We start from the raw sequence: 137,463 nt of genomic DNA, 5'->3' as shown, positions 1-137,463 counted from the left end.
CCCAGCATCACAAAAGGGAGAAACAAAATACCCTGGTGACCACTGCCAAGGCCACCACCTCCATTAAGGGAGGGAGGCAGCACCGCTGACCAGCGTTACAAATGAGCCGGAATAAAGAGCCCACCTAAGGCCACTCAGGAGACTCTGACCTGCATCAGGCACACAGGCCTCAGAACCCCCGAGTTGTCACAGAACAGTGCCTGGGACTGGCGCAGGCTCTCCACACACCTCCCTCCCCCAAATTACCTCACCAGCTGAGCCCAGGACCCTTGTAAATGCCCATCCCAGTAGGACCAGTGGCAGGAGTGCAGCTGCCACCTGTGTCCACTCAGAAGCAGCTCTGTGCCCCCTGCCCCTGGGAGGGGAGGGTGATGGGAGCTCTGAGGCCAGAGGAAGAGGCCAGCCAGTCCAGAGTGCTGCGCTCACCTGGGTGGGAATCCCGCTGTGCTTCCTGAAACTCGGCTCTCTCCCAGTCTTCAACCCATGGCTCACCCCACTGCTCCAGGTGAGAGACAAGATCTGGTCTGGGGCCGCAAAGTCCTTCTCAAAAGAGAGAAAAGGTTTTATTTGTGCAGAGGACAAAGTGAGGGTCAGGGCTCAGGCCAGCTTTAGGTCAGCAGAAGGTGAACTCAGCAGCCAGGACAGCCCCGAAGGACCCCCTGGAGAATCTTCCCTGAAGCAGAGATGAAAGAAGAGACATCCCCATTCCCACTGTCCCACACAGGGTCCTGGAGACTTGAGCAAAGAAGACAGTGAGGCTGGGCACGGTGGTGCACACCTGTCATCCCAGCAGCTCAGGAGGCTGAGGCAGGAGAGTCACAAGTTCAAAGCCAGCCTCAGCAACTCGAGGCGCTAAGCAACTCAGACCCTGTCTCTAATAAAATACAAAATAGGGCTGGGGATGTGGCTCAGTGGTCAAGTGCCCCTGAGTTCAATCCCCGGCACCCCCCCAAAAAAAGAGAAGACAAGCTGCCTCCAAAGAAGTCAAAAGAGCCCCCGGACCAGATGGTCAGAGGGTGGGCCGGGCCCTTCTGTCTGCTCAGGCTGAGAACTCCCTACCCCAAGCCCTCAGCTAGAACTTATCAGGCTCTCGAGGCCCACACAGCCTCACCCAAAGCAACCAAGCTCCTGAAGTTGTCCAGCATCACATCCTGGTAGAGGGCCCTCTGGCTGGGGCCAAGACACTCCCACTCTTCCCTTGAGAAGTACACTGCCACATCCTCAAAGGTCACCGGCACCTGACATGTGCACGGCTCCAGGACTAGCTGCTCCTGAAAAAAAGTGAGAGACACAGCACCAAGTCCCACGTCTGCAGGAAGGGGTGAGAGCAGGTGACAGTGTTCAAGAGGAAAAACCCCAAGAGGTCCATAGCCAAACCTGGGAAGGCATCTGTGTGGGCAGGTGTCTGCACCCAACTCTTAGCTAGACCCCTGACTCCCATGTGGCTGCACTTGGAGATGGGGCCTCTGAAGAAGCAATTAAGGTTAAATGAGGTCAAAGGGTGGGGTCCTAAACAACAGGACTGGGGTCCTTATTAGAAAGTCAGAAAGCCAGGCTGGGGGGGCGCATGCCTGTAATAATGGCAATTCGAGAGACTGAGAGGCAGGAGAATCACAAGTTCAAGGCCAGCCTCAGCAACTTATTGAGGCCCTAAGCAACTTAACAATACCCTGTCTGAAAAAAAAAAAAAAAAAGAGTTGGGAATGTGGCTCAGTGCTTAAGCACCCCAGGTTCAATTCCAGGATGAGGGGGAAAAGGGAAGAGCCCCATGGCTCCTTCCCACAGGAGGCCCTTCACAAAGGCAGCCTCTACATCCAGGAAGAAGCCCTGGCCAGCACTGCACATGCCAGCACTGATGCTGGACTCTGCAGGATAGAGAAGCAGATGGCTATAGCATTAAGCTGCCCACGTGGTAGTTTGCTTGCAACTGTGATGGACTAAGCACGTAAAAGAACCAAGCCCATTTTCCAAGTTGGCTATGACTTCTACCAGGCTCTTACCTAAGTGAACTGGGCTCTTTCCTTTTCCCAGCCCCAAGAAAGAGAACCAGCGGAAAGGTGAGCCTGGCGGGTACCCTCCCTGCCTCGGCCGCACCTGGGGGCCTGCAGCCAACAACAGCTCACCTGGAGCACATCCACAGGAACTGCAGTGGTCACGCTCTGAGGAAACACAGGCATAATGGAGCAGATAGTCTGGGGAGACAGAGTGGGGTGAGCAGGAGAGGCTGGCCCAGAGCCCCACCTAACTCCAAGAGCCAACCCCCACTTGCAAGCCCAGGGAGCCCAGGAAAAGCCAGTGGTGCCTATGCCCTGGCATTGAGGTGCCAGGGAGAGCAGGTGCTATGGCCCCTGGCAAGCAGCAGAACTCTGGAACACCAGGAAGCAGGCAGGCCTTCTCCAGACCAGACAGAGACCAGCCGGTATGGCTGAAAGTCACCAGCCTGACTGCGGACTTGGCACTGGAGAGTGACACAGAGCCCCCAACCAAGGTAGCTAGTTCCTGGACAGCAGGCCAGGCCACTCCACAGGGCGGGCCTGGGTGTCCTTGGGTGCTTTCCCATGAAGGGACCCAGCCACCTTCTCCCAACTCAGAATATGGGCTGGCCCGCGGAGTCCACTCGCCCTCCCTGAGGTGCCCGTCAGGCCAGGCGTCCCCCACTAGGAGCCGCATTTGCTGCTCTGGCCTCTGGCCTGCCAAGAACCACCTTCCCCGGGATCCAGGCGCCTCTTCTGCAGGGGCCTCGCCTCCCCTGTGGAGCCCAGCCTCAGACACCACCGGAGAAGACATCCCCAGTGGTAGGAAGAAAGAGCACACCTCCTTCCCCTGCACGTGAGAAGGGGCCTTGCTACAGACCCTCCGTCAGGAGTGCCCTGAGAGCCATCATGAGCCTGTCACACCAAGTCCAGCAACTTAGATAAAGACTAGAGCTGAGCAAGCCAAGTGGAAGCCCAGCCTGCTGAGCGAGTGCCACCAGACGGACACTCCCCGAGAGAAGAGCAGGCTGCAGGCCTGGCATGTTTTTTCTAGCAGGACCAACAAACAACTTCCAGTTTCTCTTAATGAGGCAGCACTACCTCAAACCCAAACTGTCAGAGGAAAACTACAGCCCATCTCTCATCAACAGACATGGACATTCTCCAAATATGAGAAGGCCAAACCCCTGACTGAGGGCATGCACCCCAAAGACACAGTCACTGTGTCTGAGCTGGAGGCCTGGGACCAGGCAGGAGCTGTCCTTGCGCTCACCTCTGCACACTCACCTCACAGACTCTCCCCATTTCCCCTCTGGCACTATCAAGTCAGTCACATGGAGCTGCTCAACGCTTTAGTGTTTTCCAACTTGAGATTTGTAAGGACCCAGATGGTTGTGACCACAGCCCATCTTGGCTGTAAGAGCCTGTGTGCCCACCAGGCGACCAGGACACTGTAGAGCAGAGTTATTAAGACAGGCTGTGTGTGTTGTGGTGGTCATCGATGTCCAGACTGCTTTTCTTTTTAATAGATTCTTTTTAGTCATTGATGAACTTTATTATCTTTGCTTATTTATATGCGGAGCTGAGAATCGCACCCAACGCCTCACACGCCAGCAAGCTCTGCCACTGAGCCACAACCTGGCCCCCAGATGGCTGCCGCTTTGTTGTTGTTGTTGTTGTTATGCTGGGGACTGAACCCAGGGCCTTGTGCACGCCAGGCGAGCACTCTACCAACTGAGCTGTGTCCCCAGCCTCCCAGACTGCTTCTTAACTGACCTTTGACATGTTAACGGTTTCTGAGAAAGGCCAGGTCTGCTCTGGTTGGCCAGGGCCCACCTGTGTCCAGCTGAGCACATGAACCTTCTGCCCTGCAGCTGCTTTGCCTGGTAAGGGACTGGCTTGCTACCTTCTGCAGCCTGGATCTGCCAGCCTTCTCTGGTCTCAGCCACTCCCACCTTCTGCAGACACTCTCACACATGGGGTGCCAGGTTTTCCCCTGATGAGATCACCTCTTCCTTTTAAATGCTGGTGGCAGCTTTAGTTACAATGACTTTCCTAGCTTTTCCTTTGTCATTTGGAAATGAACCAACATCATTAACCATGTTAGAAACGCAAAGGAGATGGGCTGGGGTTGTGGCTCAGCGGTCGAGCACTCGCATGTGTGCGAACTGAGTTTGACTGTCAGCACCACATATGAATAAATAAAATAAAGGTCCATTGATAACTAAAAAAATTTAAAAAACACAAAGGAGAAAACACAGTATGAAGTTCTATAATTATCTCAAAAGATATACTGATATGATTTAAATAAATGTCTTTTCCAAAACTCATGCTACAATCTGTATCCATTCAAGTAGCCACAGGGGACCTGGGAGGTCACCAGGTGGACTGATATCACTGTCAGGGCAAGCCACAGACTGATCAGAACTATAACCCCTCTAAGTCATCAATAAAAAGAAAAGCTTAAAACAAACAAAATGTCTGAATGGACACTTTAGAATAAAGTCGGAATGGTCCAGGAAAAGGTACATGGAGCACAGGGTTTTCTATAATTGAAGCCAGAATGAGACAGGCAGTCAGTGTAGACAGGTAAATTGAGTCAGGACGGATCAAGGAGGCCAACTTTGAGTGAGTCTGGGAAGTTGGAGACTGTCCCCTGAGGGATCTCATCTAGAACCTGCCCCTGCTCCAACCTGTTGCCAAGGTACCCGGTCCCAGGAACTGCCCCTCCCTACAGGGAGCCACGAGGTGGTCAATGTGTCCTGAGCAGCTCCAAGCTGCCCTTCCCCCTTCAGCCCACCTGTGTCCCACCTTTGGGCCTCCCACCAAGCGCTCTGGGTCTGATAAGGTGTGCAGGAAGAAGATAGGGGAAGAGGGCAGGAGAACAAAGGAAGCCTAGGACATATAAAAAGGGCACAGCACCTCGCTTCTGGGGATACCAGGATGCCAGCTATGGCCCTTCTCCCTCCCGGGAGAAGTCGGTTTCCCCTTTTTAAATAAACCCTGCTTTGTGCTCGCCTCGCGTGCTTCTCCAGTGTTCTACTTCAACATGTGGGGAGCAGGACTCAGCAGTGACGGGCGGTATCTTACTGACAGTGACTCACAAACTGTGTGACGGAATGTGACAGCTCCCCTCCTCTGAGCACCATGTGGCAAAAGCCTGGATTTCCAATGGGAGCGAGAGGGTGCAACCTGCAGAGCACGCAGCAGGGAGTCAGCAGCCCCAAGAAAGCAGGCGGGGGACTGCGGCGCCCGGCAGCTCACCTGCGGGCCTCCGCCGCCGGGACTCGCGCGCCGGCCCTCCGGGGCTGTGCAGCGGGGCCGGCTTCGGCGCGTCTGAAGGGGAAGGGGGTTCCGAGCGCGGATCGGGAAGACCGGCCCGCGTCAGGCAGGCCTGGAGCGCGAGTGACCGTAAGCAACCTAAAACCGCAGCCCCCAAGCGGCGCAGGGAAGTGCCGCACCGGGTCCCGCGACACACAGACTTCAACTTCCCAACGGAAGTGCGCTGCCCCGGAGCAGCTTCCGGCCCTTCTAGGAACCGAATCTCGGTGTAACGCTGGAGGACTAGGCCCCGCCCCGGGGGCACCGTCCCAGCGCGCGCCCCGCCCCCAGAGCGGGAGCACGCCCGCCGGACAGGCCCCGCCCCCAGAGCGGGAGCACGCCCGCCGGACAGGCCCCGCCCCCAGAGCGGGAGCACGCCCGCCGGACAGGCCCCGCCCTCCAGCGGCCCTGGCCGGCCGCGCGCTCTTGCTGGAACTCGTCCTTCCAGTTCAGAGCACGCCTGGCCTTGAGGCTTCCGTTCCCTGGATAGTGAGGTCCCCGGCCACGTGCACCTGTCCGCGGACCCCTTCCACCCGCCTTCTGGATTGGCTGTGGCTCTCTCCTGAGCCTGCTGGGGGATATTTTTTCCTTTTACCGCAAAATATACCTTCGTAACCTTTCTTAATGTGAAGTGGTAGTGTTCAGTGCCTTCACGCCGTAGTGTGTGGAGTCTCAAAACTTCTCCTGCAAAACAGAAGGCCTGGGCCGCGCAGAGCTCTGCCTGTGATCTCAGGGACTCCGGAGGCAGAGGCAGGAGGGTCACAAGTTTGAGGCCCACCAGGACAACGTAGCAAGGCCCTGTCTCAACATAAAAAGGGCTGGGGGTGTAGCTCACTGGTAGAGCGCCTGAGTTCAATCCCCATTAACCTACAGGAGATGTACCCTGTGAGTGCAAGAACGGGGTCTTCAGAGGCCCCACGCAGAAGAACCAAGATCACCGCAGCCAGAACTGGTCAGAAGCCACACGGGCGGGAACCAAGGGAATGTGATCACCACCGTGGGAAGCGTGGTTTGCATTTTTGTTTTGGTATTAGGGATTTTAACTCAGGGGCGATTCACCACTGAGACACAACCCCAGCCCTTTTTATTTTTATTTTGAGACAGGGTCTCACTAAGGACCTTGATAAGTTGCTGAGGCTGAACTTGAACTTATACTTGTGATTCCTGTGTCAGCCACCAAGTCACTGGGATTACCGGCATGTGCAACCGTGCTGGACTGCGAAGTGTTTTGACAAATTTCAGATCTTATGCAGCACAAGAGAATTCACGCAGGAGACTTCCACCTGTGAAATGAATACGGGAAGGCCATAATTCTAACTCAGTCATTACTACATAGATGCAAATCTTTATTGAAAAGAAACCACAAGAATGTGCTGACTGGGTTGCTGCACCAGGATTCCAGGTTCCCCATGCCAGAGGACAGGCTCTGACGTGGCCTCCTTTGCAGACCACACCTGGGTGAGCGTGGAGTTCACACGGGAGAGGAGCTGTACATGAGTGCTGCAGGCAGAGCCCTGGCCACCCTCCCACAGGAGGATTGGGGGTGGAGGCCCCTGTGGCAGTGCCTGTGCACCCGGTGGTGGGTGGCAGCCATCGGAGAGCATGTGGTAGCTCACACCGAAGTTTAGTTCCTCTGACAGTTCAAGGAAGAGCAAATTCAAACTGAATAAATAGGAAGGCAGGGCTGGGGTTGTGGCTCAGTGGTACAGTGTTCGCCTAGGATGCATGAGGCACTGGGTTCAATCCTCAACAAAACATAAAAATAAAAAATAAAGATATTGTGTCTAGGGACTGGGGATATAGCTCAGTTGATACAGTGCTTGCCTTGCTTGCACAAGGCCCTGGGTTCAATCCCCAGCACCACCACCACCACCACCACACACACACACACACACACACAAAGATATTGTGTCTACCTAAAAAAAAAAAAAGAAAAGAAAAGAAACAGGAAGGATTCATACCTTGTTGGGCCCAAAATTGTCTTAGATAGTAAATTTATAAAAACAGACAGTTGTTAACTAAAACCTTCTACATTGAAGCTGCCTGTGGGCCCAAGAAAATGAAATAAGAAGCCTGGCATAATGAGCACACCTGTAATCCCAGCAGCTCAGGAGGCAGAGGAAGGAGGATTGCAAGTTCAAGGTCAGCCTTGTCAATTTGGCAAGACCCTAAGTAATTTAGTGAGACCCTGTGTCAATAAAATAAAATAAAATAAAAAGGGTTAGGGATATGGCTTAGTGGTAAAGCACCCCCTGGGTTCAATCCCTAGTTAGTTCAAAAGAAAAAAAAAGTAAGATAGTAAAAGAAGAAAATAAGAAGTTGAATCAAGTAGAAGTGCTAGCTGTTTAATGAGAAGTTTGTGCATCTGTAGAGACGTCCCAGCCCACATTGGTGGCACCTCCTTGTTTGCATGTCAGGGTTACCACTGAACATTTGAGGCTGGGCGTGATTGGTGGGATATCAGCTCGCCTAGCATCTGGCATGTCCAGGGCCTGGCTTCAATCCCCAGTACCAAAGTGAACAAATGAAAGAACTAGTTGAACTTTACAAAGTTTTTATTACCTTCCAGTTGAAAGTTGGAGGTGAGGATGTGTATGTATGTAGGCATGTATATGTGAGTGTGTGACTATGTATGTAGGCATGTATATGTACATGTGTATATATGCATGTATATACATCACAGTTTAACTGAGAAATGCATGCTAAAGAATAGTCAACGGAAGAGGTTTTTTTTTCATTAAAATGCCCAATTATATTGCACAACTAACAAATTACTAAAATATAAATTGTTCAAACAGGAAATGTCTCCCTGGGCTGGTGCCCCTGTGGGTGCTGATGCAGGACAGGTACTCTGCAGGCCAGGCACATCCTGAAAATGTGATGATAAGCTCATGTGGCGCTGCTTACAGATGTGCAGGAGGCAGCTGCGAGCCTCTCAGGGCAGAACTTGAGGGTGTGCTGGCAGATATATCAAATGCTGTTGACTGGCAGAGGCTCCACAGGTGACATTTACACTTCAGACGATAAGCCGGCCCATTGGTGCACACCTGTAGTCTCAGCTACTCAGGATGCTGAGGCAGGAGAAGTACTTGAGGCTCTTACAGGAGTTAGAAGTCAGTGTGTGGAACACAGCAAGATCCCATCTTGATAAAGTAAAAAAATAAAAATAAACTGTAGAAGATATAAGAAAACACTTTTCATGTTGTTAGACAATGGCTTTTAATTGTTATGCTTAGGGCTGGGGATGTGGCTCAAGCGGTAGCGCGCTCGCCTGGGCATGCGTGCGGCCCGGTTCGATCCTCAGCACTACATACAAACAAAGATGTTGTGTCTGCCGAGAACTAAAAAAAAATAAATATTAAAAATTCTCTCTCTTAATTGTTATGCTTAGAATGGTATTTAAACAGAATGACTGGAGATGCAGGAGGCTCTGAACTGAGTTCAAAAGCGCAGCACCACTCTGTGACCTGAGGGAAAACGTGGAATTAGGAAGCCTTAGCTGCACACCACTACTGAGACTGCATCCTGACGTCCCTGCAGCTGGGGCCAGGACACCTGGGGTTCTCTCAAGTCTCATCTCAGTGAAGTGTTCCAGCAGAAGCAGCACAAGGGCTGGCCACTGCCTCACGCAGAAAATAGGTGCCTGTGGAAAAGACCACTATTCTTTCCAAGACCCAGGTTGCTACAAACTCATGGTTTTGTGTGCAGGTCCAATCAGGAGACAGAAATATGAAGAAGGAAGGTCTAACATACAATTTTTGGCCCTAATGTAATTAATTGTCTTTGGAGGTCAAGAGAATCACAAAGACCCAGGGCTGAGAATTGTGAGGAGGGCCACGTGAGGACCACCGGGATCAGGCTCTGACACCAGAATAGGTGGTTCCAAGTTGTGCTACTCAGTAGATGCAGAGACGCTTCCCAGAATGGCCCAGGTAGAGCTGGTCATCAGTTGATGAGCAATACCCCCAGGTGCAGGTGGGCCACGGAAGGTGGACAGGGAACCCTGCCAGTGTTACGGTGTGAACTGATCAATATAATCAATAAGTCATAGATATAGGTATAAGGCAAGATAGAATAAATAATCAATAAGCAATGGACATAAAGACTACAGGAATAAGGTAAGATAACATAGATAAGTGATAATAAGATAAGTTCATCAGGAATAAGCCTACGTAATAGTAGAAGAATCCTGTAACTGTAAAACATAGGATTTAAGTCACAGGATGTGTCAGTGTGTCAGCATAGTTATAAATAAATATGATCAAATTGATTAACATAGGAATTTGATCTTGTAGCCTTGCATAGGATAAAGGACATAGGGTTTATAGATATTAAAACAACAGATGAAAATGTGTGTAGTTTTAAACAGGCATCAAATAAGTCACTAGTACTGAGTGTGTACAGCAATTGCTCTGGTAGAGACTCATTAGTCACTTGCAACAATTCCTGCCTTGTTGGGATTACAGGAATAGGGTCACTGTAGTCATTTAAATGATGTGACTGTAGAAACTCCGTCTTAGTTTGTCACTGTCCTGTGAAGAGAGAACTGCATGACCCATTTCTAGGAAACAGAAATGAAAGCTGTTTTCTTATTTTAAAAACTTGTTTTTCTGCACTTTGTACCCCACACCCTGAGCCCTACTCGGGATGCAGCCCAGGCATGGGCATGGGGAGCTACACCCTGGGTGTGAGTGCCCTTGGGGGTCTACGTGACTTTGAAGTAGATTCTTGTCCCGCTGACCCCCACCCAAGTTCAGGGGGTGACTGTCTAGCACCTGCTTGAGCCCGGGACTGTGGTCATCTGAAGTGCAGAGCTCTGCATTTTTAGCTTCTGTTTATCGCTCGCTTGCTGACTGGAGTCCTGCCCAGAGCCCACGGTCCCATTATTAATGTTTTAATTTCTGTGATAAGCACGTCACTGAGTTGGGGTTTTGTGCTTTCTCCTTGGATGGACAGGAAGCTGCTGTCCTCCCACAGAGCTTGAGTCTCTGCGGTGGGTGGCAGTCCCTGGACAGGTAAATAAACTCTCTTTTGATTTGAAATTCGGACTCAGTGTGTTTTCTGGAGCGGCTCCCGTGAGGCCAGGACAGGCAAGCAGGAATTGCCCGCGGGGGTGCTCGCAGCTGAGGCTGGGCCCCAGGCATCCATGTGAGCCTGAGTGACTGTGCCTGTGGAGGCACAGCTGAGGCTCGGGGTGAGGGCTGCTGGAGGCCCTTGACAGTCGCTGTCTTGGCAAGAGCAGGGAGCAGGCAGAAGGAAGCAGAGGACAGGGAGAAGTGGCTTCTCCGCAGGGGCTCTCCTGTGTGCCTGCCGGCAACATTTAGCAGTGTCCAGACCTGAGAGAAACACCCCAGTGCAGCCCTTTTCACAGAGTGGGCAGTGAAGAATGCACTGGAGCTGAAAGATGGGTGGACGCGAGATCCCAACCTCCGACTGGCAGCACCGTGTCCAGCACTCGTCCTCATTCTGATGCGCCAAGCGGCTCTTCCAACACTCCTGAAACAGCACACACCATCTTTCCTCACTCAGGAGAGAATGTGGGTCTCTTATTTACACAGAATACAGATGACCACTTGTGTGTGAATGAAACTGAATACAGACTTTGGGAAACCTGCCTGTGAGAGGCTGAACTGTACCCTTACCGACCCATGCTGAAGTCTTGACTCTGCTGGCTCAGCTCGTGACTGTATTCAGAGATTAAGAATTTGCAGGGAGGGCTGGGGATGTGGCTCAAGCGGTAGCGCGCTCGCTGCGGCCCGGGTTCGATCCTCAGCACCACATACAAACAGAGATGTTGTGTCTGCCGAAAGCTAAAAAATAAATATTAAAATTCTCTCTCTCTCTCTTAAAAAAAAAAAAAAGAATTTGCAGAGGTGACAGTTAAAATGGGTGTTAGGATGGGCCCCCTCCAGTTTGGCTTATGACCCTTAAGTAAGGGAACCTGGATGCAGAGAGAAATGCCTGTGTAGACACAGAAAGTGCAAGCCCAGGAGAAAACAAGACTTCTGGCGATTTCACCTCAGATTTCTGGCTTCCAGGACTGTGAGATGTTGGGGACCGCAAATCAAGATGGCACCTGGCAGTTTGCCAGGAGGAGTGGTTTGTGAGGCAATGCCACCGAGCCATTAAGTTGGTGGAGATTCCTTATTGGCTGATTGCTGTAACTGGATGATGCTAATTGAGTCAAGCTGTGTGTAATCAGTTAGGTATACATACCTCTGCTGTTTTGCAATAAGGAGGCTCCTGCTACCTTGAGTTCCTGCTGAGTTCATCCCCCCCCCCCCCCCCCCCGCAATAAAGCAGTTCCCGGTTCAACCTTCAAGTCGCTTGTCACCTCCCGGTTATTGTGTCCAGCGGGAGTGCGGCAGTGAGAAAATGCCTGTAGTTGGCGGCATCATTTATGGCAGTATGAGCTGCTGCAAGGCCTGGGCTGCAGTGTGGCCATGGAGTCCTGGAAGCAGGCACAGCCTGGAGGTGGTGGGCCCTCCCTGGAGGAAGGTCTGCTTCCACCCAGCCACAGGAGAGAAGCCAACCCTGGGCAGTCAGGGACTGAAAGGAAGTGAGGACAGTGTCCTCCCTCTGGGGCTGGAGAAGGGTGAGCAGGTGCCCGGGGAGTGTGAGGCTGGCCATCACAGCCGTAGTGGACCAAGGTTTTGCTGGAGGCACATGGCCAGGGCCCACTGCAGGTCTGAGTAGCTGCAAGCAAGCACTGATTGCTGCCCCAGGTCCAACAGAGGCCACAACTCCGACTTGGAGTAGATTCTGGAGACAGTAAATGTGACGTGGAGGGTGGTAGCACAGGGGTGTTCCCGGAGGTGTCGGCCCTAGCCCTCAGGGAAGTCCACAGACCTGTACTGCAGCCCTCCTGTGAGCAGTAAAGGTCACCAGGACTTACCATATGAAGGGGAGTCCCTCTTCTTCCACGAGGGCTGCCCTGGGAAGGAATAGCCTACTGTGATCTGGAAGGACAGCTGGACTGCTGGCCAAGGGTGCCTGGGAGAGGTGGCTTGGTCTCCTCTGCATTTGGACCTCCTCCCACCACAGCATCCTGCCCCGTGCTCCCTGGAATCTGCCTGGGCTAGGTGACCACTGCTCTTGCTGACAGGGCCACTCTTCTGCTTAGAGCCACCTGGCGGCTTTCAAAGCCTTCATCTACAGCTAGGCAGCCTGTGACCACAGCCTCCCGCAATCAGCCGCGGGAGCTGTGCCCGCAGGGCTCCTGCACCCGCTGCTGTCTGCCAGGTAAGATGGAGTTCCAACTTGCTGTTGGCATGTTCAGCTCATAAAAGTACAGGATGCCCAACCAACCGTGGAAATGGGGAGAATCACCTTATTATTTCCTTTAAGTCTGTGCCATTTTCTGTGGTGACCCTCACTCCACCCACATCCCCTCCCCACCTCCCGCTCCACTAGGCACCCTGTGCGGCAGATACCACCAATACCCTTGTGGAGCCTCCCACGCTCAAGCTGCATGCCCCCAGGGAGCCACAGTTCTGTCGGGCTCAGGACCTGGTGTGGCTGTGACTTGGTTCCAAGGGGATGAGAGCAGGAGTGTCCTGTCCTCCAGGCCACACGCCCGTCTTCCCACAGGCTGAGAAAGGCAGTAAGTGGTGCAGACTTGCCCGGGACAACCTCCCCCCACCCCGCCCTGTGAGAAATGGACTCGTGAAAGCCCCTGAGCCTCAGGGTCACTCTTCTGTTTGTTGTTTTGTGACAGGGTCTTTCTACATTGTCCGGGCTGGCCTCAAACTCCTGGATTCTGCCCACTAATGGGGTTAGCAGTTTCTGCCACTGGCAGTGAGCAGGAAGCTGAGGAGAGAGACCTGGTGGTCGCCGTCTGTGTAGCACAGACTTGTAGGAAAACTGAAGGGGTTTTGTTTTTTTAACCTGAAATTCAAATTTTTTCTTTTTAATGTGGCGCTGAGGATCGAACTCAGTGCCTCACATATGCTAGGCAAGTGCTCTGCCACTGAGCCACAACCCCAACCCCTGAAATTCAAATTTAATTGGGTTCCATTTGACGGGTGCTCTACCCACTTGAGCCTCCTGAGTAGCTGGGATTACTGGTGTACACCACATCAGCTAAGAGGGAATTTTGTTTTTCCTTTTTTTCTGCAACAGGGATTGAACCCAGAGGTTCTTAACCACTGAGCCACATCCCCATTCCTTTTTTGAGATAGTGTATCACTAAGTTTCCTAGGGTCTTGCCAAATCCTGAGGCTGGCCTTGAATTTGCAATCCTCCTGTCCCCACCTCCCAAGGACTACATGATGCATCACCACACCACAGTGGCTGGGAGGGAGACTTTAAGAGAGAAAAAGGTCATCAAGAAAACAATTCTGCCAGATGTATAATTCCCAGAGACTCTGGAGGCTGAGACAGAAATATCAGAAATTTAAGCCCTGTCTTGGAACTTATTGAGACCATGTCTCAAAATAAAAACTTAAAAGGGTTAGGGATGTGGCTCAGTGGTAGAGCACCCGGATGGACAAATGGACACAATCCTGAAGTGGGAGGACATGAAAAGAAGGAAATCATGATTCCAAAAGTTTACACACCCAAAACCAGAGCTGACAAAACGGAATTATAACTCATGAATCCAACTCTGAGTACATTACTGGGAGAAGTGCCGAGTAAAGCAAATGGTTAGCGGGGAAGAAAACCAGAAAGGACGAAGGAAACATGAATTAGACTAGCAAACAGCTTGACCTGATCAACATTCACAAACACCAACAGGCAAACAACGGCAGAAGGCATACGCCCTCAAAGGCAAACTACGTTCCTTGCCACAATAGAAGCCTCAAACTTAAAAGAACTGAGCTGGGCACCGTGGTGCACACCTGTAATCCCAGTGACTTGGGAGGCCGAGGCAGGAGGATCAAAGTAGGAGGACAGCCTCAGCAACTCAGCGAGACACTGTCTCAAAAATCACAAAGTGCTGGAGACATAGCTCAGTGGCAGAGTGCTCCTGGGCTCAGTCTGCAGTATGGGAGGGACAAAATGGAAGAACTTTGGTATGCAGAGTTCAAGAGCCAAAAAAGTTAGGGTTGTTAAAATGCCGATTATCCCTACACTGATCTACACAACACAGGATTTGACAAATTGACACTGAATTTTGTAGGAAAATGCAAAGCACCTAGAATAGTCACAACAATCTTGGAAAAAAATAAAAATGAACAACTTCCAATACCTGTTATAAAACTATGTGAATCAAGTACCACAATGAGATAAAGCAGCAGCCACTCGCACATGATACTAAAGCTTTCCAAAGGTAGAGAAGCTCACTATATGGGAAAGAAGTCTCCCAACACACAGTGCAGACACAGCAGCTACCCACGCGGGTGAGAGCCTGACCACACACTGAAAATGAAAATGAGCTCCAGGAGGGTCGCAGACCTAACTGCAGAAGCCAAAATGGTCAACGTTCCACATTCAACCACATAAGAAAACAGCAATGGCCTTAAGCAGGCAAACATTTTTTGTTTTTCAGCCTAGAAATTAAACCTGGGGTGCTGTATTACTGAGCTATACTCCAGCCTTTTTTTTTTTAAAAAACAGGATTTCACTAAATTGCCGAGGCTGGCCTTGAATTTGAGATTCTCCTGCCTCAGCTCCAGAGTTACTGGGATTACAGGTGTAAGTCACTACACCCAGCAGCAAATATTTCTTAAAACTTAAAAATCATTAATTAGCTAAAAAAGATTCTGATAGGGCTGGGCTCACAGCTCAGTGGTGGAGCGCTTGCCTGACATGTGTGAGACACTGGGTTTGATTCTCCGCACCATATATAAATAAATAAATAGAAGACTCCAATAAGTTAGGTTTAATAAAAAAAAGTTTTAAAAAATCTGTCCAGGTATAGTGGAGGACACCTGTAATCCCAGCTACTTAGGAGCTTGAGGTAGGAGGAGCACAAGTTCAAGGCCAGCCTCAGCAACTTAGGGAGACCCTGTCTCAAAACAAAATATAGAAAGGCCTGGCGCCACTCAGGGGTGGAGCTCCCCAAGTCAATCCCTAGCACAAAAAGCAAGAAAGACAACCCACCTTAAACATGAGCAAAAAACACGGACAGACACATCACAAAAGATGATGCAGACAGGCACTGGGCACCGTTCAGCAGGCAAATCAACCCTGACCTCAGGCGAGATGGTGACAGCACCAATGTTGGCAGGAAGAGAAGACGGGTCACCAGGAGACTGTTGGGATTTCCCACCAAAACACTTTCATGGCAATGGACTGTTTAGTACACCCCATATTTATGCTGAAATCCCAACCCCCCAAGTGGTGGTATGAGGAGGTGAGGCCTTTGAGATGATCAGATGTCCAGGGCAGAGTCTTCCCAAATGAACTGTGAAAGGCCAGAGAAAACTCCTTGTTCTTCCTGCCGTGGGGGTTTACAGGACACCCATCTATGGAGGAGGACCCTCACCAAATCTGCCTGCACTTGACCTTGTACTTCCCAGCCTCCAGAGCCACAAGAAATGAATTCCTATTGTTCATAAGCCCTCCCAGCTCAGAGTGTTTTGTTACAGCGCCTGAATGAACAATTATCTTAAAACTTGGCAATAGAAGCTGTAGGTATTCACCCAAAAGAAAACCCCATGTGCAAATAAATACATTTACACAAATGTTCATAGCAGTTTTATTCTCCCTCCACCTGCCCTGGTACTGGGGATGATCCCCAGACCTTGAGCATGCTAGGCAAGCACTCCACCACTGAGCTACATTCCCAGAATTCCCAGCAATTTTATTTTTAAGAGCCCAAAGTGGAAACTCAAATTTCCAATAGATGGATGAATAAACAAATGACAAATTTTCCATGCAGTGAAACACCACTTGACAAAGAAGACCACTAAAACACAACCTGTTGAGTCTAAGGGACAAGAGTATGCACTAGGAACAGAAGTGAACACACTTCCGTTTCCACACGTCACCGGCTGCACTCATGTAGGTGGGGCTCTAGGACAAGCAACACTGACCTTCACTGACACAGTGGTCACTGGGGCTGGCTGGAGCGGGCAAGTGGAAACTTTTGGATGAAAGACGTCTTTTTAATTGTGGGGGTGGTTACATAGGTGTGGGGATTCCCTTGTCCCGGTTAAAGTGGCCAGTAATGCCCCTTTCTTGACTGTCCGCAACATCAAGTGATGGCATTTTCCAGGAAGTGGACTCTGTGTACAGTCTGTTTAGAATGGCCCGCCCCTTCAAGGCTTCCAGGGTCACTAGAACGTGTTAAGAACTCAAACTGTGTCCTTGTGGGCGAGAGTTGTTCTGTACCACCTCAGAGCCAGCTGCTGTTCACCATGGACTGAACTTCCCGGTTCTGACAGCCCAACCACATGGCAATCCTGTCTGCCTGTCCCCTGGGATTCCCTCCCCCAGGTCATTTCTCCTCCTCTAGCTGACAAGCACCCACTGCCCTCTCTGGAGCAGCTAAAATGTCCCTCCTCTGTGAAGCCTTCCAGATCCATGTGACAATAACAGTCTCCTCCTTACCTAAGGTCCTACAGGACCCAGAACACTCTTCTATTTCGACACACCAGTCGTACACCACATCTGTCCTCCCCACTGCATTCAGTGGCTTTGGGATGGACAGTGCCTTACTCGCTTTTTCCATTATCTAGGATTATTCTCTTTAGACCTCAATATATTTTTTTCAAATGTCACAAATGATAATGTGAGCAAGGAAATGACAGAAGACAAATTAATCTTGGAGCTGCTAGGACACAAGAGAAGACACCTCCAGCACAACAGATCACACTGGTGCCAGATGAACAAAGAATATGCTAACATTAAAAGTAGCAATAAGTCAATGGCTATTACACCCAGATCTGGGGGTGCTTTTTATTGCCATGTGCCAGACACTGGGGACACATAAAGGAACTGAGTGTGAGGGGAGAGAATTCGTGATTCTGGTACATCAAAGAAGTACAGTAGCAGAGGGAGCACTGAGCCAGAGAAGCATGGAGCCTGCTTGGCTAAGCACCAGGGAAACTCGGCTTAATGTGACGCCCGAGGAGCCTCGCACCGTGATCAGGAATCAGCAGGGCAAGGAAGACCCTTCAAAGAACAGAGGCGGAAACAACCTGGAGAACATGGAAATAGCACGTATCACCTGCCTGGCCAGAAGCTGAGTGGTCAAGGAGCAGAGACCTTAGGACGGGGCAGGGCTGGTTCTGAGTCTCCCTCTTCAGTCTTTCTGATAGGTAACTCTCTCTTGAGTAACAGGATTAGACACTCAGCTCTGCACTTAAACGATTTAGCTCAAGTGTGGGTTATGATTGTGAGGAAATCTCTACCTTTTCTTGAGACGACCTTCCCACCCCGAGCCCACCCCAGCTCAGGCCAGCCACCAGGTTCTTCAGTTCTCCTGCCCTGGTGGCAGTGCACTCCAAAACCAGGCTGTCTAGATCAAGGAAACTCTACACATCCCAATCTCACAAGTCACACGAATGCTAAGTCCACCCATTACCAAATACCACTCCCAGAGCCAGAGTGATCTTCTATACACTATCTGCACAATCCCCCTGTCCTGTGGCTCTCTTAGCCAAATGCATGGGGGCCCCATCCAGAGAAAGGCCCTCCTGGTGCACAAAGTCTGGGGGCGGGGCACAGCCCTTCCCATGCTGACTATACTCGTAGAGCTTCTCCTCTGTATGCATCTTCTGGTGCTGAAGGAAGTTTGACCTCTGGATGAAGCCCTTCCCACAGAAGCTGCACACATAGGGCTTCTCTCCAGTGTGGACAATCTGGTGCAGCAGCAGCTTGGAGCTCTGGATGAAGGCTTTCCCACAGTCTTTGCATTCAAAAGGTCTGTCCCCAGTGTGGATCTTCTGATGTTCTGTGAGGTGGGCCTTCTGCAGAAAAGCCTTCCCACACTCTTTACATTCATATACCCGCTCACCAGTGTGGATTTTCTGGTGTCGGATAAGGTAAGAACTCAGAAAGAAGGCCTTCCCACACTCGTTACACTCATAGAGTTTCTCCCCAGTGTGGATTCTCTGATGCTGAGTGAAGTTGGACGTCTGGCTAAAACGCTTCCCACACTCATTGCACACATACGGCCGTTCTCCAGTATGAATTCTCTGGTGCTGAATAAGCTTTGAACTCCGAATAAAGGCTTTCCCACACTCACTGCACTCAAAGGGCCTCTCTCCAGTGTGAATCCTCTGATGCTCAACGAGGTCCGAGCGATGGCGGAAGGCCTTCCCACAGTCTCTGCACTCGTACTGCCTCACTTCAGTGTGCACCTGGTAGTGCCGGATGAGGCTCGAGCTCCTGATGAAGGACTTCCCACACTCGTTGCACTCATAGGGCCTTTCTCCTGTGTGTATTCTCTGATGGCGAATGAGTAAGGAGCTCTGACTGAAGCCTTTCCCACACTCTTTGCACTCAAAGGGCCTCTCTCTGGTGTGAACCCTCTGGTGCCGGAGCAAGTCGGAGCTGTGACAGAAGGCTTTCCCACACTGAGCACACTTGAAAGGTTTCTCTCCCACGTGCACTCGCTGATGCTCAACTAGGTCTGCATAGTGGATGAAGTCTTTCCCACACACATTGCACACACAGAGTGGGTCTCCAGTGTGGACCGTCTGATGCTCAGGGAGCTGTGGGGTCTGCCCAGAGCCTTTCCCACAGTGATCCCATGTGTAAGACTTCTCCCCAGTATGAGAAATCTGATGTCTAATTAGGTCTGAATTAAAAGGGAAGCTTTTGCCACAAATATCGCAAGGATGTGCCTCCCCTTCTACGAGCTCCCTCTGAAGTATAAGAATGTTTGAGTTCAGAACAGCGTCTCTTCCTGACTTAACGCACACCTGGGCTGTCTCTCCTGTTTGGATTTTCCAGTGGGTCACTGTCACCTGCCTGAAGTCCCCCTCCTGAGAGGGAGGACTCTCCAGGCTCTGCCCTTCTGGGTTTCGCAATAGCTGCCCTAATCTGGCTTCCTGGACTTCCCCAGATTCAGGGGCAGAGGGCTCCATCACTGTCAGTCTGTCTGACATCATATTATGTGAATTCTCATCCTCAGGAATTCAAGTTTCAAAGTCAACCTCCTTGTTGCCAGCTCCTATGCAGAATCTGAAACAACAGAAAAAGATCATCTTTCCCTTGGTTAACAGGAAGGTGCTGAAGCAGGTGCAAGACTCAGCTCAGACGCTGCAAGTGGGAGAGGAAGAGTTTCCTCTGCCCACACTCCCAACCCTCCTCCACTATGTGTGCTCATCTCACCCACCAGCCACCTCCATGTAGAAAGGCTTCTTTGTAGGTCCACCTCCGACACGTCCAACTCCAGGACAGGGGGTTCTGTGGTGAGGACCCCTGGTGACCCTTGGTGTGCTCTGGGTGGGTCGCAGAGGGTAGGAATATGGCTGGAACTCTAGTCAAAAGTCAAGATGTATATTCCTGAACTATTAAATGCATCAACCCAACCTTCTCTTCACTGTCTCTCTTTCCTTCCCGTGCGGCCTTCTGTCCTCACCCAGTAAGGACTCCAGGCTCACCGTACTGCAGCCACTTGACACTCCCTCCTGTACAGTCACTACATTAGCAACAGCTACCGCGTCCTCACCTGCAGTGACGTAAAGCCAGGAGTCCAGTCAGGACCTAGTATTTTCTAGTCCTGTACTTTCTGTGATTTTACCATCTGGGTCTGTAGCATTAAATCCATGCCAGCTTAAAATGGCTCCTGCTTCCTGCCCTGGTCTACCTGACCACTCTCATCACTTCACACAGCTGCCCCGTTCATCCCGAGATTCACATCCACACTCCAACCAACCTCATATCAAACGTATTTAAAATGTAAAATTGTGTATGGAACATACGCAAACATTTTTCTTGCATTATTCCCTCAAAAAATATAGAATAACTATTTGCATGTGTTAAGTATAAATAACATGAGGTGATTTAAAGTATTTGGAGGTTATGCATAGGCTACAGCAAATACGATGTTACACACAGGAACTAAGTATATCCGCCCGTTTTGGCACCTCCGGAACCTAGGGATGCCTGTACAGTCAGCCTCTTCATATAATCCCAATTCCCCTGCCCTTTCACACCTACCAGCTGGTGTGGGACCCGGCTCTGGTCACATTTAGCTTGCCTGCTGACCTGTGGGTGTGCTCGTACTGCCTGGGGACCGAGAGCTGCCAGAATGCTCTACACTCCCTTGTGCCTCCTCTAAAATCATGTCCATCTCTCTCTTCTGAGCTTTAGGTGGTAACCTGGCTCCTCCTCTTCAATGAGAAACGGTAAGCAGTGGGACAGAATGCCCACTCCCCCACCTACCTCTTGCGCTGTGAAGTCGTCCTTGACCCAACGGGAGTTCCCAGTCACAATTCACTTCCTCTCTGCAATCTAATCCCACGAGCCCTCCAGCCCACCATTCCCACCAGCACACAGCAACACAGTTTTCCACCCACCTAAAAACCTTTGTCATGTGCCTATACTCCTACCCACTGGAAGGCTGAAGCAGGAGGATCACTGGAGCCCAGGAGTCTGGGACCAGCCTGGGCAGCAGAGTGAGACGCTGTGGTGGCGGGGTGGTGCATGCCTGTAATCCCAGTGGCTCAGGAGGCTGAGACAGGAGGATCATGAGTTCAAAGCCAGCCTCTGCAATTGTGAGGTACTAAACCACTCAGTGAGACCGTGTCTCTAAATAAAATATTAAAAAGGGCTGGGGATATGGCTCAGTGGTAAGTGCTCCTGAGTTCAATCCACGATACCAAAAAAGAATAAAAACAGGTGGGATATGGTGGTACACAGCTATAATCCCAGATACTCAGAAGGTTGAGACAAGAGGGTCTCAAGTTTGAGGCCAACCCAGGCCACTCAGTGAGACCCTGTTGCAAAATAAAAGGTAAAAAAGTCTGGGATGTAGCTCAGTGGTAAAGCACATAAGGGTTCAATCCATAGAACCACATAAACAACCACCAAAAAATACCCCCAACTTCCTAACTCTACTCTCCTCCAGCTCCACCCACGCTCTGCCCTGCAGCAACACAGGGTCTCGGTGCTCATTTCTCCACGTTTTCTTCGTCACTGGACTCACTCCAGCACTCTCACCCTCGCAGCCCACCTTGTCAGTGCTCACGCAACTCCATCCCTGTCCATACCTGCCAGCCGCTGGCTTGCCCCTCTGGAGGCCACCCTGTCAATGGGCTTCTTGGACAACCTCTCCCGACTCTCCCTTTCTTACCATAACTCCCTCCTGGTGTCCTCTGACGGTCTCCACCCTCCCATACACTAAGCTCAGTGTCAGATCTCCTCTCCATCTCCACTCAAATGAGGGGCGCGCACAGCCTCTGAGGAGACAGACCATCCACTGAAGACGACACGCACTTCTGCCTACAGCCTGGCTCTCTCCCCGCTCCCGCACCTGACAGCTCCCAACCTGATGCCTGCACTTGGATGCGCTCAGCTTCTCAAACTAATGGGTCAAACTTCAGAACAGAGGTTGCTCTTCCCACCTGCCCCTTCTGTAGCGAGGCCACATTACTTCATCTGTTCAGACCAGACTGCAATCCAGACTCCCTGCTCTTCCACTGACATCCCAAGTCCAACCCATCAGCAGACCTGCAGGCCAGGCCTGCACACTGCTGAAGGCACCTGACAGTGTCTCGAATGTCAAATGCCATCCTCCATCACCACTTCTCACCACACAGGTGCAACAGCCTCCTAACTCCATATTTCTTCTTTTCTATCTTCTATATAGCAGCAGAAGGAGCCTTTAAAAGCACGAATCAGCTGTCAATCTCCTACTCAAAAACTTTCAGGGCTCTTCTACCCCCACTATGTCAGAGGCAGCATTCTGCCCAAGTAGGCAAGATGAGTCTGCAAAACAAAACTGGCCAGTGACCAGGCCTTCAGCCAACCTCTCCCCTCCCTGAGCCAGTGGTTTCCAGGGCTTGTGTTCTGCTCTGCTCCTCCATGCCACGAGTTTCAAACAGGGAAGTCTGGCAACAGGTCTAACTGGCATTCAGTCTCCTGGTCACTGACCAGTAAGGTGACTTTTTGTGCTTTGTGTGCCTCACTCTTGTGCCTCAGCTGCTTCAGAACCCAGGAAAGGGAGGTTCTATGCATTGTGCCCTCATGCTCTGGCCACGCAGTGCTGAGCACTGGACTGGCATCACCTCATGCAACCCTCAGAGGGCACCATGTACTCCACTATTCACAGAGGAAACAGAATAAGAAAAAAGTCACTCAAGGTACCAAGCCAACAAGGGCAGCTAAGGCTAGAATCCAAGGTACCAAGCCAACAAGGGCAGCTAAGGCTTGAATCCCAGTCTGTCTGCCTCCACACCCATTTCCTCATGGAGACTGTTTTCTTTCCTAAGTGTGATGTCACTTTTACAGATATTTTGCTGAGATATCAGCTAGGATTAGTATTATGACCTCATCAATTAGCAAGACCCTGTCTCAAAATATTAAATAAGGGGCAGTGGGTGCAGTTAAGTGGTAGAGTATCCCTCGGTTCGATCCCCAGTACCAGGAAAATGAGGGAATGAATTAGGAGTTTCTTGGCTGTTCTAATCAGTAATACATTATTATGTAACACATTATTATGTGGTTTCTTGGCTGTTCTAATCAGTAATACATTGATTTTTCTTCCCCCGTGTACTTGGGATTGAACCCAGGGACTCTACCACTGAGCTACATCCCCAACCCTTTTCATTTATTTATTTATTTTGAGGGGTACCAGGGATTGAACTCTGGGGCACTTGACCACTGAGCCATATCCCCATCCCTATTTTATATTTTATTTAGAGACAGGGTCTGACTAAGTTTGAGTTGCTTGGCACCTTGCTTTTGCTGAGGCTGGTTTTGAACTTGAGATCCTCTTGCCTCAGCCTCCTGAGCCACTGAGATTACAGTCCTGCACCACCACACCAGGCTTTTTTTTTTTTTTTTTCCAGTACTGGGGATTGAACACAGGGACAGTTGACCACTGAGCCACATCCTCAGTCCTATCCAGCTCTATTTTGTATTTTATTTACAGACAGGGTCTTACTAAATTGCTTAGAACCTCACCATTGCTGAGGCTGGCTCGCAATCCTCCTGCCTCAGCCTCCAGAGCTACTGGGATTACATCCAGTGTATACCACCATGCCCAGTTTTTTATTTATTTTTAATTTTGAGACAGGGTCTGTGCTGAGTCTGGCCTCAAGTTTATGATCCTCCTGCCTCTGAGTCACTGGAATTATAGGCAGGCTGCCATTACACCTGACCTAACTGCTAGTTTAAAGTGACAACACATCTGGCAACAATCTTTTGTGTGTCTACAAGAACAGTTTAAAACCATGTGCCTGACAAAGGTTTTCATATATTTTTTTAACTTCATAGGAAGTTCTTAAATAGAATATACCTTGCTTTAAACAAACATATTTCAAAATCAACAATCTTAAGTTTCTACTTAGTTCCTTTTTCTTCTGTGAATATAAGTAAAATTAAATCAATACTTTTTCCTTTAAAGAAACTTGAGTGAAATAAATAATAGTAAAACTATGCCAGGTTTCTGAAACAACATGACCTTTTTCTGTTACAAAACATGGAATCTACTGGAAGAAGCATCACAGGAATGGTATAAATGCACAGTGATGCTGTGTATCAGCAGCAGTGACCGTGACTCTGGGGTATACTGGGGTGTTCCTTATGGCACTAGAAGCTCAGCCTTCATATCTGCACTGGTAAAGGGGCATTCCAGCTTTGGTTCTCAGTAATTTACCGCTTGAGGCCCACAGAAAAAGAGCAGGATGGTTTGCTAAGCTTCGGCCCTGGCAGTGCACATGCTGCAGCAGTGGAGGCCCCAAGTGTGTGGCAGTCAGCAGGCAAGGTGCACTTGTTTTGCATGTTCTCTGCAGAACCTTCCGAGGGATTCAAGGAACTGACTTGTTCAAGGTCAAAGAGAAGCAGAACCAGCTTCTAGCTGCTCTCTCTGGCTCCTCTTCTCCCTCTTCACTGTAAGGCCACTGTTTTCTGCCCCTAGCAGCTACTCTCAGGGATCTCCCAAGGAAAACAGAAAAAAGTCTCCCTTTCCTGACAAACCCAATGTTCTTTCACCAGCACTGTCCACCAGCCCAAGCAGAACCCACAGCTTCCTGAACTGTTTCAATGACACCACAGTGTTCTGTGTCTCTTTCCCTGAGCTCGGGGTCTTCCATCTTCAGCTGGGCTAATAAGTGTCCTACGGATTTCCCAGCTCTGCCCTCTCTCCTTATCACCTGCTGGCTGTTCCAGAAACAGCAATCTATCCCAGAACTCCAGGAGAGGCCAGCACAGGTGATGACTTGTGAAATCCCTCCCAGCACCTTCCATAAGATAAATGCCCTGGTTATGACAACTGTGAAAGCACTGATGTAATGTCACCGGAATGACAGGGACAAAGGCCTCCTCTCTGTGGACAGGGAGAGCACGGTATTGCCTGAAGGCTCATTTCTCAGATCCTAGGTAGACATAAGACATTAATACTCTGGGGAACCGCAGGCACACACTCGGGTGCCAAGGACCCTTGGATCATGGTGCAGCCAGTGTGTAAAGAGGATAAAACGTGCCTGGCATCAGCAGAGACACCACTGGGGCTCACAGACTTCTAAGAGAAAAGGAAGTTTCCAGGAAAATGGAGACAGCATAGCCAACCACCTGTCCCCATGTGGGGTTTCTTGCAGCTGACTCAGACCAAGCTTCATCTCCGCCTCTAACCCCAGCAGCACAGAGGTACCGGCGATGCATCTCCAGCGGAGGCCGCAGGGAGGGAGACAGGGTCAGAGGCACAAAGCAGCGACGCTCGCACCTGCACCCGCAAACGCCTGGGCAGCCCATCTCGGAGCGGCTCAGAGGCCGGGTGGCACCTCGGCGGGCCTCGCGGAGCGCGGGGAACGCGCCTGGCATTACGCAGGAAGCTCTGGTCGGACGAGACGGCCGGCTTGGGCGCCGCCGCCGCCGCCGCGGCCCCGGGAGACCAGCCCGCCTTGGCTGGGCCGGACCCCGCCCGGCCGCGAGCCCTCAACACGCCACTCACCCGGCGCCCGGCGGCGAGAGGACGGCGCGCGCCCGACGCCGCAGCCAGGCCGCCTAGCCCTCGACCCCGCAAGCCGCCGACAAAGCCAGCACGACGGCCCGCAAGCCGCCACCGGAAGTCATCCGAGATCCCGCCCTGAGGACTTCCGGGAACGCTCTAGGCGCTCCAGGACCCGACTCCCTCTCGGTGGTCCGGACTTCCGGCCAGTGGGCCGAGTTGCGGGGGTCGGGATCTGGGCTGCGGTGCAGCGCGGGCCGGCGGGTGGGACGCTGGCAGGTCCGCGAACCTCTCGGGCGGCAAGGCTGGCCTCCGGGAAATCCCGGGTGGTGTGGGTCTCTCAGACTTTGGTCATCGCCCCCTGAATATGTTGGGGAGCGGCGAGCTGCAGCGAGAGGCTCACCCCCAGCCCCAGCGAGGGCCGAGGGTTCCGCTGTCCAGCGCTGAGAACCGCCCGGGTCTTGGCGCGCAGGGGATCCGGGGGCCGCCGGCCTGGAGGAGACCAGCCTGAGACCCAGGACGACCCTAGGCAGAACCCAACATGTAGTTCCAGCCAAGAGGCCCCTGAGCCCTCGGTTTTTTTTTTTTTTTTTTTTTTTTAAGAGAGAGAGAGAGAGAGAGAGAGAGAGAGAGAGAGAGAGAGAGAGAGAGAGAGAGAGAATTTTTAATATTTATTTTTTAGTTCTCGGCGGACACAACATCTTTGTTGGTATGTGGTGCTGAGGATCGAACCCGGGCCGCACGCATGCGAGGCAAGCGCGCTACCGCTTGAGCCACATCCCCAGCCCCTCTAGAGCACTTTTGTAAAAGCACTTGCGGTTATGAATGGGATCTTTTACAGCCAGCGAGGTCTCCGTTCCTTTGAATTAGGTTCGATCCTCAGCAATAAAGACAAATAAATAAAGGTACTGTGTCTACAACTAAAAAATATAAAATAAAAAAAAGGAGGGCTGGAATTGTGACTCAGTGATAGAGCGCTCTCCTAGCATGCACGAGGCAGTGGGTTCGATCCTCATCACCATATAAAAATAAAAAACGAATTGTGTCCACCTAAAACTAAAAATAAATAAATTAATTAATTAAAAGGAGTAGGGTTTGGGTCAGTGGTAGAGCATTGCCTAGCACTTATGAAGCCCTGGGTTTGATCTCCAGCTTGGCAGGACAAAACAAAAACCTGGAACAGGCAGCCAGTAAGAAGGCAGGGAGGGAAGCCTTGGGTTGCTGCTGCCCTCCCCACCCTTGTGGCTGATTCAGGTCGTGGAAAACGTTGAGGAGCCCAGCTCTGGATCAGTGTCAGAAGCTCCACATAGGAATGAGTGCCCCTTCGCCTTGAGCGATGAGAATGTGGAGATGTGGCAAGCCAGCCATGGGCTGTGTGTGTGTGTGGACTCTGAGCACTGAGCCCACAGGGTGGACAGACCCAACGTTGTCCCTCTGTTTGGCTGGGCCTGGCTCTGCCATGATCCCCACACAGCTCATGAGATGGGCATGGCCTTCCTAGATGTCAGTCGACCTGCTGACAGGAGACATCAAAAAGCTAGACTCAGCCCCCTGACACCTGACCCCTGGCCTCATTTGAATGGCTTCTCCCCAATAAAAGGATTCAGCACATGTTCTCTCTTTTCCACAAACCTGTAAAGTCAGAGGAGGCATCTCAGGACCCAAAGCAAAAGGTATCTCTGTCTCTTGTGTGATTACTTCATGTAGCCCAGTTCCCCTGGCGTGACCCTGAGTGATAAGTTGTGGAACACGTCAGGTGTTTTAGAAATCATTCCTCACTCCCCAACAACCCCATAGGAGAAGCTGTTGATTAGAGTCCTCAATTTCAAGGATCAAAAACCCCAAACCAGCCAGGCACAGTGGTGCATGCCTGTAATCCCAGTAGCTTGGGAGGCTGAGGCAGGAGTTCAAAGCCAGCCTCAGCAAAAGCAAGGCACTAACCAACTCACTGAGACCCTGTCTCTAAATAAAATACAAAATAGGTCTGGGGATGTGGCTCAGTGGTTGAGTGCCCCTGAGTTCAATTCCTGGTACCAAGAAAAGAAAACCCAAACCAAGAGAAGACAACTCCTGAGCAAGTCATGAGAAGTTGGAGGTGGGGATGCTCCTGGTTCTGCAGGGCCTCGGGCTCCAGTGTTGTCATCAGCAGTGGGGTGAAGGCATTCAGCCCTGGTCTATCCCCGACATCCAGCTCACTGGCCGTACATGCTGTGTCCCACTGGTTGACCATTACCCAATCACACTGCCCTCTGTGGCCTTCCTAGGGAGCCCCTGCTTGTGCTGAAGGTGGCAGCTCTGGGCCCAGATCTAGTCCTGCCACTTCCTTATCAGACGGCTGGTTGGGCATAATACTGAGCCCTCATGCCTCAGTTTCCCACAGCAATAGCATCCCAGGGCTGCTGAGGCCTGCCTCACTGTCTGCTTCACCACCACAGCATCTCCAGGGCAGGAGGGAGGTCTCCTGGGCCAGGCTGCCTGATTTCCCCAAGTCATTTCCTGAATAGGCTCCCTGCTTGTGTCAAACTAGAAGGGTGGATGTGTCCCCTGTTAGGTGTTCCAAGTTGGGGGCCATTACAAAAATGCAGAAATGAATGTTGAGCAGGAAGATCTCGGGTGTCCAGCCAGTGGGGTCTGGGCTTGGGCAGCCTACCCAGTGGAGCACTGAACTAACCTCTGGGTCTTTTGGGTCCTTCTAGTGACTGTGGGCACATAGCAGTGGCGAATGTCAGATGCCCATAAGTCAAGGAGCCTAGGGAGAGGCAGAAGGCCAGCATTCACACTGCTGCCTGGTAGCCCCCCCCCACCCCACCCCCCCGTCTGCATGTGGCTCAGTGCCTGAGGGTGTGGTGGCTACTATTGCATTGTGACTGGTTTGCAGAGCAGCACTTCACAGTTAGGTCTTCCACAGAACACAAGTGCTCATGGGTCATACAGCACTCAGAGCTGTTCGCAGTCTGGCTGGGCACAATTCAGGAGCCACTTGTCAAAAGAAACGAACTTTATTTTTAGAACCACACACGCCAAACCACACAGCTCCTCAGGAAAAACCCTAAGAGCCCAACTGCCACCACTGGCTTCCCACAAGCCTCTTTCCCCACCACAAGCCTCTCCACCTCCCACAATCCTCCTGCTCTTGAGGCCGATTGGCTGGGTCGCGTGGGCGGAGCCAAAATAGTCCCCCATGAGCAGCTCCATGGTCTGAAAGGGCAGGGAAACAGCCCAATGAGCATCACCGCAGAGGAGCCAATCAGCTAGATGTTGCTGGGGCCACTGTGAGCCAATCATCAGCTGGCAGTCTGAAAGTTTGCTGGGGCCCCTTCAGCTGTGGCTCTCAACATCTCCCCCTCTCTGTTTAAACAACAAGCATGTGGCTTAGCGACCGTGCCTGCCTTAGGTTGTCCAATACTACATATGGTCCTTACCCGTCTTCGGATGAGCTGACCTCAAGGCATCAGCCTCCTGTCTTAGGTTGGTACCTTTGCAATTGGATCTTACCCGTCACTTACTACTGGTCCAGTATACAGCCACTCCTGTGGAGAGGTCTTTGTACCAGCGGGGGTGGTGGTGAGGTTCTTTGCCTCACCTCTGTTGGCCCCCAAATTTTAGCTGAACGACCATGACAAGCAGAAGGGAGGAAGATACACCAAGCCAACTGACAGCTCCTTTTGGAAAATTTGTACCACCAATGACATCATCAGCAAAAATACCCCAACACTGCAACAAGTCGCTGCACCAACAGATAGTTCACAATGCATACAGGTGAGTTCACAATGCATACAAGTGATACATACATATAAGTGATACATAGTCCAGGCAAGTTCTGTAAGCAGTTCAGTGATGGCTATTGCAGAAGCTGTAGATTGGTTTTATCTTTGTCTTCACCGGCACTGGGATGAAGATAGGAATTCTGGCAATAATGGCTAAAGAAAAAATTATGTAACATTCCAGAAGGCACTAAAAGAAAACAATTTTCTTAACAATTTACATTATCTTGAAGAGAATTATTAAATATAACGAAAAGGAAATGTGAAAGTAAACAAACAGATCTGTTAACCTCCTTTTTTGTTCACATATTAAAACAATCCTCAACGGTTGTTTACCCAATTTAAATTAAACCATTTAAATCATGTGAATAAAAAAAATATTTGGATCCATTTTTTCATGAGCGCTCATCGTATATGATATATGGACATACGTACATTCAAACATACAACATAAAACACCAGTGTGCACACATAATATAATATATACAACACATAACGTAATAGTAAAGGCCTTATAACTTTTAAAGGTGAAATCTCCATTGCAATGTTTAAAAACTCTATAGTCAAAAAAAAAAATAGAACTGATCAGCAAAACATTAACTTAGGTCTGTATGAGCTCAAAAACCAAAATAGAACTTCATGATATGGGAAAGGGCAATAATAAAATAGATATTGAAAAAAGCATCCTGGTTCTGTCACAGATGTAAGAATAGCCAAACTGGAGTTTTGGATATCAGCTGTTATGGATTTGAGCCAAATCATCTTCTTTTTGGTCTGTAGAAATCGCTTTAGTTAATCTCTCCGGAATCAAAATCGGCTGCTATTCTCCCTGTGGAAACACACAAACAGACCCCCGACTTCAGACAATCACTGGGTCAGGACCTTTCCATTGTCCTGTTAGAATATCCTTCCAAAGTAACTTGGGCTTATGTACATTTTTTGGACATATATGCCATTCCGCAGCACTAACCCCTGATGAATCCAAATTTAAAAAGTTTAGAGTAAAAAGGGTTATTTTAAGTATATCTTTGGGGAATACATACCCCTTCCCAATTCCCTCTTTTTGCTTTAATAAGTACATTTTAACAGTTTGATGAGCTCTTTCAACTATGCCTTATCCCTGTGGATTGTATGGGATTCCTGTTATATGAGTAATGCCAAATGATGAGCAAAATTGTTTAAAAGAGGTAGAAGTATAACCAGGGGCATTATCTGTTTTTAACTGTTTTGGAATGCCCACAGTGGCAAAATTTTGTAAGCAATGAGCTATAACATCTTTAGTTTTTTCTCCGGCATGAAGGGAGATCATCAAAAATCCAGAAGGAGTATCAACTGTAACATGCAAATACTTTAATTTTCCAAATTCTGGCAAGTGTGTGACATCCATCTGCCAAATATGGTTAGGTATCAGTCCTCTAGGATTGATTCCAAGATTAACTTGTGGTAAAAAGGTCACACAATTTTGACATTGTTTTATTATGTGTCTAGCTTGTTCCTTAGTTATTTTAAAACACTTTTGTAAAGTATTAGCATTGACATGGAACCTTTTATGAAAATTTATAGCTTCTTCTAGTGTAGAGAAAATATGTATGTCATGTGTAGTTTTATCTGCTAAATCATTGCCCAAACTAAGGGCTCCAGGCAATCCTGTATGTGCCCTGATATGTCCTATAAAGAATGGATCTTTTCTGTCCCAGATTAGACTTTGTATAGTGGAAAACAAAGAGAAAACAGTAGAGGAAGGGGAAATCCTACCAGCATCTTCAAGGGATACTATAGCATTAACTATATACTGACTATCGGAAAATAAATTAAATACAGAATCTTTAAACATCACAAAAGCTTGTAATACTGCATTAAGCTCTACCTTTTGAGCTGCTTGTTTGGGTACTAAAAATGTAAAAGTTTGATCAGGTGTAACTATTGCTGCTGTACCATTATTTGACTCATCAGTGAATATATTTGGAGCATTCATGATAGGTGTTTTTCTTGTCATTTTTGGAAAAATTACAGGATGCGATGACCAAAAAGACAATAAAGGATTAGATGGTAAGTGGTTATCAAATGAAACATTAGATTTACACATGATTATTGCCCAGGTATTTAACTCATTATCTAACTCATCAATTTGATCCATAGTATATGGAGTAATAATTTTATTGGGAGAAATTCCAAACACTCCCTTTGCTGCTTTTATTCCTTTGAGTATCAATTGTCCTACAGCCTCAGGATACCTAGTAAGAATAGTGTTAGGAGAATAAGATAAATGTATCCATAATAATGGACCTTCTTGCCAAAATACTCCTGTAGGAATATTTTTTGTTGGTAGTACAATAAACAATAAAGGCAAACTTATATCAATTCTATCCAAATGCATATTTTCCATATATATATTTCAATGATTTTTAATGCCTTTCTTGCTTCAGGCGTTAACATTCGGGGTGAATTTGGATCTGATGGACCTTTTAGGATATCAAATAAAGGTCCGAACTCTCCTGTTGGTATACCTAGATAAGGCCTTATCCAATTTATGTCTCCTAATAACTTTTGAAAGTCGTTAAGTGATTTGAGTTGATCTACTCGTATTTGAATTTTTGGTGGACGGACCATGGTTGAGGATAATAGAACTCCTAAATAATTAATTGGAAAATTTAATTGTACTTTATCTATTGCTATCTCTAGATTATAATTTTTTCATAAGTTTGTAAGTGTGGCATAACATTCTAGCAATGTGTTTTTAGCTTTGTGTGCCAATAATGCATCATCCATATAGTGAAATATTTGTAGTTCAGGATTTTAATTTCTAAGTGGCTGGATTACTTTGTTAACATATATATGACACATAGTTGGGCTGTTAGCCATCCCTTGAGGGAGTATTTTCCATTCATATCTCTGATCAGGACCTTCATGATTCAGTGCAGGGATAGTAAATGCAAAATGTGGACTATCCTCAGGATGAATTGGAATTGAAAAAAAAATCTTTAATATCTATAACTAAAACATACCAAGTTTTTGGCAAAGCAGACAATTGAGGAATCCCCGATTGAGCAGGTCCCATAATAACCATCTCATTATTAATGGCTCTTAAATCTTGAAATAATCTCCATTTACCAGATTTCTTTTTGATGACAAAAATGGGAGTATTATGGGGGAGATACAGAAGGTTGTATATGTCCTTCCGCTAATTGTTGTTTGACCAGATCATGGGCTGCTTGTATCTTTTCTTTAGTCAGGGGCCACTGAGGAACCCATACTGGTCTTTCTGATTTCCAAGTAATTTTTATTGTCTCTGTGGCCCTTTCTGAAAATCCAACCCATGTCTGTCTGTTCCTTGATCTATTTGTATTGGTGCTGCTATACCTTGTTCTTGTTTTTCTAATCTTTTTCTTTCCTAAAACCTTGTCTAGTCATAATAGTGGGTGCATTTTGGTTGATGTTATTTGTTAATGTCAAACCTAATTGATCTAAGACATCTCGTCCCCATAAATTTACGGGAAGATGATCCAATACATATGGTTGTATAGTTCCTTCACATCCTTCAGGATCCTTCCAATCTAATACCATTGCACTTCTATGGGGATTAGTCGCCACTCCTAGGCCTTGAAGCGTTTGAGTGGCTTGTTGTAATGGCCAATGTTTTGGCCATTCTTGAGGAGAGATGATGCTAAGGTCTGCACCTGTATCCAGTAGCCCATTAAATTCATGTCCTTGAATATTTAGTTTTAGCATTGGGCAAGAGTCTAAATTTAAAGAAAGCATAGCCCAATCTACACCTGTGGAGCCTAATCCCCTGGAACCTCTTTCTATACTACTACTGGAAAATTTATCATGCAGGCTGGGTATTATTAATAGCTGTGCTAGTCTATCTCCTGGTGAAATTACTGATATACCCTTTGGACAACTGGCTATAATTTTTATTTCACCTTCATAATCGGGATCAATTACCCCAGGACTTATCATAAGTCCTTTTAGAGTAGAAGAGCTGTGTCCCAATAATAAGCCTACTGTTCCTTGGGAAGAGGTCCTTTTACCCCTGTGGGAATGATTTGAACTCCCATCTCTGGAGTTAGTACTGCTCTGGTGGAGGCGCAGATGTCTAACCCTGCGCTCCCTCTGGTTTGTCTGATGAGGGATCTGATGGACAATGTGTCCTGGGCACTACCCTGATGGGGTTGCTGGGTTCCTCCAGTGCTCCGTATATTTGTGGTTTTGGGCCCCGGAGCATTGGCCCCCCCTGTCCATTTTTTGGCAACGGAGTCTGATGCCTTTCTCCACAATATCGTGGATAAACACCTGGTCCTTGTTCGTTTTTTGATAATGGAGTACCCTCTATGGTGGTTTGAGAACGGCATTCATTAGCCCAATGTAATGGAGTACCCTCTATGGTGGTTTGAGAACGGCATTCATCAGCCCAATGTCTCCCTCTATGGCATCGTGGGCAAATATCCGGTATTCTATTCCTTTGATACCTAGTTTTGTCAAACCCTCCTCCTATGGGGCAATTCCTTTTAAAATGTCCTGTTTGTTCACAATTGTAGCATGTTCTTGGCCTGGAATCTAAAGCCTGTTTTACTGCAGCTGCCACAATTTGCCCTTGTTCATTAATGTCTCTGGCATCTAAAGCCTGTTTTACTGCAGCTGCCATGACTTGCTCTTGTTCATTAAGGTCTCTACATAATTTAATATATGTGTTTTTTTTTAAAGAGAGAGTGAGAGAGGAGAGAGAGAGAGAGAGAGAGAGAGAGAGAGAGAGAGAGAGAGAGAGAATTTTTTAATATTTATTTTTTAGTTCTCGGCGGACACAACATCTTTGTTGGTATGTGGTGCTGAGGATCGAACCCGGGCCGCACGCATGCCAGGCAAGCGTGCTACTGCTTGAGCCACATCCCCAGCCCCAATATATGTGTTTAAATCTTCATGCTTCCATGGTCTAATGATTTCTCTGCACCAATGATTCGCTTGCTCATAAGCCAGTTGTTTTATTAATGGTATTGCTTGTTCTGTATTCCCCAAAACTCTGGTAGCTGTTTGAATAAGCCTATCTACAAATTCAGCATAAGATTCATTAGCTCCTTGTATTATCTTAGATAATTGACCTTGTAAACCTCCATTTCCTTGTAAAGTCTTCCATGCCCTACCGCAATTTGTGCGTATACGCCAGGATCATATGCAATTTGTTGCTGCTGATCCTCATAAGGTCCCTTTCCTAACAACATATCTAGATTTCTCTGAGGATAACCAGCTGCTGCATTTCGCCTAACTGTCTCCTTGCAAAATTCCTCATTGGCAACCTTCCATAACAGGTATTGACCTCCATTTAGCACAGCTTTACACATATTAGCCCAATCTGCTGGCATCATGTTCAAGTTGGTAATGGATTCGACCATGCTTACAGTGAAGGGTGCTTGAGGACCATAGGTTGTTACCGCCTCTTTTAGCTGTTTCACTGTTTTGAAATTTAAAGCATGGTAAATTCGCTGTCCTCCTTCCTCAAATACAGGGCATGTTAATACTTGAGATCCTGTCTCAGGATCCCAACTATCAACTGCGGGGGTTAGGGGCCTCCCAGCATATGGAGGTGGCGCTGTTGGTTGGACCCTTACACCCTCTGGTGATAGAAAGGTGTTAGTAGCAGTCTCCTGTTGTAACTTTCCCCCTGATGGCTTTTTCTGCTCTAAAATTTCTTCCTCTGTCTGACTAGCTCGAGAGACCTTCTCTTTCACTTGAATCTTTTCCTGACTAGCTCAAGAGACCTTCTCTTTCACTTGAATCTTTTCCTCTGTCTGACTAGCTCGAGAGACCTTCTCTTTTACTTGAATCTTTTCCTCTGTCTGACTAGCTCGAGAGACCTTCTCTTTCACTTGAATCTTTTCCTCTGTCTGACTAGCTCGAGAGACCTTCTCTTTTACTTGAATCTTTTCCTCTGACTAGCTCGAGAGACCTTCTCTTTTACTTGAATCTTTTCCTCTGTCTGACTAACTTGAGAGACCTTCTCTTTTACTTGAATCTTTTCCTCTGACTAGCTCGAGAGACCTTCTCTTTCACTTGAATTTTTTTCTCTGTCTGACTAGCTCGAGAGACCTTCTCTTTTTCTTGAATCAATATGTCTTCTCCTTCCTCTACCATTGTCTGAACTGAAGGCTTTGGACTAAGCAAACCAGATACCAACGCCCACAATGGCAATGTGCCAACTGGCAGAGTCCCTGGGCTGTTCTTTTCTATTCTTTTTAAATCTTCACCATGATGGTCCCACTGTGATATATTTAACAACTCCTCCTTAAAAAGCCATGGGCTACATTTTTGTATTGTATCAACGTATGCCCTGACTGTTCTTGATTTTACTGAGATGCCTCCTTCCTCTAACAATTTACTTAACACTCTTTCGGTTTGTTTTTTACTAATTGCTGATCCCGTATTTCTACTATAATAGAACCCAACAAGATGACGCCAAACAAAACCGAGACAGAATGAAATAAAAATGGAACAACAAAAAATCATTATAGCCTTTCTCCCTATCTGTTCCTCAGACGCAAATAGTTTTTCCTCAGATGTGAGCGGTTTTTCTTCCGTCTCACTCATCTCCAGGGACAGGCAACTTAAAAAAAAGTGAAGCAAAACAAAAGAGGAATCTTAAAATGGCTACCCAACCTCTCGCCCTGTCCTCAGGGGCGAGCAGTTTACCTTATCACTTACCCTCAGTCGTTCCCCGTGCAGCCCACCAAATGCCGCAGTCTGGCTGGGCACAGATTCAGGAGCCACTTGTCAAAAGAAACTAACTTTATTTTTAGAACCACACACGCTAAACAAAACAGCTCCTCAGGAAAAAACCCTCAGAGCCCAACTGCCACCACTGGCTTCCCACAAGCCTCTCTCCTCCACCACAAGCCTCTCCACCTCCCATAATCCTCCTGCTCTTGAGGCCGATTGGCTGGGTCGCGTGGGCAGAGCCAAAATAGTCCCCCATGAGCAGCTCCATGGTCTGAAAGGGCAGGGAAACAGCCCAATGAGCATCACCGCAGAGGAGCCAATCAGCTAGATGTTGCTGGGGCCACTGTGAGCCAATCATCAGCTGGCAGTCTGAAAGTTTGCTGGGGCCCCTTCGGCTGTGGCTCTCAACAGGTCATACAGCACTCAGAGCTGTTTTCTCGCATGCTACTGAAGTCTCTGCTCCAAACTCTTCCACCCATAGTGTGCTGACACTTGCCAGCCTCCTTTCCAAGTGGCACAGGAAAGGGGACCCGGGAGATCTGCCAGGCTGTAAGCTATGGTCTCCAATAGTGGAGCTTCTGGCCACCTGCGCTATTGACATTAAATCCATCAAGTAAATTCAAATTCAGCTCCTGGCTTACACCAGTCACTTGATGGTGATGCTTGGATACTGTTTTAGCCACACAGATTCTGAATGTTTTCTTCTGGAGATGGATGGTACCCATCTCCAGACCCCCACAAGCTTCATCAACATGCCAGACCCCTGCCCTCACTAGGGCTTACCTCCCCCCTTCCTCCTGCACCCGCAGCAGCTTCCCTTGCATTTTCAAGAAGATATAATTAGCTTGATGTTATTGGTACAGTCACTCTAGACCTCTCTGTAGACCTATTGTGACAGGACACCCAGCCCGAGGTCGACCGTGCGTGTGTGCTGTGCACTTCCCATAAGAAAGGCTCACTGCTTTCAGTCCACCTTTTCCTTTTTCTGTGGGTACTGAAGATTGAGCCCAGGGTGCTCTGCCACTGAACCACATCCCCAGAGCTTTTTAAAACTTTGAGACAGGCCCTTGCTAAGTGCCAAGGCCTCATCTCTGTTCTGGGCCCTGATTGTTAAGGGAATACTGGATTCACAGTGTGATGGGGATGAAGAAAAGACAAACAGAAACACAGAGGAGGAGAAGCTGAGACCAGGTGCTGGACAAGCCCTGGTGGAGCTTGACTGCCTCCAGAGCTTAGCAAGTTTATTATGTAGGTTTCATCATCAAAAGATCAAAAGGTTAATTGTGGGACAGTTTCAGCAAAGCAGGCAATCGGAAGGACACAGGACTGGTGAAACATTAGGGTCATCTTGTTTGCTCAGAATCCTCTATCTCTGCAAGAGGGTGCTGAATTGAAGGCCTCAATAGATGGAGCTGCATGTAGCACCCCCTGGCCAGCATTACCATACAAACTGGCACATCTTGACCTGCACCTTTGCACAGTCAGCTCCCAGTGCAAAAGCACCACAAGAGTCAGACAGGCCATGCTTTAGATGACCACTCTCCCCAGATAAGTTGTTGAGGATCTCACTAAGTTGCTGAAACTGGCCTCAAACCTGTGGTCTTCCTGCCTCAGACTCCTAAATTGCTGAGATTACAGGCATGTGCTATGGACCCATCTTGTTCTTCCTTGGTGGGAACTGAAAAGCCTGTAGTCTCCAAACTGACAGCCCCCTCCCAGGGCTGGAAGTCTGTCCTGTGCAGGCACTGAGTCCAGTCAGCAGCAGTGGTGGAGCTGAAGCCTGGCTGAGCTTCAGGTGGTTTGTTGTCCCCAGGCATCTGCCACTGATTTCTGGGAACACTTGGGTGCACTGAATGGGACCATGGAGGGCCACCGTCCTGCATCCTTCACGTCTCCTGTGTGTCTGACCTCTGCTGTCCCATGTGGGCTCAGCATTGCTTCTGTGGTAGCTTAAGACAGGTCTGGGGACAGTTTCAGAGCTGTCACCTGGCCCTTGCCACCATGATGGCTCTTACTGCACAGGTCAGCAGGTAAATGAGAAGGTTCTCCCAGCTGCTCAGTGCAGCTGTACTTCCTAGGCCCCTGGGGTTGGGAGGATGGGAACGGTGACATGGTTCTCCCCCACACACACACACTTTTGTGACCACCAAGCTATACCTCCAGCTTGTTTCCTGGCTTCCATAACCTCATCCAGCAGCATTTTGAGGCCCCTGGTGTCAGCTTCAGCTCTCAGGTCAGACGCTGGTCCAGCAGCCCCAGAGGCTGGTGTTCCTCTTCCCCAGTGACCAGCCCTTTGAGAAAGGCCAGGAATGTGGGTTGAACTAACCCTCAGGGATGCTGTCCCTCTTGAGGGGTCCAGTCTCCCCTTTAGGGGAGGGCCTAGAGGTCTGAGATGTCCCCACACCCTGACCTTTTCCACTCCTACGAGTGGAGAAGCAGCGTGGCCAGATGCCCATGTCTGCCTAAGGAGTGCCGAGGCTGACCACCCATCACCATGGGTCCACAGTTGGGATCTCTGAGCTGTCTCCCCAAGCTGTCCCACTGAGCTGTCCCCCTGAGCTGTGCCGTCATAGAAACTGCCTCTGGTGGCTAAGCACCCATGCTGTCCCATGGCTTTGCTGTTCAAACCCCTGTCATCTCCTCTGACAGCAGGAAGGCCCATGACAGTGTCCCCACCTCCACCCAGGCTCCTCAGGGCCTCTGGGAGGTGCATGCCCTGGAACCACGTGACCTCACTTCGTGATACTCTCCAACAATCCATCCCTCCCTCCTGGAACTCCGCCCCCTTCCTCAGTATTCCACACCTCATTGACCACTGCTGCACCCAGACTTCACAATGCCAGCTCAGTGCAGCAGTGGGGGCAGGACCTGGGGTCCAGGCCTCAGCTGGTTCTCCTGCCCAACCTCCCTCCTTTTGGGCACCTCCCACCGAACATTCCCTGGGCCTTGCCCCAGGTCCCCAGTTCTTGCTGGAGCAGACATCAGGCCCTGCCATCTTCAGTGCCCCTTTTGGCTGAGAAGGGGCTGCTTTCCCCAGTCAGGCCGAGCTTTGGTACCAGTCTGCAGGCTGTCGGGGAAGTGCAGGGGTGAGGGGGGCTGCTCTGCCACACGGAGAATCTGGGACAGTGAGAGGGTTCAGGGTTTCCGCACCAGGCACTGAGTCCTGCTCCTTCCCTGTCAGGGTCCTGACCTGAGCTGAGGTGACTTCCAGCCTGTTTCCCAGAGCCCTTGCCTTACCGGCTGACTTACAGGTAGCCTGAGACACCTGGTCACGCTCCTGCTGACAAGGGATGTCCATGGCAGGAGCTCACAGTCCTTTGTGTTTTTATTTTTGTTGTTGTTGTTTGTTTTGGGTTTTTTTTTTTTTTTTTTTTTGGTGGACGGGTGGTATACCAGGGATTGAACTCAGGAACACTCGACCACTGAGCCACATCCCCAGGCATATGTTGTATTTTATTAGAGACAGGGTCTCGCTGAGTTGCTTAGCACCTCGCCATTGCTGAGGCTGGCTTTGAACTGTGATGTTCCTGCTTCAGCCTCCCTAGCCGCTGGGGTTACAGGCCTGGCCACCTCGCCCATCTAGGTGCTCACAGTTCTAATGCAGTTGTGGAGGCCTCTCCTGGGGACAGCTGGCTGTCCTGTCTCTCCATCAGTGATGTCCAGGACATTTACAAAGCCCAGCAAACCCATGGCCTTGAAGACTTGTCCCACAGAGACTGAGCATCGTAGGTGCAGATGGTGAATTCTGAAGGTGGCACTTTCAGAAGGAGAGAACAGAAAGCAAGTCAGTATGAGGGGTGCTATAGGGAGTGGCAGGGCCTTGCTGTGGGGCCTCCTTCGTCCAGGAGAAGGGTGTTCACAAAGAAAGGGAGGCCGAGGAGCTTACCTTCCACTCATGACCTGGGGCTGACAGTACAAGCCTCTGGAGAAGGCCGATGGGCTTTCCTGTGCCCCCAGGGATGCTGGCAGCAGGAGTGTTTTATCCAGCTTTTTCACTGCTGTGATCAAAAGACCTGACAAGAACAATCAGAGGAGCAGATTTTATTTGGGGGGCTCACAGTTTCAGAGGTCTGAGTCCACAGATGGCTGACCTCATTGCAAACATCAGGGCAGAAGGGAGTGGTAGGGGAGAGCAGCTCAGAACATGGCACCAGGAAGCAGAGAGAGCTCCCCGCACCACGTCACAATATGAACTCCAAAGGCACACCCAGTGACCCACCTCTCCCAGCCACACCTACCTGCCTGCAGTCACCACCTGTCAGGAGGTCAAGGTGCTGATCATGTAAATCTCTCTGAACCCAGTCGTATGCTTGGAACACAGCCTTGCTGCTCGGCCACTGCAACTGACTTTTAAAATGGACGTGTTTCTCTCTTCCTCTCCCTGCTCCTCCCTAGTCTCTCCCCTCCTTAACCTCAGGGGGAACAGGACGACCTTTCTTCCCCATCCCAGCAGATTTGTCTGTCCCTGAGTACACCCCCACCATAGGAATGAAGTCTGGATCACCAGACCTGGGGATGGCACCAGAAGATCTCAGAAATGACTGACTCCCAAATTAACAAGTTGCCGCGTCCGGCTACGGGAGCCGAGTCCGGCGAGGAACGGCGAGGTTAAGAAATACACAGGACACCAAGGTTCTTCATCCAGGAGGAAGCGTGCGCGCTTTATTGCCAAATTTGTTCCCCTTATATATCTTTTGTAACAGCTGCGGGAAATTACTCAAAAGTGAGGAGGGAAGAGTAATAACTGCGTCCTTGGGTTACCGCCACCGTCCCCTATCAGAAGGCTCCGAACAGGTCAAGATGTTCCCGTAAGACACATGTGCTCGAGGCAGATAAACAGGAAACCGCAAGCCTGCGTCACAGCCTTGTGAGCTGGCGACATTGACATGCAGAACAAAGAACTGGGGGTTGAGTCCCCAGGGGCCAGGGTGGGCCTGCTACCAGCAACAAGTGAATTTCAACTCCAACAGACAGCACAGGGAATGGAGCCTTAGTCACCTCTTTAAAAGCCCCTGGTTCCCTTCACGGGAAGAACCACAGCCTTTGGGACGGGAGTCCCCTGTGTTTCTCCTTTGCTAGCAGAGCAATAAAGCTTTTTTTTTTTCCTTTTTCTCAAAACTATGTCCTCATTATTGGATTGGCATCAAGGACATGGATTGAGCTTCTGGGTTCGATCCCCAAAACACACACCCAAAAAGCTTTGCGCAAAACAATTTCCTTCTACTCTGAGACCTCATGATCCCAGTCTTTAGTGTTCACAGTCCTGTTGCCACATTGTCATTCTGCTCTTCTGAGCTCCCACCAGAATCATCATTAATTGACAACAATCTAAAGCTTTCCAGCTTGCATTGCGAAACGTTTCAAAATTCCTCCCACAAATTCCAAAAAGCTCCAAAAGCTTTGAACCACATGGTCAGGTTAGTCACAGCAATGGACCCACTTCTTGGTACTGAGAAACCAGCCTCCACCTCAGAGCAAAGCCTGTCCAAGGAAGGGGGTGTGACCTTTGTCCTTGGAAAGACCCACAGAGCACTCCTAGGCACATTCCCACCCTGCTGAGTTGTTTATCTACAAATAACAGGAGAGGTCTGCTGAGCCAGGTGTCCCTGACTCAGTCAGGCTAGATGGGGACCCATAGCAACCCCCTAGCAACCACCAATCAGCATGAGACAGGGAAATACCTGGGATGCCAGATGACCCTCCAGTAGTTTATGGTGGTTGATAACATATTGGGAAACCATGTAGTTCAGCACCTACACCCCTTTGGCTTAAACCAATCAGTTCAAACGAATCCCCCTCTTGTGCTAATCAATCACCCCTACCCAACTTGTTCCCGCTAGTGAATGTGCTAATCATGGTTTAGAGTTGTTATTTGATTTTCCCGCGGTGTGTGATGATTTGCTAAGAGATGCTATGATGTATGTGGAGGTCCCTGCCTTCCCCAAAGAGTGTATAAAACTGCTGCAAACCCTGGGCTCGGGGCCCCTCAGCATCACCAGTTGCTGTGTGGACTAAGCTAGCTCACAATAAACACCTCTTTGCTGCTTACATGGATCTTGGTCTCTGGTGGTCTCCGAATTTGAGCATAACAGTATCTGAAAGGAAAGCAGGGAACTGGGAGCCGGGCCTGCGAGAAATGGAAGACGGAGACCAGGCAGAGATACACACGAGGGTTTATCTGTCAGAGCTGACAAATAAAAGCCATCTCTCCATGGATGGAGAGTGGCAAAACAGTCTTGGGGTTTGGGACTTTTTGGGGGCAGGCTCAGGGATTAGAGCTGGGTGGGTCCTAATGCTGATGGTTAAGGGTGGGGTTGGTATGGGGGAGTGGTGAGTCTTTCTCAGAAAGTCCTTGGGCAGGAAAGTGAAATTTTTCTTAAAATGACCGCTGTCACTTAAGATGGCCATCCAGGTGCTAAACAGTGCCGCAGTCTTGGCTGGGCACAAAATCACGAGCCACTCACAGCTTTGTGGATTCAAACAGCAATTCTTTATTCCCGAACTCACACCGGTCCTGTACAAACACGTTCTGGGGAAATCCCAGTTCTTCCGCACAATTCACGTCCCAAATACTTTCTGAATTCCACGAGAACTCAACGGGAACTCAGGCAGCAGGATACGCCCTATTCCCAGCAGCAATAACCTTAAACCTGGAACTGCCTTAAATCCAGATTGTCCTAAACTGGGAACGCCCTAAACCCAAATTATCCTAAACCGGGATACTTCCTAAAACCTGCAGGATATACCCTAAACCTGGATCCACCCTCATCCTTGAGCAGGGTCACCTTTCTCAAACACACATGCAATGTCACAGCGAATTTCCAAGGCAAGTCCATTTAACATGGGGTACGCTGGCAAGGAAATTTCGATGCGTCATTCCTACTTGGCAATGGCCCTCAGCAAAACAGGACCTTACATTCCCCCCTTTTTGTTTGTTATTGGGTTCCTTAAGGGACAGGGGTGTAGATCAATGTTCTGTAGCTTCATTCTGATGGAAAGGGATGGTGTCTGGACTCTTGTTAGGGACACGGGTGTCTTTGAGGCAATGGTGATGGTCAGGAGGTACTGGGCAAGGCTGACTCCAGATGGACCAATTTTGGTGAGGGGAAGTGGAAGTGCTCTGAAGTCCTGTGACAGAAGCTGGTTCACGGTTTGGTTAGAGATCCTTTGAATCTGGTCTTGAATAAATCTAATGGCCCAGGGGGCAAGCATTAGCAAAAGGCCTTCAGCAAGGAGAGAGGTCAGGAAAGGAAGTGCCACTGGAGAAGGGGGTTCTTAGCTGCCATCCTCAGTTCTAGAGGCAGGGGGAAGATTTGAGGCCTGAAGGAGATGGGAGGTAAAGGGGGATTAGTAATTGAAGTTCCCTTGGTCACAAGGAATCCACACTCCTTCCAGAGAGCAGAGTGGGGGAGAAGCATGTGGACAGGGTATTCGGAGTCAGCGTAGACATTGGGGGAGGCTCTGACGAGGGCGACCAGTTCAGCTGCTGATTGGACTGTTACTGGGGAGGGAAGCCGCTCCAGCAGACCCTGCCCGAGGAACTGCCTCCTGAAGGAAGGAGGAGCCATCTGTGAACCTCGGGAACTTTGCCTGGGGCAGGGGCCTTCCTGTGGGGGGGAGGGGTGTGGGGGAAGCTCCTGGGGTCAGGGGAGGAGAGGGGAAGGGCCCTGAGTAGCAGGGAGGAGAGTAGCAGGATGTGAAGGTGAGTGCCTGTGGTAACCAGCAGGCTGGCTTCATACTAGAGGTCCTAAGCATAGAAGTTAACTAGTGAGATCAAAATAAACACACATAGACTCAATTTACCTTTTTCTTGACCAGGTCAGAGACGGCCCCCCCCTGGCTCCTGCCTCGAACCACCTGGTGGGGTAGCGAGGTTTACACAAGAGACTAGTAGGAGAGAGGAAGGGCACGCCAGAGAGTGGCCTTTTATTGGGGAACAAGAAATTCAGGGGAAAATTCCATCCAATGAAGGTCGAGGGGGACAGCATTCCAAGGTCAGGGTCAGTGATTGGTCTCAGGGTCAATGGTCAGTCACACCCCCACCAGGATGGGTTCTGCACCTAGAAAGGGTGGGGATTAGTTCTGACACAGCTTGGCCGGAAGGCCTCACACCCAGTCAGGGAGGTGGCTTCCCACAGGATGTGAAGGTGAGTGTGCAGAGTAAGAGTGCATCTCCCACCAGGGAGACCTTAGAGATCAAAGGTGATGGGTGTGGGCAAGGAGTACAGGTGGGGAGATGGGGAGGGAGCCAGGATGGTGAGTGGGGCCCCAGAGATGAGTTTTTTTGACTTATTAATAAGTAGAGAGGCTGCGGCCAATGTTTGTAGGCCAGGGGCCCATCCCCAGAAAGTGGGGTCAAGACCCTTGTATAGATAAGCCACAGGGGCAAAGTGGCCCCAGCATGTGTCCAAGGACCCCCGAGAGCAAATCCCTGCTTTTCAGCCACCTGAAGGTGAGGTGGGCGATTGTCAGAACCCGCTGACAATCTGTAATTCCTGGTACAGCAGAGATGCATAAAGAAAGAAACACGCACACGCACATATCCAGTAGAGAATAAGCAGCACCTTTATTTCTTCCCTGCTTCTTTTATACAGCAAAAGTGAAACACATCTTTCCGGCAGCTTAATCTTATCAAGCATGGACAGACATCCTCAGAGTAACTTTGTGCATGGTCACAGTGCTCCATATTTCTTATTATCTGAGTTGTAGTTAGTTAATGTTGAGGGCCACAGCCGAGTCGGGATGACGCATGGCACTTTTGCCAGAAGTAGTGGTTGAGAGGTGACCCTAGCCAGCCATGAAGATGACGACTTTTGAGTTCTGGCGGAGTTCCCGTTGAGTTCCGCTTGAGCTCTCGCGGGGATTCCCGGAGAGTTCCCATTGGTTGGGGAAGTGCCAGAGGAGGGATTTTTCCGGTTACTGGTTCCTGGAGGAGCCACGTGGCGTTCGGGGGAGTTCCCGGAATGTGTGTTGAGGGTGCTGGTGGAGTTCAGAAATAAAGTTTGTTCCTGCTTCAGTGGCTCCTGATTTGTGCCCAGCCAGACTGCGGCAAGTTACTTTCTCGGCAATCGCATATCTATACCTATATAGGTTTTAAACTTGGCAGAACATTCTTTTCTTCCATCTCCTCAAGAATGCAACAAGGACACAGTTCAAAGAGTTCATACTTTCTCTCTTTTTTTAAAATATTTATTTTTTAGTTATCGGCGGACACGCTTGAGCCACATCCCTAGCCCAAGTTCATACTTTCTCACAGAACTCCTTGTTTTGCTAAGCACAGCAAAACTTAACTGTTTGTGTGCGTGAGCACACAGTTCCCCCTTAAATAACAATGGCAGCGATTGCGCCTGTCTTAGGTTGTGAACCATACTGCAACATTCTTACCCGTCATGGAGGACTTCCATTGATGGAAAATGAAAGCCTCTGTCTTAGGTTGATAGGTGCAGTGATTCATCTTACCCGTCACTGGCAACAATCATCCAGACCATTGGGAGGCATACGAAGTCACCACAGGAGGACGATGTAAGAGACAAGTGATCATACAACAACCATTGACACAAACAAGTATAGACATGCCAAGTATCAAAATCACACATAATTCTTTTAACCAGGAAATATTAGGAAGCCAAGAGGTTAACCATGACAGTAAGTCTTCATTCCCTTCATATTGTCTGACATTACCAATCATTTCTTTCAAATGATGAATTTCTGTGTCAATAGGAGCACTGTTATCTGTCAGATTAAAGCAGCACATATTTTTTACTTGAATACATTTTTGTGGTGTAACAATAGTAAATAATCTATAGCAGCTCTATTATCCAAAACTCCTTGTCGTAAAACCTGCTGTTCTTCATTCAACAAGCCTAGAGCAGTAGATGTTCGATTAATGTTCTTTGCCATTACACATGCCAATTTCATAGCTGTCTTATAAGCTCCTACTGCCAATCCAGGGATCCCCACAAGGGAAAAGGTCAATGCATCAAACTCTGCTTTAGATAATAAGTTTATATCGTCCTTACAGTCCGATGTTAGTGTAGCCATTCTTCATAAGCGACGAGAAGGAGTTCATAAAGCAAATCATCAATGGAGGGAAGGAAAACTGTGAGACGACTAAGCCAGCAACGTGTTCCATGAGTCATATTTGCTGGTATGTAGTTGAATGTATAAGTTCCACAGGAAAAAACCAGCCTCTTGGAAGTGGCACATGCCCATAACTTGAAGGAACCGCAAAGGAATTATTACATGCAAAGGAAGGTCCCATAGATCTACATTTAGCTGCACAATTGTGAAGCTCAGCACAGGTGTCATTATCTGTCACAATAACAGTAGTGGTTATAACTTGAACTGCATTGCGGGGTAGGCGATAAGAAGGGGTGTCCCAATTACAATAATCAGCATAAGTAATAGTTTTATCAAAATTGGAGAAAAAGGTCTTATTTTTTATTTCTTCTGCTGGATGACAGACAGGTAGAAAACAGGAACCCAATACTGCTCCCAGATGGACATCTTGTTCTAGGCAGATATTATCAGTCCCTGCTAATTGAGCCAATCTCAGCCATATACTGGTGCGATTGAAAGAGGCAACTTCCATAGCTCCGAAAAGGAGAAAAAAGGTTAGGGACAGCGTCTATAAGATATAAAACAAATCAAAGAGGTAAGAGCATTCATGATGTAGTTTTAGAAGAGTCAAACAGTATGAAACGAGAAGGAATCTATCGAGGTCCAGGATCATTTTTCGGAAAAACACAGGCAGCTCCTTTTCCCCACATTAACACAGGATCAGGACCCATCCATTGTCCTGTTAAAACATCTTTCCACCTTACAAGTGGATGGGCTGTTTGTCCCTTAGCATGCCATAAGCGATCTGCAGCTGTCAGTTTTGTAGCTGGGTCTACAGTTAAAAATTTAAAATAAATAATACATGTACTAGACGATAGCGGGGACTGCCGCTACTCCCCCCTTTTGACAGATATGCTTTAAGAGTTTGAAGAGCTCCTTCTCCTATACCTTGTCCTTGAGGGTATAGGGAATACCTGTCGTGTGTTTTACATCATTAGTGTGAAGAAATCTTGCAAATGATGTATTAGTATATGCTGGTCCATTATCTGTTTTAATATGTTTAGGGAGACCCATTATAGGAAAAGCTTCCATACCGTGAGCAATTACATCTTTGACTTTTTATTCTGAATGAGGAGAAGCATAAATGAAGTGAGAGTAAGTATCTATAGACACATGAACATACGCTAATTTGCCAAAAGAAGGATAATGAGTAACATCCATTTGCCATAAATGACCCGGTAAAAGGCCTCTAGGATTAATGCCAAAATTAGGTGAGTGTATCTGTGCAGAGCAGAGGGAACAATCTGGAATAATTTGAGAAGCCGCTTCACGAGGAATTTTACAATGATGAGCTAAAGAAGAAGCATTAAGGTGAAATTGAGAATGTAAAGTTTGGGGATCCACAGATAGAAAGGCAGACATTTTGGAGGCTAAATCAGCGGCAGCATTTACCTCTTTAAGTGGTCCTGGTAAAGTTGAGTGACCTCTTATATGTTGGATAAAAAGTTTGTGAGTTCTTTTCCATAAGAGCACTTGTATTGTTTGAAATAATGAAAAGGCAGCCGAAGTGGCAGGAATCTGGGCAGCTGTTTCAAGATGTGGAATTGCATTAGCAACATATTTGCTGTCAGTATAAATATTTAAAGGTACATTGGAAGATGTTTGAAGTACAACTTGTACAGCAAATAATTCTACCAATTGAGCAGAAGTAAATTTTGTAGGTATAGCTCTGGTTTCCCATGAGGTCACATATGCAGAATTACCTGAGCCAGAGCCATCTGTTAAAAACTAAACAGGCGTTAGACAATGGTTGTAAAGAAATAACTCTACGGAAGCATATCGGATGTTGGTTCAAAAAATCTAAAAGTTTATGCTTAGGATAATGGTTGTCAAATTTTGCTTTAGTGGTAGATAAATAGAGTGCCCAGTCATCATCATTGGTTTGAAGCCAGTCCAATTGTTTAGTGGTTAAAGGAAGAATAATGATGTCTGGAGTTTTTCCAAGCATTCATAATGAGCCTTCTGTACTAGTTGCAAAAAGGCCAAATAATAGGGATTAAGTACTCTCTTTGGACTCACACTTAGGTGGATCCAGTAAAGAATACTCACTTGCCAGATAATTCCTGTAGGAGATATTTTTGATGAAAACACTAAAACAGACAAGGGTTTATTATAATTAATTTGTTGCACTATGCAATCATTCAAACGATCATTAACTAATTGTAAAGCTTTTCGAGCTTCAGTTGTTAAAGATCTGTTAGACTGAGGTGAATTATCATCTTGTAATATATCAAAAAGGGGTTTTAAGTCTCCTGTTGTTAACCCTAATAGGGGACGTATCCAGTTTATGTCCCCTAGAAGTTTTTGGAAATCACTAAGAGTCTTCAAATGGTCAGTAAAAAGTTGAACCTTTTGAGGCTTAATGCCTAAAGTCGAGATGGAATATCCAAGATATTGAATAGGATATTGAGTTTAAAACTTTTCTGGAGATACAAGCAAATGTGCCTGAGCAAGAGCTTCAATTAGTTGTTTATAACATTCTTGTAGGGAATTTTAAAACATCTTCTGCAGCTAAAAGTATATCATCCATGTAATGTATGATATATATGGAAGAAAACTGCTTCCGTATGGGAGCTAAACAGGAAGAAACATCATATTGGCATATAGTAGGGCTATTAGCCATTCCTTGAGGCAAAACCACCCATTGATATCTTTGATAAGCTCCTGTAAATTAATAGAAGGAACACTAAGTGCAAATCTAGGAGAATCACCAGAGTGTGATGGAATAGAGGAAAAACAGTCTTTTAAGTCAATGGCCATAAGATGAAAACGTTGAGGTAGTGCTACTGGACTAGGGACCTAGGTTGTGAAGGCCCCGTGAATCACACAGTATCGTTGAATTTTCCTAAGTCTTGTAAGAGGCTCCACTTCCCTGACTTCTTTTTAATCACAAAAATCCGAGTATTCCAAGGGAGTGGAAGGGACAATGTGTCCTGCTCCTGACTCTTCAGCTACTAATGCACGGGCGGCTTGTGATTTTTCAGATGAAAGGGGCCATTGATTGACCCATACAGGTTTATCATCCTTCCACGTAAAGGTGGAGGATCTTTTGCCACCGACTCAGTGGCCCCTACAGAAAATACCCCGATCCTCTTTTATCTAGAGATGACAATCGAGTTGATTCGATGTTAAAGGAAAGAGGGGAAGTTCCTCCTTATAGATCTTTTCCTAATCCTTTACCAGGAATATATCCATTTTTCTGTAAGATATTAATTACTGCAGGGGGCCCTGAAATTCATTTAGCATCCATTTGTTGAAGAATATCCTTTCCCCATAAATTTACTGGTAAATGATCAATCACATAAGGCTGCATAGTTCCAGAATGCTCTTCTGAAGTTGTCCAAGACAAAACATTTATGCTTTTAAAAGGGCAAGAGGCCATGCCTAAACCCTGAAGCTCAGATTGAGACTGCTGTAAAGGCCAAATATCAGGCCAATATTTTTTTGCTATAATTGAAGTGTCTGCTCCAGAGTCTAGCAACCCACGGAATTTTTTTCCTTGTATGACTAATTGTAATTCTGGTCTTCGATTCATATCTTCAACCCAACAAATTTGAGATATTCCAGAAGAACCAAAACCTTTATCCCCCTGTTGTGATAATACCTAGATTGATTACCTTGATGAAAAGGAAGTAATATTAATTGAGCAATTCAGGTATTTTGTGGAATAGCCACAACTGCTTGTGGAGAAGAAGTAAGTATCTTTATTTCCCCAGTATAATCTGAATCTATCACTCCCAGGGTAATATGAATGCCTTGAAGAGCACTGGCTGCTTCTGCCTAAAATAAGTCCCACAGTTCCTGGGGGAATGGGGCCAAATACTCCTGTGGGCAATGCCTGGACTCCTAATTGTGGAGTTACTACTGAGTAGGTGGAGGTACAGAGGTCCAATCCTGCGCTCCCTGGCATGGCACGAGAAAGAGTTGGTCAACGGTAATGGAGCTTTGGGAATAAATGGAATCTGAGGCTCTACGGAGGATGACTCTTGAGTCATGTAAGCCCTGACTGTTTGTCTCGGGCCTCGAGGCTGGCCCACATTCCAGTTTCCCGAAATTGGTTGTCCATTAATATCTAATTTAGATCTGCATTCATTTGCCCAATGCAATCCCTTTTTACAGCAAGGGCTAATGGTAGGGGGCTGAGGTGGAGTTTCATTTCTATTTTGAGGACATTTTACTCTTTTATGACCCCTTTGTCGACATTGAAAGCCTGTCACCTTAGAGGAGGAATCTCCTTTTAAGGCTGCAGCTATTACTGCCCCAGTGGTACCACATCCATAAGATCCTTACAATGCAAATGTGTGCTCCTATATCTTTATGCTTCCAAGGATGAGTAGCTTCTTTGCACCATTTATTTGCATTTTCATAAGCTAATTGTTTTACTAAAGGCATTGCTTGATCAACATCTCCAAAGACCCTTCCAGCTGTAGTTACTAGGCGATCTACAAATGCTGAATATGATTTATTAGGACCCTGAATGACTTTAGATAACTGTCCTTGTAGATCCCCAATATGTTTTTTTTTCTCTTTAAAATTACCATACAACTTTAGAACACCAGCTTGATATAATGCTCTATTAAAGCTTCTACCTTACAGACTTGTATACCTGGAAGATATGAGCACATTTATAGCACCACAATTACATTGATGTTTTTATATTAACCAAGTTAAGCTTTTAAAGAAATGACAGTAAATGCTCTAAAATAACAGTTCTTATTTAACCAGTTGTTTAATTTTTATGGTTGCTTGTTCTAGAAAAGATAAAACTTAATAAACACAATGTTATGGGTAAACATGTTTTAAGAAATTTTTGTCTTTTTAACACATGACTGATTGTAAAAACAAACTTATACAGACCTTAGTAAATCAATCAGATATCTAACAAAAGTACTCATGAGTGAGTAATCCCATATCAAATTTACTTTACTTATTTTGTCAAAATATTAGAGAAGTATATTGAACAGTCCTAGCCATTTTTTGTTGTTGTTGAAGGAAAAGTCCTAGAACCAAGGCATATTAGACATTTTATAGACATTAATATTTTATTAGTTTTTTTTGAACACCTAGAAAAACTTGTAAGCTTAAATTTAATGACATTTATTTTTATCTGTTTATCCAATTTCAATTGAACCATTTAAATCACATGAATTAAAGATCTTTGGATCCATTTTTTAAAATTTGTTTTTATGAGCGCTCCTTATATATGTTAATTTGTATATCATATATATGATATACGGACATATGTATATATAGACATACAACACATAACAAAAGTGTGCACATATAACAATAGTAAAGGCCTTGTAGCTTTTCACAGATGAAAGCTCCATTGCAATGTTTTAAAAACTCCACAGTTGGTCAAAGATAGAACTGATCAGAAAAACATTAACCTAGGTCTGTAGGATCAAAATCATGAGCTCAAAAAAAAAAATACAGAATCTAAGAAAAAGCAAGAGTCCTAGAAAAAAATGACCGGCCAAAAATTAGTAAATACCATACAATTTACTTTTTTTTCCCCTTAGGCCTCAGATCAGTCTCCTACTGAGCTTGCAGGCTTCTTTCATTTGCATTTTAATGTAAGTTCTGACTGAGGTCTGGAAGGAGCAGGAAAAACTGTTATTCTGAGCAGACACCTCATGTATAAGGCATTTTGACCATAAGTCATAATTTTTCGGTTTGAATGTTGAAAATTATGATACAATTTTAAGATACAATTCACAAAATTTTATATCTTTACATCTTGTTTTGTCAACAGATACCATACTATGATTTACTATCCTTGTCCAAATTAATGCACTGGTACACACAGTGACATTTTCCTAGGCTACCCAATTCAAAATTGGTGAAAAAAAGACTGAATGATTGGGAGTTACTTGCCAACTTGGAAGTAGAGTTCTTTAGTTTTCCATCCTAAGTATTTAAGTTCTCTGGCATGAATGATCTGAAATCATAAACTAAACAATTACCTAAACCCAACTTTTAACTGCAGCATTGTGCAATGCATCAAAAACCCCTTCGGATGAGTAGACAGAGGTGGCATATGCTTACAGTGCAGGGAAGGAAGGAGGGAATTCCCCAAAGCAACAGGGCTTCGGCAGCTGCTGGGAGTCCCTCAGTCCCTCCTTTCACTTACAGGATTAGCTGCTCTTTTGTAGGTGGTGGATCCTCTGTTTTTGACTTAGAAGCGTCATAAATGGGGCCTCGTCGTCTGAGGAATCACTTTCACTCACTGAAACTATGGGTTCCCTGTCCTGAACCTCCATCCAAGTTCCCTGCGTCTGCTGTAAAAATTCACGCACTTTTTAATCTGGAGATGAAAGTGCATCTTTCACCAACTTCCACAAAGAAAAAGTAGCTACAGGTAAACTGTCTGGACCTTTTTCCCTTAAATATTTTTGCAAATCTTCTTTTACATGTTCCCAATCTGGAACCATTAAACCCCCTGAGTGTGGTGGGACTTGAAGTAGAGGACCCAAGCTGCTTCTTTTTAAATGTTTATTTTTTAGTTTTCGGTGGACACAACATCTTTATTTTATTTTTATGTGGTGCTAAGGATCGAACCCAGCGCCTCACGCATGCAGGCGAGTGCGCTACCACTTGAGCCACACCCCCAGCTCCCAAGCTGCTTTTCTATCTGAAAGATCTGACAAAGACAAAGGTACATGAACCCAGATTGCACCACCTACCCAGTCACCTCCTATAGAGGGCTGTGAGGATGGCCCTAGGCCTGAGCCTAAGCAACTCCATTTTAAAAACTCCAGTTTGAAACCTGCAGGCTCACCAGGCACACCCACAGAGCCCTCCAGTGTGGCCTCAAACAAGTCACTTCCCCTGACCCTGATCAACAGAGTGAAGCCCCTGGCAGGCTGTCCTCGCCTGATACAGGGAAGGGCGAGAAGATGGGGTGGGGGGAGACACCAGACCAGATGTTTCTGACCCCAGGGTAAATGATGTCACTGAGAAATCCAGGGGTAGCTGATAAGGATTGAAAGGGGGGTCAAAAGCCCCCAAATTTAGTGTAAATAATAGAGCTGATGAACAGGATTCAGCCAGCCGAAACAAGGATGCACTCGAGCTGGAGAGCCTGATGAGGACCTGACATCCCGTCACTTGTCATCCTTCCTGAGCCTCTGCGTGATCGTCACCACTCTCAAGCTCTACCGCCTGTCTGGACCTTGGTGAGAGCCGCAACTTCTCCCTAAGACCCCCTCCTCAACCGGTCGTCCACTTCGCGCCGGGAAAAGCCTGCTTGGTTCCGGACCTGGTCACCGCAGTCTGAGTGAGTGGGCATCTGCTGGACATAAAGCCTAAGACTTAGGACTTTTGAACTTAGCCTGCAGAGGGGATGTCTGTCATTAGTCTATTGTGATTAAGAGTGCTTGCAGTACTTAGACTTAATCTAGAATTGTTTGCTGTGAAGTGATTATGTCTATTGCGGTGCCCAGCATCAAGGATTGTCGTTTTCTTGGTTAAGAACCTACAGAGTGAAACTGTATGGAGTGATTTGAGAGAATAAAGCATTGAAAGGGGCAGAAGCGCATGGACATTCTTTATTTCTCCCCTTGACTGCATACATCACAATTTTGCCCCCTTGCAACAAGGACACAGAGATGCGGGTTAAGCAGTGGCAGCCCATGAGCATGTGGCAGAGGAGAAAAGTGGGAGGGGCCCAGGGGACAGTTGCTGCAGAGGCTTCATTAGAAAGAAAATTGTGGTGGGCTGGGGTCGTGGCTCAGTGGTAGAGTGATCACCTTGCACATGCGAGACCCTGGGTTCAATCCTCAGCATCACATTAAAAAAAAATAAATAAGTGAAATAAAAGTATTATGTCCAACTACAACTAAAAATAAGTATTAAAAAAATAAAGAAAATTGTGGTGTGGCCGGGGCTCGTCCACTGGGTAGAAGGAGGAGTCCTGGGTAGGATCTTCTGCCCCTTTGGAAGCAGGCCTACTAGGAGAGAGCTAAGAGGACTTGTGCAGGAAAGCAAGAATAGCAGAGAGAGGGCTTACAACGTAGAGAGAAAGCCTAAATGGGTATCTCTTTCCATTTTTTCAAACGCTTACAGTAGTTGAAAAGATCCCTGATAATATTGGAATCTAGAGTGCCGTTAAGCGGCCTTTTAGAGTTGTTATCCAAATGATATAGAAGGTCAGACCTGATTGCATAAGTGGATAAGTTTTGGGGGGTTTAGGTCCAGGATGAGACCGGGAGGCAGCCTAGGGGACTATGGAGGAATAGATGAGGAGTCAAGACATAGGAGATGAGTTAGAGGGGGGTGTCCCCCAGTCTCTATTATCATCTAGTCGAGAGAAGACCATTACACTCAGGGGGTCGTCACCACCACTGGGTAAGTGTCAGGGCAGGAGCCCGTAGAGGCACTGGGGTGTCCAGCTGGGACTACGTGGAAGGGGCAGAAGCCCTTAGAGATTAACCCAAGGCCAAGAGGTCGTCTCACCAGGAACAACTCCCAATCATCCTTGGTGTTTTTTTCTAAAACCCAGGACCCAAATAAAAGACCACCTGTAGCCCTGGTCGACAGTAGGGATCAACTGTAGCTGTGAATGCTAGTGCTGGGGTGCCCCGACCCCACGGTAACCTGGGAGTGCTGGACGACCATCAGTCACTTCCCAGGACCGGTAGGTCATTTAGGTTGACCGGAGACAGGAGTCTTACCTGGAATGTCTGGTGGTGGGTGCAGAGTGGAGGGCCTGGTCCCATGATAGAATCCAGATTGGGGCCCGGGATGCTCAGTGACCCTCAAAGAGGGGAGTGGGCACACTGGGGAACCTGATCCCAGGTTTCAGCACCAGAAGGGAGGGAAAGTAAGGAATGAGAGACAGGTAAGCGAGAAATGAAAGATGGAGGCAAGGCAGATACACACAAGAGTTTATTTGTCAGAGCTGACAAACAAAGGCCATCTGTCTGTAGGAGAGAGAGGCAGGACAGGCTGGGGTTCTGGAACTTTTATTGGGGAGCTCAGGAGTCGGAGCCTGGAGGACCCTCGTGCAGGCAGTTAAGGAGGGAGTGATGAGTCTTTTTCAGAAAGGTCCTTGGGCGGGAAAGTGAAAGTTTTTCCTTAAAATGCTGGTTGTCACTTCATTTGTCATTCAGATGCTAAGCAAAGACCGTATAGCTACAGTGAAATGGTCAGAAGCACCTTTGAGCTTCCCAAGGGACCTACCACTGTCAACAGAGAGGCCCCTGGAGTCAGGGCCGCCAGGGACAGCAAGGCAGAACCCCGGACAGTCTTTGGAGGAGGAGGTGCCCAGCGATGCAGGAAACAGAACCCAGGATACCCTGAGTGATGACCTGGGACCCCATCAGAGAGACACCTGAGAGGAGAGAGTCCACAGAGCTGCCAGTACCTGTCGCCCCTGCTCAGATATCACCATCCACAGCGGGGAGCAGCCACCATACTTGTGAGAAGCCACACAGCTGCCACAGGGGCACCGAAGCCTTGGCGTGCCTGGCCAGGCGGCCCCAGAACCAGCACCAGCGCACCGAGGGAAGCCTCGCAGCTTGAGCGCCGGCCTGGGGAGACTTATCTACTGCACCTGCCACGTCCACGCCCAGGAGATGCCGCTCAGTGTGGGCAGTGGGAGGGGCGGGGCATGGAAGTCGAGTTCAGAAGTCACACCTGTGCCATGTGCGTCTCTGACCCAGAGAGGGAAGCCCTGGAAGCAGCCATGGGAGAGAGAAGGGCAGGGATGGATGCCAGGCTGCGAGAGATCAGGGCTGCCTCATGCAGTGAGGAACGCCACAGGACTCACCGGTGAGGGACAGCACCCCGCAGAATGCCAGCCCCAGGGTCCACATGGGCATTTCAGTTCTGAAATGGTGGTCACCTGTCGTCCCAGCTACTGGGAAGGTGAGGTAGGAGGACTGCTGGAGTCCAGGAGCACAAGCTCAGCTCAGGCAACAGTGAGCCCTCCTCTTAAAAGAAAACCAAGGGCTGGGGACGTGGCTCAAGCGGTAGCGCGCTCGCCTGGCATGCATGCAGCCTGGGTTCGATTCGATCCTCAGCACCACATACAAAACAAAGATGTTGTGTCCGCCAAAAACTAAAAAAAAAATAATAAATATTAAAATTCTCTCTCTTTCTCTCTCTTTAAAAAAGAAATGGAATTCCCTCTAAAATTTCATTTAAAAAAAAAAGAAAAGAAAACCAAGACCTTCATTTAATTCTGTGAATTAGCTTAGATCAAAGGGAGACCTTCCTAAAAGACACAGGCTGACCCAGGGAGACACAGACAATATGGATAGACCCATAAAAAGGAAGAGTGGATCCTTAACTTGTAAAATACCCCCAAAGACCTGGGGGGGTGGTCCCAGTTCCTTGGAGGAGAGGGAGGAGGATGGCTTGACCCTAGTTTCAAGGTCAGCCTGGGTACCTCTGGCACACAGGAAGAGCAAAAGGCAAAGGGCTGGGGTGTGGCTCGAGGGCTCAGCACTAGAGCACTTCCTCAGGCCGCAGCCCTGCAGTCCGAAGACTGAGACCTGAAACCAGGCGTGCTTTCTGGTCCTCCTGAGGAGCATCGTGCTGCAGTGGGACTTGATGTCTCTGCGGCCCTTCCTCCCACAAACCTTAGGCATTTCAAAAGCATCTAGAATTTAGTTTTGGGATTTTGTTTGTTTGTTTGTTTGTTCTTGGGTACTGGGGATTGAACTAGGGGCACTCAACCACTGAGCCACATCCCTGCCACGTCCCCCCCTCACTGAGTTGCTTAGCACCTCCCATTGCTAAGGCTGGCTTTGAACTTGCCATCCTCCTGCCTCAGCCTCCCGTGCCTCAGGGTTACAGGCGGGAGCCACCATGACTGACTAGAATTTAGTTTTAAAAGACAGATTTCTTTTTATTTGCAACATAGTTGTTTTCTAAATGGCCACAACTCTCAAAAGGGGCTGCCCACAGTGGGCAAGCACTTGGCAGATCTCTGTTGGGGAAAGAGGGTCCACAAGTTACAATGCTAATCATCATTTAGTCCAGGGTGGTTTTTGTTTGTGTGTGTGTGTGTGTGTGTGTGTTGTTATTTACTTGTTTCAGTAAAGTACTAGGGATGGAACCCAGGGCCTCGAATATGCCAGACAAAAAAGAATATATTTTGAGACAGGGTCTAAGTTGCCAAGGCTGGCCTCAAACTTGTAATCCTCCTGCCTCAGCCTCCAGAGTAGCTGGGATTGCAAGTATGGTGCATGCCTGGCTGGGTCAAATTTTTTATTTTCTGATGCTAATTTGTTGGAACTCTATGCTAATGTGTCTTCTTGGCAGGCTCAGCCCCTGCTGGTTTTAGGCACCAGGATCTTTAGCCAATTACACTGCCTTTCACAAAAGCTGCCTTTGGCTGGAGTCAGGGGTGGATGAAAACTCAGTGTGCACATTTCTCTTCAGAGTCTTTTCTTGGCAGTTGTTCCATAAAGTTTGCAGAGTGTGAATATTTCCACCGTAATGTGACAACTGTTGTAATGCAAGATGTATAAGACAAGCCAGAGACCAGGAAAAATACCGGGTTGGCATGAAAGTCAGTTTGTTGGCAAAGTTAGTTGACCATGTGTCCAGGAGCAGAGGGAAGGCTGTGCCTCTGTGGACCGATGACCCTGCTGAGTTCTCTGCAGTCCTGAAGAGCTCACGCTATCACTCAAAGCGTTACTATCTGTGGTGAAACCTGGTACAGGTGGGTTCAGCCATGTTCTCACACCCCAATGACTTAATTGCAGAAGCAATGGGTGCCCACTTGGGGAACTCTATATAAAATTGAATACAATATCCCTCAGGTGTCTCAGTCTCCGGAAGCCTCGCCCTCGCCTCCCCACACCACCCGCATCCCACCTGCACACACCATGTCCTTCCTTCCCCGAGAGGATCTCCAGTCCACCCTCCTGTCTGAAGTTGCTCTTGGGCTTTGTTTGCCCTTTTATTCCCCGAGGTGAAATTATCATGGCATGAACTTGACACCACGGCTCAGGACGTGGGTTCATCAGGCTCTGTGACCACCAGAGACTCTGTGCCCTCGGGCAGTTCTCCCTGTCCCCCACTGCCCCCCAGCCCTGGTGGCCACCCATCTACTCCCTGTCCCCCTGGTTTGTCAAGTGGAGTCACACATTCCGCGGCCTGGGGTGGTCGACGTTAGCACTTTGAGTGGTGTTCTGCGTCCCCCATGCTGCTGCACCTGCCAGGGCTTTGCTCCTGTGATTTAGGAGGAATGCCCGTGGGCCGAACCCCAAATTGTGGTCCTCCATTTGCCCATCTCAGTAGTCTCCACCCCTGACAATGACGAATGATGCTGCTGAGAACAGCTGTGTGGACACTTCTGCGTGGACAAGCCTCATTGTCCAGGTACACACTCGGGCAGGTGTTCTGGGTGCCCACCTGTTGAGGAGCAACCAACTGTCTTCCACAGCAGCTGCACGGTTTACATTCCCATCAGGAAAATACGGGACCAGGGTCTCAACTTCTTCCTATATCAACATGTGTGACTTCCTTTGCTGCTATTAACCTGACCTAGTGGTATGCAGGGGTGTCTCATGGTGGTGGGGATTATCTATAGTGTCCCGATGACTAATGAGGTGGACTATCTTTGGTCATTTATCTATTTTTGGAGAAATGTCTCTCAGTCCCCTTTTGTGTGAGTGAGTGTGTGTGGGGGTGTGTGTGAGAGAGAGTGTGAGTATGTGTGTGCATGCGTGTGTGTGAGTGTGCGTGTGTGTGTTTGCGTGCGTGCACTGAGGCTTGAACCTGGGGACTGTCTACCTCTGATCTACACCCTCAGCCCTTCTATTTCCTGTTTTGAGACAGGGCCTCTCTAAGTAGCTTAGGCTGGCCTGGAACTTGCAGTCCCCCTTCCGTCAGGCTCCGAGGAGCTGGCAGGACAGGCGTGTACCATTTTTGTCCCCTTTTTTATCTGCATTGTTTGTTTTTGCGGGGGTCGTAAGAGGCCTTCACATGTCCTGGACACAGGTCGTCATCACTCAGCTTATTCCTGCACCTTCGGCTCCATGCCGTTTGTCCCCACATCTGTCCTGAGCCGGTGCTGCACTGTTCTGATGTCTGAAGCTGGGTGGTGTGTTTTGAGATTGGGAAAGGAGCGTTCTCCAATGTGGTCTCTTTTCAAGGTGGTCTGTACGTTCCGTGGGCCAGAGGACCTGAGCATTGGCTTTTTCATTGTTCAACAGAGGACTGTGGTGATTTTTCACTTTCTTATTTTAGTTATAGATGGACACATGAGTTTATTTACTTTATTTTTATGTGGTGCTGAGGATCCAACCCAGTGCCTCACCTGTGCCCTACCCATGAGCCGCAGCGCCAGCCCCAGGGCCTTTGGAACTTTGTGTGGGTTGTATTCAGTCCAGAGTGCCCTGAGTAGCACTGCCGTCTGGGAAACTGTCCCTCTACTTACTAGATCTGTGGCCACATTTTTACTATGCATTTTTTCCTATTCCTTTAATGAGTCTTGTTAGTGAGTGATGTTGTTATTTTTTAATTTTACTTATTTCCTTCCCCTGATTGGCATATTTTTTTAGTTACAGATGGACACACTATCTTTATTTTGTTTATATATTTTTATGTGGTCCAGAGGATGGAACCCAGTGCCTCACATGTGCGAGGCAATCGCTCTGCCACTGAGTCACAACACAGCCCTCACAACACTTCTGACACCAAACGTGTGGGATTTGTCCTCACACCACCCACTGCTCAGCGGGTACCAGCTGTGTGTCCAATGATGCCAGTCCCTTCCGACCCCACCGGTGCTAGTGCAACCCCACAGGCCCAGGGGTCAGTCTCACCGGGGGCAACGGCAGCCCTGGGGGACCCCATGACCCCTTGTACAACACGGGCACTGCACTGGGATGGCTCTCAGAATGCAGTGCTCATGGCTGGGATCAGGGTCTTCAAAGGCCCAGGTCTTAAAGGTGGGTGGGTCCCCAGTGTCTGGCCCTGCTGGGAGGTGGGTCCTGGTGAAAGGAAGGGAGGCCATCGGGGCCTGTCTTGAAGGGGATATTGGGATGCCTACCACTTCCTGTTTCTCTTTTTGCTTCCTAGCTGCCATGATACCAGCAGTTGTTCCTCTGCATGCTCTTTCCATGACCTGCGGCTTCATCACAGGCCAAAAGCAAGAAGATCGACTGGTCATGGACTGGACTCTCTGAAAATGTGAAGCAAACCAGACCTTTTCTCTTTTCAAATTGACTGTCTCAGGCATTTGTTATAGTAATGGGAAGCTGACTAACACTTTCAGGAAGGCATTTTACTGACATTTACCAGTTCATTGGAAAGGATATAACTCAAGAACAACTGAATTGAAGAGATGCATAGGACAGGATGGGGGTGGGGCTGGGGGTGCAAGACATTCCATGCCCTCTCCAGGGATCCACCCTCCCAAGCACCTTGATGCGTTCAGCAATGTAGAAGATCACGTGTTCCTTATTGAAGAGTGTGTGTGTGTGTGTGTGTGTGTGTGTGTGTGTGTGTATAGCTGATGGACATTTATTTTATTTATTTGTTTATATGCAGTGCTGAGAATTGAACCTAGTGCTCACACATGCTAGACAAGCACTTCACCACAGAGCCACAATACCAGCCCTCCTTTTTTATTTTTAAAATATCTTTATTTTACGGCAGTCCCCGCTCTCATCTAGCACATGTATTATTTATTTTAAATTTTTCAACTGTAGACCCAGCTACAAAACTGACAGCTGCAGATCGCTTATGGCATGCTAAGGGACAAACAGCCCATCCACTTGTAAGGTGGAAAGATGTTTTAACAGGACAATGGATGGGTCCTGATCCTGTGTTAATGTGGGGAAAAGGAGCTGCCTGTGTTTTTCCGAAAAATGATCCTGGACCTCGATAGATTCCTTCTCGTTTCATACTGTTTGACTCTTCTAAAACTACATCATGAATGCTCTTACCTCTTTGATTTGTTTTATATCTTATAGACGCTGTCCCTAACCTTTTTTCTCCTTTTCGGAGCTATGGAAGTTGCCTCTTTCAATCGCACCAGTATATGGCTGAGATTGGCTCAATTAGCAGGGACTGATAATATCTGCCTAGAACAAGATGTCCATCTGGGAGCAGTATTGGGTTCCTGTTTTCTACCTGTCTGTCATCCAGCAGAAGAAATAAAAAATAAGACCTTTTTCTCCAATTTTGATAAAACTATTACTTATGCTGATTATTGTAATTGGGACACCCCTTCTTATCGCCTACCCCGCAATGCAGTTCAAGTTATAACCACTACTGTTATTGTGACAGATAATGACACCTGTGCTGAGCTTCACAATTGTGCAGCTAAATGTAGATCTATGGGACCTTCCTTTGCATGTAATAATTCCTTTGCGGTTCCTTCAAGTTATGGGCATGTGCCACTTCCAAGAGGCTGGTTTTTTCCTGTGGAACTTATACATTCAACTACATACCAGCAAATATGACTCATGGAACACGTTGCTGGCTTAGTCGTCTCACAGTTTTCCTTCCCTCCATTGATGATTTGCTTTATGAACTCCTTCTCGTTGCTTATGAAGAATGGCTACACTAACATCGGACTGTAAGGACGATATAAACTTATTATCTAAAGCAGAGTTTGATGCATTGACCTTTTCCCTTGTGGGGATCCCTGGATTGGCAGTAGGAGCTTATAAGACAGCTATGAAATTGGCATGTGTAATGGCAAAGAACATTAATCGAACATCTACTGCTCTAGGCTTGTTGAATGAAGAACAGCAGGTTTTACGACAAGGAGTTTTGGATAATAGAGCTGCTATAGATTATTTACTATTGTTACACCACAAAAATGTATTCAAGTAAAAAATATGTGCTGCTTTAATCTGACAGATAACAGTGCTCCTATTGACACAGAAATTCATCATTTGAAAGAAATGATTGGTAATGTCAGACAATATGAAGGGAATGAAGACTTACTGTCATGGTTAACCTCTTGGCTTCCTAATATTTCCTGGTTAAAAGAATTATGTGTGATTTTGATACTTGGCATGTCTATACTTGTTTGTGTCAATGGTTGTTGTATGATCACTTGTCTCTTACATCGTCCTCCTGTGGTGACTTCGTATGCCTCCCAATGGTCTGGATGATTGTTGCCAGTGACGGGTAAGATGAATCACTGCACATATCAACCTAAGACAGAGGCTTTCATTTTCCATCAATGGAAGTCCTCCATGACGGGTAAGAATGTTGCAGTATGGTTCACAACCTAAGACAGGCGCAATTGCTGTCATTGTTATTTAAGGGGGAACTGTGTGCTCACGCACACAAACAGTTAAGTTTTGCTGTGCTTAGCAAAACAAGGAGTTCTGTGAGAAAGTATGAACTTGGGCTAGGGATGTGGCTCAAGCGTGCCCGCCGATAACTAAAAAATAAATATTTAAAAAAAAGAGAGAAAGTATGAACTCTTTGAACTGTGTCCTTGTTGCTGTCTTAAGAAGAGAAAAGAATGTTCTGCCGAGTGTAAAATTTATATGTGTGTGTGTGTGTGTGTGTGTGTGTGTGTGTGTGTGTGTGTGTTGCCTGGGAATAACTAATCACAAGTTAATTGATAAGAAATATGGAGCACTGTGACCATAAACAAAGTTTTCCTGAGAAGTTTTATCCATGCTTGTAAGGATTAAGCTGCCGAAAGGATGTTTTTTCTTTTCCCTGGTTTTAATTAACAATGCTGTATAAAAGAAGGAGAGAAAAAAGTAAAGACGGTGCTCATTTTCTACTGAATGTGTGTGTGTGCATGTGTCTTTCTTAAGCATCTCTGCTGTACCAGGAATTACAGATTGTCAGCGGGTTCTGACAATTTTATTTTTATGTGGTGCTCAGGATTGAACCCAGTGCCTCATGCATGCCAGGCGAGTGCACTTCCCCAGCCCCACCCCCTTTAAAAATATTTTTTAGTTGTAGATGGACAGATATCTTTATTTATTTATTGTGGTGCTAAGAATCAAAAAACCAGTACCTCACATGTGTGAGCCAAGTGCTTTACTACTGAGCCACAACCCAGCCCAACCCCAGCCCTTGAAGAGTTTTTATACAGCTTCACTTCCAGTCCCATGCCACCAGCTTCCTGGAGGTCCATGGGTGGTGCTGAAAGTCACAGACTTCTAATAGCACACTTGTCTTGGGCTATCCGATGGCCCTCAGCTTGTCCTATGTTGTCTCATTAGCACAAACTCAGGTGTGATCTAAAGGGGACCTTAGTAACCAGCTATGCTCCTGGCCATAGGGACACTTTAAGGGATCTGGGAGCCTTGTGCCAGGCATCTGGGAGAAACGTCCATCCCCCGTCATGCCATTCCACTGAGAAATGTGAAGTCCTGAAGTCCATGGACACAGAATAAGTTTCCATTTAAATTTCTTTCAACAGTGTTTATAGTTTTTGGTGTACAAAAATTGCACCTCCTTGGTTAAAGTTACTGCTTTTGATGCTATTGTAAATTGATTGTTTTCTTAATTTCCTTTTTTTTTTTTAGATTTTTCCTTGTAGTATAGGAATAAATTGATTTTGGTGTATTATCTTGTACCCTGCCACTGTGATGAATTTGTTGTTTAGCTGTGACAATCTCTGTGTATCCTGGAATTTTCTACATGTCCTATGTCACTGTGAAGAGATGGCTCTACCTCTTCCTTTCCAATCTGGAGGCTTTTGAATGCTTTTTTTTTTGACAAGTTTCTCTGGCTAGAACTTCTAGAACAGTGTGAATAGATTCAGGGAAAATAGGATCCTTATTCCCAATCTTAAGGGGAAGCTTTGGTCTTCCACCATTAGGTATAATATTCAGTGAGGGCTTTTCATCAGGTTAGGCGGTTTCCTCTTTTTCTAGCTTCTTGAATGTTCTCCTGACAATGTGTTGCAGTTTGTCTTTTCTGCATCAAAGTGATCATATATCCCTGTAAGAGACAGTGCCTGGTCTGAATGTTTGTGTCCTTTATTTCTATACAGAATTCCTAACCCCAAGGTGACAGAGGGAGGTGGGGCCTTTGGCTCTGCCCTTATGAATGAGAGTAGTGTCCCTATAACAGAGGTCTGAGAAACTGGGCAGGCTGGTGTCGCCCTGTGGCCCCAACTATTTGGGAGACTAAGTATTTGAGACCAGTCTGGGCAACATAGGAGTCTCTGTCTTTAAAGGATTTAAAAAGAAAGAAGAGAGAGAGTGTGTGTGTGTGTTGAGGGAGACCTCACAGTCCCTTTCACTATATGAGGACACAGTGAGAAGGTGGCATCTATGAACCCAGAAGTGGGCCCTCCCCAGGCATTGAATCTTACTGGCACTTTGTTCTTGGACTTGCCAACCTCCAGAACTGTGAGAAATTTCTGTTGCTTTAAGACAGACAGTTTATGGTATTTGTTATAGCAGCCCAACAGACAGGTGGTGAAGAGCACTCCATGGACGTGGTGATTTTATTTATTTATTTTTAAATATTTATTTTTTAGGTGTAGATGGACACAACACAATGCCTTTATTTTATGTGGTACTGAGGATCGAACCTGGGTCCCGCCCGTGCTAGGCGAGTGCTCTAACGCTGAGCCACAATCCCAGCCCGGAGGTGGTGATTTTAATTGGAATTGAAATGTTTGGTATAGCTTCTGCAATCCTGAAAAATTATCATATATGATCTGTTACAATCTGGGAATATGATATATATAAATCAACAGCTCATTTCGAAATCGAAGTACTTTTTTGGATTTTATTGACACTTTCAAATGCTACTGCCTTGATAGAGAAAAATTCTACAAACTGAACCAAATTTTTAAAATAAAGAAAAAAGAAGTACCATGAGTTAAGAAAGACTGTCTAGCTTGGCACAGAGGTGCATGCATGTAATCCCAGCAACTTAGGAGGCTGAGGCAGGAGGATTGCACGTTTCAGTCCAACCTGGGCAACCTAGGGAGAACCTGTTTTAAGAATAGAAAGTCCAGTTGTCCATTTTCAGAATATAGTCTTTAGCCTTCTTTGGGATGTATGATCCAATCCTAGCTATTGTAACTACAGCCCTTCCCCTTGCCCTCCCCAAATTTAAAATTAGCAAATGCATAGATTGTCACCCCAGCTCCTCCTGTCCTCCTCCTATCAGAGCAAGGGGCAGTGCTCCATTAGGAACAAAATGAGAAGCTCCCTCCACCAGTGTGCTTGCTTACAGCACACTCTGCAGAAGTAAGGTTTTCTCTTTGCCTTCCTGAGCTACTTTGGAGCATGCCTTTGATTCCTTGAAGCACCCTAGTATTTCTAACGCTGTCTCAAAACGATAAATAAAAAAGGCTAAGGATGTAGGTCAGTAGTAGAGCACCCCTGGGTTCAATCCCCAGTACCAGAAAGAAAAAACAACAGCAAAAAAAAAACTAATTATTGTCTTGTTCAGAATACAAATTATGTGACTTTTCATTATAATAACAATTAGTAATTTTACTGAAATATAGAGTAAAACGCTAAAATTTTCTGGAATGGAGACAAATCATGATGTCTTTCTTTTCTTCCAGTTCTGTAGGAGGCTTTTTTAGAGACTGCTTCATTTCCCCAGAGGACAAGTCCTCCACTTCCATGTACAAGGTTGACAGCTGTCCCTGGAGGCCCCACTCCTCAGCCAGTGTGCTTGCTTGTGAGGGCCTCAACTGACATCTGTATGAACAGCACTGCCAAACCCTCACCAGAGCCCGACATGTGCACTACAAAGAAAGCTCTACCGTTGCTGAAGCTCTGTGGGCCCTCAGTTGTACTGAAGCAAGAATTGAAGACAGGCCGCCAGTGTAGACAGGTATGGGGTTCCGGCGGTAAAGATGGAGGACGGTTTGGGTCTGGGGAGTTGAAGGCAAGTTGAAGGCACCCGTGGAGGACTGCAGTGTTAATGCCTCCAGAGCCCTTAGCAAGATAACCTACTCCTGCTCCAACCTGTGGCTAAGGTAACTTGTCCCTCGCTGCCAGGAGTTATATATGTTAATTAATGCCGCCTGGGCTGCCACCTGCCTGGATTACTCCGTAGGGCCCTTTGCCTGGCATCTGCTTCTCATCACATAACCAGGAAGGAGAGATAAGGGGGAAGAGGGCAGGAGAACAAAGAAAGCCTAAAATGTCCAAAGCCCCCTTCTCCTTCACGGGGGAAGTCTATTATTATTCAAATAAAACTAGCTTTCTATGCTTGCCTCGAGGCTTCTCTGATTTCAAACTTCAACATTGGAGGAAGCCGAACTCGGTCCCGATTTTCATCGCCAGCGGTATCAACAGGAAAACCTCATCCCTTTATGGATACTTGAGGGTTTTGTCGTTAGGAAACACACTTTCACAATAAGACGTCAAGGTAGGAGGGCAGGTTGCAGTTTATTTACCGGTTGCTGGACCGGTTGCTTTTAAAGCCTTGTACTCTTGATAGGATGCGAGCCACCTTGCTGCTCCCCTGTGAGCTCCTGCCCGGGCCCTCGAGCTGCGCCAAGGCCGGTCACCAGCACCCCAGGTAGGGCAGTGGCTGTGGCACAGCGAAGGCTGCGGCCCAGTCGTGCGAAGATGCGGGGCCATTCGCAAAAGGGGCGATCGGAACGGTCCGCGCGAAAGGAGCAGGGCCGCGGAATCTACGGAGCAGTCACGAGGCCCGCAGCGCAGGGCACACTGCTCCCGGCGGGTCGTCCCTGCCGCGGCGTCCCCGGTCCCGTGGGTGCAGCGGGGCAGTCTGCGCCCTATCCTTTCGCAGACAACTAGGGGCTCCGGGAGCGGCCACACCGGGAAGAGGGAGCAGGCAGACACCGAGGTGCGGGGCTTCACGGCGGGAAGGGCAACCGAGGCCTGCGCGTCCCCACGCGCCTGGACCCAGGCCCCGGCCCCGCGCGCCAGAAGCATCGCGCGGGCGAGCGGCGCGGCTCGGGGCGGCCGGGCTCTGCCAGGGCCACGCAGCGCGCGGGGGCGCCGGGCGCGCAGCCTTCGCCAGTCCCCAGCGGCCCCGGCAGGCGCTGGAACCTGGCGGGCGCGCCCGGGGCTCGGACTCCCGCGCGGCCCTGCGCGTTTCCCGGAAGCGCCCGAGCGGCGCCGGCGCAGCCGGGACTCGGCTCCCAGAGTGCCGCGGGCCGCCCGCCCCACGACCGCGCCGCCGCCGACCGCGCCGGAAGCTGCCGGCGCTGGGGGCCGGGCGCGGGTGAGACGGCGCGGGCCGCCAGCCGGGTGGGGACCGCCAGGTGTCCGGCGGGGCCCCTCCCGTCAGAGTGGTCGCGGGGGCTCTGCGGCCGGAGCCGATTTCCAGCTCCCAGGTTGGGTCCTCCCGGCGGCGGCGCGCCGGGTTCCTCCAGCCCGCGGCCTGCAGGGAAGAACCTGGCTCGCGAGGGCCTCCAGGGACCAGCCAGGCGTGGGTGGACACGGGGCTGCCAACACCGTACTGCCCCTTGCCTGTCTGTGGCTTGTGGGCTTTGGCTGAAAGTAGCCCCCACGATTTGCTCCTGGAGCCTCAGCGCCAAGGTTTTCTGCCTCCAGCTGCTCTGGTTCCGATGGTAGCCTCCAGGCCGCTGTGGAGCCCCAGTCAGGGCCGCAGGAAACAGGACTGGGAGGTGGTGTGATTCAGTCCAGCAGGGTCTGTCTGACTGCCTGTGGCCTGTGTCCCCTCTCGGGGTCTGCCCCTGTGACCGTTGCCCCCGGGGATGCGGCGTGGAAGGATTGGAACCGGATGGCCTTGGCCTCACACCAATTTGGCCCTCCAGGTACAGCCACCATGGGTGACCCCCAGAGGTCCATGCGGATCCTAGTGACAGGGGGCTCTGGACTGGTGGGCAGAGCCATCCAGAAGGTGGTGGAAGATGGGGCTGGCCTTCCTGGAGAGGAATGGGTGTTTGTCTCCTCCAAAGATGCTGATCTCACGTGAGTGGAGACCGTCCCAGAAGCATTCCCCTCCTCCCCATGCCCTCTCCAGACAGAAGAGCCTGGAGTCACATCTGCTGCCCCCCACCCCCAGCTTGGCCCCAGTCTGGGCCCTCCCTGCCAGGTGTCTGGCCTGGCCTAGGTGTGCTGCTCTGGGCAGGCATCCTCCCATTCCTCTCTGCAAGCCATTCCTTCACAGCTACCCACTGAACTCCACCACTTGTGCTTTTGGCTGCCCCTTCTGCAATGGTCCCACTTAGTACTAGCCCCCATTCCCCCATACAGGGCCCTCCACGGGGCCCCTGACAACCCGGCTTCCTCCAGGGACACAGCACAGACCCAAGCCCTGTTCCAGAGGGTCCAGCCCACTCATGTCATCCACCTTGCTGCAATGGTAGGGGGCCTGTTCCGGAATATCAAATACAATTTGGACTTCTGGGTAAGTTGGGGGGAGACAGCAAGCACTGGAAGACAGGAGTCCAGGTTCTGAGAACTTTCTAGCGGGTCTCCCACTCTCAGGTTCCTCTTCCTACCTCGTGGAGTCCCTGAGGATTGGGGCTTGGCACAGCCTGATGGGGGCAGCCCCTGAGGGACTCCCAGTGACACACATTCGTGCTGCAGGCAGAAGGCCATGTAGGTGGGTCTGGGGGCATTTAGATCAGTAAAAAGTCAACCTGCAAAGAGGGTGGGGGGTTTGAAAGAAGCTGTCGTTCTACGTGGCTTGAGGCCGGTTCCTGCTTCCTGAGCCAGGCCCACCGTGCTCGATGGGGTGCAAGGGTGTCTGTGCCCTGGGAATAGGGGGTATAATGTAAGGGCTGTACCCCTACTGGTTGGCCTCCTGCCTCTGGGCAGCAGCCTTGGCCTGACTGGCCTGTGCCAGCACTGGGATCAGAAGCTTCCGCAAGACTCTGCCCAGGGTCACTGTCATCCATGGCCCTCCTTGTCTATCTCAGCCTCCCCCATAAGTTGCCTGGCCACCAGCCTCTTCCCTGTTCTGAGGCCAGGCCAAATGCCATGGCCATCTCATGTCAACTTAGGAAAGGGAACTGGGAGTCATGGGGGATCAGGGTAGGCCACAGAGAAGGAGACCTGGGTGTGAGCTCCCCTGGGTGGGGAGGGGAGGGGCCACTTCAGTGTAGTGGGAGCTTCCCACCCAGGGCTAGGTTAGGCCCCTGAGCTCCTGTCCCTTCTTCTGTGACCTGCCCTGCCTTCAGCAACCCCAGGCAGGCAGAACAGAACCAGACCCTATGTGGTTATGATAGGGATAGTGGCTTCAGTAAGGTCAGTGCTGAGAGGCTTTGTCTTGTCCCAGGAGGAGTTAGACGAACAGGCACAGGTACTGCCTATGTCTGAGGGGCCAGAGTGTGTCCCCACCTCTGTCTCTGGAGGAGTGGAAAGGGGCTGGGTTCCTGCCTGGGCAGCCTGACCTACCCTGCTCCACCCTGCAGAGGAGGAATGTGCACATCAACGACAATGTCCTGCATTCTGCCTTCGAGGTGGGCGTCTGCAAGGTGGTCTCCTGCCTGTCCACCTGTATCTTCCCTGACAAGACCACCTACCCTATTGATGAGACCATGGTGAGGGGGCCTATGTGGGGTAGGACTTGGTCTGTGGGTGGAATCTGGAAGTGGGAGCCTCAGTGCATCTTTTGCTCCCATAGATCCACAACGGGCCACCCCACAACAGCAATTTTGGGTACTCCTACGCCAAGAGGATGATTGACGTGCAGAACAGGTCCTCCTCTGCTGCCTTGGCCAGGCCTAACCAGGAGTGGGGGAGGGCTTAAGCTTTGGTGGTGGGGCTAGTTGGGTGGCTGCCTTCTTGAGTCTGGTGTTTGCATCTGTGAGAGACCAGCTGTGGGTGGGGTCTGTGTCCTGGGATGAGGCAGGAGATGCTGGGCCTCTGCAGGGCCTATTTTCAGCAGCATGGCTGCACGTTCACCGCTGTCATCCCCACCAACGTCTTTGGGCCCCACGACAACTTCAACATTGAAGATGGCCATGTGCTGCCTGGCCTTATCCACAAGGTGCACCTGGCGAAGAGTGAGTGCAGCTGCCCAGCATGTCCTATCCAGAGTTCCCAGGGTTCTGGCCTGATGGGGTCCCTGGGCTCCCATCTAGACAGCTCATGGCAGCTGGAATGCTTCTGACAATTGCTCTTGCCCCTAATCTGCAGGCAGTGGCTCTGCCCTGACAGTGTGGGGTACAGGGAAACCACGGAGGCAGTTCATCTACTCGCTGGTGTGTATAAGGCTGGCCTGCTGGGTTGATGGGGAGGCAGTGGCACGAGGGCGTCTGGGTAGAGTCCCTATGGGTGCCTGGGAGTCCCTGGTCCAGCTGTGAGCTCAGCAAGAGAAAGGGCTGCCTGGAGGAGGAACCCCATACCCTCCTGGGTGAGCCATGGCTGTGCCCCCAGTGAGCAGAGATAGCAGTGTGGCCCCCTGGCTCCCTCATCTGACTGTCACTGTGGGCTCTGACCTACCTGCCTGCCTGACCTCCAGGACTTGGCCCGGCTCTTCATCTGGGTCCTACGGGAGTACAGTGAGGTGGAGCCCATCATCCTCTCAGGTTGGCACCCACAGCCCCCACACCCCATTCCTACAGTGGGACAAGACCCAGTTTGTCTTTGAGGGCTGGCAGAGAAGTGGGGGCAGAAACACCCATAGGAGGCTGATAGGAAGCCTAATAGGCCACTGCCCATTGCTCCCACAGTGGGCGAGGAAGATGAGGTCTCCATCAAGGAGGCAGCTGAGGCTGTGATGGAGGCCATGGGCTTCCACGGGGAAGTCACCGTATCCTTTGGGGCACTCTAGAGGAACTGAAGCCCAGGTGGGACACTCAGCCTAACACCATTTTGTGGCCTGGTGGTACTTGCCCTGGCAACTGGAGGGGGTCTGTCTTGGCCAGGCTCCCTCCCCAGGAAAGGCAGGTTTAAGGTAGCGAAGAGGTGGGGTGTACCTTCTGCTGTGGCCTTGACCAAGGTGCCTAGTATGATACCACCAAGTCAGACGGGCAGTTTAAGAAGACAGCCAGCAACAGCAAGCTTCGGGGCTACCTACCTGACTTCCGGTTCACACCTTTCAAGCAGGGTGAGCCCCTCCCCCTCCAGTGTCCTCCCCTTGGCAACCTCCTATCCCCCAGCCCCCCCTGGCTTTGGACCTCCCTCCACTGCTCCTCCCTTTTGCTCCTTGCTGTGGCTTCTGCTTTCCTACTGTGATGTGGAGGTGGGGTGCTCTGCAGATTTGGTCACCAGGCCTGGTCACCTGGGAGTCTGGGTACTGCAGCTTGGAGGAAGTGACTTCCCTGTGTCCCTGGGGCCTGTACCCTCCCTTGGTCCTATGGGTCACTGTGGTCTTGGCCCTCACCTGTTCACCAGCCCTCACTTGTCCACCTGCAGCTGTAAAGGAGACCTGTGCCTGGTTCACTGACAACTATGAGCAGGCCCGGAAGTAAAGCTGTGCAGATGAGCAGGCACTCAGCTGGCAAAGCCCAGCGCCCCCCACCTTCAGACCTTGCCAGGAACCAAGGACGCTGCTCAGCAACCCGGGCCACGTCCCACTGCCTCTGCCAGGGGTTCCAGGCAGTTGTCTAGCGGGGACCCATTTGTGCTCATCCTCAGGGAAATCAAGGCCTGGCCCAGCACCTCACCCCCCACCGCCCTGTTCTCAGTGCACTCTGGGCCCGCTGTGCTTTGTCTGGGAGCCAATAAAGTACATTTCCACAGACCTGTTTTGGGCAGCTCTGTCCTCAGCCATCCCCCACACCCAGCACTGACTGTCTCCCAGACTGTCCAGTCCTGGGGCCCATTCTTCCCTTGGGATCATCAGCCCCTGAGAACCGATTCTGAGGAGCAGGAAGCAGCAGGCAGAACAGGCTGTTGATGGGCTGAGGTGCGGAGAGGGAATGTCTCCGTAGTCCCATTGGATCTTAGTCAAGCCTAGCCCTTTTAGGCCTGGGTGAGCAGCTCACTGGGGCCTGCTCATCTGAACCCTGAGAACCTTCAGGAAAGATGCAGGGTGTGGATTTGGACGAGCCCAGCGGGCTGTCTGATATTGTGAGGAGGACCTGGGGCTGGTAATTGGGTAGCACGGACTTCTCTGAGACTAGAAGAGCTGGGCCAGGCCTGGCCCTTCATCTCATAGCCCTTTGCAGCAGCTGGTTGCGTGGTAGGGGGTTGGGGGAGGCTGCACTGTTTTTTTGATAGGTCAGCTCCAGCCACCAGAGGGTTGAGTATCATTGGCCGTCGCATTTTCAGTGGACAGACATGCAGTCAGTAAAAAACAAGGCCTGGCCCCTAGCTGGGTCCAGAACCCACCACAGCTCCCTATTACTGTCAGCACTGACCGGTGTGCTGGTACGCCCCGCCCACCGACTTCCCCGCAAAAGGCGATGAGGAGCCCCGTAGCTCTTGCAGCCAATGAGCAGCGAGGGGCGGGGCCTATCGCCGCAGCCTCGCAAGTAGTGACCCCGGACGCGATGGAGGCTGCGGCGGTGCCAGCCCGGCTGCGCGTGGGCTTCGTGGGCGCGGGCCGCATGGCGGAAGCCATTGCGCAAGGCCTCATCCGAGCAGGTGGGGTGGCTGTCCCTGATGGGAACAGGTCTCCTGGCTGGGTAGGAGGGGCGCTTCCGGGTGGGTGCTGTGAACTGCAGGGCTCCTGGGCAGCAAGCTTCCACGGTCCCCACGCCCCCAAGATCTCCGGGCTGGCTGAGCTCTCTTTCCACCAGCTGTGGCTGTGCTAGGCGTGGTGCCCACCCTCTCCTCTAGACTTGGCTTCCTACTGTGGGCGGCCAGAGCTGCTGCCCGACCTGGCCATGAGCCATGTGTGAAACCAGCCTCTGGATCGCGTGTGGATGAGTAGACTAAAGAACATTCTGGTTTGGGAAGAGTTAGAAAAGTAACATGCCTTAGGCCTTTTTTTTTTTTTTTTTAGTACAGCTGTGACTTTGTACACTTTGGGTGTAAAGAATACAATTAACTTCACCTGTTTCTTATTGTCTTTAAGTGGCTGCTAGGGAATTTATAGTTACACATTTGGTTTGAACCATATTTCTCCTGGACAGTGTTGACTTACCCTGGCATCTATGGCCAGCTTCCTGGACTCATGGCCTAGGTCTTGGTGGCCTTCCTGAGCTTCTAATTATTTTTTCTATTTATGTGGAGGCTCCACATCCAATAGTGGACAGCATTGTGGACATTTAGACCAGATAATTTCTCCTGTGTATCCAAGGGCATGTAGCCTTCTGGGCCTCTTCTCCCTAGATGCTAATTACCTTTGAGTTGTGACAGCTGGTCTTTAGACAACACCAATGTCTTCTGGGCCAGGGATATCATCCCAGCTGGGCTCAATAGTATATAGCAGGGGCATTACTGCCACCCTAGTCCTATACTGCACAGCATTTAGAAACCTTTGCATGTAAGTTACAGATAGGGATCTGGTGACCTTTGGCTCTCTCCTTCAGCCATACTTCAAAGTCCAGACGGGTCACAATCAATCAGAAATAGTTTACCACAGTCTCAGGCAAAACCTGATGGTTCACTTGCATCCAGGGGCCATGGTGTGCATTTCTGTCTTCCTGTTCCACCTTACAGAAATCTGGCTCAGTTTTCTCATCCCTATATCCTACAAAAGCAGACAGTTTCCACCAAATGGTCATTTAGCTTCCTCTAGGACATCCTAGCACACTCCTTTCCTTCAAGAAAGCCCAGCTGCTGCTGAACCTTCTGTTAGCTGCTTCATACCCACTCCTCCACCCCATCCCTAGACCTGGTGCTCCCTCTGGGGTTCTGTCCCTTGGCCAACAACCTAAGTGCTCCAGGCAGCCATCCCTTCCCTGGAGGCTGGGGCCCCTAGCATCTATGTCCTCACAGGACCAGACAAACTCCTGGCCCCTGTGTCCAGCAGCAGGCAGGGGACAGTGACTGCCGAGTTGAATCAGGTGGGTTTGATAGCCTGACTTCAGGTTGCCAGGCCATTCCATCTCCTCCTCATCAGTGGCCTCCACCTCTGCCTTTCTCTCTAGGCAAAGTGGAAGCTAAGCAGGTGCTGGCCAGTGCACCAACAGACAGGAACCTCTGCCACTTCCGGGTGAGCAGGGCCCAGATGATTTGTCCTCCTGAGACAGTCATTAGGTTCAGGAAAGTGTACCTTATTAAGACTGGGTGGCTGGGGAAAGGGAGGTAAAAGGCCAAGAGGAAAGTCAAGATTGTAGAGGGAGGCGCAGATACAAGTTGAACACATTCATGCTCCATTGGGGTAGGCAGGACTGGGCATGGGTATTCATTGGGATGGAGGGGTCAGGAAGGTGCAGGCTTGGGGGTCTGTGAAGAACAGGGCCAGTTGGGTGGTCTTGGCTATTGAGAGCAGGGCTAATGCAGATTCTTAAAGTGAAAGAGGCCTGAGGGGACTCATGGGATGGAGGGCAGCTTGTGGTGTGGTAGAGTGCCCGCTCATGCAGCTCTGGTCCTGGTCCTGGTCCTGGTGTCCCTCTGCAGGCTCTGGGGTGCCAGACCACTCACTCTAACCAGGAAGTGCTGCAGAGCTGCTCGCTGGTCATCTTTGCCACCAAGCCCCAAGTCCTGCCAGCTGTCCTGAAAGAGGTGGCTCCTGTGGTCACTGCTGAGCATGTCTTGGTGTCTGTGGCTGCTGGGGTCTCCCTGAGCACCCTGGAGGAGGTGAGCAACACTTGTGGGTGAGGCCTTGACCACAGCCTCGGCTGTGCTGGTCGGACTGGAGTAGCAGACAGCCTCTTGACACTGCCTAGGACGTGGGGACTGGAGCCTACAGTTGCCTGAGACATCGCCTGTCAGGGCCCTGTCCTGCAGGCTGCCTGATTCTGACCTCTCTCTGACCAGCTGCTGCCCCCGAACACACGAGTGCTACGAGTCTCACCCAATCTGCCCTGCATAGTCCAGGAGGGGGCCATGGTGATGGCACGGGGTCACCATGCTGGGAGCGAGGAGGCCAAGCTCCTGCAAAATCTGCTGGAGGCCTGTGGGCAGTGTGAGGAGGTGCCTGAGGCTTATGTGGACATCCACACTGGCCTCAGTGGCAGTGGTGTAGCCTTTGTGAGTATTGAGTTGCCCATACCCCAGCAGGTAAGCCCTCAACCAAAAGAGGCCTTCCCAGTTTCACATGATACCTGTGCCCTCAGGAGTCCAGCCTTGGGGCCTCAAGTGCTGGCTCCAAGCCTCTTGTTAGCCCTTCTCCCTCTCCGAACTTTGTGCTTTGGTGGCCTTTGGGGCTGATCTTGGCTCTGGGCATGCATGGTAATGCTCCAGGCCTTGTTCCTGAAGCTTCTGAGGCTTCTCAAGGCCGGGAGCTGTGTCTGGGCAGTGTCAGCATTGACATTACCCTTCCACCATGCTGCTGCTATAGGTGTGCACATTCTCTGAGGCCCTGGCTGAAGGTGCCATCAAGATGGGTATGCCCAGTGCTCTGGCTCACCGCATTGCTGCCCAGACCCTGCTGGTGAGTGAGGGTCTTCCCAGGGGAAGGTTGGAAAGGTCCAACCTGTACCATCTCCAGTGGGCAGGGAGGAAGCAGGCCTGCAATCCCAGGCCAAGGTTGGGGAAACATGTAGCTACCCCACCTCTCTTGAGTGACCACCCCTAATGTCTTTCTTCCCAGGGGACAGCCAAGCTGCTGCAGCAGGAGGGACAGCACCCGGCCCAACTACGGACAGATGTGCTTACACCAGCTGGCACCACCATCTATGGGCTCCATGCCTTGGAACAAGGTGGACTGCGAGCGGCTACTATGAGTGCTGTGGAAGCTGCCACCTGCCGGGCGAAAGAGCTCAGCAGGAAATAGGTCCCAAGCTCAAGAGGAGGCCATGGCTCCTCACCCACCTGAATCTCCTGAGTGCCTAGAACAGCCCTTTGTGGCACACTGGCCTCCTTGCTGCCCAGACCCACCCCACCCAGTTCCCTCCTTCCCTTCCCTTAAGGACCACAATTCTCTTTCCATCCCACACAAGTGATAAATGCAGAGATAAATGCAGCCCCTCCTGTGGGGATCTCCCACCCGTAATAGTGGTGACCTTACCCCTAATGAGCCCACCATAGTGGGTGATGTTCTTTCTTAGGGGCCTGCATTTTGGGGTGGTTGGAGGCCAGGAGCAGAGCTGCTGGCAACAAGAGTAGCTGGGACTGGTCTGGAGCGCTGGCCCTTCCTCAGATTTCTCAGCAGTGCAGCCTGGCCAGCGCTCTCATCCCAGCTCCAGGACCTGCACAGGACCATGGAGTCTGCACAAGATGCACCCTTCCCTCCTTAAAGCCAGAAAGCTTGGCCTGCTGCTGTTGGGAAGGCTGTGTGCCTGCTGGGTCCACCTCAGTGTTTGGGCAGTACCGGGTGGGCAGTGGGCAGTCAGAGAGGCTGCTCAGTGTCTGGGAGAGGAGACCCACCCCCTGCCAGCCAGATGTCCCCTCCCTCCTTTGGACCTTAAGCTCCTGGCACATAGTCAGGTGGAGCCAGGCCCTGGGATGGCCTCTTGGTTCAGAAGTCTTGGAGGTCCTGCGGCCATGGCATCATTACACTGGCCTCTGCAGGATTCGACTCTGAAGTATGTCCCTTAAGATGGACCACAAGTCAGAAGAGCTAGGACTAGGAGAGGAGCAAGGCCATGAGACTGAGGGCTGGGGCTCTGAGGTCCCTGAGTGGGGAGGGTCTGGCCTAGCAGCATGCAGCTCTGATCCTTACACTGGGCACCACCCATCCCTCTGGCTCTGCTCCTCCTGGGCCTGGCTTGCCACACAGACTCAGGTGTGCTGCACTCTCCCTTGCTTCCACTCCTAGCCTCCTGAGCCTGGGTAGAAGCACCTGCATGTCTGGCTTGGGTGGCTCTGACAGTGCCATCTGCTAGCTGGGTGATGGCAGGTATATTATGAAGCAGGGCTAGTGGCACTTGGGCAGCAGGGACAGGATGTTTCATCCCTGTGTGTAATTCTCTGCCATGCCTCCTGTCTCTACACTGTCTCACTCATTCTCCCCAAGATTGCTGCCCAGGGCATCTCACCAAACCCCTTTCCCAGCCAGAAGATGGCTGCTCTCGGTCAGTGATCCCTTAGTCAGACCCTGGTGCTTTCACTTGTCAGAAGAGCCAGCCTGATTTCCTTATCTGTAAAATGGGAATAAAGGACATCTCAGAGCTCTGGGTGAACTGGTCTTTGATTATAGGCTGAGAAATTCAAGTTGCAAGTGCCTGAAACTTTTGAAGACATACCTCAAGAGTAGGAGCAGGTGTAGGCAGTGTGGATGGCAGAGGGTCCCATTCTAGCTACAGGTCACTAGCATGTGGGTTGTACAGACACAGGATCACCCACTGCCCTGTATCTTGACCCTGATCAGCCCACACCAAGCCTGGGCATGTTGGGGTTCCAAGACACTCTGTAGGCTGCACCAAGCAGGAACTCCTTGGGCAGCCCATCTAAGAGCCACCTGCCAAGAGAACCACTATTGTATGAGCCAACACCTATCACTGCCAGAGACCTGGCAGGGAGAGCACCTCTCCATTGCCCAGTCCTGAACTTTTGCAGGCTGTGATGGAGCCCCAGACCCAGCTATGGCCCAAAACAAAGACACATTAGTTATTCAAGAAGGGAAACTTTGATGGGGAACAGGGTTGTGATCATGCCATCTAATCCTCTTCTGTTTTATGCTGCCAGGCTAAAATTACAGCTTTTCAAGATGGAAACTGGCTGTGACCAGGGTACCCTCTTCAATCACTACTGCTCAACTTTTATACCTCCCAATCTGTGTGGTGTTCCAGGTTCAGGCATTGGGCCAAGAGTTACAAAAATAAGACTGAAATAGGTGCTCATGAAGTTGACATGTTCCATATTTATTACACAAGTGCCATTGGGCTATGTGGCCGTGAGCACTCAACTGTGAGTGGGCTGAGTGCTAGAGGAAGGTCCCTGGACACTGCGTGAACCTCACGTGCCTACGGTCTTATTGAGGACACACTGCTGGGGTCAGGTGTCACCCTCGGGCACACCCAGTGAGGGCCAGATTGCCAGGCTCCTGGAGGACCATGTCCCCAGCTTAGGGAGCTCCCCCTCTCTCCCTCTCCAAGCATGCTGTTCCATCCACAGCCCAACTGATGTTCAGGCAGTCACTTCCCAAGTGTGCAGAGGCCTGGGGGAAGACCGCCTGTGGCTGCTGCAGCCATATCCTTCCCCCCAAAACAGTGGTTTGGTGATGGCTTCAACAACCTGCATTTGCCTTTTTATTCACAATGCCTTCCCTTCCCCAGCCCAGGAACTTTGCTAATGACCCTGAAGCAGAAGCTGCTATCTGCCAGCATTACCACAGCCCAAGGGCTGCCACCTGACAGTTTCTCCAAACTGCAGCTTCAAGCTCCTCAGTGACTTGCCATGTTATCTCAAGCCAGAGGTGGCAAACTCAGAAAGCCCACAGTGAACAGCAGTGGGGCACAGGCCAGCTGGGTATGCAGCCCTCCTGAAGGGGTCCATGAACCCTGGGGTATCCCTACCACAGAACCAAACCCAGAAATGGGGTGGCTTTGAGCCAGTGATAGAGCTATGGTTGGGGCTAAGCATCTGTGCACCACTGCAAGGCCCCAGGGGTCCCTGAGACCCATAGCTGCGGATGCCCATGGGGCCAGGGATCAGAGCAGAGCAGCTCTCTCCACAAGCAGGTGACAACCACCTGAAACTGCCCACGGCCCACACGAACACCAGTGTATCTCATTTTACAAAAACACTTTTTTTTTTTTTTTTTGTGGTGCTGAGGATCCATCCCTGGGCTTCATGTACGCAAGGCAGATGTCTTCCACTGAGCAACATCTCCGGCCCAAGGCAACACCTTCTGAGCCCTCTCGGGGTGTTTCATGGACCAGCAAATGTCAGTACACAAACCCACAACTTGACAGACACTAAGGAGCTCCCTAAAGCCCTGCCGGCCTGCATTTAGCTTGTTTATAGAGTGGTCATCTGGTGCCAAAGGGACAGACCAGAACCACCTCCCAGGCCATGAGTGTCCTTTCAAGAGGCATGGGACAGGTGGTGAACAAGTAAGAGGTCTCACCCCTGGTTTCTTAGACACCAAGAGGGCTGCTACTTGAGGCTACCCAGTCTGCATGCACACTAAGGTCCAGTGTGCAGTCCTCGCCATGCTCCTGGTCCAAAGTTCACTTTTCCTCAGAGCCCTGGAGGCAGAGCCAGAGGAGCAGGGTACCAGCTCCTAGTCTGGGTGCTGGGTAGATAGGAAGGCTCTGGTGTAAATGCTTTAGATCTTCTGGGGCCCAGTCCCAGCTACTTAGGCTGGAGATCCTTAGCCAGCCCTGACCACCAAAGAGTCTCTAGGTCTGCAGGCTCGGGGAGGTTGGACATGGAGGTGGCCAGATGAGCTTCAGCAGGTATGGATGGAGGCTGCTGCCTAAACCTAGACAGGTGGACTTTTGATTCTCTTCCTCCCAGATTCTCATACCTTCCCTTGCACTCAGGTTTGAGATATGTATATTACATGTGTGTGTCACACAAGCACATGTTCTTCTTTTTTTTTTTTTTTTGGACTGGGGCAGTTCCAAGGAGCTGTTTGTTCTTAGACCCGAGTGGAAATCGCTCTGGGGAGGTACTTCCTCCCACTGCTCCACTGTCAGTTACAGCCCTTCTGGTCCATGGATATAATGTCTGTGCACAGGCACCTGCACTCACCAACTGTTTTTGTGTTCAAGGCTTAGACTACTAGGACATCAGGTGAGGACATGTGGTCCTCCTCAGCCCTGGCACCAGACTCCTCATGAGGGTTCAGGGCAACATCTCTGCCAAAGCAGCAAAAGGCATGGACACCTCTTAGTCCTAGGCCATTGGGAGACTTCTGAATCTAGAACTGGACAGAGCAACAGAATGGCATGAGTGATGGACAGTCACCTGGCCCTTTCTACACTCTCTCAAACTGAGCTACCCAGAAGCAGCTCCTCTACCACACCCTTGGCAGTATCAAGAAGTGGAAAAATTTGGGGAGGGGGGCTGGGGCAAAAAGAGCCCAAGGGGGTTGCACTAAGGCACTGTGGATTGTCCCCAGATGGCTGGGCCAGTGCCAGGCCTGTTCCGAGGTAGGTTATGTGGATCCAAGCCCTGGGGTTAGACAGTGTTCTGGGGTCAATGAGGGAATCAATCAGGGACCAAATCCCAACACTTGCCAAACCCATGGAATAAAAGATCTACTGAGAATGAAATCATAAGGACTTAGAATCCAAGTGGAACAGAAGTCTACACTCGCTGCTGCATCCAGAACCTCAGTACTGAGTCCATCCTCCCCTTACCACTTCATTGTGACCAACTGGCTTGGGCCTCCTGGGCACTGGGTCTGGGCTCTGATCCAGGAGGATGGGAGCCTATAGTTTCCAGAGCAAGGGCAGGAGTAACCCAGAGACTATCTCATATTGCCCTTGTTCTCACTGTCCCCTCTGAAGAGCACCTTTAAAAACAGATTCAGATTCAATGTGTTAAAAAAAAAAAAAAAAAAAAAGAGCAAACAAGTGGTTTACTTCTCCACTGAGATGATAGGACCAAGTAGCACCAGGGCTGCAGAACGATGGCGCAGAGGCCTCATCCAGTGCACATATAACCTGCTGGGGAGAGGAAGGTGTGAGCCCCACAGGGGCCAGAGCAAGAGCACAGTCAACTGCTCTCAGATGCTGTGACTGGGTGCCCAGCATGTTCAGGGGGAACCCCACGTATATGCCTGCTCAGGGAAGAGTGTGAGCTGAGGCCTCTCTCTTGGTATCCCCCCATAAGACTGTGGACCATGGAGCAGGACATCACTTCACCAAAGGACCCCCTCCAAGCTGGACTGGGCTTGGACCCAGTAACCCCTGGGCCCATGTGGTGGGCCACCTCAGGGAGAAGAGAGGGAGGGAGATGTGAGACTGTGCATGCCTCTCCTTCTGAGTACAGGAAAAAGGCCATTGGGTCAGTGTGGTCACACACTGTCATCTGAAACTGCTGGGGAAGGTTCAATGCCCCCCAACCTCCGAGCCATGCTGATGAGTGAGCGCAGCTGTACCAGCCTCAGTGGCCCCACCTCATTGGGGTCCTGGCTCTCCAGCCACCGCAGAGCTGTCTCCAGCCCCCACACAGCCTCCCCTGCAGTGGGTACCAATACCCCACCAGGCTCAGTGACCTCCTCCTCCTCCTCTTCTCCACCCCCCATGCTAGAGGGCAGGCTGGCTGGGGATAGAGAGGCCAATGCAGGGGGCCAGACAGGGCTCACTTCCTCTCTGCAGACCTCAGGGAGGCCCCCATCATCGTCCAGGTGCAGCCACTCAGCCACCTCTTCAGGTGCCAGGCGCTTGTAGGCCAGAGCAGCCAAATGTGTGAGGTCACTAAGCGCCCTGCTGTGCTCCGCAGCCTCCTCAGCTTGGTGGGCTGACTGCTGTCCAGGCTCGAAGGCAGCCCTCAGGCCCAGCAGCCAGCAGCGCTCAATGCTGCCTGCCTGCACCAGGTCCCAGGAGAGGCCAGTCAGGTACAGCATGTCCTTAAGCATGAAGCTGCGCATAAAGTCCAGCGGGGAGCCGCTAGCACAGGACACTGCCAGCCGCAGCAGCTCCCGCTTATACAGATGCTTGAAGGCAGCCACCACACCCTGCTCCAGCGGTGCAGGAATGTGTGCCCTGCTGCTGCCCTTGGACAGGAAAAGTACCCGCACAGCGCCGTCTGGTGTCTGCAGCTCTTCAGGGGGCCCCAAGGGCTCAGGCCCAAACCGCCTGGGGGTCTCCTCGCTTTCTTCCAGGGCGGGCATCCTGGTGGCCCAGCTTGGCCAGGGCGGGTGGGCCACCAGCAGCACCGCCTTCTGCTGCAGACAGCTTCGACGCAGGTAGCGCTTGACGCCCGGAACGAATTCCTCAAAGAACCAGCCGCGTAGCAGCGGGCGGCTGAGCCAAGCATTGGGGCTGTAGCGGTAGGAGGCCGGGAACTTGTCCTGGTTGTGGTGGCGCAGGCTGGGCGGGTCCGGCAGCTGCCCGATGACCAGTGGCTTCAACTTGTGGCTGCCCGTCAAATTGGCGGCCAGCAGCACTGTCACCCGGTCGGCGCTCCAGCCGCAGACCCTCGCCCCGGGGTCTGCTGTGCCCGGGGGCGCAGCCTGCTCCGGAAGCAGCCTCCAGTAAAGGCCAGTGACGTTGGCATTGTAGATCTGCTCGTCACCATAGCCGCCTTCGGCTGGGGGCGGCGCGGCCAGTGCCCGGTCGGGCAGCGGGCCGCCGCTTGGAGGCTGCGCCGGCTCCTCCTTGACTGGTGGGCCAGGCGCGGGTCCAGCAGGCGGGGGCTCGGCCTCGCCATAGATGCGCTGGCTGGAGATGCCATGGCGCTTCTGCCATCGCCAGAACCAGCCGTGACTAGCCTTGAAGGTGCACTCGGGGCCGTAGATCTGGCGCGCGAAGGCCTCGGCCTGTGCCTGGATGACCGGCCCCGACAGTGGCACGCCGTGCTGGCGCAGCGTGAGGAACCAAGAGTAGACCGCGCGGTCGATCTCCTCCTCGTTGGCCAGCCTCATCTTCTTGCGCTGCGTGCCCACCTCGCCGCCCAGCTGGTCCAGGAACCAGCGCAGCTTGGGCTCGTCCTTTAGCCAGCCGCGCAGCGTGCCGCCGGGCACGCCGAAGTCTCGGCACACACTGGCCTGCCGCTCGCCGCCCTTGACGCGCTCGATGGCTTGCAGCTTGTCCTTGATGGAGTAGGCCTTGCGGAAGGCCATCTTCACTGCCACGCGGGGCCGCGGCCCGGGCGCGGCGTGCGGCGGGCGCGCGACGGGGTCCGGGGCGGGCAAGGGGGCCCGCGGCGGCTCCGCAAGGCGCCTGGGCGGGGGGCAGCGGTCGCAGTGTGGGGCCAAGTGCGGGGCCGAGCCTGCGGGAGGACTCGCGGGGTACATAGCGGCTGCAGAGCAGACCGCGGGGGCACGGGAGCCTGACGCCGGCCCGCGGGCCGCTCGGGGCGGGGCGCTTAGGGGCGGGGCCGCCCCGGTTCCTCCTTTTTGTCTCGCCAGCCCAGCCGGCGCAGGCGCGTTGGCCCCGCCCCAACAGCTCGGTCACGCCCCCAGCCTCGCCGCGCCTGCGCGCTGTCCGCCTCGCGGCGTCCCTGGGCGCGTGCGCCGAATATGCCAGGCCTAGCGGACGTCTCCATTAGGTGGACGGCGGAGGGGTGTGGGGCTGGCTGCTGTTCTTTCCCCGGCACTTTGAGCCAATTTCTCCCGTGGAGAAGGCCTCTGGGGTAGGACCCCACTGTCTTGTCCTTTGGCAGCTACAAAGCGCATAACTCCTAGAGCTCCGTCGGCGAGGCGTGAGCTCGGGGCTGCGTCCCCCGCGGCGCCTGTCGTGGTACGCCCCGCTCCGTTTCCCGTTCGCGGCGCGGACGGCCCGCCCTTTCCTCAGCAGACCCGCGCTGCAGGTCCCTCCTCTTGGTCGTGTTGGTGGCTGGCGTGTGAGTACCGCGACCCCGTCGTAAGGAGCGCACGCGCCCGAGAGGCCCTACGGGCCAGCGCGAGTGGGCCAGCGTGGACCGCCACAAGGTCCAAGGCGACGGCCGCCCTGGGCGCAGACCCCGTGCGCCTCTTGCTGAGCGCGTGGTCAGACGCACTGCGTGGCCGGCGGCCCAACCTGGAACCCGCCCTGAGATTGGTGGGGCCGCTGGGTTCGGGGTCTGACTTCGTCCTCGTGGGAACCATAGCACCCATCTGCCCCAGCTGTTGTTCGTGCTTGTAATCCTTGCGTTCGTCCAGCACGTGTTAAACACCTACAGCACACCGAGCTCTGGTCATAGAGGGGAGGGCACTGGTGCAACCTTTGCGAGACTTAGATGGTTCCCAAACACGCGAGAGAGTAAGGAGTAATATATTGTGCTGAGTGGTTCGAAAGAGACAGTTTTGGTGTTGTTAGGTGGTCTGGGTGGAGAGGGGACGTTGAGAGGGACTGTCGTGCTGTTCCTAGGAAATGAACACTTTTCAGAAGGCTGAGCAAGTGAGGTGGGGGGACTTCGGGTTGGTTATTGAGTGAAGGGCCCCTCTTAGCAAAAGAACGCTGAAGCTAAACTTTGGGGTGTTCCCTACCAGATTGGGAGGGATGCTTCTTCTTAATGTTGCCAGAGGCAGAAGGAAATGAGATCTCCAGCTGTTGGTTTTCCTTTCCTGAAACTGTGCCCAGCTAGGGGTGGGAGATGGCAAAAGACAGATGTGACAGGAGCTCCCAAGTTCTCCCTGAGAAATGCTTTCTTACCTTGTCCCTGGCACAGGTCCAGCTGAGCTCCTAGGCCTTTTTATGAAGTGGTCTTGAGCCAGTTCTGTGTGTCAGCAGAATCAAGGATCTACCAGGAAGAGGAAGGACCTCTTAAAGGAGGGCAGGTCCCCTTCTAAGCTGCATGGTGACCAGTTCAGGCTGCTATTTTTCTTATCTTGGAGTTAAGGGATAGCAGCACCTCCCTACGGGCTACTGGGGTGGTGTGAGTGGAGAAAGACCACTGGTACCTTCTTGCCTGGGATCACTGAATGGCTTCCTGCCCTCTGGAGGAGCCTGATGGGTATAAACCTTGGAGAGCTGGGTAAGGGAGCAGGGCTCAGCACAGGTGGGCACATGTGCTTGAAGAGAGCTTGGTGGTTGAAGAGAGTGTCTCTGAGGTGTTGCTGCTGCTGTCGTCCTTTCTGGGGCTGAGGGCAGGAAATGAGACATTAAGCCTTTGTAGGGCCCTTGTCTTGTGCCAGAATTCTAAGATGACATGTGCATGTTGGGAATTGCAAAAAATGAGGCATTTGTGTGAAATGCTGGTGTCGAGCCCCTCACCTCACTGACTTGGCAGCATTCAGTGGCCATAACACTTGGAGCCTTAATTTTCCCACAGTGTAAGACATCACACTCTTGTCCCCAGCTAGGTGTTCTCATTCCTGTGTGAGGACACACCTGTCTTATAGTCAGGTGTATATGTGGGGGAGAGTCGGGAAAGCAGGAGGCACCTAACAGGCCCCATGGCTGAGTTGGGCCGATTGATGGGTCAGCCCAGGGTACTGTGGACTGGGACAGAAATAGAAGTGACAGAGATGGCATTTGAGGCAAGAAAGCTGTTGGGGCTGGCCAGGCCTGGGGTGGGGTGGCTTAGTTAGCTCCAGTGTGCAGGGAAGCAATGAGTAGAAACTTGGTGCTGTGGAGTTTGCAGCCTGAGAGAAAAGGTCAAAGGCTTCATTCCCATGCAGAGATCTGCTCTTTGCCACGTGGCTGCATGCCTGTCCTGAATAAAAAAGCCCCTTCCTCTGTCATCCTCACCACATTTCAAGTGCTAGCAGCTGCCCTTTTGGACAAGGAATATGTCGAAAATTCTCTTGGACAGCACTGATCCACAGACTCAGGCCAGCCCAGAGAGACATGCTGCTGGAGTATAGTCGAACCAGCTGACCCCATCCTCAGCGAATTTCCACTCTGTGTTGGAGGGTGGACAGTCTGGGAGCCCATTGGTTTGAGTGGCGGATGGGGTGACATGCCAGAGGATGGAAGGTGTGGAGGGCAGGGCCTAGGAGCCCTCTCTTCCTCTTCCATCTGCCCTGGTACAGGGAGACCTCCAGGCCCTTGCCGCTGTGGTGGATGTAGCTGTGCCAGGTCATGCCCTCATCTTCCTCAGGGCACAGCACTTCAGGAGGGTCCTACACAGGGACTGCTGCCAGGTTCCAGGTTAGCAAATGACACGGCCCCATACCCCATGTCCTCCCTTCAGCAGAATAGATGGGGCCTCACACATACTTCAGAGGCTGTGTCTGCCTCAGCCAGTGAGCTCATTCGTTAAGTTTCTTATGAGATTTTTCTTGTATAGGTTGCTGGGCTGGACAGCCCCACGGGGCTGTTGGGCACCTCTTACTAGGACCAAGGAGGGCCCATTAAGCTGTCTGCATCCTGGAACGCCCCCGAGACTGGGCCCCTTCCACCTTTCACAGGAGAGACCTTGGCAGGAGTCCAGCCTGCATCCCTAAGTGGAGCAAGAGCTGCTCAGGCCCTTCCCTTGTCTGGCAGCTGGCCTTCTTCCCTGTGCTTCATTCTGTTGGCAAGCTCTGCTGCCTGGATGAGCCTCAGAAGGGCCACCTTGAGTAGGGATGCAGCTGGTGCTCAAGAACCTCGTTGCTTCCTGTTCCTGGCTGACCTTCCCGGACAGCTGTGGTCTTGTACGTACGTGTGTGCTCCAGGGAATAGCTGATCTCATGCAGCCAACATAAGAGCTGTGTTTCAAGGGATGATGGGGTGAGGCTGCCTCAAGTGTGCAGGCAGCTGCCTGGGGTTTGGGTGGTACAGGTGTGTTCAATGCTCACCTTCTGACCCATGTCACCTCAGCAGCTTCCGAAAGGCCATCCAGCCTGCTCGGGCTGCCCCAGCCGCTGCCTGGCACGGCTGGCTTTCCCACTGCTCTAACCTTGATGCTTTTCCTTCATGCTGTCCTAGGAGGCCAAAGCAGAAGTAAGTACACCTGTCTGGTGCACCGCCTCTCTTCTCCTGCTCCAGGGAGCCCCCCAGCCGTCCCCTTAGTGCCCGTGAGGATTTGGGCTTGCTGGAGGGCGGGGGCAGCAGTGTGGCACTAAGCAGGGTCCTGGCCTGGAACAGGCAGGTGGCATGCAGCCCCCTGCAGGGTATTGGCAGCCACATGTGAAGATGTGGCCTTAAGAAGTGTTCCTTGTTGGCATGTACCTTGGAGGTGGCTTCCCCTCGTTGAACTGCAGCTCCTGCCCCAGGAAGAGCCCCTAGGTCCTGCTTTTGGGTCATTTAGGCCAGTAAGGTTTGGCAGGGTGTGAGTTCTGGGGCCAGCTTAGTGGGTGTTGTTGAAGGGACAGGGATCAGCTCCATGAGCGCTGAGCAGCTGGTGAGTCCTGGGGGTTTGATGCTGGGAAGGTTAGAGAACAGACAAGTCCCTGCTGCGTTGACACACTCAAGGCCAACTCTACTGCCTCTTGGCAACAGTGGGTGATGTCACAGTGCCCTGCCTCCTGGGCTTCAGGCCGCACACTCACCCCTGCCTCTGCCCTGGCAGCCTGGCCTTGGTGAGTGAGGGGTGGCCCGGAGATTCCCTGTCTGAATCTCTATGGCTCCTGGTCTCCTTTCTGTGATGGAGGGAGCCTAGTGGGTGTCAGGATAGGACGGGCAGGGCTTCCTGAAATCCACTACATGGGTGGAATTTAGACAACTAAGCACCCCCAGGACAAGGGAGGTCAGACTGTGATTTTGTTGTGGATACTAGGAAAGGGTCCTGGACAGTGGTTTAGGTTTGCTGTCCAGCCACAGGCTGCTGCCCTCCTGGGTGAGGACCATTAGGTAGCATGATTACACAGAGGTCCTGGAACCTGTCAAGTCTGTTTTCCCCTAGGCTGCTCCCTGCAAACCCACAGAAGCAGTGGGGCAGTGGTGCCCCTATCTGTAGTCAGGTCCTGTGGGTTGTTAGTTGGATCTGGCTTAGAAGGAATCCAGACAGAGATGGCTATGGGGCAGGGCAGCTGAGCACATGGCCAATGCTTACCTACATCCTCTGAGCAACTTGCCTCCTGGCTTTGGGGGCTGGCTGGCAGAGTCTCTGTGGCCTTCCCTTTTCATGGCACGGTACCTGGGGGCAGACTGTGGGCTTCTGTGCTCCTGGAAGGATGCTGGGGCAGCAGCGGCATGACATCATGTGGCTGCTGGTGAATGTATCAGACCCAGGGCCCTGTCTCACACAGCTTGAGGGAACACCCAGGCCAGTAAGAAGGCTGAAGCCCCCAGGGATGGCTCTTGCCTGCACTGGCCACAGTACCAACTGAGGACATAGTGACAGCTGGCTGAGCAGCCTGGGCTCTGGTTCCTTCCCTGTAGGACCAGTTGTTCGCACCCTCCCTGGTGTGTCCTGTTGATGTTATCATTTGGGGATGGACACTTGACCTCTGCTCCCAGCCACCCACCCCTCCTGTGAGGTCAGTCAGGTCCCTTTGCTAAGATCCCTGTCCCTGTACTGGACAGGCGGCTGCCCTGGGTGGGGCAGTGTGAGGCTGTGGCAGTGCAGGTGGCATGGTGGTGGGCAGCTGCAGCAGCCTTTCTGTGAAGTGCAATACCAGCTATTCCAGGGTGGGCAGCCAGGTTTAGCACACGTCCAGGAAGTCAAGTTGGAGTTTAGTTCAGATAAACGGGGAGTAGTTAACTAATGTAAGTTAATCTCAAATATTTAATGGAATATACTTGTACTAGAAAACTATGGGGGTTCACATGAAAGTCAAGTCTGAGCACAGCTGTTTCTGTTTCATCTGCAACCTACCTGGAGGCTCCATGAGAAGAGGGTTCTGTGGCAGGTTTGGAAGTAGTGTTCTCTAGATTCCTTTCAGAGGGCCGTGGGGCCTGTGGAGTTAGCAAAGGCAACTTTGGCAGTGAAAACATGCACACACATACATAGATATGTATGTATGTCTCCTGGTTTTATTTACAAAAGCTCCCCACGAGGGTCTGACTTCTGAGCCTCGGCATGTCCTCTCATGGAGCCCCTTGGGAGGCGCCCCACCCAGTCCTTGCCCCAGGTCTCCTGCCCACCTCTGCCTGTCAGGCTGAGGAGGGCCTGGGAGGCAGGTGCCTCTGCTGTGTTGCAACTGCCTTCTTGTGCTTGCTTTTTAATGCTGCGCCCGAAGATGAGGAGCGGGAAGGCCTCTTGTGCCCTGGAGACCGTCTGGGAGGACAAGCACAAGTATGAGGAGGCCGAGCGGCGCTTCCATGAGCGGGAGGCCACGCAAGCCGCCACCTCTGCCCAGCAGCTCCTGACACAGGTGCCAGCCGTGAACGGGCCCGGTCAGGAGGACACCGAGGAGGCCAACGAGGCAGGGGCCCCCGATACCAGCAGCAGCAGCAGCGATCCCAGGAAGAGCCGTGACAGCAAGAAGCCCCTGCAGAAGAAGAGGAAGCGCTCCCCTAAGAGCTGGCTCGGCCAGGTGGACCTGGCCCTCGTGGGCCTCTCAGCTGATCACGTGTGGCTGGACAAGCCACTCTTCGACCAGGCAGAAAGTTCCTACCGCCAGAGGCTGGCAGATGTGGCCGCCCAGGCAGCCCAGCTGCCTGCCCTGGCCCCTTGGGGTCCCTGCACACATGGGAACCAGGTGGCCTGTCACCACGTGACCTGGGGAGTCTGGGTCAACAAGTCTTCCTTTGACCAGGCCGAGCAGGCTTTTGTGGAGCAGTCTCAGACCCTGCTGCTGACCGCAGAGGGGAGCTGCAGGCAGGGGGCTCCTGATGCAGGCCAGCTGCTGGCCACTCCCAGCCTGGCCCTGGTTCACCTGCCCAGCCCACCAGCCAACGGCCAGCCTCCTCTGGGCAGCCTACAGGCACTGGTCCGGGAGGTGTGGCTGGAGAAGCCCCGGTATGATGCTGCCGAGAGGGGCTTCTATGAAGCCCTGTTTGATGGCCATCCTCCCGGGAAGGTGCGCCTACAGGAGCGAGCTGGCCAGGCAGAGGGCACCCGGCGGGGCCGCAGAGACCGGCGGGGCCGCAACCCCATAGGAAGCAAGAGGGCCGGGCCACTGCGGGCTGATGGGGAGGCCCCTTCTGCCTTGCCTTACTGGTACTTCCTGCACAAGGATGCTGAGGCCCCCTGGCTCAGCAAGCCCTCCTACGACAGCGCTGAGTGCCGCCACCATGCTGCCGAGGCCCTGCGCATGGCCTGGCGCCTTGAGGCCGCCTCCTTGGCTCACCGAACTGGGCCCCGCTCTGGCCCATCCATGTCCAGCCTGAGACCCAAGTAGGAGACCTGTGCTCTTGGGCACCCAGCCCGGTCCGGCCTGGGCTGCAGGCACAGGGACTGCCACCCCCAGCCTGGGCCCCTCATGCTTCCCTCCCCACCCTTCCCCTGGGTGGGGGCGCTCCAGTTACCTGAGGACCCGGCCAAGTTGAATGTGGGGTGGGCGGGCAGGGCTGGTGTGTCTGTCCTGGAGGTGGCAGTTCTAAACTGTTGAGGTTGGTCAGTGAAGATGTCATCATTGGACAGATACCCTGGGTGAGGTGTGGGGGCCATGGTGGCAAGCCCGCCCACTGGGTGTGCCTGCCTCTGAGGTAAGGTGGGCATCAGATCGAGAGTTGGTGGCTCGTCTAGCAGCCTCTGTCTAAAGGACTCCTTGCGGAGGGAGACCTCCTTCATTCAGCCTGGGAACCGAGTGGCCTTGTTACAGGATAGGTGGACATAGACCCAGCAGTGGAGGCTGGAGGCCTGGGGTTCGGGTCAGTGCCTGGTCATAGAATGCATCCCCCACAGCTGCTGGACCTGGGCAGATGATGGGTGAGGTGGGTGGACACAGAGGGAACATGAAGGGTCCTAACCAGTTGCCTGGGCCTCCTAGGAAGCAATACCCTTTGGGCCCTGAGTGCTGGGGGAAGGTGTGCAACTTCCTGCCTCCTCCTACCTGTCCTGGTGGCCTGGCTGCATGCCAGGTCGTCCTAGGTGAGGGCAGTATAGGAGACACGGGGTTGTTTCTCTTATGAGAGGGCACTTGGTGAGGCCCTGTGATAGTATGGGGTCCCTGGCACAGAGAATTGATGGCAGCGCCAGACAGGTCTGTCTGTAGCACTTGGCAGGACAGCTGGAAAAAAAGAGTAGATACACTGAAGGGCCAGAGACCCAGTGAGGCCTGGTATGCAGAGATGGGACTGGACATGGCCTGTGGGCCATAGTTTGCTGGACTTGGCCAGAGCAGTTGTTCTCGAACTTTTTGGTCTTGGGACCCTGAAGAGCTTTTATATCTATTGATGTTTACATCTTGGCTATTAAAGGATGTAAACTACAAGTACCAAAAGTATATATTTACTGAAGAAAAAAAAGCTTTTTGCTTTGCTTTTGCACATTAGTGCCCAAAACATGTTGTCAAAAATACCTTTCCTGTAGCAAAGTGATTCAGAAAGCAGAGTGGCCTTGTTCTACCTTGTTGCAATCTCCCTTGGTCTATCTGGGTCAGAGTTCTGTGTTCTCATGGCAGCAGCTGCTTCTGCCCTCAACTGCAGAAATTGACTGATTTTGAAAGGGAGCCCCTTAGGGCTGGGGATGTAGCTCAGTGGTAGAGCACTTGCCTGGCATTCATGCCCTGAGTTTAATCCCCAGAATTGTTAAAAAAAAAAAAAAAGAAGAAGAAGAAGAAGAAGAGGAGAGGAATTTTGGGCATCCCCAGAGGATTTTGGACCAACTTTGAGACCCACTGGCCAGAGGACAAGCCTCTGGACCCCATCTAGGCCCTGGGGGAAATCCTTACGGGGTGGGAGGAGAGGATGATGTGTTGGTGTGGCCATTTGTGTACAGAGGGCCCTTGTGGGCTTCGTGTCGTCATGCCGAGGATCACTTGTGTTTTCCCTGGGTTCTGAAGCCTTTGTCACCCAGGACTGGTGGTCTATGGGCCAGAAGGACTGGGCAGGCCCAGAGTTGACATCTGGGACTGTACGGGGGGAGGGTGTTGCAGCCCACCCAGCACCCTGTTGCTTCTGGGCCACTCCCCAGGCAGGGTGGGTCAGGCTTGGGGGCTTGTGATGAAGGTGAGGCCCGCACTGACTGGGACCCCCTTTTCCCAGCCATTCTGACCTTACCTCTCCTCCTGCTCCCAGCAGAAAAATGGCTACAAACTTTCTAGTGCATGAGAAGATCTGGTTTGACAAGTTCAAATACGATGATGCAGAAAGGAAGTTCTATGAGCAGATGAATGGGCCTGTGGCTGGTGCCTCCCGCCAGGTGAGGGAATGCTTGGGGCCACCAGGTGGCTCTGCTGCTCAGTAGGAGTGGCTGCAGCCTGCAAAGAGGTTGCTGGCAAGGTCGGGTGGGTAGTGGCACGTCTGGGCCAAGTAACTCTTCTCAGGGTGCTGGGAGTGGCGTCTGCTCTTGGCTCCTGCCCCAACACAGGACAGCATGCTTCTGATGCTCCCAGGCAGTGGGGGTCCAGGCTGCAGACCCCGCACTTGAGACCCTGTGGTCCTGTCCTTGAATCCTGCTTTTCACTGCCCCTGGAACTTTCATTCTGTGCAGTTCTTTCTTGCTTTCTGAGTGAGGATTCTTGGGAGAGAGAGAGAGAGAGAGAGAGTGTGTGTGTGTGTGTGTGTGTGTGTGTGTGTGTGTGTTTTTAAACAACAAAAAAGAGAGAGACTGGTTCTTTCTGCACTGTCTGCAGGAGAATGGTGCCAGCGTGATCCTCCGCGACATTGCAAGAGCCAGAGAGAACATCCAGAAATCCCTGGCCGGAGTGAGTACCCACGGCCCACATATACGTGGGCTCGTGCTCGGCCAAACCGCACGTCAGTTTTGTTTTTTTTTTTTTTTTCCCTCTTGGTACTACTGACTGTTTTGGCCCTGTGGATCAAAGTTAGGGTACCGTGTGCAGTGCTGTGTTCTTGCAGGACCCAAACTTCCACAGAGATGATCTTTTGCTTTCCACCTTTACACACACCCCTCACCTGTTTGCTGGTGGTCACCCTGGCCACTCCCTTGGTGTCAACCCTGGGCTGCTGGCTGAGTGATTCAAGACACACACTGGGTACACTCTGGAAGCCTGTGTCCTCCTGCTTGCTCCCTGCTAAAGGAGTGTGTGTGTCTGCCAAGCTACAATCTAGTGGCTTTCCCCAGGGAAAGAATGGTGGCTCACAGGGTGTGTTGCATTTTAGATCAGAGCTGGCACCTGCTTGGCCTCCAGGCCCCAGACTGAGGAGGAATGGCGAGCTCTGTCCCACTCTGGCTTGGCAGGCTGGATGGGGAAGGTGTGCCCTTCAGATGGAGGACAGATCTGCTGCTCTGGCTTCCCTGCTCTAGGGAAGTCAGGGCCTCATTCTGGGATGTGGGTGATGTCTTGTCCTCAGGGCTGGGTTCCGGTTTCCCATTGGCTGTTGTAATGGGTTACCACATGATTTGTGCTTAAAACACAAACTTGGGGCTGGGGATATAACTCAGTTGGTAGAGTTGCTTGCCTTGCCTGCACAGGGCCCTGGGCTCAATCTCTAGCACCACCAAAACAAAACAAAAACCCACAAACTTACCCTCTATCATGGTCCAGAGGTCCATACATCCAAAATGGATGTCAGAGCTAAAGCCCTGGTGCCCACAGAGTTGTGATCCTTCTGAGGCTCTAAGAGCATCCAATCCCTGCCTTTGCCAGATTTTAAAACTCTCTACACTCTTGGCTTATGGCTCTGGCCTGCACTTTTACCCTCCGTCTTTGCTGCCTGTTTTTTTTTTTTTTTTTTTTTTTTTTTTTTTTTTTTTTTTTTTTTTTTGGTGGTGGTGGTGGTGGTCCTGGGGATTGAACTCAGAGCCTTGGGCATGTGAGACAAGCACTCCACCAAGTGAGCTATATCCCCAGTCCCTCTGCTACTGCTTCAGCTCTCTCTGACACAAGGATTCGTGATTGCATTGGGCCTGTCCAGGTGATCCAGCATATCCTTTCTTTTTTAAACTTTTTTTTTTTTTTTTTTTTGCTAGCAATAGACCTTCATTTTATTTATATGTGGTGCTGAGGATTGAACCCAGTGCCTCACAATGTGCCAAGCAAGTGCTCCACCACTGAGCCACAACCCCAGCCCCAGGATATCCTTTTTGTTTTTATTTTTGGTACAAGGGATTGAACCCAGGGACACTTAACCATTGAGCAACACCCCAGGCCTTTTATATTTTAGAGACAAAGTCTACCTGATTTTCTTAGGGCCTCTCTAAGTTGCTGAGGTAAGCTTTGAACTCTCAATTCTCCTGCCTCAGCCTCCCAAACCACAGTGATTACAGGCAAGTGCCACTGTGCCTGGCCCTTCTTGTCTTCTAAAAATGTAAACTTGGGGTTGAGGCTGTGGCTTAGTGGTATAGCTCTTGATAACTAAACAAATATATTAAAAGAAAAAATTTTTTAAGTGAATTTGGTCATATTTGCTAATTCCTTTTGCCATGTAAGGTAACAGATTCACAGGCTCATGTCATCTTTGGGAGTGGGAGACATCTCTGTCTACCATAGTCCACTGAATCACTTCAGCATGTCACCTGAGTTAGGCTTGGCGAGTTGTGCTGTGGTCCATCCTGAGAGGTCCTGTCTAGGTGTGGTCAGTGAAACTATAGCACAAATTATCTGCTCCCCAGGTACAGTTGTGGGACAGATGTAGAGTAGAAATTCTCATTCAGAAAGAGTTCAAACTAGCTCAGGATTGAGCCAGGCAAACTGCATGGGGTTCGAAGGCCTGTGGCTTAGGATCTTGCCAGAGACCACTTGTAGCTGAGGGACTTCAGCAGCCTTCTTGCCTGTGAATATTGGGGTCCTGCAGTCTCCTTTGACTTCATCTTGTCTCTGTTCCTTTGGTCCAAGCTGGTAGGGTTTCTGCTGATACAAACTTCTTGAGGTTTGTGGGTCCCTCTGTATGCCACAGGGTCTGCTCCATGACAGTCTTCTGCAGGTCTTCAGTGGGTCATCTCATCCCATTCTTGGCTCCTGTTGAGCTGGCTGAGGAGAGCCATAAGTCAAGCTCCTGATCTCTGGGTGGGCATGTAAATCCTCTGACTTGTTTCTCTTTCCTGGATACCAGCCACCGCTGGCTCTCTCCAGAGCGTGCTTTCCTGACATGAGTCACCTCGCTAGTGTCTTGCAGTCTCAAGGCTCTGTGAATGCCCCAGACCATGAAGTCCTGGTTTCTTTTTGCTTCCTTCCTCTGTCTCTTTTCCTCATCTTGCTGTAAGGATCACAAAGCTAACCTGTGCCTTCCAGTCTTGGCTCAGAAGTCTCAGTGGAAAGTCAGCTTCCTTCATCTAGGAGTCCTGCTTTCTGCGCCCTGCCTGATACATGGAGCCAGCCTGTCCTCCCTCCAATGCCCCTATCCTCTCTGGTGATGCATACTTCTGTCACCTGAGCTCACTGCAGCGTCTGCCATTAGTGTTCTGTCTCCAAGGTGATGCTGCTTCTCATCCTCTTCCCAGGCTTTTGCCTCCACAGCCTGCTCAAGGGAGCCAGGATTTTTCTGTCATGCTTCACAGAGGCCTTCCAGCCTTACCGCTGCCAATTCTACAGCCACTTCCACATTTCTAGGGACTTTTAGCAGTACCCTCCCTTGTAGGAGCCAAGGCCTGTTTGTGTTTTCTAGTTGCTGGCACTGTAACAAACTGCCACAATCTAGTGGTTTAAAATGGTATGCATTTATCATCCTGTGGTTCCGGGATCAGAAGTCTGAAATGTGTCTTAAGAGGCAGGTGTCTTAGCTGTCTGCAGGTTCCTTCTGAAGTCTAGAGAAATTCTATTCTGTCTGCCTTAGCACAGGCTCTCTTCAGCTGTCCATCACTCCAGCCTCCTCTCTGGCTCCTCTTTCTTGCATAAAGCCTTGTGGTGACCTTAGGCCTACCCTCATCTCCAGGTCCTTAATGCCCTCTGCAGAATCCACTTTGCCATGTGAGCCAGTGTTACAGGCTCTGGGCATTTGTATGGCATTCGTATGGTAAGTCTGGGGGCCAGTCTGTCTGGCACAGCTGGCACATGTGCTCCTGGGAGCAGTGCCACCACTGTATGATGGTTCCTGCTTCATGCTGGGCTTCTCTCCCAACACACACACCTTTTTTTTCCCCCTATGCTGAGGGTGGAACCCAAGACCTCAGGCCTTCGAACCCCATGCAGTTTGCCTGGCTCAATCCTGAGCTACATCATCTTATCATTGAGCTACATCCCATCCCTTTTTTTGAGATGAGTTTTGCTTAGTTGCCAAAGCTTGCCTTGAACTTTTGATGTTCCTGCCTCAGCCTCCCAAGCAGCTGGGATTACAGGCCTGACCACCATGCCCATCCTTGGTTCCCTGTTGTCCTTGCCTTTTACCTGATCTCATCTCAGCAGTCCTAAATCCCAACCCTTCACCCCAGTTCAGTCCAGGAAGACCCTCACAGACTACTGCACTGGAATCAGGCATACTGAGCTCCAGCATCCAGAGGGTCAGACCCGGCTCGGTGGCTCTGGGGCTGCAGGAAGTCTTCCCGCCTGCCTGATTGGCCATCCCTGGAGCCAGCCCAGGCTGTGTGGAGACAGTGAGAGCATTCCCAGATCCTGTGCTAACTTGTGCCTCTTCCAGAGGGACCTTTTCCTTTTCCTCAGGCCTGTTGTATATGGTGGGTGAGGCCCCAGGCTCCCAGGCCCTGCCACTCACAGACTGGAATGGGCACCAGTCCCCATTCCCTGCCCTGGAAACAGCCTTGGCACTCTAGCTGGCTTCCACTCTCAGGTGGGTCTCCTGGGCCTCATTTTGATTGCCATCCCTGCCCAAATCCTGCTCTGTGTCACTCAGCTCCCAAGGGGGGACACTCACTGTCTTCCCAAGAGCTATGGTAGGACCCAGGGGCCCACGTGCTGTGCAATGGGCAGAGGCCTGATTGCTGCCTCCTGCTGAAAGGATTAGGTTTGCTGTGGAGCAGATCCTGAGAAAGGCCCTCCCATCCTTCTGGAGGATCCCATCCCATTTGCAAGAACATTAGGCTAGGACTCGTGCACCCCCTGATCTGTTACGTAGTCCCCTGCCCCCTTGGCCTAAGGACCGTAACATCTGGAGGTAGTCTAGAAGCTAAGGTAGGCCCTATGGTTAAGTGGAACCTTCACAGGTCGGCTCTGGCTGACATGGTGCATACCTGGAGTCCCAGCAACTTGGGAGGCTGAGGCAGAAGGATCGAGGCCAGGCAGGGCTACTTAATGAGGCCTCAAAAATAAAATGAAAGTGGCTGGGAATGTAGCTCAGTGGTAGAGTGTCCTGGGTTCAATCCCCAGTTGGGGGTGAGGGTTGGGAGGCAAGGGGCTGGACTAGTGGCCTCCTGCACACTTGCTTCTTCCCCATTGGCCCCTCAAGTGCTCTCCCCTCCCATTTCCAGCTCAAGGCGGTGCTGCCCGGCCCCCCTGAAGCCCTGAGCCAGGCTGCCCCTGGGACTGTAAGTCCTGCTGCCTCCTGTCCAGCTACTGAGCAGTGACAACCCTGAGCTTCTGCTGTGTTTCGGCTGCCACAGGCCCCCTGCTTCTTGTCCTGTGCTCGTGCTTGACTGAGAATGTTACTGTGGCTGTGCAGCCACCCTCCCTGAGGTTAACAGGTCTTCACACCCTCGAGGGTGGGCCTCAGCAGGGAGGACTATCCTGAGCCTCTTGCCCAGGATGGCACTCTGCTTCTGAGTGGCTGATTGAGGGGCCCTAGGCACAGCTGGGCACTAAGCTCCCCTTCCCTTGCCTTGCAGAGCTCAGGCCCTGGGGCCTCTGGCGGGCCTGGTGGAGACCACAGCGAGCTGGCTGTACGCATTGCCAGCCTGGAAGTAGAGAACCAGAACCTGCGAAGCGGTGAGGCCTGGGCCTGATGGTTGGGTCCCTCCCCACCCCAGACCTGCCATCCGACCCTGTCCCCTTGTACCCACAGTGGTGCAGGACCTGCAGCAGGCCATCGCTAGGCTGGAGGCCCGGCTGAGCATGCTGGAGAAGAGCTCGCCCGCCCACCGAGCCACAGTCCCTCAAACCCAGGTGAGCACCCTCCTGGCTCACATCTCTTACTGTGGTCAGCAGTGAGTTAGTAGGGCCCAGAAAGGTTCATGGTGCCCAGGCTGACCCCCAAGTCAGGGTGGAGGGAGCTTATCCTCACCTGGGAGGGGCTGTTCTTGTGGACCCTGAGCCCAAGCCCTTGGGATGCCTAGGGTCAGCAGAGAGGAGAGGCCTGGCTGGGTCTCAGCCTCTCCTCACCTGTGGCAGCACGTGTCTCCGATGCGCCAAGTGGAACCCCCAGCCAAGAAGGCTGCCACACCTGCAGAGGACGACGAGGACAATGACATTGACCTGTTTGGCAGCGGTGACGAGGAGGAGGACAAGGAGGCAGCTCGGCTGCGGGAGGAAAGGCTGCGGCAGTATGCAGAGAAGAAGGCCAAGAAGCCCTTGCTGGTGGCCAAGTCTTCCATCCTCCTGGATGTCAAACCTGTGAGTGGGGGTAGGGAGGGACTCGGGGAGGGCAGGAGTCCCCTCAACCGCAGGATATCGTGGCCTGCCCACAGCCCCAGCCTCTGACTCTTCCAGGTGGGAAGTCAAGATTAGAAATCTTGGGATAAGAACAGAAACATGGGGCCGGTGGGTGTAAGTGGGACTGTTTCCAAGAGCCCTTCAAAAGAAGCAGAATTATGTCTTTATGGTGGTTCAAGGCCAAGGAGGGGTGGGCTCTCCCCTGGTGCTCTGGGGGTTTCTGGGTGGCTCACTCTGCCTTCCTCCACTCTCTCACAGTGGGATGATGAGACAGACATGGCCCAGCTGGAGGCCTGTGTGCGCTCCATCCAGCTGGATGGGCTGGTCTGGGGTGGCTCTCAGCTGGTGCCTGTGGGCTATGGCATCCGCAAGCTGCGGATCCAGTGTGTGGTGGAGGATGACAAGGTGGGCACCGACCTGCTGGAGGAGCAGATCACCAAGTTTGAGGAGCACGTGAGTAAGGGGCAAGGGGTGGTGAGCAATTGGGCGGAACCTGGGACCCTACTGCTGCACTTGCTGCCCCATCAGTGATGAATGGGTCCCTGAATGGAGCCCCACTGCGCTCCTACTGCACAGGCACTGGGGCCAGTGGGCCTTGGGGAAAGGAGCCTCTGATGGTACCCATTTCTTCCACAGGTGCAGAGTGTCGACATTGCAGCTTTCAACAAGATCTGAGCCCAGCACACATTGTGTGAGGCCCTACAGAGATTAAAGACTGAGACTCAGCACTCTGACTCCTGTCCTGTCATTTGGTTGGCCCCAGGCCTACACTTGTCCCTGATGGTCTCTGCCCCTTCACTGCCCCTCCTACACAGCACTGGGAGCTCCACAGCTTTGTGTGGTCACCTGCCCTCTGCTCTGGTCTCCACCTGTTTTTGCTTATGATGCAAGTGACAAGTCTGAAGCAGTTTATGCCAGACATAGCCTATTGGCTCTTTCACTGAAGAGCAACCCCCCCATCCCTTTCCTTTCTCCGCTCTGCCTCTTGTCCCTGATCCCAGCAGGTGTCCTGGCCCTGGCCCTGTTGCTTTACAAGGTGGAACCAACCCCCTTATCAACCTGACACTGGCTGCTTCCCACCATCTGCAGCATGCTGCACCTCTTTAACTCTCTGGGTCCCTTTCCCCGGCTGCTGGAGACCTGGCTCTGGCCCAGTCCCATTATGAACTGGAATGTCCAAAATGTGATCAGTCATGTTCTGGAGTTGTGCCCCATTGGGCTGTAGGCCAGCACTGCTGGTCACAATGGGTTTGGGGTTAAAAGGGTGTTGGGGATATGGTTACTTAATGTTGGAGCTGCCATCCCGGGGTTCTTGCCCACCAGGCAACGTGATACCTTTTCAAAAAGTGTGAGAATTTCCTGTGGGGGCCTGGAGTGAAGAAACTCACAAACCAACAGGCAGTCCCCTCTCCCTTTCCTAGGCACCCCTCACTTGTGAAGGGCAGACTTGGGGGCCTGTCCTGGCTAGCTGTGTCCCAGCCCAGCTGCTGCAAGCTCCCCAGCTACCCACCTCCTTTTAGTCCCAGCCTGTCCTGGATCTCTGCACTTTGGGCACAAGCCAGGGTGACACCCACTTCCTGGCAAGTTCTTGCCTTCCTGCAAGTCGCTACCCGACACGGGGGAGATGACTGCTGGAAGGCCCGCCCCTTAGTCCAGAGCCCGCCTCTGGATTGGGTTCTGAGAGGGGCAGCTACAGACAAGTCCCCTCCCCGTCCAGGTTCCACAAGCTTTGTGGCCGCCTGTTGGTTTTTGCGGGGGTGGGGAAGGCGCGGTCTCCCAGTGTCATGGGACTGGGGCCCGGCGGGGCGCGTCACTAGCTCAGCGGAGCAGGATGGCGGCGGAGTGGGACGCCGAAGGGCGTGCGGCGGCTCGGCCTCTGCTCACCGACTATTACCAGGCCACCATGGCGCTGGGCTACTGGCGGGCAGGCCGGGCGCTCGAACCCGCCGAGTTCGAGCTTTTCTTCCGCCGCTGCCCATTCGGCGGTTCCTTCGTCCTGGCCGCGGGCTTGCGCGACTGCATGCGCTTTCTGCGCACCTTCCGTCTTCTGGACGCAGGTAGCCACGCGCCCAGCGAGGCCCACGCGACCCTACAGGACAGTCCCATTCCCACCAGAAGCCCCACGCCCCTCCACAACCCCGCGAGACCCCCTACTGCACAAGTGCCTGTGTCCTCTCCAGACGTGCAGTTCCTGGCCTCGATGCTGCCCCCAGACACGGACCCTGCGTTCTTCAAGCACCTTCGGGCCCTGGACTGCTCCGGGGTGACCGTGCGAGCCCTTCCTGAGGGCTCCCTTGCTTTCCCAGGCGTGAGTGCGGGTGAAGGGGTGGAGGGGGTGACCCGAGGTGCGTCGGCCAAATGGAGTTGACTACCCTCCCCGCAGGTTCCGCTGCTTCAGGTCTCAGGGCCTCTCCTGCTGGTGCAGCTGCTGGAGACGCCGCTCCTCTGCCTGGTCAGCTATGCCAGGTGGGACCTGAGTCTTCGTGGGAAGCCCCAGTAGGCCTAGCCCCTGGGATGGAGCGCTGGACTGGGATCCTTGGAGGGCTGGCCTCCAGGAGGGACTGTGGGAGGGCTGAGGTGGAGCTCTGGATCGGAACTCCAGCCCGGAGTAGCAGCCTCACTCGAGTTCCCTGGCCTGTCGCTTGCCACAGTCTGGTCGCCACCAACGCAGCCCGGCTTCGCCTGATTGCAGGGCCAGATAAGCGACTGCTGGAGCTTGGCCTGCGGCGTGCTCAGGGCCCAGATGGGGGTCTCACAGCCTCCACCTACAGCTACCTGGGCGGTGAGAATGGGGGAGGCCAGGGCTGGGAAGGAGCAAGCCCCACCACAGCCCAGAGCCCACAAGCCTGCCTGACTTCTCTGCCCAGGGTTTGACAGCAGCAGTAACGTACTTGCTGGGCAGCTGCGGGGTGTGCCGATGGCTGGAACCCTGGCCCACTCCTTCATCACTTCATTTTCAGGCAATGAGGTGCCCCCTGACCCGGTCAGTACCTCTTCTTAACCCTGCTGTACTTCAGAGAGCAAACCTCAAGACCAACCCTTGTCCCTGTAGGGGTGGGCTGGGCCCAGCTGCCTATACACAGATTGCCTCCTCAGGAAGCTGGCATGCTGGTGGCATTACCTTTGTCCTCAAGGCAGGGTATATCAGCCACTCCCAAGCTCACACTGCCCACAGGGTCTATCCTTCACTGACCTGTCTCTGCAGATGTTGGCTCCAGCTGCTGGCAAAGGCCCCAGGGTGGACCTGGTTGCCAGGGTAAAGCTGTGGCTGGAGCGAGTGTGTGCACACCTGGGGCTGGGGTTGCAAGAGCCCCACCTGGGGGAGCAGGCAGCTTTTGTGGCCTATGCTCTGGCCTTTCCCTGGGCCTTCCAGGGCCTCTTAGACACCTACAGTGTGCGGAGGTGAGCTGCAGGCTTTCCCCAGGGGTTGGCCTGGCAGAGCAGCTGCAGCCCCTAACCCTTTGTTTATGCCTGCAGGAGTGGTCTTCCTAACTTCCTGGCAGTAGCCCTGGCACTGGGGGAGCTGGGCTACAGGGCAGTGGGTGTGAGGCTGGACAGTGGTGACCTACTTCAGCAGGCTCAGGAGATCCGCAGGGTCTTCCGGACCACTGCTGCCCAGTGAGTCCCCTGCCAGGGGACATGCCTTGTAGGAGGCCCTGTGGGGAGCTGGGAAATGGGGTGTAGAGGCAGGGAGGAACAGTGTTTTTTTCCCCACAGCGAAGGCTTTGGGTCTTGTTTTAGGGGCAACAGAGCAGGCCCTGGAAGGGAGGCATGAGGTGGATCTACCAGGGTCTCTGAAGCTAAGGACCAATGTGAATGTGACTGACTGGGGGTGGGAGGGAGGCCCAGGTAAATCGGGAAGGTCTAAGGGGCTGTCCCCAAATCCCATCACACACAGGTTCCAGGTGCCCTGGCTGGAGGCTGTCCCCATCGCTGTCAGCAACAATATTGATGAGGAAGAGCTGGCCCGATTGGCCCAGGAGGTGGGGTGGAGGTGGGTAGATGGAGGTGGTCTGAAGGGTCCTGTAACCTGTAGGTCCTGGCTGGGCTCATTTCTACCTCTCCCCCAGGGCAGTGAGGTAAACGTCATTGGCATTGGCACCAGTGTGGTCACCTGTCCCCAACAGCCTTCCCTTGGCTGCGTCTACAAGGTGGGGACAGTGTCTGGGCCAACGTTGGGTGGGTCCAGGAGATTGTGGCAGGTAGAGGACAAGGGTCCAGCTATCCCAGCACTGTCTCCCTGCAGCTGGTATCTGTGGGAGGTCAACCTCGAATGAAGCTGACCGAGGACCCTGAGAAACAGACATTGCCAGGGAGCAAGGCTGCTTTCCGGCTCCTTGGCTCTGATGGTGAGCCCCCTCCTGTCCCTGGGGCTCTTCTTCAAGGCCCCAGATCCCCACCACACGTTTGTTATTCTTGCCCCCCACCCACACAGGGTCTCTGTTGATGGACCTGCTTCAGTTGGCAGAAGAGCCACCGCCCCAGGCTGGGCAGGAGCTGAGGGTTTGGCCTCGAGGGGCTCAAGAGCCCTGCACCGTGAGGCCCGCCCAGGTGGAGCCCCTGTTGCGACTCTGGCTGCAACTGGGAGAGGTGACTGCTCCCCACACTTTGAGTCCGGCTGAGACCCGACCCCCAGCCACGCTCAAGTCCTGCTTCTACCCCTCTCCTGCAGCTGTGTGAGCCACTCCCATCCCTGTCAGAGTCCAGAGCCTTTGCCCAGCAGTCCCTGAGCCGCCTCAGCCCTGCGCACAGACGGCTTCAGAGCCCTGCACTGTACCAGGTGGGCAGAAGGCCTGTGGGTGGGCAGCCCTGTGTACGGACACCCCACCCTCCACCATCCACCTGCCAGCCCCCTCCTGTCTCCCGCAGGTTGCTCTCTCTGAAAAGCTTCGGGCCCTGGTGGACAGTCTGAGTGCTGGAGGCCTCCTGTGAGAATCCCGGGGGGCGGGGCGGGGCGGAGTGCTGCCCGGAAACAATATGAATCTTTCGCTGTCCCTACAACTTGTCACGTGTCATTTATTCATTCATGCTTCTCTCTTGGTCTGGGGGCCCGGCTGGAGTCAGGAATGTGGAGGTCACCTGGAGCACCCCAGGCTCAGGGGCTGGACCAGAGCTGAGGCTGGAGCCTCCGGCCAAGAGAGGGAGGGCTTTGGTGTCTACCTCAAAGTTGGAGGAGTTACTGTGGAAGACCTTTCCTGCCAGAGGGCAGATGGGGGAGAGGGGCATCAGACAGTCTGATAGACCCAACCTGATCTTTTATTAAAATTGGGAGCCATCTTGCCACAAAGCCATGAAAAGCTAATTTCTGCTTTACTATAAATTACTGCAAATTCTGAACCTGCTTGGAATGCCTGCCCGTGCCTTGAACTCACCCATGCCTGGCTCTCTGACCAGAGAGCAGCCCTCTCTGAAACTTTAGTGACACCTCATAAATATTGGCCTTCCCTGGCCAGACAACGACCCTCTCTAAGGCTCTAATGGTCGTCATAAATTCTGATGTTGGGGCCAGAAAAAAAAATGTAAACTACCATTAGTGTGATGCTTGTCAGAGTTCTGTTATCTGTAACCCCCCTTTTGTGTAACTTTCTGGGCTATAAAGCTGGGCTGTAGGAAAGGTGGGGCTGCTGTCTTGTTCCCACCGTTTTGGGAGGGAAAGGCAGCCCGGCCGGTCGAAATAATAAGCTTGCTTTAATTTGATTTTAATTGGAGTCAGTGGTCTTTTCTTGAATCCTGGTCTAACAAGTCCAAGCATGGCTCTGTCTCCCACACCTGCTGAGGTCACTATCCCTGGGCTCAGAAGCAGTAGAGATGTCTCAAGCCTCCCAAGCCAAGGAGAGCCCAGGTGTCCCCTGCTATGGCATGATCCTAGCAAGTGTCACAGACCAGCCAGGGTCTGGCCTTGGGACCTCAACTCCTGACAGCAGCTGGGAAAGGGGAAGGAGGAGGGGCAAAGCTGAAGCTCCGTGGGGGCTAGTCTTGCCTCTGCTCAGCAGGTTGGTGACCTCAAAACTGTTTGGGAGGGGTGCTCCAGGCTTGACAGCAGGGCACGGGGCCTGGGCCTCTCCCATCCGGCTGCTTGAGGTACACAGGCCAGTGAGGGAATGGGGAGAATGCTGAACCATCTGGGGTTCTTCCGGGAGCACTGCCACCTGCCCAGGCACTCTGCCAGACCAGCTTATCCGGCTCCCCTGGCTCTGGGTTGGGCAGCACCCACTGTGTGATTGGGTGAAGATGGAGGGTAGGGATTTAGGGCAAAGGCCTTATCAGGCCAGTTCTGAGAAGCATGAGCCTGGAGAGAAATGTGGACTCATACCCTGGGCAGCACAAATGACACCCAGGCACCCAAGGCACTAGTGATCTCAGCCCTGTACTCCTAGGAGCCAGCCCAGGGGTCACTATGTCAGAACTAGCCAGGACCCAGAAGGGCCCATCCCAACGGTGGTGGGCAAGAGGCTGCAACTTCTCCTCTACCCCGCAGCAGGGAGCAGACTCTCCCCAACCTCAGATGGTGACAGCACCCATCAGTGCCTATCCCCAGAAGCTCGACTAGGTTGGAAAGCAACAGACCAGCCCAGGCCCGGCCCTGCTGGGGCCTCACCAGGGATGTCTTCAGCCACCCTGGCAAGAGGGGTCAGACGTTGGGGTTAAGGGTCCTTCTCTATTCTTTCTGGATCCATAGTCTCCTAGGGCCCCGGTGGGCAGAGCTAGATGACAGACACCCAGGCTTCAGGCTGGCTGCTCTCCTCCAGCCAGGGAGCCCTTCACAAGCCAAGCAGCTCGGCGTTTCCCCAGCCACCCCAGACACATGCTCATGCATGCATACACGCACGCGCCACCACACACCACACCTGTCCGTGGGCCCGCCCGGGGCCTGCTTCTAGGTCAAGCTTGGACAGGATTTCCTGGGAGGAGCAGTTAGCAAGTGCTGCTGGTCGCGTACTATGGCTGGGGGCCTGTGGGGACTTGACTGGGGGCACCCCCTGGGGACCCTAACCCTGACAGCTCTAGCTGAAGGAATACGGTCCGGCCAGAGGCAGCCTCTGGGACCCCCTTCCACAGGCCCTCAGCCTGAGTCCCAGGAGCTTGGATCTCAGGCTGAGCTGCAGGACCAGGCACCCACTAATTCTCAAGCTGAGCCTGGAAGTGGGACCACTGACCCCATAGCTGGCTGTGAGCCCTGCTCCCCACACAATGCCCAGGAGCCAGCCCCAGAGGGGCCCCAGCAGGTGAGTGCTGAGGGATCGGGCACTATGGGGACCACTGGGGAGCACAGCTCCTCTTCCAGGTCACCCAGACACTAGATGGAAAGCGATGCTGTAACTGGGGAAGGTGTCTAGGATAAAATGGGCTGAGGAGCAATACAGGGGCTCAGGGTTTTACAGCCAAGCTTGGAGGCTGGGGAGGAGAGCTGGGAGAGGATTGGAGACTTCATACACCCCCCACCCTGCCCTAGGCCTTCCAGAGTTCCTGGGAGGAGGGTGCTCTCTCTGACCTGGCGCTCTACACGGCTGCCTGCTTGGAAGAGGCTGGCTTGGCAGGGACCCAGGCCACAGCACTCACCCTGTCCTCAGCCTTGGAGGCCCATGGGGCACAACTGGGAGACCAGGTCAGCCCCCACTCCCTCCCTACTCACACTGGGGTGTTGGAGCCTGCAGCCTGGCACCCATGCCCCCTTCGGGCTGTTTCTGCCGGTTGGGGGTGGGGTGTTGGCAAGAGGGTCACAGTGAAGAGTGGAGTTCTGGCCGCTGACACCTGCCCCCTCCACCCAGGTGCATGCCCTGGTGCGTGGGCTGCTGGCACAAGTGCCCAGCTTGCCTGAAGGGAGGCCGCGGCGGGCGGCCCTGCGGGTATTGAGCGCACTGGCCCTGGAGCATGCGCAGGAGGTGGTGTGGGCGCTGCTGCCACGGTCACTGCCTCCAGATCGGTAACCTGACCTGTCTGCTCCCCTGCGGCCCCACGCGGCTTCCTTCCCCCTTCCTGCTTGGCCATCTGGCTCTGCAATAGGCAGGCTGTAAGGGAACAGAGCCTTGGAATTCCCTCCCCTGACTGCTGCTTTCCATCCATTCCACCTTACCATTCTGTGAAATCCCGTTGCCCTTCTGTCTTGGGATCCCAGATGATGGAAGTCCTTCATGGGGTCACCTTGTCTCTCCTGAGGATCGAGGGTTGTTCCACGAAATACCTGGTGTTGTGCTCTGGGGTGGGTGAGCAAGCAGAGTGGCTTCGGCTCAGGGATGCCTCTAGTTATTGGTTTAATTTGCTCCAGGAGAAATCATCTTTGGTTTTATTCTCTATGAGCTATTGTGTAAATAGAAAGAACCAGGTGTGTTTCACTGTCATGTCTGACAGGGCTCCAAAGTGCATCCCCACCCCAAAGTCGTGGTGGCTTATTTTGTTTCTTTGGGAGGGCAAGGGATGGTTTACTCTCCCCTCCCTGGCCCCGGCCTGAGGACCTCCCGCAGCCACTCAGCACTGGCCCTGCACCCAATTTTTGTCTCACATCCTGTCACCCTGTGCCCCCAGGGCAGCGGCAGAACTGTGGCGCAGCCTCAGCCGGAACCAGCGCGTGAACGGACAGGTGCTGGTGCAACTGCTGTGGGCGCTGAAGGGAGCAGCAGGGCCCAAGCCCGAGGCGCTGGCGGTGAGTAGCTCCACCGGCACCAGCAGGAGGCCAGTCTGGCTGCCCTGGCTGTGAGTCAGTCCACAGGTTCCCACTTGAGTCACGGATATCTTGCAGAATATCACATGGGTGTCCTAGGCTTTGTCCTGTCTGCAGAGCACCCTCCTCCCTGGTGCCTGATACGGCCCTGGGCACTGCTCAAGCCTGTGGGGACCACTTGCTCCACAGGCCACGCGGGCTCTTGGGGAGATGTTGGCGGTGTCTGGCTGTGTGGGAGCCACGCGAGGATTTTACCCACACCTGCTGCTTGCGCTGGTCACACAGCTACATGAACTGGCTCATGGGGCACGCTCTCCTGACAGCCCTAAGGTTTGGGCCCCGTCCCACCGAGGGCCACCACACAGCCATGTCAGGTGAGGAGAGACACTGAGGTAAGTGGGACGCTCGCACCTCCTTGGCCCTCACGGTCCACTGAACTGCTGCCCCTACCTCCAGCTGTGCGGTGGAGGCCTTGAAGGCCCTGCTCACCGGGGATGGTGGTCGCATGGTGGTCACCTGCATGGAGCAAGCGGGAGGCTGGAGGAGACTGGTGGGAGCCCACACCCACCTAGAGGGTGTCCTGCTGCTGGCCAGGTGAGGAGGGGCCTCAGGACTGCACACCAGGAGGAGGCTTCCTGTTGGCCAGGTTCAAGGCAGGGGTATAAGGAGGGTGGGTGAGGCCCCAAGTGGAGGGAGACCTCGCATTTACCCCACCCTCAGTGCCATGGTGGCACACGCCGACCACCACCTTCGAGGCCTCTTCGCAGATCTGCTTCCCCGGCTACGCAGTGCCAACGACCCGCAGCGCCTCACGGCTATGGCCTTTTTCACAGGGGTGAGTCCTCTTCCGGAAGGGTGGTGAGGGATGATCCTTACTTGAACCCTAAGGAGCACCGGCCTGCAAGGGGACTGAGAGCCGTGCTGACTGTGTGTCCCTTCCCTAGCTGTTGCAAAGCCGGCCCACCGCACGGCTACTGCGGGAGGACGTCATCTTAGAGCGGCTTCGAACCTGGCAGGGCGACTCTGAGCCCACAGTGCGTTGGCTGGGCCTGCTAGGCCTCGGCCACCTTGCCCTGAATCAAGGGAAGGTGAGGACCGGGTCAGGGCGGGGCCAGGGCAGGTCTGCCAGGGGTTGGCCACTAGTCCCTGTCTCTGCAGGTGCGGCATGTGGGCACGCTGCTGCCGGCACTCTTGGGCGCACTGGGCGAGGGCGACGTGCGGCTCGTGGGTGCAGCGCTGGGTGCACTGCGGAGGCTACTGATGCAAAGGCGAGCTCCGGTGCGGCTGCTGAGCCGGGAGCTCCGGCTAAGCCTCCCGCCGCTGCTGGACGACGTGAGCAAGGCCCCGCCTCCTCCATCGACCCGCCCTTCAGGCCCCGTCCCGCCCCTCCCCCAGGCTCCCTGCACGCTCCCCGCCGCCCTGACTCCAGAGGCACCCCAGTCAGCACCCTCAGACCCTCTCCTTCCTTGCTCCACCTGACCACCCCCTCACTCTTGAACCCTTCTCCCTCTCCATCCGCCTGTGTCCTCCCATGCAGGCCCGGGACTCAGTCCGCGCCTCGGCTGTCGGGCTCCTGGGGACGTTGGTGCGACAGGGCCGGAGTGGGCTCCGTGTGGGACTCCGCGGTCCCCTGCGGAAGCTCGTACTACAGAGTCTCGTGCCGCTGCTGTTGCGCCTTCACGACCCCAGTCGGGACGCTGCTGAGGTCAGCTGCCCCTCGCGTCCCATCCCTATCTCATCCAACGGTGTCTCCCTACTCCCACCCTGTTGCCTCACCGAAGGTTAGGTCAGGGACACCCACAGTGACCTCATGGGCTCCCAGGTTCCTAGTCTTCCCCTGGGCTGCTGTACTCAATCCCCTGCCTTGGGCTCTTCCAACGCTCCTGGTCACAACCCTTTCCCCTCTACCTGGTGCCACTTCCTGGGTCCCTAACCCCGCTCCCTTTCCCTATGCCAGAGCTCGGAGTGGACGCTGGCCCGCTGTGACCAGGCTCTTCGCTGGGGCCTGCTGGAGGAGATGGTCACTGTGGCCCACTATGACAGTCCTGAGGCTCTAAGCCGTGTCTGCCGGCGCCTGGTAGGTAGAGGAAGCACGGTGATGGTGAGGGGGTGTGGTCCCCCGCCTCCAAAACAAGTCTCTACCCCATAGAACCTGACCATCATGCTCCTGGTGGGGCAGGTGCACGACCTTGCTCCATATTGCCCAGCCCTCGGGCTCCTCAGGAGACCCCAACCCCAAGATTCACCTCTGCAGTTTTGGCCCTCCTTCCTGCAACAAACCCTTCTGTTCCCAGGTTCAGCTATACCCCAACCACCTGCCCCGCTTCCTGAGCCAGACCCAGGGCTATCTGCGGAGCCCTCAGGACCCACTGCGGCGCGCTGCCACTGTGCTCCTAGGTAAGGTAGTCCTGGGGTAACGCAGACCATCTCACCCGGGGCTCTATGAACTGGACCCTTCCCTCCCCTCTGGGACATGCAGCCGGAACTCGGGGTTTGCTTTGGTCCAGGCTTCCTGATTTATCACGCAAGTCCCAGTCGAGTCAGCCAGGAGCTGTTGGATTCCCTATTCCAGGGTGAGGACTCAGCGTGTCAGAGCGTGAGGTCCTGAAGGGGTGGCGGGTGCTAGGACCGAGTGGATGCTGGAGGGCCAGGGCTCTGACGCTGGCATCCCGAGTGACCTTCCCTCCCTCCCTGAACCGTGTGTGTGCACAGACCTAGGGCAGCTGCGGAGCGACCCCGAGCCGGCGGTGGCCGCGGCGGCGCACGTGTCTGCCCAGCAGGTGGCGCTGCTGACCCGTTCGCAGGATCGACGACGCGGTCCTCGCTTCCTGCGCCTCCCTTGGCGTCGCGCCAGCTCAGTTCAGCCCGCGCCTCTCTACGACGACAGCCCGTTCCAGCGTAGGAGCCTCGCAGGCCGCTGGGGCAGCTCGGGAACCCACTGAGCCCAAGCTAGGGCCCGCGGACCAGCGTCTGACGGGGACACTGACCCACACCATCCTCAGTCCCCACGATGGCAGATCTGCAAAGGGTACCCTGGGCCTGGAGCTGGCCGCCATCCCCTTGCTCTGGGACTCTTCTCCAGAGATCACCACGTGACAGAGAGGGACAGCTGGTACCATTTCACCCTGAGCTCCTCCCCCTCGAATCCCCGGGTCCATCTGCCCCCTGCCAGGCCTATTTTCCTAGTCCCCTGGAGTGTGCCCTGTCCTAACTTTGGCTTGACATCTGGCCTAGAGGACATCTGGCCTCTTAAATGGGGGTCTGGTAGGGACACTATGGAGCCACACACCACAGGCTGTCCTGCCCCTTCCTGGACTCTGCCTTCGCCCACCACAGCAGACCAGCCATCACCCTCTCCTTACCCTGTCCCTATTCCTGATTGCTGTCCTGGTTTATGTCCTCTCTGCCCTCCTGCCCACACCTGCTGTCCACCTCCAGGGGACACCCACCCCTACCCCACCTGACAGTGGGCTTCTCTGGAAGGCTCCCCGATGACCCGTCCTGAGGACAGCACAGGGGGGTCACCTGAGGGAACCTTCTTCCTCAGCGAGGCTCACACACGCAGGTGTCTTTCCCTCAGGGACAGGGATGGGGTCCTGCCCTTTCCTCAGCTCCCTGGCTCCACTCCACCCATAGGACAGAGTTTACAATAAACACGCGCTCACAGGGGTGGGTCTGACTGCCAGTGCCCGCAGGACAGCTAAGGAGCAGGCAAGGCCAGTGCAGCCGGATGGCAGAGCCACTGGCCCCGCCCAGGGAAGCCCTGGGGCCAGAGCTCTTGGGACCGGCCTCAGGGTCAGGCTGCGTTGTAGGGTCAGGCCAATGTGTGAGTGAGTCTTTGTAGACCCAGGGGCAAGGGTCAGTGAATCAATTTGGATCCTCCAGAGCCGATGCTGAAAGGGATCACATGCAAGAGATGTGTCAAAGGAAAGGCGGGAGAGCCTGGGAGGCGCCAGATCTGGTGACTGAGAGGGAGGGAAGGAAAAGCGTCTGTATGGGAGCCGTGGACATCCATGCTGGCCTTCAGGAGCTTTCAAGACGGTCAGCCATGTGCAGGGTGAGTGTCAGAACAAAAGCCAAATGGATCCCCTCAGGAACAGTGCCCCCCAAAGCAAGCCTGGCCTCCCCACCTTCCTGGAGCAGACCCCAGGAGGGGCATGTGACACTCTCCCTCCAAGCACAGGCTTATCTGCACCCCAGAGCACAGCGTGTCCATGGGCAAGCCCTACGTGCTGCACAGCCCACCCTCAGGTGGGAGCTCCGACGGGGAAGCAGCTGTGGTGAGCAGACAGCACCCACCACCCTACCTGTGGTACTTGGACAGCCCACACCCCTTTGCAAGCTGCTTGGAGCCAGGCTGTCTTGGCCGAGCGTCTGCCTGTTGTAGACCTGGGTCCACCTGCCTGCCATGGCCCTGGCCCAGGAGCTGGCAGCCATGCGTACTCCCTGGTGTGGTGTGAGGTTCAAGTGAAGTACCCACAGCCTCTGGAAGTGTGACTCTGCCCTGGGACTTTGTTACAATTCCAGGGAAGCTGCAGGTGGCCAGGTGGCTTGGGCCCTCTGTGAGGACACCTCAGCTCCAGCCCTCCAGGGGATCCATCCCCTTAACCCACAGAAAAGTCCACTCATGGTTAATCTTCCACCTGGGGGTTGGGCTTAGAGGGCCAGGGGGCAGCTGCACCCTGACACATGTACACCCTCTCCCCTTTTCACATAAGGCCCTGCCATAGGCTAGCCAGGCTTTATTTATTTATTTGTTTTTGGTACTGGGGGTTGAACTCATGGGTGCTTCACCACTGAACCACACCCCCAGCTACTTAAGTTGTTGAGGCTGGCTTGGAACTTGTGATCCCCCTGCCTCAGCCTGCAAGTTGCTGGAATCACAGGCCTGTGCCACCACGCCCGGCTAGCCAGCCTTACTCTGGTGTTAAAATGCTCTTACACAGGTCTTGTTGCTATGTACCTCATTAATGGTCCCATATCCAAGAGCCAACTGTTGGACCCTCCCAATGGAGCTTCGGTAGGCTGGCAGGACCACCTGTCACCTGGTCTTGGGGGTCTTTGGGCCTCAGGAGCAGTGCTGCAATGCCTGCTTATTCAGTGCTTTCCAAGGCCTGGGCTGTTCCCATCCCCTTCACCCAGGTTTTGCTTTCAAGTTCCAGAACAGGGTTTCCAAAGGGGGACCATGGGCCCAAGAGTCATTGAGCTGCTCTGCTGTGTGGAGGCTGAGTTTTAGGTTTCTATAACCTGGATAGGAGATGTTTGAGGTGTACTGATTGGGTTTTCTTGGGGGTCCAATGTCCCAGCATGGCAGAACCTACTCTTTTCTCCTTAGCAAGTCGTGCAAGTGCATGTCAACATGCATGCCAGGACAGAGAGGTGCTGCAGCTCCCTCTCCTCCCACCAGTGTGAGTGAGCCTGTGCTGTGCTGCGGACTGTGGACCTGCCAATAAAGACACTCACCTGGACACATCAACCACACGTTTCACTCTAGACATGGGTGCCATGGGCTGCTGATCCCCTGGGAAGAATCCCCTGCCTGTGCTCTGAGACCTGCTGAATTCCCAGGGATCTGAACATGGGGACTAGGAGGCCTCCGATCTGCAGAGATTCCTACCTATGAGCAAAGGTGTTTCTTTAGGACAAGTCACCCTTACCTCTCCAGGACCTTCCTTGTGGTCCCAGGAGTCCTGGGTCTCTTGGGCCTTAGCCACAGCTGCATCCCTGTGTCCCAGCCTATGGGCTGAGAAGGGGCCTGCTCCTGTCAGCAAGGTACCCCAAGTTCCCTAAAGCAAGGCAGCCATTCCCTGTGCCTCAGGAACAGACCACCCTGTGGAACTGACTCCCCTAAACTGCTCTGCTTTCCTTTCACAGGCAACCAAGCAGGCTGGGGAGGCTGGGGATGTGGCCATGTCCAAACTCCTCCCCTGGCAGGAGCAAGACCATGGGGGGTACCTGCATTTGGCCCACATGTGCCTTCTAGTCCTGTTTGGGCATGGTCCCCATCCTACCCATCCTTTTGAGGACTCAGGACCCTCAAAAACAGAACTGTTACCATTCTTTCCTTTGTACATCATATTTATTGAGTTTTCCCGACTCCTGGGCCTTTGAGTGAGCTGGCCCTGTAGTTAAATGGGCTTTCGGCCTTCCTAGGGCTGGCAGGGGTGCTGCCTGGCTGCAGAGCTGCCCAGCGTGCAGGTTAACGGGGCTCCTGATGTAGCCCCGACAGCAGGGTCAGGGAGGCATAGAGTGCACACGTGGGGCCCTGGGCCTGAGGTTCCCAGCACACATGGGGGGCGCCCACCTGTAGCACCAGGCCACATTCCTCCAGCAGGGTCCACCCTGGGGCCTCCTTGCCCCAGCTACTCCCAAGGAGCCCAGGGGGCAAGGACATAGCCTTCTGCTCCTGCCATGGGGAGCTCTGCTGCAAGAGGTGCTCCACCTGCAGGAGGGTAGGAGGTTATGGGTGGAAGAGCTAGTCCTGAGTCCCTGGGCATGCACTGCCCTTACAGGTGTCCCAGGGCCCATTCCAGCCCCCATGCTGTGCCCTCTCACCAGCTTGAGCTGCTCCAACAGGGTCCCTGTCTCCAGCAAGTCAGCCAGCAGCTCACGCTGCGTTTCACTCAGCACTGGGGAGAGACATGGTCTGAGAGGGGGCTCAGGGAGGCCTAGTGGGGAACCTAGTCCTTCCCTCTGTCCCACATCTACTCCCCAGAGGTCACTCACCCGTCAGCGCCCCCAACAAGTAGAAGACAGGGGCGGCAAGTTCTGGCACAGGCATCCTAGAGGGGAGCACCAGGCACTCGACGACAGCACCCGCCGGACCATCCAGCTGCTCCACTTGCCCGCCATAGCATAGGCCCTGCTCCAGCTGGGGCACAGACGGGGTGCATGAGCCTGAGCTGGCTGGGCAGACCCTTCCACCGCCACCCAGCCCTACTTACTGAGGACTCTAAAGCTTGCAGGGCCAGCGGGTCCTTCAGGATCCTCCCCAGGGCCCCCAGCAGCTGCTGTCTGAGGTTCTTTTCCATGTGCTCCAGTTCCTCAGAGCCAGCCTGCACCTCTGCCTGCAGGCCCTGGAAATCTTCAGTGACAACCAACTCTTCAAGTGGCCCATCTATGGGGACAGAGAGCTGGCACTTCCTGGTGCCCACAGAGCCCTGGAGAGCCCTGGACAGGAAGGGCACACCCAAGGAGCAGAAGGAGAGCCCACAGGGGTCCAAGAGGTATCAAAAGTGCACAAACCTGACAGGAACTTGAGGCGGTCGTGGATGGACTCTAACACGGAGGAGAGTCTGAAGGCTTGCTTCGGTGAGCTGCCTGCCCCTCGGGGAGGTTTGTGGCCTGGGCAGAGGTGTGAGGACAGGGGAGGGAGGACAGCATGGCTTAGTGCCAGAGTAGGCCTTCCTCCCTGGCCCCATCCCCAACACTGGCAGCCCAGAGCAGGTGTGAGACCACAGAGGTCCGTGACACCTGGATGTGACCCCTGTGTGTGCATGTGAGGAGCCTGTCCTTTGGGGAGGCTGTCCAGCACCACAGGTCCTGAACACAGGAGAAGGCCTTAATAGCCAAGGAAGGGTTCTCCCTTTGGACAGGCAGGGCTCACCTTTGGGGGACCGGGGGAAGGTCCTCTGCTTCTCATCCGGGAAGAAGAGTATGTCTGGCGATGGGTGGGAGCAAAGAGGGGAAGGAGGTCACCAGGATCCCCTCCTGCACAGGCCCCCTCCCCAGGTGAGGCCTGGCCTCAGTCTTCCACACACCAGAGCCCTGGGAGGTTGAGCAGCCAGATGCCTGCAGCAGCCCCTAGGCAGCCGGTGGCCCTCCCAAGGCCTTCCACCTCTCCATGGCGTCTGGGCCCCAGAGACATCCCCAGCTCTACTGACCCCAGTCAGAGCCAATGATGAGTTGGGCCACTCGAAATGCAAGGGTGCTGCCTGCGGGGACGGTGACCGTATTCTTCCGGCTCAGGTGGCCCTGGCTCTCACCCTGAGGGATGAATAGACATAGCAGGACTGGGCCCTAGGTGTGGGGACGTGGGGTGTGGTGTGGGCTGGGTGCTAGTAACAAGCTGGCTACTGGTGTCAGCCAACCCAGGCTTTGGGGAGCCCTGGGTCAAGCGTGGGGCTGTGAACTGCTCCTGCAGGGCTCTTGGCAAAACCTTGCCTGCTGCCACCCTGCGTTCATGTCAGGCCAAGATGGGCTGAGGGCTGGCCACACACCTGAAGGCACATGTTTCCAGGCAGTGCAAACTGGCCCGAGCCCTCCTTCTTGCGGGTTTGGGTGACCTTCACCTCTTCCTGGGTCTGTAGCACCTCCGTCACCACATACACATTATCCCTGCGATTCCTCAGCTGCTGCAGGATCTTGTGTTCGGGCTGCCGCAGGCGCCTGCAGGAAGCTCACTGGGGTATGTCCACCACAGACTGGCCTCCCCACTGCCCCACGATGGGTGGGGTGAAGTGGCAAGGGCATCTGGGAGTCTGCAGATGCCAGGCATGGGGACCCTTCCTGGGTACTCCCAACAGTGTCTAGGTGGGTGTGAAGAGGAGGGATGAGGTCCAACAGGGAGAAGTGGACCCATGGGGCCCTGGGGCACCCGCTAGCCTTTACTCCCCAGGTCCCTGCCTTCATGATATGTCCTTGCAACTGAGGTCTGGGTGACTGTGCCGCCTCCTTCCCTGGCAGCCCACCATGGCCACAGCGCTCCCTTGCCTCTTAGACTCTCCTTGCTGGCACACAGGCATGGCCTTGGGATTCTCCTGATGTCCGTGACCCAGCGGCCTCCCCACATGTGTGGCTGCACAGGGTCAGGGACCTGAGTCCCTCCAGAGCTCACCTCTCCTGTTGCATGATCTCCCAAGTGTTTGGGTCCACGCGCAGCGTGCACACGTTCATGGAAGCACTGGAGCTGCCGGACACTGCAGCTCCACCTGAGATCTTCCCTTGTCCCAGGGCTCCCAACTCCACACTGCCCTGCAGCTGGCCGTCCACAGCGTCATAGAAGTGGATAGGGCCACTACGCTCCAACTCTGAAGCAAGACCAGACCTGAGCATGGGGCCTGTCCCACCTGCTCCTGTCCTGTCCCACCCCCAGGCAGTGGGACCTTTGAAAAGGCCAACCCTCTGCAAACAGGGCCAGAGGCCCAGAGCTGGTGAGCCTAGCAGGTGGCAGGTGTGGCCAGGCCACTCCTTTCTTCTCCCTGGATACCTGGTTCTGGGGCATCAGGCTCCAGAATGTCCTTGATTGACAGGTTGACACAGGTATAACGAGGTCTCCAGAACCAGGAGCTTGGGGACTTCCTGCTCAGCAGTCTGTAGGGCTGGTAGCTGGTAGAGCTCCGAAGACTGTCCACTGGGATGAGCTCCCTGCTGTGGTCCAGCTCCCGGACCACGCTCCGGACCAACCCCTCAAAGGCTGAAGGCATACTCCTGAGAAGGGCATTGGTTGGGTTTGTGCTTGAAGGCCCCCAGAACCTGGGACCTCAGTCCCTCCAGAACTAGTCCTGAGACCTTGTGGCTGGGAGAAAGCTCCTGCCCCTGACCACTACTCAACCCATAGCAAAACAGTGTCCACCCTGTCACCTGCTTGTCTACATCTCTCCAGGACCATGAGTACTCCAGGCAGGACCATCACTCATGCATGACCCTCAGCAGGATTCGAGCTATCCACATGGTCCTTTTGTGGCTACTGGGGCTACCTGTGTTGGAGGCAGCCCGAGTCCACCTGCTGAGGGTCACACAGCAATTAACCCGACAAGGCTACCCGAATGGGTAGCACCTTCCTGTGTGAGGAGCTCCGAGGGAAGAGGAAGGAGCAGGAGCCTCCGCCTCCGGGGCACTTGGCGGAGGGGTCCATGGCAAGGCCAGGCAGTCTCCCCATCCTGGCTGTATCTCCTGGGCCTTCTCCCCAGCAGCTCCCTGAGCCACCTGTCTAGGGCTAAGACTTCAGGGGTCAGAGGGCAAAACAGGCCTGAGCCACACAGGCCACCTGGCCAGTGGGAGGGAGCCCGGGGCTCAGGACCTGCCACAGTGGGAGGATGGGCCAGAGGCCCCTGCGGGCCACAGGGCCAGCCGGGTCTCCGTGCCTGGAGGGCCCACCTCGGAGTCCGGCGCAGACCCGGCCTGCAGGTCTGGAGCGCAGGGCTTCCGGGTAGGGCCGCACCCCGCCCGCGCGGGGCAGCGCCCGAGGTGGACCGGGGAGGCGCCGGTGAGCTCACCGTGGCCGTCGGGTCCAGGGGTCCGACCAGATGCGAAGGGAGGCGGCGCGGCGGGCGGGCCGGGGTCTGGAGCTCGCTCAGCCCGGAGGGAGCGCCGAGGGAGCCGCTGCCGGGAGCACAGCGCAGGAGCCAAAAGCGAAACTGCGGCCGGCGGGCGACGCGGCTGCGTGCCCGGGGCGCCCTCCCGGAACCTCCCGGGACCCGCCCGCACCCCCTCCTCCCCCGGCCTCGGCGGCGACACGGCATTCCGGCCGCACCCGCTCCGGTACCCAGAACAGCAGGGCGCTAAAATGCCGGCCCAGGGCCGGCGCGGTGGCGAACCCCTGTAATCGCAGTGGCTTGGGAGGCTGAGGCAGGAGGATCCTAAGTTCAAAGCCAGCCGCAGTGAGGCCTTAAGCAACTCAGTGAGACCTCTCTCTAAATAAGATATTTTACAAAGGGCGGGGGATGTGGTTCAGTGGTTAAGCACCTCTGGTTTCCATCTCGGGTACCAATAAATGAATGAATGAATGGATAAATAAATAAATAAAATCTGGGGCCACAGCAAAGGATCTGAAAGGCATTGCTCCAAACATGTACAAAATATACAAATTGCCAGCAAGCACATGAAAAGATGCTCAAGATCATTAGTCATCAGGGAAATGCAAATCAAAACCATGAGATATCACACCCACTAGGATGGCTGTCACACAAAAGATTAATAAGTGGTGGGGAGGAGTGGAGGTGCTGAAACCCCAGGGCAGACAGAGCCCCTTTCCAGTTCTACCTCCTCAAACAGGTAGACTTTGAGTTACCATGTGACCAAGTGATTTCACTCTTTTGGTACATAACCAAAAGAACTGAAAGCAAGAGGTCAGAGACTTGTACACCAATGTTCATAGCAGCATTATTCATAATAGTCAAAAAGTTCAGTTGCACACCAAAGTGCACACATGCATTCTACTGTCATGTATAACTAATTAAAACAAATTTTTAAAAAATTCAAAAAAGTGTCATTTGTGAAAGGGAAGTGACCACAACACTCAGAGCAACCAAGAGATCTTTATTGCAGCAGTGCAACAAAGGAGAAGAGAGAGAGAGAGAGAGAGAGAGAGAGAGAGAGAGAGAGAGAGAGAGGGGAAGCGCGCACAAGAGAGACAGAGAAAGCAAGAGAGAGCAAGAGAGATAGAGAAAGCAAGAGAGAGGGGGGCCTGGCAGGAGGGAGTTTTTATAGCCCAAATCTAATGGGGTCTCTGGGTCTGCAAGCTGCCTTGTTGGCACAAGGGGGTTGAGTGTTCAGCCTTGAGCGGGGGCTGGGGCGTTTGGGCTTGAAGCAAACAGGTGATAAAGAGCCAGACAGAGGGTTTGAGTGGCCAGGTCACCCTGCAGCTAACTTTGTTTGGTATGCCCTGCAGACAGCTTACTCAGCCTGTCCTGCACCTGACAATTTGCACATGACTGTACTCCCATCTATTCAGTAGACTGAGGCAGGAGGATTGCAAGTTAGAGTCCAGCCTCAGCAATTTTTTTTTTTATAGAGAGTTAGAGAGAATTTTTTAATATTTATTTTTTAGTTTTTGGCGGACACAATATCTTTGTTTGTATGTGGTGCTGAGGATCAAACCCGGGCCACACGCATGCCAGGCAAGCGCGCTACCGCTTGAGCCACATCCCCAGCCCTTAGCAAGACTCTATCTTAAAACAAAACTTTTTAAAAAGTGCTGATGGTAAAGCTCAATTGTAGAGTACTTACCTAGCATGTCCACTGCCAATACTGCAAAACTAACAAACAATAAATAGTAGAAATAACTGAAATAACAAAATATGGTATCAGGGCACAGCGGTGCACATTTGTAATCCCATTGACTAGGGAGGCTGAGACAGGAGGATTGCAGGTTTAAGGCCAGCCTCAGCAACTTAGTGAGTTTCTAAGCAATTTAGTGAGACCCTGCTTAAAAAAAGAAAAAAGAAGAAGAAGAAGAAGAAGAAAAGGGAAAAAAAAGCTGAGGATGTGGCTCAGTGGTTAAAAAAAAAAAAATCCTGATTTAAAAAAAAAAGATTGTAGTGATGGTCACACGCCTCTGAATATGCTAAACCCCACAGAACTGTACATTTTAAATGGATGAATTGTATAGTTCATGAAGAGTATCTAAAATGTGGAGCCCAGTAGCAATACTGAAGTTGGCCTCAGGCCCCTCAGTGCCCCACTGTCTCAGTTTGCCGTGGGCTGGGTCGGTCCCCCAGCCTGCTCTAGATTGTGGACTAGGCTCTTCTGGACTGAGCCCCAGGCCTGGTGCAGGGCCTCTGAGAGACTGCCCTTCTCCCTGGCCTGGTCATAACAGGGACAGCCACAGTCAGGTCTCTCCAGTGCTGTCTCCTGGCTCTCTCGGGAACTGTCTTGCAGGCCAGGTGGCTCTAAGGTTTCATCTCAGGACATGCTGCTGGGCAGAGCAGGCCTCCTCAGGACTAGTGGGCAAGGAGCCTACCTACATTAAAGTCCCTGGGTGGAGGCTGCGTGCTCCCTGCTGGGCAAGAGAGATATATGGGCACCGCCATGGTGCAGTCCCCACAGAGAAGACTAGACTAACTGGGCATGTGCCATCCCCGGAGGCCACAGCGCTGGGGGCTGTTCCACTGTGCCCTAGCAGCTCCTCCTGAGGGGTCCAGGTCCTGGCTTGTACAAAGGTGATGGAGAGCCAGCCTCTGCTCGTCTGCTGACCCAAGTCCTGAAGCCCAACCTTAAGCCAGGCTGGGGGTGCCCAGGACAGGAGTGCGGTGGCATTCGGGTCCCTGGAACCCCTCCCCATCCCACCACCATAGGCCTTGACCTGGAAGGCATTCTGGGGCCCACCTAAGTCCCCCACCTCACTCTGCCTGGCAGGGCTGGCCTGAGATGCACCCTGAAGTATCTGCCACTCTTTCGTTCACTTGACAAATGTGATCTTCTAGTGGCAGTTTCTAGTGGTGACCGAGACAAGGTCTCTGCCCCACCTGAAGGCAATTTCTGGTGTGTGTGTGTTGGAAGCTGTAGCTGCAGACAAGTAGAAAATCAGATTCAAATAAAAAGGAAACATCACCTTGTGCAGGCAGAAGCCCAGAACTGCTGTGTACCCCAGGTCAAGCTCCACTGTCAGGGCCCCTGGGGGAAGTGGGCAATTTTGAGCTCTGTCCAGCCCACTTGCTGGATAGATGTCCTTGCTAGTGCTAGAAAAAGACTCCAGGAGGCTGAGTAGGGCCAAGTGTGTGTTTACACATATGCATATGTATGTGCATGTTGTATGTTGTTGTATGTGTTGGTATATTGCTATAGGTGTGTGCACATACATGTATGTGTGATTACACATGTACATGTATTCACGTTCCTATGCTCATAAATCTGCATTTGAGCACATGTGAGTGTGTGTGCATTTGTGTTTGTGTGTGTGCATTTGTATGTGTGCTTGTGTGTGAGGTGCTAGGTTAGGGTGGTCCCCTGCGAGCAGGTGATCCTATTAGGCATTTCCCTCCTCCAGCTCAGACTGGCTCCCTGGTCTTTTTCTGTGCCCAGCCTTGCCTCTCCAACACCTCCTGCCCTTATCTCCATCTCTCCAGATGGGCCAGCTCTAGTTCAAGGGCAGGAGGTGGAGGCCTCTTGTGTGCAGGGTGAGCCTTGTTGTGAGCTTCCAAAAACGTGAGACAGGGGCTGGGGATGTGGCTCAAGCGGTAGCGCGCTCGCCTGGCATGCGTGCGACCCGGGTTCGATCCTCAGCACCACATACCAACAAAGATGTTGTGTCCGCCGAGAACTAAAAAATAAATATTAAAAATTCTCTCTCTCTCTCTCTCTCCTCTCTCACTCTCTCTTTAAAAAAAAAAAAAAAAAAAAACGTGAGACAGGCAAGCCCTGGATTACTTTTCCAGAGGGCATAGATACCTTGCAGGGGAACAGGGTGGCAGCCACTGCAGGGCTCTGTCTGAGGCAGTGATACCAAGCAGTGCCATCTACAGCCAGGGGAAGCCACACGGTGGCCCTGGCAACTGAGGAAGCTGTCACCTGCCCTCGGCCTGCAGACAGTGTCCTGGGGTGGCCACAGTTTCCAGTTGGGCACTGGCCTAAACCAGACATTGATGGAGTATTCCTTGTTCATGTTCTCTGCTCTTTTTCATATGCATTATTTTATTTATTTATTTTATGTGGTGCTGAGGATTGAACCCAGAGCCTTGCACGTGCTAGGTGAGTGCTCTGCCACTGAGCCACAGCCCCAGCGCCATGTTTTCTGTTCTTTAGTAATAAACCAGACAGGAAATGCTGGGCTTCAAGGCTCCAGATTGAGGATATAGTCTGGTGGATATGAGAAAAGGCGGAAGGAAGAGAGCGCAGGCCTCCGCTTCCCTCTCAGCCCCATCCCACACTGAGGGGCCCTGATTCTCGTGAGAGCCAGGGGCGTTACTCCTTGGAGGGCCCTGGGCAAGGTCTGAATAGGCCCTCAGGGTCCAGAGTTGGGAAGACACAGTGTCCCTGGGTCTGAGCAGGGACCAATGGCCGGAAGCCAGCGAGAGGGCTTCTGGCCAAGGTGGGCGGGTGGGCTGGGCACTGAGGAAGAGGAGCCTCACTGCGCAGCAGTGGCCTGCAAGGCTGGCCCCTTGCCTAGCGCTGTCCCTGGTCATGAAGCTGGGAAGGAAGGGATGGGCGAGGCAGGTGGGGACCTGGATAGGCAAGTGGGGCGCCAGGGCTACCAGGGCCCTGGTGGCAAGCTGCGCTGCGCTCGGGCTGTTGGACCCTGCTCCCTCGCGGGTGTCTGTGCTGTGCTCGGCTGGGGTATGTTTGGGTTGGCAGTTCAGGGGCCACCCCAGAGGCCCAGAGCAGAGGCTCCCAGCAATGTTGGTGGAGCGCTTTGGGTGCAGGAAGCTAGCCCACAGCTCCCCAGCTCCCAGACACCCTGGTCCCCAGCCCCCTCCGGGGCTGGTGGAGGTGTTTGGTGATCCCTCCAGGTTGCCTGCAAGTAACCCAAGCCTCTCTTCCCGATGCCCCTCCCCTGTACACTCCTCCTGTCCTGTGACCTTTTTTTGGGGGGTACAGGGGATTGAACTCAGGGCACTTGACCACTGAGCCATATTTCTAGCCCTATTTTTATTTGGAGACAGGGTCTCACTGAGTTGCTTAGAGCCTCGCTTTTGCTGAGGCTGGCTTTGAACTCGCCATCCTCCTGCTTCAGCCTCCCCAGAGGCTGGGATTACAGGCTGAGCCACAGCCTGGCTCCCCCCCAACCCCTATTGCCTTTTGGGGTCCTTGTCTGTGGGTGGGCTGGCAGATTTGAAGGGATTTAGAACCCTATCTCACCCCTGCTGAGCCCACTTCTCCCCTCCTGGGTCTCAGTCACTTTGCTAGAAGAAGCTGTTACGGCCAGAATCCAGGCATTGCTTTTGGGATGAGTGTTTTCTCCATACAGGTAGGAGATCTGCCCTCTGTATGGAGATCTGCCCAGGACTTAGCCCAAGTGAAAGACTGGGACTTGAGATTGGCACCACTCCCCAGTCAAGATTCCCAAGAGATGGTGCAAGTGCCGCATTCTAACCTCGTGACAATCAGAGCAGGTGGGTGGTGCACACCTGTGATCCCAGTGACGGCTCCAGAGAGACTGAGGCAGGAGCATCCCAAGTTCCAGGCCAGCCTCAGCAACTCCGTGAGGCCTGTCTCATATACATATATATGGCTCCGTGGTTAAGCACCTCTGGGTTCAATTCCTGGCAAAACCAACAATCAGGGGGGTCTCCAAAGAAAACAATGGTATTTATTTGGGCAGGGAAAGTTTTTAAAGGCAAAAGGGAGAAGCTCGGGAGCTGCTTGGATCCAGAGCTCCATGGTCTCGGAGACCCCCCAGGACTTGGCGTCAGGGCTTTGGTGCAGGGGCCTTTGCTGTGCTCCGGCCAGAGCCTCTCCTCTGAGCTGCCCCTGTCCTAGAGAATGCTAAGGTGACCTGTGCAGGGACCTGTGTGGACGCGTGCCCGGCGCACAAAGCCCGGGACGTGTAGAACGGGGAATCTCTTGTGAGGCTCTGAGGAATTCCTCGAGCAGGTACAGGAACGAGCCCTTCCCAGCTGTTACTTCCTGGCTCTGGTTCTGCCTGGTCTGAGAAGAAGGATTTCATCCTGGGATCACCGACTTTCACAGTAACAAACTTGCTGACAGAAGGACATGGCTTGGAGGGTCTGAGGGGCTTGCAGTAGGGTGGGTGCTGCAGTGAAGGGGACTCTGCCCTCGGGGCAGCTCTCTTCCAGGGACTTTCTACTCTCTTCTCTCCAGGGTGTAAGGCCAGGGGGGCATCTAGAGGTGCTGGATACAGCCCGCCAATGACCTGTTCACTGCAGGGCCCACTGCTGATGGACCCGCCACCTGGCAGGGAAGGTGGCTGGAGGGGTCTTGGCTCACACCCCTAGTGGAGATGGGAAATACCCGACTGGGTTCAGGCTGGTCAGTGGAGGGGAGAGGTCTGCAGGGCGATGTCGGGGAGGCGGGTGGTTACAGGCCCCCGGGGCTCTGACATCCTGGGCAGCACTCCCAGGTGAAAGTGTTTCTTGAGGCTAGTTAGTTCCCAGGACCCCCTTTGCTGAGGCAATGCCCCAGGTGGCCTTAGGAGGTAGGGCTGCAGAGGAGGGGTGTGGCCAGCCCCAGGGCACACCCGAGGTGGGGTGGCACACAGCTCAAGAGAAAAGCTGCCTGGGCTCAGTGCAGAGAAAGTCTCCGCCGTGGACGAGGTGAGATGGACGTTGGCAGCATTTGAGGGAGAGTATGAGGGGCAGGAGGAGGGCCCGAGAAACACCTCCGGTGGGGAAGGAGAGGGGAAAGGGTGTGCGAGCCTCAGGGTGGTCTCCTAGCTTGAGGTCCCTAATGGCAGTCCCTTCCCGCCCCAGACCTGCACCCGCCAGCCTTGCCAGAGGGTGTGTGGTCAGAAGGAAGGAGAGAACAGGCAGAAAAGAGACCCGAGGGAGGCTGGGCCGCCAGCGAGGAGATCCTGTGTGCCTGCCTGGGCAGGACTGGAGGCATGCCTGTCCAGCCCGCTAGGCGGTGGGAGGCTGACCAGGGTCACGTGACCAGGTGGCGGGCTGGAACCGGCACTGATGATGCGGGTGGCCCCAGTGTGGCTCTGGGTGCACTGATCCTTCCCCTCTGAGGTGCACAGGACCCTGCTGGGGTCACCATGAAGGTCAGGGAAGCTGTGGCCTGGCACGTCCTGGGAAAGGGCCGCGCGGGGCCCCTTGTATTTTGATATTCATGAACAATGTTCACTTGGGGTTCGTTCGCTACAGGAGACTGAGCCTGGAGGTTGCTCTACCACTGAGACCATCCCTTGATACAGGGTCTCACTCCGTTGCTGAGACTGGCCTTGAGCTGACGATCCTCCTGCCTTGGCCTCCAGAGTCACTGGGATGACAGACGTGGGCCACTGCCCTGCTCACTTGGCATTTTTGTCCTTTGGGGGATTTCTCAAGAATGAGGTTGCTCCAGAGGCCTCCCCAGTCACATGCTTCCTGCAGACAGCCCTTCAGAAGGGCTACGCAGAGGTTCGGGAGGCTCTGCCCCCTGCTGACACAGAGCCGAGGTGCGAGGCTTCTGTCCTGGCCAGTCTGACTGGCATCAGTTGTAGGCATGCCTGCTGAGATGGGTTTCTGAGGGCGGGCTGGGAAAGCCCCCGTGTCCCTTCCACAGCTGCACAGCCCTGATAAAGGCAGTGGCTGTCAGGCCTCACCGGCCACCCGAGACTGGAGGTGGCAGAGGAGAACTCCTGGAGCCGGCAGCTTGGGATCAGGGAAGCGGCTCAGCCTGCTGCGTGTGGCACAGGGCTGGCAGCTGAGGCCTCGCCTGGTGCTGGTGGTGTCTGTCAGCACAGGTGGTGTCAGTCACATGGCTGCTCTGACCGTCCCCTGCAGTGGCTGGCTTGGACAGCAAGTGGGGTGCTCACAGGTCAGGGTCTCGGGGGTTGACAGAGGGTCCTCTGCTGTGAGCTGAGTCTCTGGCTTCTCCTGCCCGCCTCCTTTTCCTCCTTCTCCTCCTCCTCCTCCTCTTCCTCCTCCTTCTCCCGCCCCCCCCTTTTTGGACTAGGAATGGAACCCAGGAGTACTTTACCACTGAGCCACATCCCCAGCCCTTTTTTAAAATTTTTGAGACAGGGTCTTGCTAAGTTGCTTAGGGCCTTGCTAAGTTGCTGAGGCTGGCTTTGAACTTGTAATCCTCCTGCCTCAGCCTCCTGAGTTGCTGGGATTATAGGTGTGAGCCACCGCACCCAATTCTGGCCTCACGTTGGGGGTCAGGACTTCAACATATGAATTTGAGGGGGGACATAAAAATATTTGTCCTAGGGGCTGGGGATGTGGCTCAAGCGGCAGCATGCTCGCCTGGCATGCACAGGGCGCTGGGTTCGATCCTCAGCACCACATAAAAATAAATGAAGATGTCGTGTCTGCCGAGAACTGAAAAATAAATATTGAAAAATTCTCTCTCTCTCTCTCTCTTAAAAAAAATTATATATATATATATAAAAAAAAAAACCCGGACACATGCTGCTCACCCTCCAGCAGGCCAGCCCTGGCTCCTTCATGAGACAGAGGTTGCAGGAGTCTCCTTGAAGTGGGGCAGGGCCGGCCAGGGCATGGCCCCTCCCCCTCTGAGCTTTGCAGGCTCTGGGGATCTTAATGTCTGGGTGTGGGCAGGGCCCATGGTCACCAATCCTGGAACATAGGTCATCCAGAGCTACCCATGGGCCTGTCCCACTGGCCACTCCTCTGGCTACCTTGAGGAGAATTCCAGGAAGGGAAGAGACAGAAACCTCAGTTGAGGGTCCAGCCAGGCATCTGGCCTTCTGAGTGCTGGGATTACAGGCATGTGTCACCACAGCTGGCAAATTTTTAAAAATGTTTGCTGAAGCTATTTAATTGTGCTTTTGAGACCCAGAGCTCCTGCCACACAGGGCCCAGCTGCTCTGTCCTCTCCCTAGGTCTCCTCTCTCTCTCTTCTTCTCTCTCATCCTTTTCCCAATATGGGAAGTGGAAATGGAGCCTCTGACTGGGTACTCACCCTCTAGCCACCTGGATGTCCTCATGGCTGGGGAACAGGCCAGTCAAACTTTGCATCTTCTGCCTAGAAGATCTGTGTCTTTTCCTGACTCAGAATTACATGGAAATTGCAGCCCCAGAAGGATCACGTCCCTGAGGTTGGAGGCCCTCAGCTGCGCCAAGCCATCAGCCATTGCTGGGCCTGGCTGAGCGCCTGGGCTGCTGTCCTGGCTGGAGGCCTACTGCCCTCTGGCTGGCCGTCAGTCCTTTCGTCCCCATCGTCCTGTTTTCCTCCAGTGGGAGACCTTGCCCCGACTTCCCCGTGTTTTTCCATGTCCTGGGACATGCTCTCTTCCCCAACCCTCACCCCAGGGGAGTTCCTGTTCTTGAAACCCAAGGACATTCTCCTCCCTTCTCCTTTCTCCGTGGTACTTAACGGCTTTTGAGAAATTTGGTTCAGGTGGTGAGGTGAGTTTTCATCATCATGGGGATATAAGGGCGTCACTACCAGAGCTTGGCTCATTCAGGACAGCAGACAGGGCCACTGCCCCAAGGCAGACATGTGGCATGGGCCCCTGCTGGTGGCCAGTTTCTTCCCAAGAACACGTCCTCCTCCTCTGGAGTCCTGAAGCCAGCGGTTCTCCATGGCAGGCCTCCCTGGGTCTCCCACAGGTCCTGTCTTGAAGGACGGTGGCCCTGCCGTGTCTCCTCAGCTGCTCTTTCCCTCACCCAGACTTAATGCTGCCACAGGGGGCAGTTCCATTTCCTCCGAGGAGCCCGGGACCACCCTATTTGGTTTAGTCTACTTTTCCTTCTTCAAGGGCCGGGGGTGTCCCAGGCTCCTGGGCCTCTGAAAGGCTTTGGGGGTTAGTAAGTTAAGGAGGCAACCCAGGGAGAGTCAAACCAGTGTCAGCCCTCACCGGGGGGCCGTGCTCACTGGCCCTGCTCGCTGGCCCTGCCTGAAAAACAGGCCACACCTGCCTCAGCTCTGCAGCCTGTGAAAGCTCAGGTGCTGACCAAGCGTGGTGACGCTCCCCTGTGATCTCAGCCGCTGGGAGGCCGAGACAGGAGAATCCTAAGTTTGGACAACTTAGAGACCCTTTCTCAAAATAAGTAAAAAAAAAAAAAAAAAAGGACTGGAGTGTAGCTCAGTGCAGAGCGCCCACCCAGAACGCAGAGGCCCTGGGTCCATCCCAGCACCACACATACAATCTCCAGATGCCCACTTCAATTTGAAATATTGAGGTCTCTGGCTCAACTACGGATGTAGAGCCCATTAAGATTTAGTTAAAACAAAAATGCCATTATGTCTGAAAGAGATAGAACCCTATGAAAAGGGACCTTGGGAGGCAGTGGATCTATCTGCACACTTTCTTGAGCTGGACTCACTAGGAGTAGCCCCTCTGCCGTCAGTACTTTAATTGAAGAGGAGCTCCGCTTGGTGCCGTGGTTTCCCCCTCTCCCTGCTTGTGACTGACGGACACCTTGACTGTTTCTGGTGAATACCTTGAGACAGCTCTTGGGCTGCAATGGTGGTTAACTGTAAGACCTTGTGACTCTCTGCCTCTCCATCTGATTTCAGTCTCTCCATCTCCCTCTTCCTCTCCCTCTCCCTCTCCCGCCATCTATACTAAGATAACTTGTAAGGATTGTTGCAAAATGTAAATTTAAAAAGGAAACAAGGGGGCTGGGTTGTGGCTTCGTGGTAGAGCACTCACCTAGCATGCGTGAGCGCTGGGCTCAATGTTTAGCACCAGATAAAAATAAAATAAAGGTATTGTGTTCACTTACAACTTAAAAAAATATTTTAAAAAAGGAAACAAGGCAGGAAAGAACCAGTAAGTCCGAAATAAGGAAATAAATGAAGCAAGTTATGGGTATGAGGCCACAATTTTGGTAATAAAGGTTCAAAATAAAAGAGAATATTTGGGGAGAAGAAAGAATTTTCTATGACAAGGTTTTTGTTCTAAGATAAAATGCTAAAATGGAAAGAAAGAAAGACAAGGCAAAACCAGAGGATCACAGCATGTGGCAGGGGATCTGAGACATCACAGCTCAGAAAGGAAAGTGTGGCTAAGTCAGCTACAGGCAAGGAGGTCTACACTATATGCATGATGGAAAACCAGGGTCTGATTATGTTTAAAGTAGCTAGATTTTATGCTATAGCTGAGGTTTATATGGCTTCAAGAACAAAGCTTTTGTGTTTTATTGAGATAATTTCTTGTATTTTCTGTTAGTTCTTGTATTTTCTGTTGCATTTGTTAAGCTTTTGATTACTTAGGAAAATGAGTCTTAGCAAAGCCAAGGTTTAAGTGTCTATTCATTCTATTTATTTATTTTTGAGTTGGAATCATTTTTAATAAATACAAAAAGTGAGCGCTGACTTTTTTTTTACACACAGGTCTAATAGCCAGAATGTGCAGAGGAAGCGGGCGTCTGCTCTGTCCTCCACACTCACTGTCCCCATTTTGTGGCTGAAGCGGTAAACAGCTCCCTTCTCTTCAGAATACACGGGCTCCTGGTGCTTTACAAGACAGCCACCGTGCTCTTTGTCAGTTTTATAATATGTGCATGTCCCTCCCCAACATCTCCTTTCTTAAAAAAATGAATAAAAGAAAGAAAGAAAATCAGGGACCCTTCCCTCTGGTTGTGGGGCATCATTTCTACCCAGAATGAGACAGACAGTGAGGTCCTCCCTAGGAGCAATGTCCTGGAAGGGGTGAGGTGGCCAGCGCTGGAACAGCCCTCTGCACAGCTGCACTCTGGTGTCCCTGCGAGGACAGAAGGAACATTGAGGACAGCTGGAGGGCACGGTGGACAATGAGGGGAGAATTCTTCCCACCAGGTTGGGATCAATGTGCCACAGTGAAGAGAGATTTTTTTTTCTCCCCAAATAGTCAGCAGTTCAGATTGAATTGAATTTCAAATTTCTCCATGGAGACAGCTCCCAGAGCGTAGTCACCACCATCCTCCAGGCCTGAGGGCAGAGCCCTGCTCTCCTTGGCAGCTGCCCTGGCGCCGCTGGGTGACTTCTCTGTCTGAGGACGACGTCACACAGGAGGCGCTCCTCCCCCGCTGCCCTGGAAAACCTGGGCCGTTTCTGAGCCACTAAGGGGGAGAGATCAAAAGTGGCTCGGCCGCCGACCGGACCCTCTCGGGGAATGTCTCCGACAGAGTCTCTCTGAAGGGTCCCATCTGGCTCATCCTCGTCCTCTTCCAGCTCTTCCTCAGTTTCCTCTGTCACCTTTCGGGAACAATTCGTCGGGGACAGCGGCTCCCCAGCGCCGGCAGCAGCCAAGGTCGTGTGTCTGTTCATTTTAAAGTCTCTGAAGTGACCACTTAATGACTCTGATTAAATCGACAACAGTCGTTGTGAGTTGACACTGTGTCCGTGAGTCAAGCTGTGCTGCCATCGAGTGCCATGTCCGCGGTGTAGCCGAGCTTTCTCCAAATGTCATCACAAGCTCGTCCCTAAGTGTAAGGTCGCTCAGGCCCAGCAGGGCCAGGTGACCCTAAGTGCTTTCTTTCACACAATGTGCATTGTATTTGGACCTTCAGCACATCAAATAGTCCATAAGACTTTTGGCATTTCTGCCACTTTCACTCGGTACCATTAAGATGGAAAGAAACTTACCAGTTGGGAAGTCCACCATTAAAACCTGTTGAGCACCTGTTTGCTCTGCGTGTTAGTTATTGTGATATTAGATGCACTTGCACATGATGCAGTAGATCTATTTGTGGTCATTAGCACTGTTTCCTAATCTTATTAGAGGTCTAAAGCTATTCTTTGATTTTTTTTTCAATTTTGTTAGTCTTTGTAGTCCTGTTAAAGGCAGAATCTCACAGTTATAGTTCTCCTACTGAGCTATGGATTCTAAATTTTGCTTTGAAAGTAAAAGCTAAATTAATACATAAAGGATTTCTGTGTAGCTGTGATGCTGTTCATTACTGGCTTCCCTGTGGGTTAAATATGTCTGTGTTTCCCATGTTCAGGGTCGGGAGAGCGTTTTCCCAAGCTGGTGTCTTCCAGACAAGACTTATTTGCAGGGACAGCTTTTTCCAGGCTTATGTCTGTGTGCTTCTGCTGTGTTTGACTCTCACCTCTGTGCGCGGTACTGGATGTGCCTAAACACTATCTCAAGCAGCACCACTCTGGAAATTAAACGACTAGGCACTAGTCACCTAGGAAGTGAACCTACAAACAAAACACACTCTACTTCTCAAATATTAAAAAAATATTTTTTTTATGGTACTGGGAATGAAACCAGGGGAGCTCTACACTGAGCCATATCCCCAGGCCTTTTTATTTTTTTTATTTTGAGACGTTTCTCACTAAGTTGCCAGGCTGGCCTTGAACTTTCAACCCTGCTCCCTCAGCCTCCCATGGCACTAGGATTATAGAGCTGTGTCGCTGTGCCCAGCACGTTTTGTTTGTTTATTTATTTATTTTTCAGTATTAGGGATAGAACCAGGGGCATTTTACCACTGAGCTACATCCCCAGCCGTTTTTTTTTTTTTTTGTTTTGTTTTGTTTTGTTTTTTTTGAGCAGGGTCTAAGTGGCTCAGGGTCTTGGAATGCTGAGGCTGGTCTCAAACTTATGCTTCTCCTACCTCAGCCTCCTGAGTTGCTGGGATTATGCCTGGCTTCATTTCTTTTAGTTTTAATAGTAGATGGACACAATACATTTATTTTTTTTAATGTGGTGCTGAGGATCAAACCCAGTGCTTCACACGTGCTAGGCAAGCACTCTACCAACTGAGCTACAGCCCCAGCTCTCATTTCTTTTAGTTTTAAAAGTCAAAGTTGCATTGGGATTTATTTGTGCCATTTAATGCTGTGCAATGGATAGAAATGGCCTGTGGTCAGTAGGTGACCCAGGGAGGATTGTGTTGTACATTCACAGTGGGATGGTAAACTGGAAGAGCTTCTGGAGAGGGCGAGGATATGCTGCCTACAGTGGAATATCAAATCACCTGACAGTTGCTAAATCATCCAATCCTGGCTGTTTGAAGTCCTTTGCCACCCACAGTTTCCTGTCTCTGAAGCGCTGGTCAACAGATTCACGGAGACGCCTCTAATGACTGCTCTTCAATACGTCTTCCTGACAAGGAGAGACCCATTTTTCTGCAGACTAGTTGGGTTTTCTTTAGATGCCATTGAGAAAATTGACATATTATAAAATAAAATTATGTTTTTTGGTTTGGAACTATCATATGACCTGGATTTGCCTGTTGGCTTTTTATTTCTCTTTTAAAACTTATGGTTTCCTCTTAAAACTCTGCAGAAGTACTACTACTGATATTATCTGAGCCAGTGTTCTTGGCTGCTAGCCATCACCTGAGAACAGGGAAGTTAAATTGAGCCCTGGGCTCCAGTCACGCTTAGCTTAGGAGCCACTCTGTTGAAAACTGTGTTGTCCACAGGTAGTTCTAGGGTTTTGATACTGAGTCCAACATTCATCGTTTCCTTTTCAGTGTGGGACCACGCCCAGGGCAGCATCCTGGCAAGCAGGGACAATGAAAACCTTCCACAAGTGTCGTCACTGCAGGGGGACTGGGCTGCACGAAACACCAGAGACAGAGAGACCTTTTTCTTTGGGTCCTGTGATGGCTCCTCTGACCTTAGGGGTCCACGGAAAGAGAGTGAGGAGCCAGTGCTAAACTCTTTTATTGGGGAGAAGCCATTCAAATGAGGCCAGGAGTCAGGTGTCAGGGGGCTGAGTCTAGCTTCCTGATGTCTGCTGTCAGCAGGTTGACTGACATCTAGGGAGGCCACGCCCATCCCATGAGCTGTGTGGGGATCATGGCAGAGCCAGGTCCAGCCAAACAGAGGGGCAACATCGGGTCTGTCCACCCTGTGGGCTCAGTGCCCATAGTCCACACACATAGCCCATGGCTGGCTTGCCACATCTCCATATTGTCATCACTCAAGGCTAAGGGGCACTCAGTTCCTATGTGGCAACTTCCGACATATTCCCCCTTTCTAAATATATAAAAAAAGAGCAATTGGGGAATTATATCTTCCAGTCACTGGATTCTTGGTCCAAGGTCATCATGATCTACTATTGACACACAAATGAATTAGTAGAAAACAGATTTTAATAACATAATCAACTTGGAAGATCCAGATTATTATTATTATTCTGCCAAACACTCATCAGAATATTTTTAAACTTTTCCCAATTTTATTGGGAAGCATGACATTTGGTCATAGTAACATAGACATGTTTATTTGGCATGGCATTTAAGCCTTTCCACAAACCATAGGGCAGAGGGCTCAGTCACATTATTCATTACAGTGGCTTCTATAGAGCATTTTAATTTAGTTCCCGTCCTTCCATCAGCACTTCTCTGACTGTGAAGGATCTTGGAAGTAATTTAAGTCAATTATTAAGAAAACCCATATGTTGTAAGTTTGAGACATAGCCATAAAGGCTGTATTGTAGAAGCAAGGAATAATATTTAAAGTAGTGACTTTAAGGATCATGAGACCAGCAGCTTGCCTAGTTCTGGTTAATTGACTTGCACCTGTTTCAAAGCCTGAATATTAACTTCAGTATATTATAGCTCTGAAATATCAGCTGGCAATAACTAGTGATACAGTAAGATAAGATGTATTCTTACAGGCTACAGGATATTCATCATCCTTCCTCTTAATTCTCACATTTAGGGAGTTTATTGGTCTGTCAGTAATGTAAATATTTTGAAGGCAGAAGTCAAACATCAAAACAGTTTTTTGGGTGCCATCTCACATAGGGTTAAAGTTTCTAGGAATTATGGCATCCTCATGTGATTGTTCTTGTCCATTTTAGAGACCAGCCTAAGATATCCACTATTTCTAGATATCTTGTGTTCTACTGACATGCACAATCCATCCACTTAGGAAAGGTGCCAGTTTCTACTGTAGAATGATTAGGGCGACGATAGATTGGTGGATATTTATGTAAATAACTGGTCTGTATAGGAAAAATCTATTTTAGTAATCTTTCTGACAATTGTTCAGACAGGTAAATATAGTCTTAATCTCTAAGGACCAGCATGATTGGCTGGTTTAGTTTTCTGATATGCTGTCTTTTTCTCAAAAGATACTCCCAGACAGCCTGTTACCATAGGATCAACAGCTAGGGATAACTGACCATTACCGTCAGCACAATTCATCTAGTTTCCTTGGTGGACTTTCCAGTCCACACCACAATGTACATTAAAAACAGACCTGGGGGGCTGGGGATGTGGCTCAAGCGGTAGCGCGCTCGCCTGGCATGCGTGCAGCCTGGGTTCGATCCTCAGCACCACATACAAACAAAGATGTTGTGTCCGCCGAAAACTAAAAAATAAATATTAAAAAATTCTTAAAAAAAAAAAAAACAGACCTGGGAAATGGCTCCACAGAAGTCTCTTCATGATTTTTACTTACCTGACGAGCTCGTGAAGCTGCATGGCTGTGAACTCTGCAGCTGGAAATTTATCTTCCTGGGCCAGGTTTCTCAGTCATTTTCACAATGACAAGTTTAAAGTCTATCTTTTGAAATCTGACTTAATTTACTGAATCATGTTCAGCAGCAGTGAAACTCTCAGAATCAAAATTTAAGAAAAAGTTTTAAAACATTTTATAAGATCTAGTATGTGTCTGTGGGGTCCTGTTTCCCCCTTTCTTTATTTAGTAAAATTGAGCAAAGACCTTCTTTGTTAGTAGTAATTGAGGTTAGAGATGAAAATGAGAAACTTTTTATTGATTGTAACTTCCCAATATATAGACTAGATAATTTATCCTAATGATTTAGAAAAAACCCTCAATCTCTTTCTGAGAGAAGGTCTCAAAATATCTCTATGTTTCAGAATATTATCATTTAATTAGGTGTCTCTTAATTGTCTTTTAGAAAACATGATTAAGTTTACTTCCCAGTATAGGCAGTAGTATATTCATCTTACCATATTTTTATGGATAATAGGTCCAGTCAGAGAACTTATATAATATCAATAAATTTCCAACAAAGTTTGTAACTTTTATTGTTCAAAACTAACATACAACTTTAATTTGGAGAACCTCAGTCCTAATAAAATGTCCTCCCAAATCTCATAACTATCCAACAAACAAAAGTAATGTTCAAGAATCAGCAGTGTCGTTCAATCAATCAAATTTAGTCTCCAAGGAGAATTGTCAAAATTGGGATCAAAGTCAGCAGTTTAATATATTTAGTGTTTAATCAAGCATGTGAGTTAATTCACCAAGATGAATCCTTGTCTTAAACAGTAAGAATCACTAGGCAATAAAGATCTTCCTTAAAGGAAATAAACTTAACATCTTAATAGATCTTTATCATGTCAGAATATGGACAAAATCTCAGCTCACATCAGGGAAATAGCCTGAAATAGCCTTGAATCCATCAGTTAGAATTTCTATAGTCAGTCCAGGACATATATGGTGAAGGCACCTCCCCGCTGCCCACTGTCTTGACAAAGTCTCAGTGAGGAAAGTGCTTTGGGAAACCGAAACCCTGAGACCCTTTTTTATGTCCTTGGGACTTCTCATGTTCATGCTCGTGTTCCTGACAGGAGGCCTGAGTATGCTTAATGCCAAACCAAGTTAAACTTCAGAGGGCTACAACCTAACAGGAAGGCTGTTCTACTACCTCTCAGCATATCGGGGACAAAACAGAAGGCTGTTCTTCTATGTCAGTACATGGAGGACAAAACTGATATAATGAACAACAATCATTTTCCAAAAGGTCATAAGAACTTTAGGCACCACATTAATTATATCACTAAGAACCCAAGCCCAAATTTCCAGCCCCTTAGAAAGCCTAATCATCATGCTTACTGCCCAAAGCCCACCCTATGTAGTTTTATTTGATTAAGGGAAAGTCATGTTATGCACTTAGGAAAGTTAAGGTAAATAAAGATACATTTCCCCTTTTCTATAAATCCTCTTTTACCTCACATCGGGACTTATGATGGACATAGTTGATATTGGCAGTAAGTGGACTGATGTTCAGAACTTGCCTTTCACTGAGAGAGATTACAAAAACATAAGAACTAGTGTACCTTGACCAAGAAACAAAGAAACTCTTAGAGAAAGTAGCCCCAACCAGTTTTATGAGAATAAATGTAGGAATTGATTAAAGTAGTTTTATAAGACATATTTAGACATATGTTACGAATATTATTTTACTTAGATTCTTAAGTTTAGAATTCTTAGGTTTTTAGCTGTATGGGTCTGGGACCCGGGTTCGATCCCCAGCACCACATAAAAATAAAGGCATTGTGTTGTGTCCATCTACACCTAAAAAAATAAATATTAAAAAAAAAAAGATTTAAGGTGACTTCTTTAGATGGGAATTTTAGACAAGAAATAAAGTACAGGGGCTGGAGATGTGGCTCAAGCGGTAGCGCGCTCGCCTGGCATGCGTGCGGCCCAGGTTTGATCCTCAGCACCACATACCAACAAAGATGTTGTGTCCGCCGAGAACTAAAAAAAAAAAAAAAATTAAAAAAAAAAAAGAAATAAAGTACAGGTGTACTTTAAGCTTAAAGGTTAATGATAGGTTAGGAGAATTAGAGTCTTATGTAGTTTGGCATCTGTTAATAAGAAAATAGTACATCTTGGGAAAATCTGAAAAATGCAAATTAGTGATGCATTTTATTAATGATTTTGTGCCCATGATGATTGATAAGGAAGTGTAACATCTGGAAAAACGTAAATTGATGTCCCATTTTTCTATACCCCTAATGACTGTTAAGGAAATGTCACATCTTGGCAAAATCTGTAAGTTGTAAAATCAATGACATATTCTGAATCCATATGATGAGAAAAATGGCCATGAAAGATGATCCAGAGAAGCTGCACGAGAGCTCCCTCTCTGGAGGTCGCCCCAAAGGAACGAGTCCTGTCTCATCCTTTGCACCGATGCCACTCATCCTTCAGGACCCCCTGGACCCCGCTGGGGCATGAGCCTGGCACGTATAAATCTCTTTTTTAATTGTTTTTACTTTCTATATCATCTGCCTAGATAATGATATAGAGATCTTCCTATTTAGGAAAATACTTTTATCATTAAAATCTAGAATATAAAGACCTTGCTTTACCCAAGATGACTTCTTTCTTTCCCTTAGGACCTCCAGTGTGTGCTTCCTCTCTGTTGAAGCATCTTCTTTTCCTTTTAGAATTTTTTCTGCTTATACTTTGGAACAGTTTCTGAAAACCTTAAACTCTAAACAAATTATTGTACCTTGAAAAGAAGAAATGTCTCAATGAAAATATGGTTAAAGCCCTTGGATATTTCTGCAGACAGAATTATATTTGTCATCTTATAAAGTTTGTACAATAATTTGAGAATTAAGGATTATTTGATTATCTCTTGAAAGTAAATTTATAGTAAAATATATTTATCTCAAATATCTGTACCAAAAGGCAGAGCATCAGATAAATGCATGTATAAGAAATATATAAATTATATGTTTTCTGTTGAAGAAAAACAATTAGATAAACATATATTAATTAAACAATTAGACATATATGCTAATTATTTTATGGATTTATAATTATAGGTTATCCAAATACCTAGAAAAATAAATACTAAGAATAAGGGCATAACTTATAATTGTACAAACTTTATGTAGCTATGTGATTCTTAAGATATTTTGGATCCATTTTAATTTTCCTTGGATTAGGAATTCACCTTTTTATATTTGTGATATCACATAATAAGATCCTTGTGTTGGCTGGAGTTGTAGCTCAGTGCTGAGTGCTTGGTGAGGCACTGGGTTCGATCTCAGCACCACATTAAAAAAAATAAGGTCATTGTGTCCACCTACAACTAAAAAATAGATGTTTTAAAAAATAAAATACCTGTGTATACACTTACTTATTTCTTGTAACTATATAGTCAGGAATGAGAATAAGGATTTCTTGATGATCCCAAGAACATTGCCGGCTTTGTTCCTGCGATAAGCAAGTGCATCCTTATAACCTTTAAAATTAAAAGCAAAATGTAAAGAAGCATGTGTGTTTCTTATAATTGTTACATTACCTCTGCAATGTTTTAAATAATACAGCTATAAAGAAAAACATAGATTACTTAGCTTTGAAAATAAGTTAGGCTCAGGGCTGTAACATAGAAACCTGTGGAATTAGATTTTTTGTCCGAAAAAGATCTTTCTGTAGCATTTACAGGTGGGCGTTCTTAGTAATGCAGGCTCCTAGTTTCAGTAGCTGGTCTGTGTGAAACAGGAAGTACAGGTTAGTGGCTGAAGGTGGTCCTGTCTGTGTGACAGTGGAAGAACCAGTGGGAAGCCTGAGAAAATGGGGGAGGCGGGACCAGGAAGCCTGCTCTGCAGGGCAGGCTTTGGTGGTTACCATGGTGATGGAAGCAGCCCACAGCAGGGCAACTTCCCTACCAGTTGCTTTCCATTTGATTTGTCTGTATTTTCTCCCACGGACAGGATCTTATGGCGGGCAGTGGCTTGCGACCTGCGCAGCACGTGGGACCTCAAAATGAGTTTCAGCCGCAGATGCCAGTGTTAGGGTCCGATCTTCAGGCGGTCTGCGTTGGGCACCCACCCGGCGGCGTCAGGGTTACAAGCCCTGCTGGCTGTGGGTCTAGCACAGACCCCGTAGGGAACAGCCGCCAAAGGCTTTTGTCCCCAGCGCTGAGTTACAGCCATTCTGATCTGTAGGACAAGAATGTAGCAAAGAGGTTCAGTATAAACCGAGTATTCTCAATAGAAAAATAAAATTCACTTCTCTACAAAGAATCCTTGTATCAAGTCTCATCACAAATTTTTCCTTCCCTTTTTCTCACTCTCCAAGTGCAGACTTCTAAACCCCCAAAAATCTTTACCTAGTATTTCAAAATATAAAGATTCACAAAAACAATCCAAAAGGTCCACATAAGCGCTTTTCCCAAGGGAGAGGATTGAACTTAGC

General features: G+C 51.6%; 9 protein-coding genes across 21 annotated transcripts in view; 5 read left to right on the top strand and 4 right to left on the bottom strand.

Annotated features, from left to right (window-relative positions):
• Window positions 1–5,378, bottom strand: part of ZNF707 (zinc finger protein 707) — a 10,431-nt gene extending 5,053 nt beyond the window's left edge. The window contains exons 1-4 of one of the 3 annotated variants that reach the window (XM_081266070.1): window positions 5,238–5,368; window positions 2,124–2,192; window positions 1,112–1,271; window positions 427–543 (exon numbers count right to left, since the gene is read on the bottom strand). In XM_081266070.1, coding sequence (XP_081122196.1) covers window positions 427–543; window positions 1,112–1,271; window positions 2,124–2,177 — 331 coding nt within the window. In that variant the 5' untranslated portion in view covers window positions 2,178–2,192; window positions 5,238–5,368. Of the gene's footprint in view, window positions 1–426; window positions 544–1,111; window positions 1,272–2,123; window positions 2,193–5,237 lie in introns of all 3 variants that reach the window. The other 2 variants (XM_081266071.1, XM_081266072.1) reach the window with 2 other exon arrangements.
• A 10,542-nt stretch (window positions 5,379–15,920) lies between these two features.
• Window positions 15,921–25,458, bottom strand: ZNF623 (zinc finger protein 623). Its single transcript, XM_081266069.1, has 2 exons — window positions 25,306–25,458; window positions 15,921–19,370 (listed from the first exon to the last, which is right to left on the bottom strand). Exon 2 carries the CDS (start codon window positions 19,295–19,297, stop codon window positions 17,798–17,800), a length of 1,500 nt encoding a protein of 499 aa, XP_081122195.1. The 5' UTR covers window positions 19,298–19,370; window positions 25,306–25,458; the 3' UTR covers window positions 15,921–17,797.
• Window positions 25,459–66,892: 41,434 nt separating this feature from the next.
• GFUS (GDP-L-fucose synthase) lies at window positions 66,893–71,447 on the top strand. Of its 4 annotated transcripts, none has more exons than XM_081266076.1 (11): window positions 66,893–67,010; window positions 67,567–67,723; window positions 68,009–68,162; window positions 69,172–69,300; window positions 69,384–69,457; window positions 69,632–69,765; window positions 69,899–69,963; window positions 70,224–70,290; window positions 70,435–70,514; window positions 70,712–70,811; window positions 71,120–71,447. In XM_081266076.1, exons 2-11 carry the CDS (start codon window positions 67,578–67,580, stop codon window positions 71,173–71,175), a joined length of 1,005 nt encoding a protein of 334 aa, XP_081122202.1. In that variant the 5' UTR covers window positions 66,893–67,010; window positions 67,567–67,577; the 3' UTR covers window positions 71,176–71,447. The 4 variants fall into 4 exon arrangements, with proteins under 4 accessions (XP_081122202.1, XP_081122199.1, XP_081122200.1 ...); XM_081266073.1 differs by having other exon boundaries at window positions 66,942–67,050; XM_081266074.1 differs by having other exon boundaries at window positions 66,944–67,050; window positions 68,048–68,162.
• A 649-nt stretch (window positions 71,448–72,096) lies between these two features.
• PYCR3 (pyrroline-5-carboxylate reductase 3) lies at window positions 72,097–75,677 on the top strand. The gene is made up of 6 exons (XM_081266078.1): window positions 72,097–72,292; window positions 73,744–73,808; window positions 74,216–74,395; window positions 74,576–74,788; window positions 75,099–75,191; window positions 75,351–75,677. The coding sequence occupies exons 1-6, from the start codon at window positions 72,112–72,114 to the stop codon at window positions 75,531–75,533; spliced, it is 915 nt and encodes a 304-aa protein (XP_081122204.1). The 5' UTR covers window positions 72,097–72,111; the 3' UTR covers window positions 75,534–75,677.
• A 4,992-nt stretch (window positions 75,678–80,669) lies between these two features.
• TIGD5 (tigger transposable element derived 5) lies at window positions 80,670–82,613 on the bottom strand (the record flags this gene model as incomplete). Its single annotated transcript, XM_081266383.1, has 1 exon — window positions 80,670–82,613. The coding sequence occupies one exon, from the start codon at window positions 82,611–82,613 to the stop codon at window positions 80,670–80,672; it is 1,944 nt and encodes a 647-aa protein (XP_081122509.1).
• A 397-nt stretch (window positions 82,614–83,010) lies between these two features.
• On the top strand, window positions 83,011–98,381 carry EEF1D (eukaryotic translation elongation factor 1 delta; the record flags this gene model as incomplete). Of its 8 annotated transcripts, none has more annotated exons than XM_081266054.1 (9): window positions 83,011–83,161; window positions 91,291–91,414; window positions 91,848–91,919; window positions 96,539–96,595; window positions 96,893–96,992; window positions 97,069–97,169; window positions 97,395–97,616; window positions 97,914–98,108; window positions 98,292–98,381. In XM_081266054.1, the coding sequence occupies 8 exons, from the start codon at window positions 91,298–91,300 to the stop codon at window positions 98,328–98,330; spliced, it is 903 nt and encodes a 300-aa protein (XP_081122180.1). In that variant the 3' UTR covers window positions 98,331–98,381. The 8 variants fall into 8 exon arrangements, with proteins under 8 accessions (XP_081122180.1, XP_081122182.1, XP_081122181.1 ...); XM_081266055.1 differs by having other exon boundaries at window positions 83,012–83,161; window positions 91,294–91,414; XM_081266050.1 differs by lacking the exon at window positions 83,011–83,161 and adding an exon at window positions 88,332–89,446 and having other exon boundaries at window positions 91,294–91,414.
• A 980-nt stretch (window positions 98,382–99,361) lies between these two features.
• Window positions 99,362–102,656, top strand: NAPRT (nicotinate phosphoribosyltransferase). The gene is made up of 13 exons (XM_081266066.1): window positions 99,362–99,712; window positions 99,836–99,963; window positions 100,039–100,121; window positions 100,307–100,437; window positions 100,523–100,638; window positions 100,861–101,057; window positions 101,133–101,273; window positions 101,554–101,638; window positions 101,726–101,806; window positions 101,902–102,004; window positions 102,091–102,245; window positions 102,328–102,435; window positions 102,525–102,656. Exons 1-13 carry the CDS (start codon window positions 99,487–99,489, stop codon window positions 102,585–102,587), a joined length of 1,617 nt encoding a protein of 538 aa, XP_081122192.1. The 5' UTR covers window positions 99,362–99,486; the 3' UTR covers window positions 102,588–102,656.
• Window positions 102,657–104,247: 1,591 nt separating this feature from the next.
• Window positions 104,248–109,911, top strand: MROH6 (maestro heat like repeat family member 6). The gene is made up of 14 exons (XM_081266058.1): window positions 104,248–104,881; window positions 105,109–105,261; window positions 105,425–105,579; window positions 106,179–106,296; window positions 106,504–106,688; window positions 106,771–106,908; window positions 107,035–107,149; window positions 107,259–107,402; window positions 107,473–107,646; window positions 107,852–108,019; window positions 108,272–108,391; window positions 108,609–108,711; window positions 108,822–108,887; window positions 109,027–109,911. The coding sequence occupies exons 1-14, from the start codon at window positions 104,597–104,599 to the stop codon at window positions 109,254–109,256; spliced, it is 2,154 nt and encodes a 717-aa protein (XP_081122184.1). The 5' UTR covers window positions 104,248–104,596; the 3' UTR covers window positions 109,257–109,911.
• A 2,466-nt stretch (window positions 109,912–112,377) lies between these two features.
• On the bottom strand, window positions 112,378–116,764 carry GSDMD (gasdermin D). The gene is made up of 11 exons (XM_081266646.1): window positions 116,532–116,764; window positions 115,523–115,743; window positions 115,151–115,343; window positions 114,534–114,702; window positions 114,198–114,300; window positions 113,921–113,974; window positions 113,560–113,658; window positions 113,259–113,431; window positions 113,041–113,185; window positions 112,870–112,943; window positions 112,378–112,756 (listed from the first exon to the last, which is right to left on the bottom strand). The coding sequence occupies exons 2-11, from the start codon at window positions 115,737–115,739 to the stop codon at window positions 112,514–112,516; spliced, it is 1,470 nt and encodes a 489-aa protein (XP_081122772.1). The 5' UTR covers window positions 115,740–115,743; window positions 116,532–116,764; the 3' UTR covers window positions 112,378–112,513.
• Window positions 116,765–137,463: the final 20,699 nt, after the last annotated feature.

This window comes from Spermophilus citellus (assembly GCF_964194105.1).
Source record: "Spermophilus citellus genome assembly, chromosome: 14".
NCBI lineage: Eukaryota > Metazoa > Chordata > Mammalia > Rodentia > Sciuridae > Spermophilus > Spermophilus citellus.
This window is presented reverse-complemented; position numbering and strand designations above follow the sequence as displayed.

Bases quoted from the DNA above. Each gene is read 5' to 3' on its own strand.
- GSDMD (XM_081266646.1), bottom strand. From the start codon at position 115,739: ATGCCTTCAGCCTTTGAGGGGTTGGTCCGGAGCGTGGTCCGGGAGCTG. The intron at 114,301-114,533 runs GTGTGTGGCCAG...TTCATCCCTCAG, and splicing joins CTGGAAACATGTGCCTTCAG to GGTGAGAGCCAGGGCCACCT. The intron at 113,659-113,920 runs GTGAGCCCTGCC...ACCTCTGCCCAG, and splicing joins CTTCCCCCGGTCCCCCAAAG to GCCACAAACCTCCCCGAGGG.
- PYCR3 (XM_081266078.1), top strand. From the start codon at position 72,112: ATGAGGAGCCCCGTAGCTCTTGCAGCCAATGAGCAGCGAGGGGCGGGG. The intron at 73,809-74,215 runs GTGAGCAGGGCC...GTCCCTCTGCAG, and splicing joins GGAACCTCTGCCACTTCCGG to GCTCTGGGGTGCCAGACCAC. The intron at 75,192-75,350 runs GTGAGTGAGGGT...CTTTCTTCCCAG, and splicing joins TTGCTGCCCAGACCCTGCTG to GGGACAGCCAAGCTGCTGCA.
- NAPRT (XM_081266066.1), top strand. From the start codon at position 99,487: ATGGCGGCGGAGTGGGACGCCGAAGGGCGTGCGGCGGCTCGGCCTCTG. The intron at 99,713-99,835 runs GTAGCCACGCGC...TGTCCTCTCCAG, and splicing joins CTTCCGTCTTCTGGACGCAG to ACGTGCAGTTCCTGGCCTCG. The intron at 100,122-100,306 runs GTGGGACCTGAG...CGCTTGCCACAG, and splicing joins TGCCTGGTCAGCTATGCCAG to TCTGGTCGCCACCAACGCAG.
- MROH6 (XM_081266058.1), top strand. From the start codon at position 104,597: ATGGCTGGGGGCCTGTGGGGACTTGACTGGGGGCACCCCCTGGGGACC. The intron at 105,262-105,424 runs GTCAGCCCCCAC...CCCTCCACCCAG, and splicing joins GGGCACAACTGGGAGACCAG to GTGCATGCCCTGGTGCGTGG. The intron at 106,909-107,034 runs GTGAGGAGGGGC...CCCCACCCTCAG, and splicing joins GGTGTCCTGCTGCTGGCCAG to TGCCATGGTGGCACACGCCG.
- ZNF623 (XM_081266069.1), bottom strand. From the start codon at position 19,297: ATGATGTCAGACAGACTGACAGTGATGGAGCCCTCTGCCCCTGAATCT.
- GFUS (XM_081266076.1), top strand. From the start codon at position 67,578: ATGGGTGACCCCCAGAGGTCCATGCGGATCCTAGTGACAGGGGGCTCT. The intron at 67,724-68,008 runs GTGAGTGGAGAC...TCCCCCATACAG, and splicing joins TCCAAAGATGCTGATCTCAC to GGCCCTCCACGGGGCCCCTG. The intron at 70,812-71,119 runs GTGAGCCCCTCC...GTCCACCTGCAG, and splicing joins GTTCACACCTTTCAAGCAGG to CTGTAAAGGAGACCTGTGCC.